This window comes from Talpa europaea, assembly GCF_964194135.1.
Source record: "Talpa europaea genome assembly, chromosome: 8".
NCBI classification, from domain to species: domain Eukaryota; kingdom Metazoa; phylum Chordata; class Mammalia; order Eulipotyphla; family Talpidae; genus Talpa; species Talpa europaea.
In genome coordinates, this window is record NC_140075.1 from 74454484 (window position 1) to 74576379 (window position 121896).

Genomic DNA, 121896 nt, shown 5'->3' on the forward strand with positions numbered 1-121896 from the left:
AATTACAAGCAGCGAAATTGAAATGGTAATCAAAAACCTCCCCAAAAACAAAAGCCCAGGACCTGATGGATTTACAAATGAATTCTACCAAACATTCAGAGACGAATTAGTGCCTATCCTTCACAAACTCTTCCAAAAAATTGAGAAGGAAGGGACAATACCAAACACGTTTTATGAAGCCAACATTACACTAATACCAAAACCGAACAAGGACAACACAAAAAAGGAAAACTACAGGCCAATCTCCTTAATGAACACTGATGCAAAAATCCTCAATAAAATTTTAGCTATCAGAATCCAACAATGTATCCATAAGATAATTCACCACGACCAAGTAGGATTCATTCCAGGGACACAAGGATGGTTTAACATCCGAAAATCAATCAACGTTATCCAACACATCAACAAAAAGAAATATAAAAACCATATGATAATATCAATAGATGCTGAGAAAGCTTTCGACAAAGTGCAACACCCATTCATGATAAAAGCCCTTGAAATTCTTGGGATACAAGGAACATACCTCAACATCATAAAGGCCATCTATGACAAGCCAACAGCCAGTATCATTCTCAATGGTGAAAAGCTGAAAGCAATTCCATTAAGATCTGGAACAAGACAAGGATGTCCACTCTCACCACTGCTTTTCAATATAATACTGGAAGTCCTAGCCAGGGCAATAAGACAAGAGAAAGACATCCAAGGAATCCAAATAGGAAAAGAAGAAGTCAAACTATCACTATTTGCAGACGATATGATATTATACATAGAGAACCCCAAAAACTCCACAGAAAAGCTAATTCAACTCATCAATCAGTTCAGTAAAGTGGCAGGATACAAAATCAACACGCAAAAGTCAGTAGCCTTCCTATACACAAACAATAAATCTGAAGAAGAAGAAATCAAAAAAACCATCCCTTTTGTTATTGAAACAAAAAAAATCAAATATTTGGGAATAAATCTAACAAAAGAGGTAAAGGACCTATACAAAGAAAACTATAAAACACTGTTAAAAGAAATAGAAGAAGACACAAAGAAATGGAGAGACATCCCCTGCTCATGGATTGGAAGAATAAACATTATTAAAATGGCCATCCTTCCAAAAGCAATATACAGATTCAATGCTATTCCAATCAAAATTTCAATGTCATTCTTCAAAGAAATAGAACAATTATTGATGAAATTCATATGGAATCACAAAAAACCCCGAATAGCGAAAGCTCTCCTGAAAAAAAAAGAAGGGAATGGAGGCATCACACTCCCAGACTTCAAACTATACTACAAAGCCATAATCATCAAAACTGCATGGTATTGGAACAAGAACAGACATACAGACCAATGGAATCGAATAGAAAATCCAGAAATAAACCCACAGATTTATGGTCAACTAATCTTTGACAAAGGAGCAAAGAATATGCATTGGAGCAAAGAAAGTTTGTTCAATAAATGGTGCTGGGAAAACTGGGTCGCTACATGCAAAAGAATGAAGCTTGACCACTACCTCACACCATACACAAAAATCAACTCAAAATGGATTAAAGAACTAGACATAAGACCTGAAACCATAAAATATATAGAAGGAAATATAGGCAAAACACTACGTGATTTGCACATCAAAGACATCTTTACAGACACATCACCCAAAGCAGTGATAGTGAAGGGAAAGATAAACAGCTGGGACTACATCAAATTAAAGAGCTTTTGCACAGCAAAAGAGACAATAACAAAAACAAAGAGAAACCCCACCGACTGGGAGAACATTTTTGCACCCAACACTAATGATAAAGGACTGATCACAAAAATCTGCAAAGAGCTGATGAGACTCAACAACAACAAAGAAAATAATCCAGTCAAAAAATGGGCAGAAGCGAAATAAGCCAAAAAGAAAAAGAAAAATACCGGATGGTCTCACTCATAGCAGGAATCTAGAAAACTTAAATAAGGGACCAGGAAAATGAATAACTATAAGAAAGTGAAAATCAAAATCAACAAAAAACTATGAACCAGAGACACTTTTAGGGGGGCGGGGGTGGGAGGGGAGGGATTGGGGTCAGAATGGGGGGGCTGCAATTGTATGGGGAATATTACAATAAAATTTATAAAAAAAAAAATGGGCAGAAGAGCTAAAAAGAAACTTCTCTGAAGAGGAAATGCAAATGGCCAACAGGCATATGAAAAAATGTTCAACATCACTTGTCATCAGGGAAATGCAAATCAAAACTACCATGAGATACCATCTTACACCAGTGAGAATGGCACATATTTAAAAAAATAGCAACAACAAATGTTGGCGAGGGTGTGGAGAAAAAGGAACTCTTCTGCACTGTTGGTGGGAGTGCAAACTGGTCCAACCACTGTGGAAAGCTGTGTGGAGATTTCTGGACCTACTAAACATAGAGCTTCCATATGATCCAGCAGTTCCACTCCTAGGTATTTACCCAAAGGACACAGAAACATCAATTCCAAACAACACCTGCACCCCTATGTTTATAGCAGCACTGTTTACAATAGTTAAGCTTTGGAAACAACCCAAATGCCCAAAAATAGATGACTGGATCAAGAAGATGTGGTACATATATACCATGGAATATTACTCAGCATTCAAAAAAGATAAACACATGCAATTTGCAGCAACATGGATGGCGCTGGAAGGGATCATGCTCAGCGAAATAAGCCAAAAAGAAAAAGAAAAATACCGGATGGTCTCACTCATAGCAGGAATCTAGAAAACTTAAATAAGGGACCAGGAAAATGAATAACTATAAGAAAGTGAAAATCAAAATCAACAAAAAACTATGAACCAGAGACACTTTTAGGGGGGCGGGGGCGGGAGGGGAGGGATTGGGGTCAGAATGGGGGGGCTGCAATTGTATGGGGAATATAACAATAAAATTTATAATAAAAAAAAAGAAATGTGGGCTTCTGACACCAAAAAGAACAATGCTACACTACCAAAAAAAAGTCATCTCCTAGCACCTTTACTGCCCTAGATTTATGTGTGTACTGTTTTTCTTTCTTATTTTTTATTGAAATAACACAGTATTATAACATTATATAAGTTTCAGATGCTCACTGTTGACAATCAATATATGTATGTACTACATTAAGTTTACCTGTAAAAACCTAATTCTATCCTTCTCCATACAACTGACTAACATGACCCACTTTAGCCACACCCCTACCCTCTTCCCCTCTATGAGCACTAATTGGTCTTATAATGTAAAAATTTATTTTTGTTATATTTGGTTCATCTGCTTATTGTTTTCTCTATACAGATACATTTCTCTAGGATGGCTCAGACCGCACATTCTACACCTTTATTTCATCTGCCTATACCTCATTTCCTGCAGATAAGAGGCTGTTAGTGAATCTTCTACAGATATTCACTGAATAAGAAAATTCTGTTACCAAAAAAAAAAAAAAAAAAAAAAAAAACCCAGACAGAAACCTAGTATAATCTCAAAGTCTCTACAGGGACAGATACCTCCACAAACTCTAGAGGTAATTCCTATCATGGGAGCTAAAGGACAATTTTCAAGGCTGACATGCATCAGTGGATCTTGATTTCCTCTCTGGAAATTCTACTACCTTTGTGAAGAGCCTAAAGGAAATCAGTGAATGAACGTTCTCTGGAATGGACCAGATAATATATATCTTAGGCATTGCAGGACTCGTATTCTCTATTATAGCTAACAACTCTGTTGCTGAGACAGGAAAACACACGATACAGAAATGAATGTTCATGACTGAATCCCAGTAAAATTTTATTTATGAGCACTGAAATTTGAATTTCACATAATTTTCATTTGTCATAAAATATTACTTTCTTTTAATTTTCTTTCAACAATTTAAAACTGGGTAATAACATTCTTTGCCTAAAGGTTGCCAAAATTTGCTTGAACCATAATTTGCCAATCCATGATCAAGAGTACTTCAGTTTCTTATTGTTTACAAATATCATCTTAGGACTGCAGTAAGATAAAAGCAAAAATCAAATTTGATAAACTTAACACTTACACTTTAATGTTAACTTTTTGACAGGTGACAATCAATTGAGGTTTCAATGTGATGGCACTTAAGTGTATCTGAAGTTTTTCAAATTTGTTCTCAGTCCGAAGACATATGCAAAACCATTTAAACATTATTTTCTAGAATTGAAGACATAGAGGCTTGACAGTAGGAAAAAACCTGCAGATTTAGAAGTTGTATCTGTAGTATACTGAATATCAGGTTATCAATAAACATATTACATCAACTACATTTTCTTGTATTTGTCCCACATTAACTGAATACCCAATTAAACCAGATGGGCTTTTCTAAATTCATGTATTGATTCTCAAGTCAATGTTCAAGTGCGCATTATGTTCCAGACATTGGATAACAATAGCAATAAATATTTTATTTATTCCACAAAGGAATTGGAGTAGCTAGATAAAATTTATATGATGTTCTAAAATTTTCATGTTGTTTTGCAAATAATTGCAACACTTGTTATTATGTCAATTAATTCTCCTCCCAACTTAGTGAGTTGGGTAAGTTTATATTATTATGGAAACCCACTTTACTAAAAGGAAACACAAAGCTAGAGAAGTTACGGGACTTGAAGAATAAAAATTTGAACCTAGATGCTTGGGCTCTAAATGCTTTTTTCTTTCCATGAAACTTGCTCAAAGACAGAGATTTTATGTATAAAGTCAAACCCTTTATGAGCATCAAACATCTATGTTATGTCTGAAAATTTAAATTCACACAGAAAGATAAATGTAGAATAATGAGACTACTCATTTCCTTAAAAGAACAGAATTTTCAATTGAAAGTATTATCTTGTGCAGCAAATAACTTCAAGAACAGAAGATATTCTTATTTACTAGAACTTTAGAAAGATCCAACAGTAGAAATGCAGGCATTTGTTCCTGCAGAAGATACAAATACACGTCTTCCTAAACATAAACCAGCCCGAAAATAACAGATGGTCTTATCTCTTCCCTGCTTTGCCAAATTTTATCCTCTGTGTTCCTCTCACACATGTGCCCACTTTCTTTCCCTCCTGGTTAACCTATGTCCAACAAATCAGAAGGCATCTGAGGAATGGTGGTCACCCAGAAAGATTCTAAAGCAAAGAGCTGTTAGAAAAGGCGCCAAGTCGGGCCTCCCCGGTGGTGCAGCAGTTGAGTGCTGGGTTGCGAATCTGCCCGCAGCCTCTGCAGCGCAGGTTCGATCCCCGGACACCGGCTGAGGGTCCCACATGGGCACAGACCTCTCCTGCTGCCTGCTGCTCCCCTCAGCAGTGTACTTCGTCAGTCTGCCTGCTCTGCTCTCCCCTCTGGCTCTGGTGAATTCGCTCACCCTCCCGTGCTTCTGACTGTACCCAGTGCTTGTATAAATAAATAGATAAATAGATAAATAAATCTTTAAAAAAGGCATTCTCCTATAAAAAAAATTTAATTAAAAAAAAAAAAAGGCGCCAAGTCTCCCAAGTGTGAGTGTGAACTACTATAGCATCTATGATCACTAAGGCACACATAGGTCACTGTCTCCCTCCTAGGGAAATTCCTACCCTTCTCTCAAAAAGCTACCTCCTTCACATGCATCCATGACATTGCCACTATGTGCCACCCCCATACAGAACTCTTCTCTTAGCATAGATTTGACACTACTATAAAACCTGTTAGCTTAATCAGTTATTTTTTAGTATCTGCATATTCATCATTTCTCCATTATAATGGAATCTTTGAACATCACTTTCACTTCCAGTACCTTTGTCAATATCTCCCCCAGCAATAGTCATTGTGATAGTCTATTACACCAGTGGCATGGCCCCACAACTACCAGCATTCACATACTGTGTGCTTCCCTCCCCATTTAACTAGGGTACACCATGTCACTAGCTTAATCATAAAATGCAATGAAGTGAGACTGTGCCAGTTCCCAGCCTAAGCCTTGAAAAGACCCAGAACTTCTGCTTTTGAGCCTGTGGGAGTTGTGAGCTGCTATATAAGAATCTGAGCTATGATAGAGACATACCAGTGTCCCAGTTTAGCACAGCTCACAGCTACCCCACAAGCTGAATAAGCCACTGGAGGGACTATTAGTAAGAACAGCTAAACTCTCCAGCTACGAGAACTTTAGAAAACAAAGTTTTACTTTTGTAAGCCACCAAATGATGGCGTTTACTATGCAAATAAGGATAACTAAACCAAGTATTTTGAAATATTTGTTGACTCAAATAATGAGTGAATTAATGAAATCCTTGATTTTTATCCCTTTGCTATAAAACTACCACCACACCAAATGATACATTAAGAAGTCATCAAAGTGATTTGAGAAAAAAAATATATGGGAGGAAAAGAGAAAATTACATTTATAGAGAAACTTCTAGGTCCCAGGCACTAAACCAAGGCATTTTCACATTCACGTTTCATTTTCCTAACAACACTCCAACATGCTAGATAGTAGATACTATTTGCCTGCAGCTTTATTGCTGAGAAAACTGAAATTCTGACCAGAGTTAATTTGATCAAAGTGAAACATATATAGTGTAAAAACTTGGATTCAAATGCAACTCCTTATGCTTGACATGACCTGGTGTTTCCACTCCTTCATACTTCCCTTCTAGATACTTCTAGCCAGTGGTATAACTATTGACTCAACTTCACCACTGGTTTTCCATTGGATTTTGAGCTGCTTCCATAACTCCATATACTCTTAAGATGCAGTGCCCTGCTCATGATATTACCTGTCTGACACTGTCCCCTCTTCCTAAATCCATCCTAACTCCTGGAATAGTTACAAAATACTAGCTACTCCTTCTTGAAAGATAATTGCTTATTCCTTCAAGAAAGTGGGGCGCAAAAGACTCTTGGGGCCAGGAGACTAGACCTGGGACCAGACCCAATTACCCCTCTGTCCAGATTTACCTGTAAAGGAAGTATGCCAGGAGCACGGAAAAGCAACATACCCATCCAATGCATTAAGAGGCTCACCCATATCCTGGTATGCCCATGGATACATAGGCTCATTGTGTCTGGATGTGAAGGTAAATACATATGCATTTTTTAAAAGCTTCCCAATTGATTTTGATGCACAGTCAGAATTGAAAACCTCTGTTATGGTTCATTTAATATGCTAACTAATTCAGGAAAAACTTAGTTTTTACTCTTCAGAGTACATCTCATATATTAGTATGAGAAAGATAATACTTTTTTATTATGTGGATCATCTATTTTAACATCTTCAGTTCATTCGATGTCGTTAGTCATCCCTTTAATACTAACTTATATAAAACAAATTTAATATGTCAAGAGGGGTGGTAAGAGCTCAATAGCCACCCTGAAACTTGTAGGATTACCCATAAAATTACAAGGTGGATATAGATTTGGTTCTTTGGACAGATACTAATGCATCTTCACCATAATGTCCTACCTGACAGCATTCAGTAGATTTAAGAAAATATACTTTGCTTTCATGTTTCTCCACTTTGCTAACTAAATGTAGTATGTTGTGACGTCCAGGTCCAAATGAAATCTGGTTGACATCTTTCCTTAAATCTGCTCTGATGTTTGTACCAAAATATCCATGAAAATATAAGACAAAACCCACCACACATATAAGTAAATGATTAATGAACTCACCTCAGAGTCTTAGTGGCACCAAACAAAGCCCAAGGCATTTGAAAATGCACAGAAGAAACCTGTGTATTGTTCATCATACCACATACTGTGGTGTATATCATGAAAAAGAAGTCACTTTCAGAAAAAAAATACACAGTTTAAAAAATATTTTTAATCTTTTCTTTAAAAAACTTTTTATTGAAGTAAAATCTAGATATAGCACCACTTACGTATCCTAAATGTATAGCTCACTGAATTTTCACAAACCAAACTCATGTGGGTAACTACACCCAGCTCAAAAGACAGAAAATTACCTGACACCCAGAGGGTTCCCTCAGGCTCCCTCCCAACCACTAGACCCACATCCAAGAGTTTACAGTTTTATTTAAAATTCAAAAAAGATATTTTTATTCTGCCACCTTCAGTCCCCTGACTCAGAGTCCCAAAAGGATGTAGCAAGCAGGGGCCGAGGCAGCCACACTCTCTGCTCCTTTGGTGCTTCCCTGGGAGAGACTCAACACCATACAAGACTCCGTTCCCTATCTCAGGCCTCCAAATTTCTGAATCCAGGCAGCGACTGAAAATGTCAGAAAGTCGTGAGGCAATAAGATGTGGGGGGAGACACAAGGAGAGACTGAAGGCAGTTGGTGGCCTCTTCCATGGGGACAATGGTAGGGATTGTAAATTTTGTTCAATGGGGTCATTCATATCTCCCAAAATAAAGCATTAGAGAGATTTGGTATATCATTTGAACAACTGCTGACTCAGAAATGGGAAACTGAGTTAAAAGCTCAGTATATCAACCTGCCCTTCACATCTGTTCTGAAAAAGAGACCACTTCAAAACCTCCTTGGACAAAACCAATACATCAGCACATGTTTATGGAAGATACAAGTGAGAGGAGAATAAGAAAAAGTCTACTCATCCTGTCTGATGACAAATACAGAGTCGAGATTCATCTCACCTTATTCAGGAAAAAGAAGAAAAAACGTGGGTCTATGGAAGAAAAGATAAAGAAACTGAGATAGGAAATATAGCTAAACTCTGAAAATAAACTCTTTTTATATACTAGTAAAAAATTTCTAAACTTGAATTAGCCTTCTAAGAACAGTATAAAAAAAACACAGGCTCTATCAGTGATAAGCAGATCAAAGAAGGATCAGGCTGAAATGAGATGGTAAAATGATGAGTGTTTTAAGGAAATAAAAAACACTATAGTGCATAGTACTGTTTTTGATGAATGATGAAAATATGCACTAAACTTGATTGATTACATGTTCTATTACCCAACAATGTTTACCTGTTTACCCTAAAAAATGTCACAGGGGCATGAATATGCAAATTTCAAGTTAATAATCCTATATTGAAGAGTGTAAATTTGCAAAGAGAGTACATTTCAGATGCTCTAATTACAAAATGACACCTACATGTGAAGTAATATTAATTAGCTTGACTATAGTAATCATTTCAGTAGGTATGTCAAGTCATCATGTTGCACACCATAAATATATATAATTTTAACTTTAAAAAACATTTTTAAAGAATGTTTATAACAGCATCTTTGCTAGTTGCCAAAAAGTTTAGATAATCCAACTATTCAACTATAGACAGGATAATATGGTGGCATGACCAAAACAGATAGATTTAAATATTGCAGGAATTTTTAATTTAAAAAAAAGTTCAATTTAAAAAACACTGTCAAAAATTCTTGTTAGTTTTAATTTTTACAATAATCAATATTCTAAAATATAACTTATATTACCAAAACTGAGTGGTTGAGATGAGAAACAAGAGAATGGGAGATAATTAAAAACCACTCCCATTTGGTAGTCAAAGTAAGGTTTTACACTAGAAAAAAATGTAAGCTGAAGAATGCTTTTTGAAAAGTAAGTACCACTAGCAGAATTTAAATATGTGTGTGAATGCTTCTAAAAGAAGATAAAAGCAAATAAAATGAGAACCCTATTTCAAAACAATTGAAATACAAAGAAATAGGAAAACAAAACATGAAACAAGATGATAAGACCAAATGTACAAAGTCTAAGGGTTGCAGACTGAGTTCCAAACTGTATGTTTAAGAGCCCCATCGAATGTAAAGTGACATAAACAGGATCAAAGTAAAAGGAAAGAAAACTGTGTGACAGAAAAAGGCAAACAAAAAAGCAGCAGTGATGAAAATATTAATATCAAATTAAAAGGAATTTAAAGCTAAAAGAATTACATAGGGTAAATAGGACCATTTCATAATGATAAATGGGTACTGAGATAAGCAGTCAAATCTTTATACGCTGACTAGGAATGCACTGAAATACATTCACAAAATGTGTTCTTAGAAATACAAGTTGACATTTTCAGGAACTCATTGTGGTAAGGGACTTTTGACAGTCTCCATCTTTTTTTTTTTTTTTAAGATTTATTTATTTATTTATTTGTTTATACAAGCACTGGGTACAGTCAGAAGTGCGGGAGGGCAAGAGAATCCACCAGAGCCAGAGCGGGGAGCAGAGCAGGCAGAAGGACCGAGGTGCACTGCTGAGGGGAGCAGCGGGCGACAGGAGAGGTCTGCGCGCCATGTGGGACCCTCCTCCGGTGGCCGGGGAGCAGCCGGGGATTGAACCGGTGCTGCAGAGGCTGCGGGCAGCCTCGCAACCCAGCGCTCAACTGCTGTGCCGCCGGGGAGGGCCCAACAGTCTCCATCTTGACAAAACAAGTAGGCAAAAAATGAACTAGTACAATGTCTCAAGAAATATACATCAATTTAATTGATCAATTAGATCGATTCAATTAATTAGATCAAATTATGTATCCCATAAATCAAACACCACCTCCTCCAAGCCTCCAAAGTAAAAGAAAAGTCAAAGTTATCACCAGGATTCACTTAAAATAACGAAAATGAGAAAACTACATCTAATAGGATGTGGTACCACCAATGAGGCACTTAGTGGAAAATATTCATAAGCATTTTAAATATTAAAGCAAGCAAGCATCAAAATAAATAAACTGAGCAATTATAAGAAAACAATAAAACAAGTCAAGAGTAAGCACAAAGAAGGAATTAATAAAAGAAGAAAGCAATGAATAAGAAAACAGGAAAATATTAGAATTGTTAATAACCCCAAAGATGGTTCCTTGAAAGAACAATAAAATAGACAAATTTTTGTTGAATCTAATCAGGAAGTAATGATAAAAAGTACTCACAGAGAATCAGGAATCCAGACATGGGAACTTTTTCAGATTAAAATTTTGAAAGCCTGATCAAGCAACGAAATACAGATTCATACAAGACAGTCTAGCAAAAAATCATGAAAATCTAACCATAACAAGTGTTGCATGTGTGTGATGGGTGTATGAGGGAAGACTACCAAGAACCATTTTGGTTTTGAGGGTAGGCAAGTCTAGAAATTTCAGCATTTACTTTGATCTACTCCAATACAGCAAATAGTGCTAAGGGTATCTACTAAGGGACAGCAGGATTGATGTGGCTCCCCATTACTTCCCTTGCACATCATAGAAGCAGAACCAGAATTTAGTCCACCAGATCAGAGAAACTGGGAATGGAAAGTTCCCTGATATCTTACATTCCCAGACATAGTAAAACCCAGAACAACTGTTGCTACTCAAGAAGCCAAATTGCTCATGCCTAAAGTTTGGATTCCATGTCTTGATATTCGTGTTGTACCAACTCTGGGGGGCAGAGTGGTGGGCTAGCCCACAGCCAGCAGCCAGTGTGGCAGGACTCAATTAGAGACAATCAGTAGGGCCAGTGTGACTCAGTGGGGGAGCCGGGTCAGCAGGAGGCTGATGGCTGGGCTCTCCTGAAGCAAGAGAAACAGGAATCACAAGAGGAACAGTGAGGGAAAGGTTGATAGCCAAGTGGAAATAGCTACCAGACAGAAGGCATTAATGACTCAAAGACCCTCTCTAATCTAAGACAAGATATAAAAACCACAGGAATTTTAATCACCTTAAGAAAAACAGCGAAGAAAAAGAGCATGGATTCTGAAACAGACTTATTTGGGCTTACATCTCAAGTCTACCACGTAGTAGTTAAGTGATCGTAAAGTTTTTAACCACTGTGCCCTTAGATTCCTCATTGGAAAAATGGGAATAATAATAGTGCCTGTCTCAGAAGTTATCCTTAAAATAAAGAAAAGTACCTGACATAGGTTGTACTCAATTCATGTTAACATTACTATTAAATACATTACTCATTTGCACTTTGTGATACATTTGAGTATGCTCTGTACAGTATAATCCGTGGGCTTCACTACTCACCAGTTGTGCAAGTTTTCAGAACATATTAAGCCCGAGTTTCCTGGGCTGTAAAGGGCAACTAGTAATGGGTGGTGTTTAATAGACAATGAAGAATCAGAGGGAGCAGGCCTCCCACGACAACGATGACAGCCAACACTCACAGGACACTGAGTAAGTTCTAGGCTGCCTTCTAAGCTTATTACAGGCACAAAGCCATTCCAACTTCACACAGCAGTGTGAGGTAGTGCTATGACTGCCCTCATCCTGCAGCTAAGGAAGCAGCCTGAAGAGGGTAGGAAACAAGCTCAAAGTGACTCAGCTGGGGAGCAACAAAGAGGGACTTGAATCCAGGCAGGTCCTCAAGTCTGTGCTCCTAAATGCCTCACTCTGCCACTCCCCCACCTTCTGCTTTTGTGCTCAAAGTCAGAATCAGTGGATTTCTTTCCTTAAGAGATATGAACTAGATCTGTCTCTCCCTCCTTGCTATATGAAAATATATTTGATTACACTAAAAAAAAGAAAAAGAAAAGAAAAGAGGGCCTCCATGGTGGCGCAGGCGGTTGAGCACAGAGCTGTGAAGCTGTCCACAGCCTCTGGAGTGACAGTTCGATCCCCGCCAGCCGAGGAGCAACCCATATGGCGCAGCAGACCTCTCCTGTCTCACCCGCTGCTCCCCTCAGCAGTGTACTTCGGTCAGTCTGCCTGTTGTGTTCCCCACTCTGTCTTTGGTGAATCCTCTCACCCTCCCTCACAAAAAGAAAGGCAAGAAGGAAAAAATATATCTGAAATCTAAACTCTGTTTGACTATCCCTACTGGAAATAACAAATACTCAAACCCTGATAGTTAGAAATAGCTGAAGCAACCGCTATTTGTAACATTTACCAAAGCTGTTTATTCCCACAGAAGATATTTCCTCATATGACAAGTAATCCACCCAAGCATGGAAACTGAAGAAAAGAGAGAGAATTTTTAACATTTTTAGAATCTTCCACTACATATAACTTTCTGACAAATTCCCCTTGTTATGGTTATTGTGCTTTGCTAAACAAAGAGTAGTGCCATTATTTTAAATGTATATTTAGGGTATGGTCAAAAATGGAAATCTGGTCAAAATATTCAATAGTCTACAAAAGATTTTGGTGATAAATGTGGTCACAATCTGGAGATACCAGGATGATGTGACCTCAAAAGTCCCACCCCAGCCGCTCTTACTGTGCTTTAGATTTCGCAACTGCTACTTTTAAAAGAATTGACTCACAGAGCAACTAACAGATTTCGTGTATTTTTAATTTTCTTCCGAGGATGCAGATCTTGAAAGCTTTCCATGTGTGATATGGAGCTAAAGTCATACTTTCCAATTTTATACCTTTACAACAAACTATTTTTTACCTTAAGGACCCGATTATGTCAGGCAGGAGTAGATAATGGATTTCAAAAATGAAACCCTAAAGCATGGCTATTGATAGAAAAAAAAAATAACAAGAATTAGGAAAGTTCAGAATGTAAAAGCAAAGGATGGCAATATAAAAACATGACTGATTTTCCAAATACGTAGTAGCTACTGCCCTCCTGAGGTAAAAAGGTGTTTTGACTTCAATCTATAGTCACCTCTTGATTGATTGACTTATTTTAATTTAGAATAGAAAGCATGTTCCTATGCTGACATGTTTCTGAAATGCATTCCCTGTTATTTTTATTATATCATTATTTATTCTCTTCCTTTGTTCTCTGATGGTGTAATAATATAAAAAAAGAGTGAATTAAAATGCTCACTTAATTCAAGAACTAGTTCGGCATTTCTACATATAAGTAGAAAGTGAAAATAACAAAGACATGCAAAGACATCTCTCTCAACAGAATTAAAGTGCACAGAATAACTTGCTGCTTGACAAAGTATTTTTAATCCTAAAATTTAACAGTAAGATTTAAGTTAGTTAGAAACAAAACTGCAACATTAATTTTGTTAAATCACAGGATTCAAATATATGAGACAGAGATACTCTAATGTATGAATATTCTAGGATATAGAAAATCTTTCATTGATTATTTGCAACGAAATTATCATTTTCTTTCCAGGGAGGGTACATTATTAAATATGTTATGCCTCCCTCCCAGCAGATATCTGATTGGTAGGTTAGTTCTATTTCTAACTTTCTAGAATCATCTGCAACTGATATTTTTAGCACAAGGCACAGCATAAAAATCATTTCTACCATTTTAGACCAGCACTTATGTAACCCACATATGATTGCATGTAAAGTGAATGAATGGTAATACCTTTCAGTGATTCTTTTTTTGCTGCGACTGTCAAGATAACTTACAGATTTACACAAGTTGTCATAGAGTTGTGCAAATGATTGACCTTTCCTAGACCAGGCTCCAAACAGGAAGGGATTTTCACTACCAAAACACCCTCCTATGGCTACCGCTCTCAAAGAACCCACCCCACGGAGAGGACCTGGCAGGCAAAATACATAGCCTCACCACATTCTGCAGAAAGCTGCTGCATTGTGTCACCATATTCATTAACAAAAAAAGCAGACCGATGGTCTTGCACACCATTTTGAAGGCAAGGATAGCTTTTCAGGATAGTTGAGGTAAATTATAAGATTTATGAGCAAATGCTGTGACTAGAAATAAAGGCCCTCAAGTAAAAACTGTATATCCTGGAACAAACACTATGGAGGCAGACTTGCATGGGTCTGACCCAGAAGGTCTCCAGGTCCCAGGCAAAGAATTCATCAGGGCACAGGATTATTCCCAAGACATGCTCATTAAAATAGACAGGTTTCCAAGAGTAGAGCATGCCCATGAAACCTTTTGTCAGGCCAAATGGTATAAAGTGATGATGTGGTTACCTTTAATTTACATGGAAACATTTTTCAGCCTTCCCAAACCTGAAAAACTTCCTACTAAATCATACCAAATAGCACAAAAGCTAAAAAACACTAACCTACAGTAAAAGCATGTATTATATGATACTTCCACAGCCTGTAAGAAGCAGTTCCTGGGAAGGAGCCTGGCGGGCGCTTTCGCTGCTGGGTGCATGATGCCTGAGCACAGCCACAAAGCCAATCCCGAAGCCAGTTTCACTTTGCGTCTTTTGTCGTAAAAGGAACTGTACTCTTTGGATATCTTTCAGTTAACAAAAACAGGTACCAATATAGGTCCTTTCCGAAAGCAAAGTGGTATACAGGGAGCTTCCCAAAAGCATTGACTGCCTGAATTCCAGGGACAGAGGCTGACTATGGAATTCTCATTTATATACTCTCTGTGGGAAAATATGTAACAAGTGGCTCGACTAAGGGGTCAAGATAATGAAACCCATTCCAACGAGGGCTATGAAACAGACCAGCATGCAGAAAGTCAGTGAGATGATGTGTGTTTCCTACTTAGCACAGGAACCTGGCCATTGTTAAATGGATTGTGTCTAGAGTGACCTTTAAAGCCTACTGGAACCTTCATCAAGTGGTTGAGGGGTGGGAGACTACGTTCATTGATAAAAATGAAGGAACAGTCAGACAAAACTACAGTAGCCTTTATAACTATAACTCAAGAACCCTGCTCTTTCAATGCATTAGTAACAAAGAAGTGGATTGAATCATTTGTAACTGTCGTTAATTATTGATATTAAGGTCTTTTGTTGTTGTTCAGAAAGATATTAGAAATCCTGCTAGTGTTAGAAAAACCCCTAGACCAGATGACCTTTTTCTGTTCTGGACAAAAAGTAAAAACAGGGCCTCTTTTGGGAATCTGTCCAAATTTGTCACACATCTCCCTTCCTCTGATTAGTTTTCTGTATACTGTATCCCCATTCAATGAAGTAGTCGGGTAGAACGGTAAGTCACGGTGGTCACTGTCATCTTTAGTCATCTAAAGTCATCTTCCCCATATGTTCAATTCATGTCAAAGAAAGGAAATTTGTTGTAGTGGACACATTCTTATGTCCCGGGTGAAAGGATCCCAGAAATAGCCAGACTTCAGAACTTAAGGTGACCAGGACCCATGTTTCAGCAGGAGCTTGGGAACCTGTGCCCTCATGTCCCACCGCCAACATGCCTCTTCCATTCCTTATTTTTCCCTCTGCTTATTTTTTCCCTGTCATTACAGAATGGCTGCCGCTCTCTGGATTTTCCTATTCAACTTTTAGAAGAATGACAGTTAATTACCATTATGCTAACTAGGGAAACTTATTCATACCAAGTCATTTCATAGGTCAGCAGCCAATCTATGGATTAGGTGCCTTTAGGAAACTTGATCCCAACCCTTTGCTGAGAAAGGAGCCAGGGCTGGTTGCTCAGCTCAGTAAAAGGCTACATGCAAGCAGGAGACATATTGGATGTAGCAGGAACCATGATTGACATGTCTAGTATGCTGTGTCAAGGATTTGGCTTCCTTACTCTGTAGAAGTAACTTCAGATTTTATTTATAAATGGGCTTTATCCATGTCAGAAAAAGAACCATATATAACATACAGCACAGCTACATCATTATTAAATACATTCTTCTTAATGAATAAAAGTAAGTTCTGGACATGTTTAAATACATCTCTATTTGACAATCACAGTTTCATTATCTATTTAATCATAAAATATCTCCACATCACTCCACAGAACTATTACTTTGTAGAAGATCTTGCAAAAGGTAGAGATTTTTTCAATCCTCTTTCTTTCCTTCATTAGATACAGACAGATTCTTAAGTATTACAGACAGGTAAGGATATTGACTTAGACCCAAAAAGTACAGATGGAGAAGCAGATGTAGCTGTCACCCATAAGGGCTGAGTAAGCACAATGGGCAACAGGCACTGTGAATGTTCTTGCCAAAGAACCTGCAATAATAAAACATTAGCTTCCCAGAAGCCATGCTGGACTTTAGACTCCAAGTAGAAACTAATCATCAGAGTCAAATGACAAGCCATGTCAAAAGTGCATATGGCACTCGATAAGTAAATATAATTGAAAAGGCCAACTATAAATCTATAAGATGAGATGAGCACCAAACAAGACACACACACACACACACACAAACACACACACACACACGGAGTTTATTGGTCTAAAGTCTGCTCAGATTGTCAAATTTATTTTTCTAACTCCAGGAAAATTCTTGTCTACTTAACCCATAAATAGTTACCTCACCAACTTATAATAAATATACCTAGTTAAGAATATTTCGTAACCTGCCTTGGCAATCTGTTTCATCATCTTAACAAATGGGAGACATCTTAAAGTCATTAAAAACAACTGTTAGTTAAGCCATTGCACAATTCATTACTAAAGATCATACTTTTGCAATAACCCTATTAAAATACAGAACCTAATTCTGGGTATTATCAAAACCCAGTATTCAATAAAAACACTCTCTTCAGTTATATGCTATTTATTGTACTACCACTAATATTTCAGTAACTCGGTGGCCTTTTTAATAGAAATATTTCCTTGCTGAAAATATTTACTTGATAAATCAGTGGCTTAATGTTCTCATTAAAAATAGAATTTTGGAATTAAGCATTATAAGAGACCATAACATGATGGAATAATCCATGCTCACCAGAGAACTGTATCTGCCTCCGTGCTCCCTACCTACCTGATTAGCACTTAGTCAATAATTAAGAGCAACCTCCTCTATAGCTTCAGCTATCAATTCTAGACTTATGGTTCCTAAACCTGAGTCTCCTGATTCTAGAATGCACATTTTCAACTGATTGCTGGAGTTCTTCCTATGGAGGTCTCAAAACATGATAAAAATGTTGCTTTTCGCAGACTTTGCTATTTAAATTGTGGTCCACAGGATAGCACTGTATCACCTGGGAGCTTGTTAAAAATGCAACATCTCAGACTCATTTTCAAACCGATGCATATTCAAATTTGAGAATTAGTGCTGCATGATTCAATCATTTCTGGTGAATTTTACTTCTTCAAAAATATTTTTCAAACATACAAAATACTTGACCTATGAAGTATCTCACAATGATTTTATGAGATCAATGTTTAAACCTCTGAAGATTAAGTTATTTTTAAATTGCCTTGAAGACAGGAACTATCTGCTCTAAGCCTCTTATATAAAGTGAAATGGGATTCTTTCTTATTGGAAGTTATTTAATTAATATACTTAAACATTTCAAAATGACATCTTTACTGCTACTCTTAGGTAATTTCCAGATTTATCATTCTTAGAAAGATTTCTAACCCTTACAAAAATTGTCAATTTTATGGATTTCCCTGTTTTGCCAAATAAATCATGTGGTGCCCAGAATCCTACCTCCCCACCCTCAGGTCAGATTATATAGGATTATTCTATGGTGGCTTTGCCTTGTTAAGGTTCCTGAGCAAGTTCTTGACACAGATCAGAAAACAGCATTTCCCCCCAGCACAGCAGACCACATATCCCATAGGAAACAAATCCACCCAGTCAGGCTCCAGTGCACTTTTCTCTACTTAATTACTCCAGGGATTGCAGTTGGGAAATGCACAGCTCTCTGTTGGTTAGTTGGGTGCACAGTGTCCTGCTTGGTAGCATTTTTTCCTAAATTGGCAAACACCTACTGCGTCACGCAGATCATGCTGCTTTATTTTCTAGATTCATGTTATTTATTTATACAGACAAGAACTGGGGTCCAGGCCAGAGGTGGAGGGGGTGAGAGGATTCACCAGAGACAGAGTGGGGAGCAGAACAGGCAGATTTACTGAAACACATTGCTGAGGGGAGCAGCAGGCGAGAAAGGAGATGTCTGCTGTGTCATGTGGGTTGGCTTCCTGGCCGGGGATCGAACTCATGCCACTCATGTCACAACAGCAGGTGACAGCTTGATAGTGCTGAGACTTTAACCTCTTTACCTCCAGGGAGGCCCTAAGCTGCTTTCTTTTAAAGACAAATTCAGAGAGTACCAGGTGCTTTGTTGGTCAGTGGTTATGATCCCTCAAAATGTGTTGTTTTAAAACAGATTTAAATGTTCTCCAAAGTTTATTTGGGTCTGTTACATATTAATTCTTCCCTATTCCATAGCATTCTTTTCCCTAAAAGTGCAAAGCACTTGTAGCAGCCAGCAATTTATAGTCGTCTTGCTTTTCTTGTCATTACAGACCCTTTTAACTCCAAAATGCCACAATTTCTCAACTTGGTATCTACTTCTACATTCATGAGGGGTAAATGTATGATTAGAACATCAAATCTTCCCTAAAATTCATTAGAGAAAGTTTTTTGGATGGTTTGGTCATTTAACAACTTAGTAATTATGGCTCTTAACTAGTTCAGGCAAAAAATTTTGATTATTTAAAACTTCTATTTAAAAAAAAATTTTTTACTATTCAGATGATGAGTTGCTACTCAATTTCCTTCTTAGTTTTAGAAATGGGTTTATTTTGTTAAGTCTTTCCAGCTATTGCCATTTGGAACCTCTCCATTGAATTTTTGTTTTCTGTCTCATTAAAATTTTGATTTTAGTATTATTTCCTTCCTCGACTTTTCTTTAGATTTCTTGTTCATGGTTTGAAAGTTATATAATCAGTTTCAGTCTTTCTTATCCTTAACTTTTAAAAATAACTGTTTTTACGTTGATTAAACAAAGCCTAAAGTTAGTATTTCTATTCATCCTCCACACACTTTAGACGTAGCCACTTATTTAGTTCGTTTCCTCAAGGGGATAAAATCACCTAATTTCCTAATAGCCCATCCTCAACCCAAATAATTGGGCTTTATGTCATAATAATCATGGATAGGGAAGAAAAATAATCTAGATTTACTTAGAAATGTAACTTCACTATTCCATACCCTGTATTATGCATCTATTATTATACGCACCAGATAACAGAGACCAGCTTTTCATTTCAATTGATTAAAAATAGGCATGAAGAAAGGAAAAAGTTTTAATTTTGTAAATTAAAATATTTTTAAAAAGCAAACAAAAACATTTGTAGAATTACTTGATAAAATGCTCAAAATGAATACAAATCAAGAACATTAGGGAACAAAAAGTATGTATTTGGGAGACATGGAAAATAAAAATGTAGGGGCCTCCCTGGTGGCGCAAGGGGTTAAGTACCACACTATGAAGCTCTCTGCAGCCTCTGCAGCACCGAGTTCGATCCCCAGCCAGCCAGGAAACAATCCACATGGCGCAGACCTCTCCTGACTCACCCGCTGCTCCCCTCAGCAGTGTACTTCTGTCAGTCTGCCTGTTCTGTTCCCCGCTCTGGCTCTGGTGAATCCTCTCACCACCACCCCCACACCTCTGACCTGTACCCCGGCTCTTGTATGCATAAATGTCTTTAAAAATAAATTAAATAAAAATGTAAAGATGAGTACTAGAAAGCAATTGTAACAAACATGTTCATTTCAAATAAAACCTAGTGCAATAATCCACAGCATTTAATTTGTATGGCCAATAAAGAATGCACTTGCTTTTGTCACTATATAGATCTCAAATATCACACCTAAGAGTAACGTTTAGGTAGAATTACAGAACCCCATCCACCATTACATTTTCAACTGTGACCTCTGTACACATTTTCTAAGGGAGAAAGGGATCCTCTAGAAATGATGTATAGTATCATTGTTACCAGGCCAAAGTGTTTGGATTTATTCTGAGGACAAAGGAAATGACATGATCAAATACATATTGCAATTAAAGGAATGGAAAAAAAGAAGACTGGGAAAGTGGCATGGTTAGGAGGCGGTTTCACCAAATCAGGTGAGACATGATGAATGCAAAATAAGATCAAGAACTCTAAGCAAATTGGGGGATATTGGAGAAATAGAACTGGAAGAATTGAACTACTACAGATGTTGAAAGTAAAAGCTGAAAATGATTCCTTGGTTTCTGGTCTGGACTGGGTAACAAGCACATTCATTAGACACACTCAGTCCCTTAGTGAGGGATTGTAAGAGGGAAATTCATGAGGAAGGGAGCTAGGGACTCCCTGGTGGCACAAGGGGTTAAGATACAACCTATGAAGCTACCCGCAGCCACTGCAGCATGAGTTCCATCCCCAGCCAGGGAGCTACCCACATGGCAGGCAGATTCTCCTGACTCACCCGCTGCTCCCCTCAGCAGTGTATTTTGGTCAATCCGCCTGTTCTGTTTCCCTCTGTCTCTGGTGAATCCTCTCACCCCCTGCACCTCTGGCCTTTACCCCAGTTCTAGTATGCATAAATAAATAAATCTTTAAAAAAGGGGGGGGGGAGCTAGATAGAGAAAATGGAAGCTCAATTTTGGAATCAATTTTAAAAGAGTATATGCTGTTACACCAAAGCATTTTTAGAGATAAGGCCACTAGGGGTAGTATGTTTAAAAATGGTTACAAAACTCCATGAATATCCTAAAAAGCACTGAGCTGTACATTTTAAATGAGTGAACTGTATGGTGTGTGAATTTTATTTTAAATGTTCTCATATTAGATTAGAATTCTCAGGCTTTACTAGATTTCAAAGTAAGCAAGAAAACAGAGAAAGTATACTTTATTGGTATTTAGGCTTAGCACATTTCAATTCAAATAAAATAAAAGAGCTGTTTATTTAATCTAATGGAATATAACATATAAACAATTTTTAAGTATCTGTTTTACCATCATCTGATTGTATTCATGCAAGTATAATTATCAAAACGGTCCTTCTAAGTATATACCATAGCACCACCTTTTTATCTGCAGTACTTGATATAAATTCCATTGTCAAATATATCTGGCTTTAGCAATGTAAACATTTGCTAGAAGTAAACTTTAAAAGGTAAAAGTGAATGATACTAATGAATAAGTCAAAACTGAGCATTACAACATGATATAATTCAACAAAATATTATAATACTGCTTCAGTAAGAACCACAAATTAATAAATTTCACAAAATAGAAGCAGAAACAAAATGTGTAAACTCCCAAAATAGAGTGAAAATACTAAGGATGTAATGTAAAATTTACCTCAAAAAAATAAGGGGAAACAACAAAATCATGCAGTGAAAACCAAATTTGGTTTAATAATTACAACAGTCATTTTACTGCAAAGGCATTCTAAAATGCACCCTGGCAAAATGGTTTATTTTCCATCTCCCCTTTTAAAAAAATTATCTCATTTAATCACATAAGTTGGATACTCTGCGGGAATTTCACACTTACTGTTAGTTGTAGGACTATTACCAAAAAAAGACCAAACTTTTCATCTCTATTTTTCCAAATGACCAAACATTAAATTATCTTCATGAAAATTACCATATATAAAGTCAAATAATTCCTAGACAAATCATCATAAAAATAAACCTGCCTCAACAGAGTAAGTACAGAAAAAGTGTGTATATAAGTGCTGAATATCACAGGAAAATATTCAATGAATAGGTAAAAATGTTCACATTTATCACTACTTTTGATGTTTTGTACTTTCTGGCTAAAATTACCAAACAAGTTTTCAAAAAGTCAGCAAGGACATTCAGTGCCACTTTGGGTTTGTCTGCAATTTATAAATGACTCTGTAGTGCATGGCAGACTATTTTCATTATTTATATAACAAAGTTATAAAGACCTCAAATTTCTAAAACCTGTTATAATACTGTGGCAAGCAAAACAAATTTGTTCTTATTGCTCTTATATTCCAGCTTAATCTACAAAAGTGAACATTTCTCCACATCTCAAACCATACTAACACAAAGAGTGTCTAGAGAGTTGGTTTCCACAGATGAACTGAAAAAGGAAAAAATGAAACTGAAATATTTCATCTTCTTAAGTGTCCTTAATATGCTAGCAATTCAAGCAGCACTTGACACAGCAAGTTTCTTCAAGTGATCCATAAACACTTGCAAACTAACATCATCTGTAAGAATAGGTGCTCCAGACTCCTAGAGGAAAAGAAAGACACCTTAAAATACATAAGCAATGTACAAGTAAATGTTTAAAATAGACAAAATATTTCAAGTAGAACAATGCCTATGCTCCTGGTGTATAAGATATTCTGACTGGTCTTTGCCCCTGGCTACTGAGAGCAGGAGGCACTCTCTCTATAGGATTTCCCACTAGTAATGTCTTTGGTGTTTATGACCCTTCCCCTCCTCTGCCCCATCACATGTGAAGTTATGCTGAGATGAGATCACTCAGATTGGGGACCGATCACCAAAAAGATCAACCACGTGATTAGAAGGTTGGGCTTTAAGACAGCCTGAAGGCAGGATACTGAACTCAATCACTGCACAGTGATTTGATCAAAAGTTCCCCACTCTCACACATCCCCCAACCCCACAAAACTCTGGATACCAAAGCTCAGTGGCACTTTCTATTTGACAAACACATTAACGGAGCTGGTAGGGTGATACAGCCTGATTCCAAAGGGAAAGGACAAAGACATTCTCTATCTGGGGACCCTGCTCTGTCCTTCATTAGCTGGTCCTAATTTGTAGCCTTTACAATAAAACTTTAGTCATAAAAATAGTGCTTTCCTGAGTTCTGTGAGTTGTTCTAGCAAATTATGAACACACACACACACACATACACATAGGTTTGTAACTAGTTGATCAAAAGTGCAGGTAGTCTGAAATCCCACTTGCAGCTGGCATGTAAGGTAGGACAGACTTGCAGACAACATCCTTTAACTTGTGAGAACTGCACTAACTCCAAGGAGTCAGCATCAGATTTGTACTGCAGTTAATCAATGCGTGTTAGAACAGCCCCACACCCGACTTAATTTTTAAAGCAATAAAGTGTCAATTTGTCTTTTATCATTACTAAGGAATAAATCTGCCTAGGTGAGATTATTGCTATCTATTAGATAAAGTAAAATTACAATTATACATGTTTTAATAAAAATGGCAATTGGAAGGAGCAAATTTATAATAGTTTTTAATAAACTATGCTTATAAGTTTTCAAGTCATTTTCATCAATGTCTGTGAGTTTTAAGAAATTAACAAGAGTCAAGGAAAATTGCTAACTTCTATTTTAAATAAAAACTGTGTTGACAGAATGCCCTTGGTAATAATGAAATTTTCTAATTTCATTATCACAAGAAAAAGTTTTTCTAGAAGATTTTATAGCTGAATTTTAAAATTTTCACCTGATACTCAAGCTCTTACTTAACAGTAAACATATAAAGTCTAAAGGAGGGAAATAAAGCAATTTTCAAAGGGGAATCAGCAAGTAAGAGGCACATGTGAGATGAGAATTTATACATCCTGGGATTCTACTCTGCCATAGCTACGGATATAATGTCTCCTGAATAAAACAAAACCAATGTTGTTATGTGCTTTCATAAGTTAACCTGAAAAACTTGGTAACGAAAGGAGGCAAGAGCACTGGGGTAAGAGTCAGGAGTCAGAGTGCTCTGTGCTGGCTCTGCTATTCCTGTCTGTGTGGCAGAGGAAAGCACTTAACCTCTCTGTGTCTTAGTTTCCTCACTTTAAAATTAGGTTACTAATAGGATCTATTTCACAAGATTTTTATAATGGTTAAATTGTGTAAAGCAAATAGAACAGTACTGATCCATGTCGTAGGATACAACATGTTTTGGCTATTTTTACCTTTTTTGAAAAATTTATTATTTTAAAACATTGAAATACTTTTCCTTATTCTACATTCATAATGCAGAGAAGCAAATTCTCCAAACAGTGACAAACTAATAACTTGGTAGCTCCTGCTTTTTTCTTCATGTAATGGTATCTGATTTTTTTTTTCATTTTATACATTTTCCACCTCAATTCACCCAGTTCCAGATCTCCTACCCAAGAAAAAATATATATGGATTTTCTAATTTACATACTGCAAAAACTTTATTTAAAATTATTAATACTAGTGCTTAACTCAGTCTTATCAAAAATTTGCCACTGGTTGATCTCAATGTTTCAAATACACTCGTTTTCTTTTTAAAATATATCTAGATTAGGCAGAAAGATCCAAGCTTGTATCATTCAGTACATGAAGCAGCCTGTCACAGAAGCAGTGTTGCAGTGGTGCCCTCTTCAGGCCATCCATGGATGGTAATACTTTCAGACCAAAAAAAACCCCGAAAAACTAAGATATTTGATTCCATGACTTTTAGCAAAATAGTTGGCTACCAAATTAACTCCCTAAATTGAAATCATGAATTTAGACTAAAGATTAAAAATTTATATTCTAGAGTCAGACAGGTCTGGGTTCAAATCTGGACCCTGCCACAGTTTAGCTTTGTGATATTAGGTAAATTACTTAGCCTATGTTAGCATCAATTTCTTCTGAAAACTAGAGCTAACAGTACTCACCTCATAGGGATATTTTAATAATTAAGTAGGAATGCATAAAGAGCTTAGTATAGTGACTAAAACAATAAAAATTCAAGTTTATTAGTTATTAATATGGTTATTGTCTATAAGAACATTAACATGATTTCCTTATAAAAATCACAGATCTTTGTATGGAGGGCTCCTTACTGGCTGCATTACCACTAATTCCAGGCAGTAATAATTAAACTTCAAAGTTTAAAATAGGTTTTCAAATAAAGACATCTGAAATATATTTGGAGACTTTTTTCAACTGATAACCAAAAAAACCTAATAGCTAATATTTCCTGCGTATTAATTTGCCTATCAAGCATATATTAAACTCTGTAACAGACAAGAAAGGCAAAGAGGTTAACTAACTTGCAGAGTCTGTATTTTCAACTACCATCTCAGAATGATGCCTCTTCATGTTTAACAACTCAACAAGTTCTTTCTAAGTCTGCCAACTACAACTCCACATTGCAAATTAAACCATACAAAAGAAAAAAAAAGTAAATGTGGAGAAATCAGAGCACAATTCTAAAGCATCTATAGTCTAAGAGAAGGGGCCCTAATTCCAATTATTGCTTCATTTATCTCTTACCCAATGTGGACCCCATAGTCAGTTATTTAACATTACTCATTAAATAAGTTTAATGTGTCTCTCTTTAGCTCCAGTCCTCAATTATCCCAATGTCTGTCATTTTTGCAATGCCTGAATTACAAAGCATGTTTAAAGAAATTATGGAAGCACGTTCTAAAAATTGTTAGTAAATAAAGTAAGATGTCACCACTGCTGTAAAAGTCTTTTACTCAACCTCTAGTGATTTATTTTTTCCTTCTGGCTGTTTTCAATCTTTTCTATTTGCTACTCAACTCCAATCTTCTAGTACTAAAAAACAACAAGCAATTATTCAACATGCTTTATCTCCACCTTAAAGTCTCTGTCTTCCTTCTTCTCACCTCTTTCTTTACCTGGAAGAAATGTCCTGCCTCCATACCAATGCTTAAGAACGAGATAGTGCATGTGTTCACACTGTCTCCTTTTGAGGATTTTAAACATAAATACATTGTTATTGCATCTCCCCCTCTACTTGGCTTACAAATGTTAAGTTCTGTGCCCTTACTCTAATAACAATCATCCTTCTGACTTTCTCTTCTCTCTGAGCCTGTTTTTGCAAAAGAATCATTTACACTTGGGACCTCCACTTCTCTACCACTTGTTAATTCCTTATTCTCTACCATCTACTCAACCAAAAGGTTTACCAAAAGCCACAAATGACTTCCTAGTCACCAAATCCATCCCCCTTTTTCTGTCTTCCTCCTCTTTGAAGTGTCTGCAGCACCTCAGTGTTTGCTATCTCCTACTTCCTTCCATAAAGTCCCTTCTCACCTATTATAACATGGTCTTCCTTTTAGTTTCCCTCCACTTTTCTGATTATTTATAAAATATTCCTACCACTTGTACTTCCAAGATTTTACCTCTCTTTTTTGCCTCTCTACTCTCTCCTTAGACAAGCATACACTGTGATCATATTAAATATCAGCCTTCTGCAATCAACTTTCACATCCTTGCCCTGATCACCAAATGTGAATTTCCAATAGCTTCCCCTAAATGGCAAACTACATAATATTTCAAACTCACTGCATCTAACACCAAACATTTTTTCTCCACCCTCCCACTTACTAACACATGTTCTCCTAATAAACCAGGCTCAAAACCCCAAATTACCTTATTCTCCCTCAACTATCTATTTTTTAAAAATGCAAACCTACAGAAAAGTTGAGAGACAATTACAATGAATACCCATATATTCTATACTCAAAATCAATGATTTACATCTTGCAACATTTGCTTTGTTTCTAGGTATTTTTTTTTCTCTTGCTGAATCATTTCTGCAAGTTGAAGACATCGACTTCCCCCAAATTCTCTAGGATATATCACCTAAGATCAAGAACAATCTGTGTAACCACACCATCATTATCACACTCAACAAAGTTAGTAATGCTGTACTCCTATCTGACATGTAGCCCATATTCATATTTTGCAAATCATCCAAATTATGTTCTTCATAGTTGTGCTCTCCCTCTAATCCAGGATCCAATCAGAATTCAGATTTTGCATATAGTTGTTTGCCTCAGAAAAACTTACTTTGCTGAAACAGCTAATCAAGTCTCACAGAATATACTTGTAAAGTATCTCCCAAATCTAGTCCATTTCATCATCTTGCTTTCTTTCCTTCACACTTGGATTACTTCAATTCAACATACAAACTGCTCACAATTAGTTTTAAAATTTAAACTGTGTTAAGAATTAAATTTTCCCTCTGTCTAAACTTCAATGATATTCCATTACTTACCAAAGAAAGACTCAGTTTTTCAGTCCTCAACCTGGCACTCATGATCCTCCACAGTTTTATGTTCTACTATAGATCCTTACATCCTTACATGTACATCCTTAGCCCATACAATTTCCTTCCCTCATGCAATTCCTACTGACTGGAATAACAGCCATTCTAAAAGTAAATGTTTTTTTTCCTGAGTTTTTTTTCTGATCACACACCCTCTCCTGTTGCCACTATGATTTCTTCCCCTCTTCCTTTTTAACCCCTTCCTTTCTAAAAACATACATTCCATCTGCTTTGTATTTTCATTACGTGGGTATGGATCTCAAATCTAACACTAGATTAAAGTTCTTCAAAAGCAGAGATGATGGCTGTGTACCTTAAAGTACCAATACAGAGTCCTGCATATTGGACACCTGATAAATGTTATACCAAAAGGCAGAATTCTACGAAATTAAAATATACTTATAATGACTTTCATGCCTTAAAGCCTCTCCTACTCAAATATCTCTGACCTCTCCCAGCTTATTGTGGCTTTTTGAGGTTTATGACCTAGCATGAAGCTTAAATCAGCATTTCCTATCTGATATTATACACGTTACTTCATTTTGTCTCATCTGGAATGTAAAACAGTGCTATCTATTCAATATGATCACTGCTTTATTTTCTATAGTGCCACCAAATACTGATAATATTTTCTACTTTTATTTTTTCATTTATTTTCCAACAGAAATTATTATCAAATACATAAAAAAAAAGTGGCCCTCACTAAAACAACAAATTATAAATACACAAAAAAATCATTTCCAAGATGTGCTATTTACTCTTACCTGCCCCCAGGCATACATATTGTTATGAGTCTGTGAAGGGTTGACTTTTGAAAGCAGGAAACGTGCCTTAAGAATAAATAAAATATATTGTTAATCAAAAACAAATTTAATCAATACAGGCTGAACAAATACATTATGCCATCTAAAATCAATTTTACTTAATATGTTTTGGTGAAACTAATTTTATTAAAATATAACTTTTTAAAAAATAAATTAAAATTTTAAATGTGTATGCCATTAAATGGTACGAGTAATAGTCCCTCTTCTCTTCAAATTATACATTCATGACAACATTTACAACAAATAATAAATTGTTGAGCCAAAACTCAGAATGTAAAAATTATGCCACAATTATGACAAGGTTAGTGTGAAATTTAACAAACAGTTGGTCTGAAGTATCAGCAGAGCTTCAAAGTCCCCCAAAATTATAAAAACAAAAACCATGAAAAGCTATATGTTCTTTTACTTTAAACAATGACTCTCAAACTTTTTAAACTATAGGCTACTCTACATGAGACAACCTACCCATCTATCCACTATAATTTATCATCATAAAAATAATCAGAATAAAAGAAACAACAGTAGACATGATAAGATACAAATGAGAAAAACAATCATAAATTAATTCATACTGGGAGAACACAGTCAATCATATCTTTCACAAGTTAGTACCTTACAAACTCACTTTCTACTCTGTAAGCAAGCAGTTTAACATAACACTACTTACTCTAGAGTCAGCATATCTGGATTCAGGGCCTCCCTGGTGGCACAGGGATTGTAGTCTCAGTGCTTCAAGCTATTGCCAGCCACTGTGGCATGAGTTTGATCGCCAGTCAGGGAGCTAACCCACAGGGCGTAGCAGACCTCTCCTGTCTCACCCACTGCTCCTATCAGCAGTATATTTCAGTAGATCTGCCTGTTCTGCTCCCCACTCTATCTCTGGTGAATCCTCTCAGCACCGCACCTCTGGCCTACACCCCAGTTATTGTATGCATAAATAAATAAAAATAACTCTTAAAAAGAAAAAATCTGGATTCAAATCCCACTTCCCCTATTTACTGTTTCCTTGGCTACAAGGAATTTTTAGCTATAAAATAGAGATAACAGTAAGACCACTAGAGTGTCAAATAAGGAAAGGTAAATGTAAAAGTGCTATATCAGCTTTGCAAATTCTCAATAAATGGCAGCGCCTATTATAAATACAGAAAAACAAAGCCTAGTAATAATTGCTATCATTTCTGAATAATAGTTACTGTTATTATTTTATATTAATATGCAAGAAACTAGGGGATACAGCACTAAACAAAGCATGGTCCCTGCCTTTAAGGAGCAAGCGAAATAAACTTAATCTATAATTAATTGATTAAAACTCTAATAAAGAGTAAAAGGGAGAAGTGAAAAATGTTTTAAGAGTATATGTTAAGAGGGCCTCCCCAGTGGCACAGCGGTTGAGCGCTGGGCTGTGAAGCTGCCCGCAGCCTCTGCAGCACCGGTTAAGAGTCCCACATGGTGCGCAGACCTCTCCTGCCACCCGCGGCTCCCTTCAGCAGTGTACTTCGTCAGTCTGCCTGCTCTGCTCCTCGCTCTGGCTCTGGTGAATTCTCTCGCCCTCCCGCGCTTCTGACTGTACCCAGTGCTTGTATAAATAAATAAATAAATCTTAAAAAAAAAATCCCTACACACATTTGAAAAAAAAAAAAGAGTAGTGTTAAGAGATGCTAGCCTAAACTTCTATAAGGCCCACAAGGGCCGTGTATATACATAGATATATCTTCTTTAATCCTTGTAATTCTAAAAATCACAAAGTCTTTTATATTACTCTAATACTTTCCTATTATCTCACATTTTCTAGGAAACAGGAATGACAGAATAAGAAAAAACATAAAATTCACCAGAAATTCATATTCCAGACATTATCAGTAAGTGCTTTACAAACTGTATACTAAGTTATTCCTAAACTGTTCATATCTTCTTGATCAACTAAAGCTGGCATACTACCACCACTCCTCCTAGCTCTATGCTATTAAAGTGGGCTGCAGGCTGAGGACAGGAGAAACTGCTCACTTTAGGCAACTAGTTAATAACCTTATTACTCTGCGAAGGCAAAAGGCAAGAATATCTTCCCATGGATAACTTCTCTTGTCCATCTCTTGATCATCTGCCAGGTAAAATATATCAAATTGAAGTCAAACGACAAGTTGGAACAACTCAGAAAATTTAGGAACAAACAAATACCTGGCTGCCTCCATGTTCAGTGTCAATGTATCTTGGCATTGGGAATCTGGAATGAAGAATCTCCTGTGCATCATCCACTGGGGCTTGCAGAAGGTGGCGGAAATTTTCATATTCTGGCATGTCCTGGTATCCTGACTTGCGCCACTGTGCTATGGTCTGGTTTTAAAACAATTAAAGGAGTTATATTACTTTTAATTTATTGCCTATCAAAAAATTTTAAGAATATTTTTTAAAAGCATTAATCTTCAGAAAGAAAATTATACAATATTATTGCATTTAGCCCAATTATTTAAGTTTATTAATTTCAGTATTCTTAAAAAATTAAGTGCAATAACAGGGTACTTCTATAGAATAAGAAATAATTAAGTTAAACTTTAAATCACTATGCTTACAAATGTTATTAGCTAAAAGTTATTTACCTAATTTTATGATAAACGAGTAACAATTTGCTACACAAAGTTCTGCAGAGACTTCAAAATTAATGACTACTATGATGAAGTCTTTACCACTGGAGTTATACCCCAGCAAGTTAAATAAACATGAAATCTTTAACACGAATAGCAATGATAGGGAGAGAGAGGGATCAAAATAGGAGAGGGAAGAGCACAAGGGGCTATGGGAATAGTGCACAGGTGAACTGGTGGTGGGAATTTTAAGGGGACTATACCTGAGAGGAGAAAGCAAATATTGTACAAAAAAGGAAGAATGATGTAAAATATATATAAAATAAAATAAAAAGAAGCTATGCAAATTGAAAAAAAAAGAATAGCAATGATATTATAAAGATAATATACCTGTAAAAAGAACACCTGAAACTACTTTAAGATAAATGACTCCAAAAACATAAACCATCCAGTCAACACATACTTTGTATCACTTTACTTCTTTGTATTTAAAAGAGGAATAGTCATCTGCATTTTTGATTTCTCCTTAAAGCATATTCGCAAGCTATATGACACAAATCTTACTAAGAAACAAAATAATAATCAATAAATCTTTTAAAAGTCTGGGTAATATTACTTAAAAGGATTTTTTTGGGTAATGCCTTTACTATTACAGTGCAATCTAAAATCACTTACACTAAAACAGTGGGGCAAAAATTCTGCTGAAGTTACCAAAATACTAGCCTATAGTGTGGGTCTGTGAAAAAACAATCTTTATATCTTTCAGAGCATCCGATGTACAGTGTTTTTTTAATACAGAGGAAGCACTTTAATATTGGCTGAATATTGGCTGAATGAATACATGCAGTAATGAATAGAATTCTGCTAAAAACCTGGATTAATGATTACACGAAATAGTGAAAAAGAAAGGCTACTCACTGACAAAGACTGACATTTGCCCTCTCAATGATTTGTTCCATTACAATAAACAAATGGATAAAATAACAACAGGTGAATAAATTGCAAGTCTAAAACCTGTAGTAGGAAGAATCATATCTTATTCATATTTATTAAATTAGAAATAAAAGTTTCTCACAGAAGAAACACTAGCCATATATCAAATGGGGAAAGCTTCCATGAATAAAAAGACTTCACGGCACTTAGATGCATAGCTTTAAATGCTATGAATCTTACCTCTCCGTGATAAATCAAAATCTGGAAAAATGTGTCCATAAGAAGGATCCGATCTGCAAGAATGCTGCTGCTATCAAGAAGAACTGGCTAATGTGAAAAAGGAAGTAAAAAAAGAGAAAGAAGGAAAAATAAATTACTTAAAAATACAAAATAGATCTATCATTCAACATATTTTTAGATTTATAGTATATCTTATTACTTAAACCCTCTTCACATTACAAATTCTTACAGTATATTTTAATTTTCTAAGGAATCTCTAAACTGAGATAACAATTGAAAAGTAAGAGTCAAGAGGAAATCAAGGATGATTCCTAACACTAATGATGAAGGAAATGGAAATACAATTCTGAACATCAATTAAAAGGGAGTGGTGTGGGGCCTTCCTGTGGTGCAGGATTTAAAGTCTTAGCACTATGAAATTATCACCAGCCGCTGTGACATGCGTTCGATTCCCCGCCAGGGAGCTAACCCACAGGGCGAAGCAGACCTCTCCTGTCTTGTTCGCCGCTCCCCTCAGCAGTGTATTTCAGTTCGTCTGCCTGTTCTGCTCCCCACACTGTCTCTGGTGAATCCTCTCATCACCGCACCTCTGGCCTACACCCCAGTTCTTGTATGCATAAATAAACAAAAATAAAATATTTTTTTTAAAAAAGGGAGTGGTTTGAACTAATGATATAAATTTGGGTGTCACATGCATAGGGATGGTAATGCTATGGGATTAGACTGCATCACCTAGAGAGAAGGAAGATAGAGGCCAGAGACTGAACCCTGAAACATGCCAACATTTAGTGTCTGAAAGGGAGAAGCCAGCAAAAGAAGATTGAGAGGAAGGCAGTGAGCAGGAAAAAGTAATGTAGATGTCAGAGAAGCCTAAAACAAAAGATTTTCAAGGATAGTCCATACTAGTATATTTTGCTGAAAATTCAGGCAAGATGTAGACCACTACTGTCCCTGAATAGTGCTCTTTCTGTATATTAGGGACAATTCTGACTAAAAGAAGTTGAGAAGAGAATGTGAGTGAGACAGTCCAGCAATAAGTAACTTCTCTGAACTTAGCTGTGACTAAGATCAGATAAATGGAGTGGCAATTATAGAAAATGTGAAGTCAGGGGAGCTTTTTTGTTGATCTGTTTTAACATAAGTGTTGTTAAGGTTTCTATGTTAATGAAAATGACCAGATAGAGAGTGATGATTTAGGAAAAAAAGAGACTAACTCTACAAGCAAATCCTTAAGAAAATGAAACTAACAGAATTCATGGAGTAATGGGAAGGCTGAAATTTGACAGAAATAGGCATGACTAGTAGGGATGTCAGGATTCCAATTTTCTTTCAAACATCATTCTACATCTTCCAGAGGTCTACAATTTACATATATTATTTGAAGTATGGAAAAGACATTTCTAAAACTTTCTTGTTTCAAAGAAAACTACACATGACCAAATATGTTAAAAAAATTTTTCCCAGAGAAATACTGTATCTCACACGTAAGTGGAATCTTTAAACACACACACACAGAAATATTGGTAAGACTTGCAGTTACAGAGGTGAAAGGATGGGAGAAGGGAGTAAAGGAGGAATGTGGTCCAAAGTACAAACTTCCAGTTATAACATAAAGTACTAGGGATATAATGTACAAAATGATCATTACAGCCAACACTGCTGTATGATATATGGAGAAGCTGTTAGACCAGCAAATCCTAAGAATTCTCATTGCAGGAAAAAAATAATTTTTTTAAAATTCTGTTCTATTTATTGTATCTACATGGGAAGATACACATTAGTAGTTAAACCTATTTTGGTAATCATTTCACAATACATGTAAATCAAACAATGCTGTATGCCTTCAACAGAAAGAAGAATGTATGTTAATTATTGCTCAATAAAATTGCAAAAAACAAATACATATACATTTCAAACAATATATATACTTTTCCTAGGGAAATATAGTTAAGAAAATTACTTAAAAATGTAACAACAGGCCTCCCCGGTGGTGCAGCGGTTGAGCGCTGGATTGCGAAGCTGCCCGCAGCCTCTGGAGCGCTGGTTCGATCCCAGGCTGCCCGCCTCCGGCCATCGGAGGAGGGTCCCACATGGCGTGCAGACCTCTCCTGCCGCCCGTTGCTCCCCTCAGCAGTGTACTTCGGTCCTTCTGCCTGCTCTGCTCCCTACTCTGGCTGTGGTGAATTCTCTCACCCTCCCGCGCTTCTGACTGTACCCAGTGCTTGTATAAATAAATAAATTTTTAAAAAAGAAAAAGAATTTGATGAACCAAATGACTGGACAAAATGATTTTAAAAGTGTCTCCAAACTCAGCAGCTCTCCTGCCTGCATGTGACTATACATGTGCCTCTTTTTTTTTTCTCCTTTTCCTAATGAACCTGTCCTTTTAAAATGAAAAAAAAAAAAAAAAAAAAAAAAGTCTCCAACTCAATGTGTTTTTTCTTAATAGTTCCTAATACGCTTAGAGTGGTATCTAGTAAATAATAAGCTTAATTATTTTTTAAGTGGTTATATGAATGACTTAAGGTAACTATAAGGTAACTATTCTTGAATTAAAGTCTTATATTTAATAACTTTTTCAAAGAAAATTTAAGCTATTTTTACCATTTCAATGGCATACATCACAGTAACAAAACCCAGTTTGCCTTTTCCCCTCCACCTCTCTTACCTCTGGTGGTCCACTAAAAGAATATGCATACAAAATAGGCTGAATCATGATCAGAGACTGGGTCAGATCTTGACGCATAAAATGGTGTCTATAATAAGAACTCTCATCTGGACTATTATTAAACACTTGCAAGAAAGGCGATCTTCTTAAATGAAACATAAACTGCAAGATAAAACAAGGTAACTTTTACTGACTTTAATATTGTAATAGGAGTTTACTATTACAAAAGCATTTGATTACAACTATTAATGCAACAACACAAGTTACAAGAACATTCTAAATCTGCATTCCTCCAACAAAATTTTAGTCATATTTGTCAGTTACTTAAAATATATAATATAATTAACAATTTTAAAATTAAAGTGGTTATACTATGAAGAAAAACAACATTAGGGACGAAAAAAAATCCTTGCTCAAATCTAAGTTATCCAGAGGCTGATGCCAGGTGGTGCATTATCAACATTCTTTGCTTTTATGCCTCATCTCCCTCGACACATCGCTGGGACTATTTATTCCTATTCACTATCCCCAGCAAAAGACTCTACGAGAACACAAAAATAGCAGAGTTTCTACTTTTTGTATGAGTCCTACTGTTTTAGAAAAAGGACTCACATACACAAGGATTTTCTTAATATGTAAGATCTTCCTATCCCTAAGAAACATTCTTTAGACTTTGTTTCATTACCTCTTTCTCCTTTAACTTATCCTCCCTCATCTCCCTTCTACCCACTCCTCACATGAAGAAGATCAAAAAGGGGAAGAGTTAGCCCTGAATAAAGGACAGCGATGGTGTCTTTTTGAGACAAAGAGTCTTTGACACAATCAATATGTTCAGCTCTGAAGTATCCCAATGTCTCAGTTACATCTCTCATCTCTCAACTTCCTTCAGCCCTCAGGTCTCAGGTGCCAACTTGCTGCTCCCACCTGGACTCACTTTGCAGTTCTCTCCAACACACACCATCAGTGAAATTCTCACTCTTGTTTCAGTGGTCTATAATTCACTGAGCATCTGTCTCATCCCTTACCACTTTAGCCATTCCTGTTTGCTCAGGAATATCTAAATGGCAAATTTGGGGACATATATTTCAGAAATGAAGACCTCCCTTGAATGTACCCTGTGTCACCTTTTAGGAGATTAGCAGGCTTTGAAAAACCAAAGGGATATAATTTCTGAAAGAAAAAAAAAGTATTTCTGGGTCTTCTGCCCTCTGTTTCCAGTAGAGGGGGGAAGATGGGATGCCCAGATCTCTCAGAAGATAAAAAAGCTAAAGGGAAGTCTTAGAACAGGGAGAAAAAAAGAAAGTGTGGAGAATTTAGTCTAATATTTAGGTTACTGTTTTCAATGTCTTTCCTATTAGTTTATGCTACAAAGATGAGGTCTGAGAATTACCAAAACAAAAAGATGTTTGCCTCCCTTAACACAAGTAGCTTTGCCCTTTCCTAGTTATCCAAAATCTTCAACCAGTGGTTTACAGAAGTCTCCCTTTATAGATATAGAGTTGCTAGATTACAGAATAAAGACTTTCAAAAAAATTTAGAATAGCTCTAAAATGAAAGTTGAAAGTTTAAACACAATTTTTGTGGAAAAAAATTGAATTTCCGTATCTTACTATTAATCATCCTTCCAGACTGAGCTAAAATGTTACGTCTTCTATAAAGATGTATCCATTTGGAAGTCATCCATTTGGAAAGATTTAAGTTTTCCTTTACATCTTGTATATTTCTCATAGCATTTCTCACCTTCTAGTCTATGTGGCTTGTGTATATTTCACATATCACCCTTCAGACTAAAAGTCATGTAAGTCATCTTTATTCTCCTAAGGTTCCTTGCACATAGTTCTGAGTTGAATAAATATTATCTCTATTATTCATTATATAAACCACTGAGCTTTTTAAACTATCTACCAAAACAACAGAGAGAGGGGTAGATTTCACTGCCCAGTGGAAAAGGTTCTATGAAACAAATCGAATTAGCTTTTCTTTTTATCTGGTGTGTCCCCATAAAACTGTTCTCAAGTGATGAAACCATGCTTAAGACTAGGTGATTGGTAAGGTCCTCTATTTTCACTATAATTAGATCAGTTAGATGGATCACCTAACTCGACTTCATATAGAGTTCCTATATAAATTTCTATTTGCAACAAAAAAAGAAAATGGCTAATTTGCAAGGCCAGCATAAAAATACAACATACTTTTCACCAACTATTCACAGCACAATATTAATTTCTTGGTGATCCCAAAACTTACCTAACTGAAAGAATAACCTAATAGGTCCTATAAGATGAGAAATAAAAGACAATAGGGAAAGTGAAACCCAGTGCTATTGTCAATATTAATAAAAAAACATGAACATTTTATTCACTTACCTGTGGATAAAGGGAGAAAGTTTCTGAAAATCTGAAGGAACTTGGATCATCTTTGTGATACTCTCCAAATTTCTGACACTAAATAAAATAAACACATAAGTAGTAATGTATTTCCAGGCATACAGCTAAACTGTTGCTATACATACTTTATTTACAAAAAGTCATTACACTTTAACAAGCAGGCACTTGAGACAGAACAAAATTAGACTACTACTTATAGACTTACCAAGAGATTGACTATAACCAAAGATATATATTTGAATTTCAAATGCAAATAATACATTGTTGCAGTGCAACAACTCATCTCAAAAGAATGGATTTTTTTAAACAAAGGGTCCCTGGCAACAAATAAGAACCTCTTAGGTAATGACCAAAAGAACCCAACATGTATCTACCTGAGACTCTACATAAAAAAGACAAAAAACAAACTTTCAGAAAAACATACCATCAAAATGCCACAGTGGCTACAAAAGCCAGTTATTGGTATAAATCTTAGCACAATTGGGGGTGGGGGGAGATCTGATACCTACATATAAAATCAGATTTGTCATTTTTTCTTATTTTTGTGGCTCACTTACATTTCTTCTTTTGTTAATTCTTTGTTTATAATCTTTCCTCATATTAGTCCAAATCTTACTGATTTGTTAGAACTTTTATATGAGAAAATTTCACATGCTGTCATATATACAACAAATGCCAGTATTAAATTCTGCTAACGGTATTTTTTTTACCACCCAGATTTGTTTTATTGTAATGTCATAAAACTTCTGAAATATTTTTAATGATTTCTACTTTTGTTTTCAAGTTAAAAATCCTAGAGATTAAATACATATTAACCTACTTTTTTTTTTTTTTAAGATTTATTTATTTATTTATAAAAGCACTGGGTACAGTCAGAAGCTCAGGAGGGTGAGAGAATTCACCAGAGCCAGAGCAGGGGGCAGAACAGGCAGAAGGACCGAAGTACACTGCTGAGGGGAGCAGCGGGTGGCAGGAGAGGTCTGCGTGCCATGTGGGACCCTCGCCCAGCGGCCAGGGATCGAACCGGCGCTGCAGAGGCTGCGCGCAGCTTCGCAACCCAGTGATCAACTGCTGTGCCACCTTGGAGGCCCTTAACCTACTTTTTGATAAAAACAATCTATACCAAAGGTAACAATATAAAATTTGCATAATATATACATACATAAATTTCTAACCTATGAGTTACTTCTTTAGAAAAATTTGAACATTTATCAAATGCTCTAGCATTTGGTATCAAATGCTCTAGCATTTGGTATCAAATGCTCTAGCATTTGGTATTACTTTAGAACTGAAAATTTAGCTATATGGAACTTTATGCAAAATTTTATACAAAAAATGAAGTCATACTGTATTAGCTACTTAAAATAACTTCTATAACTACATTTCATTTGTTATCACCTGAAAGTTTCACTTCAATTATACATTAATTTGGTTCCATTTATAAAAAAAGAAAATGTAAAGATCCTATTCTCACTACTATACTTTTATACTACGAGAGGTTCTATAAGAGATTGTGGTCTTTTAAATTTTGCTTTTTGAAATTTGCATACTATATGATTTCCAAGCTATCCTATTAGCAATTTCCTTAGAGATCTCTCAGTATGCAATATAGCATTGTTCTTTTGGCATTGTTCATTCTGAGTTTTTTACACACGATGAGGGAGACCACTGGTAACTGACTGGTAAAAGCTGTTTTGCCCAGAAAGTAAGGCAGAAGTATAATAATGTTCCCCTCTCCCTCTCAAATAACCTCACGACCCTTCTCTTACACAGCTACCAACAGACTTATGGCAACAGACAATCTATACTAGTGTGATGGAGATCAGAGTAAAATTTTCATTCTGCCAGACAAGAAGAAAAAGCATTAAATATATCTTTGCTTAATGCAGCAGAAAAGTTTTCTTAAAGTGATAGCTTAGCTGAGAGTGTTCTTAACAGGGTGTTTTGAGCTAAAGGGTAAATTGAATAAATACTTTCAAGGCAATAACAAGGCAGAGTTGTTAAGTAAAATGGGGTTTTCAGAACAGAACTTAATTAAACACTGTAAGTCAAAATGTAGTAATGAGCTCTTAACATGTTAAAAATCCAAGGTCTCATCATTACCAATAATTTTACCAATACAGACATTGGTAACCCAGATCTAGATAATCAGGATTTCCCTAACTTTTGTAAGTTGATATGTATAGCATATATATACTAATTAATTTCTCATAAAAATGTCTGCTAAAATGAAGACAGAAAACTATAACCCTAACAATGAAGAAAGATATGCATGAAAACAGTAACAGTAATTTAGCATTGAATCTGAAACTAATTTGTTGTCCAGCAAAAAAAGAAAAAAGGAAAGGTTTTTCTTTTTGTGACTCATTTTTAAGGAAAAAGCGTACACTAATTTACAGGAAGAGACAAATAAAATCTATTATGCATTACTACACCTTTCTCAGGAACTTGAATAAAACCTCTTCAAACAATAAACCAATTACACTGTAAGTAGAGATTACCAGCAACAAATATTCATTACAAATAAAAGCATTCAGATTTAGAAAACCAGTTTATTTCTCACCAGTCGAATGAGCTGTCTGTCTAGCCATCTGAGCACATCAGGCCCTTCCTCAGTTTCTGCTCTGTATATGGCCAAGCGGGCCATGAGAATGGCAGCTGCCTCCTGATCAAAAGATGCAGCAATGTTTTGGATTTGTGTCTGAGCATCTGCCCAGCTAAAGATACAAAGAAAAGAACAGAAATGCTGATGAGTTATTATATTCATGATAGTACTGATGGTATCATTCAGATTTAAACTTAAAAGATACAAAAAATTACCTCAACATTTCAAAATTGCACTATTACCTAGAAAAAATAAGCATTAGGGGCCTCCCTGGTGGTACAAGGGTTAACATGCAGCCTATGGGGCTATCCACAGCCACTGCAGCACAAATTCAATCCCCGGCCTGTTAGGGAGCTGCCCACATGGGGCAGCAGACCTCTCCAGTCTCACCCACTGCTCCCCTCAGCAGTGAATTTCAGTCAGTCTGCCTGCTCTGCCCCCCATTCTGTCTCTGTTGAATCCTCTCACCCCCCACACCTCTGGCCTATACCCCAGCTCTTGTATGTATAAATAAATAAATCTTTTAAAAAAAGCATTAAAAAAAAACACTAACTGCAGTTTCAGTGCAGCATTTGTTCTTTCTCAGGAAAATATATCCAAGCCTAAAAAAATCCTTTGAAATAACTGTAACACTAGATCTCCAAACACATTCTTAAAACATGAAGATTTTTACAAGACCACTGGGGTATGTATGTGCACATGCAGATAGTTACACAAGTTGTTATGTTAGACTTTAAAATATTATTTCTTCAATTTGGTAAAAGCAGAAATATGAAACTCAAAAATAAAGGTTCCCCCCAACCTAATTTTCATTCACTAAACTAGAACAGGAATAAAATATCAGAATCAATTTCTCATTGGTCTTTAATTCAATCATCAGTGACAAAAATTACATAATTAAAATGACTATGTATTCTTTTCTATTCCAGTTAATACAATGACTAAAATTAATCAAGTTAATAAGTAAAAATTTCAGTCTAAGGGATCCTACTTCACATGAAGCAAGTCTGGCCAGTATTTATAAACTTAAAAAGTGGGAACACTTTTACAAGACTCAAAGATGGAAGAAACGATGCCAACAGAATCCAGAGAGTAACATCATCAAAATTCTCCCTTCCTCTTCTTTTTTTCAATAGACAAATAATTCTTAAATATTTTGCAGATGACCAACAACTACAAATTATGTGAGTCTAGTGACATAGCAAGGGAAAGTAAAGAATAAAAATGGAAAAGAAAATAAGAATTGGTAATTTTCAAAGTTATACTTACTGCATTTTAAACACGATTATTATACTAATAGTGTTGTTTCATTATTTTTAAATTTTTCATTAAAAAAATTGAACTCAAAAAATTCGAATCAGCATTTTCCTAATTTGGGTGATGATGATAAACTTAATAATGAGGTAGTCTGGAAATATAATGGTTCAGTAGTGCAGATACATAATTAAGCAGATGCAAATTTACTAATTAAAGTTTCTTTAGCCACAAAGTTACAGTAAGCTCTTAATGACAAGTTTAAGGAGGTGGCTCACTTATAAGATCTGTCTTCTATATTTCCAGTACCTATTCACCAATATTCTAATAACTATCTTCAAACCAAACTTTTTATATCAGAGTTACTTTCTTTTTTTTTTTAAGATTTGTTTATTTATTTATTATTTATTCATGCATACAAGAACCAGAATACAAGCCAGATGCATGGTTGGGCGGGGCAGGGGGTTGGGGGGGAATGAGAGGATTCACCAGAGACAGAGCAGGGAACAAAACAGGCAGACTGACTGAAACACTGCTGAGGGGAGCAGCAGGCGAGACAGGAGTGGTCCGCCACGCCATGTGGGATTCTCACTGGCCAGCCAGGATCAAACCCGTGCTGCAGAGGCTGTAGACAGTCCCACAGTGCTGCGCTCAACCACCTGCGCCATCAGGGGAGGCCCTATCAGAGTTATTTTCTATATGAAAAACAGGGCGACTGTTTTCTTAGGAACCCGAGTCCTTTATTTTCACATTATTCACTTAAAAACACTTGCCTAAGACTTTAAAACCATATTCCCAGTTAATACAGAAAAAAATAAGCCCTGATTATTGAAAATGGTTATGATAAATTATTTTAAAAAGATGAGTGCTGAGTGCTTTGGAGGGCCATAGTGGTATCAATTACACCATAATACACACATTTCTATAAATAGCTCTCATTAATTCTGTGTGAACAAATTGAAACTACATAAGCCCATGAAATTTCTCACAAGAAAGCTTTCTCTTGAAAGATTAATCTAACTTTTTAAAATTTCATTTTAAGAATATTTCAAACAGGGCCTTCCTGGTGGCGCAAGGGGTTGAGATGCAACTTATGAAGCTGTCCGCAGCCACTGCAGCACAAGTTCGATCTCCGGCTGGCCAGGGAGCAGCCCACATGGCACTGCAGACCTCTCCTGACTCACCTGCTGCTCCCCTCAGCAGTGTACCTCAGTCGGTTTGCCTGTTCTGCTCCCTACTCTGCCTCTGGTGAATCCTCTCACCCCCACACACACCTCTGGCCTGTACCCCAGCTCTTTTATGCATAAATAAATAAAGCTTAAAAAAAAAGAATATTTCAAACATAAGAGCTCTGAGAGTATAATAAACTCTTATAAACCCATCACCTAGATTTATCAATTGTTAGTATTTTAGCATTGTTACTTTATCGTTTTCTCTTTCTTTATACACATACCTTCCTTTTGCTGAACTTTTCAACAGTAAGTTGGAGATATCATGACCCTCTCCCCAAAGTATGTCAGTATATCTTCTCTGAACAAGAAAATTCTCATTCTCTTACATGCTCCCGATTAATTATCAAATTCATGAAATTAAACACTGATGGAATACTATTGTCCTACATATAAAACCACTTTTGATTTCCCCAATTTTCTCAACAATGTCCTCTATAGCAAAATTTTTCCTGATACAGGATTTCTGGGGTCACATACTGGATTTTGTGTAATCTCTCTTTAGTCTCCTTTTAATCTGAACTAGTTACTAAAAATTTCTTTGACTTCCAAGACATTTTTGAAGAGTTTAAGTCAGTGGCTTTGTAAAATATCCCTCACTTTGATATGTAAATGTTTTGAGTGTCCAATTTAAATTGCACATGCATGTGGTGTGTATGTTGAAGGAACAAAAACAAATTGACGTTTGTTGAGAATCAATATTTCCAAGTTCTGATCTGAAATCTGAACAAACCCAGGGAATGAGTCATTGGCATTTTTCTTCAAAAGAATAATATATTTCCCTTGATATTGGACAAGAATTTTAAGTCAAAGTAAGGTACAACAACGAATTTCTCCATGTACCAACCTTAGCTTAAGTAACAGAACATCCAACACAGCTAACAATCACCTTATATGTTAACTTCATGTCCATCACTCACCAAAAGTCTCATGGTTTTTAGGAATGAAGCTAGAGTTTAAATACAACTCAATAAAATAAGAGCTACAGATACCATTACTGTTACTTTCTAGGCCATGCCTAAATGAGGTGGATTTATACTGATTAACATTTTCTCAACCCAGACAAGGCCAACACAAACAGATATAAACCAAAAGTCTGTCAGCCTCGAGAATGACCTCATGTAAGAATTCTTTCCTGAATAACTTCATTCCAAAATTATCTTCCCTTTGTTTTATATATCACAAATACTTATATATAGAATGGTATCAAAGTACCTGAGAAATAATTTGTTCTTAACAAAATAGAGGTGCAAAATTAACTTTAAATTGTCCCCTCCACAAATGTTACGTGAAGACCACATGACCAACACAAGCTTTATTCAAAGCATTCATCGGATAGATCAGAAAAAGAAAAATCATCTATTGTGCTTAATTATTCCTTTTTGGAAATTTAAGTGTATCAACAACGCAATGCATGACTATGTTATACAAAGTGATCTCTACCAGTGCTAATCAAAGTGTGATATGGGAAGCACTATCTTGCCAGTGCTAAGAACAAAAGTTGAGGACAAATGTTTAAAAGCTTTTGAACAATTTAACAAAATAATTTTGTCTGATGTATCTTAAAAGCAAGGACATGTATTTTGAATGACTTTTTAAAATTTCATTTTCCTAGTAATTCATTTCATTGTATTATACATATAGTCTCCTAAGGATTGGTGAGAGGAGAAACAACGGACCTTTTGCCATAGAAAGTTTGAGGAGACATATTCCACATTATCATATAGCAGCCCAGGTATGTTCAAGTCTTTTGCATGTGACCCCTCTTCCAACCATATCTAGTCCACTGAGCATACGCTAAATAAAGCTCTGATAAATGAACTGACTTAGAACGCTTGAAGAATATATAGTAATAAAAGTAGTTAGGCACTTTATCATTAATTGAAAAGTAACGCAGTAAGTTAGTATTCTACATGTACATATAGTGGATATATATATATAACTATTATTGGATAACGCTTATTTTTTTTTCTCCTCCTCTCAAGAGAACACGTTAAATAAAAGAATATTTTGAAAAATAAAATTTCAGTAGTTTTTTTCATTGCTTCACAGTACCTAACAATCAATAATTTAGCAAATAAACTGGGTTATAGAAAGAAATAAAATCAGTCATAAGTGTTCATTTTCTACTCATGAATATCAACATCACCCAAAATAGGAACTCAGTTTGGCAGAATTATGTAGAATAGTTTCGATATGCAAATTAACTTTCTAGTAAACACAACTTACTTCCTAGCAATGGTAGTCACTCGGATGCGTCTCTGCCCACTTGAATGCTGATACTGAGTCACAAACTGGATTGCACCACGCCCTCCTTGGGGAATTGGAGCATTATGCTGTGTAAAAATAAAAAAATAAAACCTAACTAAAATCTATTACATTATTGTCATATGGTCGTAGACTACACGTCCTGCAAGAATAAAGTGCATTCCAAAAATTACTTAGAACGGTACTGTTTTCAAGGAATAAAAACAGTCATAATTTGTTATATAAAATAGTAAATTTGGGGGGGGATGATAAAGGATGAGAAGATTCCAGCTGGACATGAAAGAGCAAAATGAAGGAAGAAGTATACAGAAATTAACAGATAAGGAAAAGTATGAGTGACAGTAATAGTAACTAGAAAAAGAGAAATTAAGTTAAGACTTCCCCCTCCACATATATTAGATGAAAACAGAAAAACAGAACTTTTAGGAAGATAGTTTCACAATAAACAAATGACCAATGGAAGACTATGAGAAGACACCAATAGTAATATATTAATGATAATTCTCAGTAACAGTATTAGAAAAGCTTTCTTCATGCCCCTTGACAATAAGACATTCTTGCTTTTTGTTTGCTTTTTTTGGCTAATAAGAGTTACAATATCTTTTTTAAAAAATTTAATTGCTTAAAAAAAAAAAAAACAAGAACTCCTGTACCTATTTTAGGAAGGCTGCCTATTAACACTTTATGGTTCATTTTTATGCCTAATAACTATGGTATAATGTCAGTAACATATATCATTCCTTATTATGATAGCATGCTTATTATAGCAGAAAAAAATCTTTACAAATATTAGAATCTTTACCTTTCATTCTTTTTATGAATTTTGTTATATTAAACTTTCTTACAGGAAGACTCATATATAACTACCTACCCTGTAATATCTAAGAGGAAGTAGATACCTTAGTATAAAAATGAATAACTAGAAAAGGAGTTAAGATTTTATTTTTGCTTCAATTTTATATTTAGGAAAAATGAGACAGGGCCTCCCTGGTGGTGCAAGGGGCTAGGCACCACACTATGAAGCAATCTGAAGCCTCTGCAGCATGAGTTCGATCTGGGCCGGCCAGGGAGCAACCACATGGCGAAGCAGATCTCTTCTTCTGTCTTGCCCGCTACTCCCCTCAGCAGTGTATTTCACTCAGTCTGCCTGTTCTGTTCCCCACTCTGTCTCTGGTGGATCCTCTCACCTCCCGCATCTCTGGCCTGTGCCCCAGCTCCTGTATGCATACATAAATAAATCTTTAAAAAACAAAAAAGAAAGAAAAATGAGACAAAAGTGGATATCCCAAGGCTGGGCATGTGCACACGCCCCAACATTTCTTTCTATTATAGTATGTCCTGTCACCAAGGGGTTAACCTGGAGAAACAGAAAGTGGCAAATAAAAAAACTCCAAAAGAGAATAAGCCTCGGGTGACAGTTACTACTGGAAAAAAGATACGATATATTCATCACTTCAATTAAGTGATTTTTCAAACATCTATTTCAATATTCAAAAATAAAAAGTCATACCTGATTGACAACTTCAAAATATATGGCTAAGGTTGTAGTGGGGCTGAGTCCACATATCTTCCATTGACAAGTACCACCTGTTCCTATCTCCTGTAAAAATAAAACAGTGTATTTGAAAACTAGAAAACTCAACCTATTGTTATGATATATGTTTTAAAATTCCAGTTTAAAAAAATCTATTTTGATTTCTAACTAATACAATGAAGTTAAAAATTTAAGAATTTATAAGGTCATATAAATATTCAATGGAATAAAGTCATTTTTACATAATAACAGAATAATTCCAATCCTTGCTAAGTAAATTTAAAAAGCATTGATACAAGTTCTTCATGGTATAGTCTTTAAACAACATTCAATAAATAATTACAACTAATGCTATGCCACTATTCTAGCCAATTAGTTGATCTTTATAAAAAGGTAGTGATTTAACACACAATAGATGCATGCATGAAGACAAGTTTTCTGGAACATAACTGCATATCTTGAAGTCTGATTTCCAAGAAAAATGCTGTTTTTTTCCTGATAGTGGGCAAAAAAAAGTGTATTCAACTAGCCATCAGAAGTATAAATTAAAATACGAAACAAGATAGTACTTCGTTAAATTCACAAAAATCGAAGAGAATAATCCAAGAAAACTTCTTAGATATAAATCTTTACCATGAGAACAACTTAAAATTAATTTTTAAGGTGTCATTTTAAAAATGATTACCCACTATTTGCCCCGTCATCCCCTCTAAAGCTACATAATTTACCATTTTAAAGTGTATTATATGTCTACTCAGTGGGATAATGGAAAAGAAAGGAACTGAAACTGATATCTGTCAATTTTGGTTACTTTTTGGAAATTCTACTAACCAAAATTTGGAATTCACTTTCACATTCAGAAGTCTCCAAATTTCCAATAATTGTTTTTTTTTAATCTAACAGGGCAAGGAAAAACTTTAGCATAAGAAATAGAATTCTGGGGCCTCCCTGGTGGTGCAGGCAGTTGAGTGCAGGGCTGTGAAGCTGTCCGCAGCCTCTGCGGTGCTGATTCATCCCCGCCAGCCGCGGAGATACCCACATGGCAGGACAGACCTCTCCTGTCTTGCCCACTGCTCCCCTCAGCAGTTTATTTCAGTCAGTCTGCCTGTTCTGTTCCCCACTCTGTCTCTGGTGAATCCTCTCACCCTCTGGCACATCTTGTATAAATAAATAAATCTTAAAAAAAAAAAAAAGTGATAGAATTCTGGTGGCAGTACAAGTTTTCATCTAGTGGTAGATGGAAAAAGGATATGAGGAAAGAGCAATCACAGAGGTATACTAATGGAAGCTGAACTGCATACTAAGGAAAAATTTAACCCATACCACCATAATTTTGAAAGGAATGCTATAGTTTACCAGCCCAGATCTCTGTTGATTTTGATCTGAGAATTAACTGTATTATCTTTTTACAATAAAGGTGACTTACATTTTCAGACACACAAGGTCCTTTAGAATTGAGAGATACACAGGGTCCAATAGCTCCTGAAATCTTTATTTCCCTTGAGGTCTACAAAATAAGAACATAGTACACTTAGGTTTTCTGAAAGATAAATGCAAAAATTTAACTATAAATATGTAAGAGTAAAGACAGATATTCTTCGGGCCTCCCCGGTGGCGCAGCGGTTGAGCGCTGGGTTGCGAAGCTGCCCGCGGCCTCTGCGGCGCCGGTTTGATCCCCGGCTGCTTCCCGGCCACCCGAGGAGGGTCCCACATGGCGCGCAGACCTCTCCTGCCGCCCGCTGCTCCCCTCAGCAGTGTACTTCGGTCCTTCTGCCTGCTCTGCTCCCCGCTCTGGCTCTGGTGAATTCTCTCACCCTCCCGCACTTCTGACTGTACCCAGTGCTTGTATAAATAAATATTTAAAAAAAAAAAAAAAAGACAGATATTCTTCATATTTAAAACTCAAAGGTCAATGAAAATACACTAAAATTAAAAATAAACAACAAGCAAGCACTTCTAAATAACCCTCAAATTTCAAATCTAGCTCTGACCTAACTTTAACCCTCTATTAGCAGCCACCCATAGAATGTCTCCATTTGGAAACTCAATCCTAATTCAAAATCATACCATACCCAAAATTTTAAATCCTAACTCACAAACTTAAATGCCACCTTCTATTTTTCCTGCCAAATATTTTCTGTCACCAAAATTAGTTTCTTTCCAATTTCCACTGAAACCAAAATTAAAACTATCACTACTTTCTAAAAAAATTAGAAAACCCACATAAGTTTTTTCTTAAATTTCCCGATAATTCCTGAATACCACTGTAAGAAAAATTAAGACACTACTCATTAACCTACACTGACTTTATCTGCCCACACATGCATCTCCAAATCAGAATGAAACCATATAGCTTTACAGATTTCCCTTACATACCAAATCAAACCATCCATTCACTTGGCAGTTTTCCCAAACATAATATGCTGAGTCTCACTTCTATTCCTCTTCTCAAGCTGGTAATATATTTTCCTCAACCAACTTAAAAGCTGCCATCTTTCAAAAACAAATTGTTACCTACATACAATCATTTTTCCTCTCTAAATCTTTAAACTATTATAATCTTATTTCATTCTATCATATCTATCAATCTTATCTTTTCATCAAGACTAAAGTTTCTTTACAAGACTTGTGCCTAAAGCATCCCAAGATCTCTACATTGTACGAGTTTAATGCTAAACCTACAGCAAGCATTCAATAAAATAACAAGATTGATAATGCTTAATGAAAATTTAAAAAAATCAATGTGCTTCTAAATCACTGTAACTAAAAATAGGTTAGATTCTTAAAATTCAAATGTGAAATAATAGAATGATAGAACTGAATAACAACAACCTATCAACCATAAAATAGTCACTGATTATTCAAAGAGTAAAAAACAAGTTTCTCCTAAGTTAGACACCAAATACAGCAATTAAAAAAATATAGTATTAACAATCCAGATGTCCTTTAACAGGAGAATGGCTAGAGAAACTATAGTTATGTAGTTCTTACTACGCAAGAATTCAAATTAAAAATTTATTTTATACTAAAAAAAAAAATCTAGCACTAACAAATTTGACACTAAAAAAGATAAAACATACTTAGGAAGCCAAAGCCTAAATAAAGAAAAACTAGTTAAAGGAAGTTTTATCTACATAATAACTTCTTTTCTAGCAATTATTCAGAAATGCTCAAGTAAAATTTCATTGTACATTAAATGATGGCATCTTTCCGGTAAAATCTAACTGTGTCTTAATATTAAATAACCACTATTTTTGTAGCATATATTGAGTTTGATTAGTGACATTGTAATATTATGGTCAAGCCTACAAATCTGAGTTTTAAAAGCATGCCACACCTGTCAAGTTTTGATTCTTACCTTTATTTCTAATGTACCACCAAAGCCCATTTTAAACTGTCCATGCATATCTTTGGTAAAGACCCTTTGAAAAGTCTGTTTGAATAAGGATGTGTTGAAAGAGTCACCCATCACCATGTATCCTCTATATGAAAAGAAAAGAAAACGATTATGTAATACAAACACTGGTTCCTTGTGTAAAAACCAGAAAAGTAAATAATTTTTCAATATACAAGCTTTTTTTAAAAATATTTCCCAAGGGCCTCCCTGGTGGCGCAAGGGGTTAAGACACAACCTATGAAACCATACACAGCCACTGCAGCACGAGTTCGATCCCCTGGCCAGCCAGGGAGCAACCCACATGGCGCAGCAGACTTCTCCTGACTTGCCCATTGCTCCCCTCAGCAGTGTACTTCCATCAATCTGCCTGTTCTGTTACCCACTGTCTCTGGTGAATCCTTTCACACACATTCCCACACCTCTGGCCTGTACCCCAACTCTTGTATGCATAAATAAATAAATCTTAAAAAAAAAAGTTTAGGGCCTCCCCTGGTGGCGCAGGCGGTCGAGCGCCACGCCATGAAGCTGTCTGCAGCCTCTGAAGCACCCTTTCAATCCCGGCCAGCCAGCAAGGGTCCCATATGGCGCGGCAGACCTCTCCTGTCATGCCCACTGCTCCACTCAGCAGTGTATTTCATCAGTCTGCCTGTTCTGTTCCCCTCTCTGTCTCTGGTGAATCCTCTCACCATCCCGCACATCTGGCCTATACCCTGGTTCTTGTATAATATAAATAAATAAATGTTTAAAAAAAAAAAAGTTAAAAAAAATTATTTCCCAAGAGTTGTATTACCACTAGGTTTAAAACTCAATGGTAGGAGAATATCTCCAACATAAAAATAATATCAATCCTGAGGATCCCTAACTACCCCTTACACTTGCATTTGTTCTCAGTACTTTTTAAAAATTCTTTTTAGAGCCTCCCCTGGTGGCACAGCGGTTGAGCGCTGGGCTGCAAAGCTGCCCGCAGCCTCTGCAGTGCCGGTTCGATCCCCGGCTGCGGGCAAGGGTCCCACATGGCGCGCAAACCCCGCTGCTCCCCTCAGCATTGTGTTTCGTCTGCCTGTTCTGTTCCCCACTCTGGCTCTGGTGGATTCTCTCACCCTCCCACACTTCCGAATACCCAGTGCTTATATAAATAAATCTTAAAAATTCTTTTTAAATAGGTAACATGAATATATCCACACTTTATAAAATTCAAAAGATACAAAAGGGTACATAGTAACAAATGTTTTCTCTCTCCCTAGTCACCCAGGTCTCCATACTGATAAAAATACCTGACACGCATTCTCATTACTGCATGCATTCTCATTCTTAAAAACAACACCTATGGGGCTTCTGTGGTGGCGCAAGGGGTTAAGACACAACCAATGAAACTGTTAGCAGCCACTGCGGTGCTAGTTCAATCCCAGGCCAGGGAGCTACCCACATGGCGCAGCAGACCTCTCCTGCCCCACCCACTGCTTCCCTCAGCAATGTATTTCAGTCATTCTGCCTGTTCTGTTCCTCACTCTGTCTCTGATGAATCCTCTCACCCCCCACACCTCAGGCCTGTACCCCAGTTCTTGCATGCATAAATAAATCTTTATTTAAAAAATATCTATGAAAATGCACAGACGTATATATTGTTTGTGTGTGTATCATGTCAAACCAAAGACATCAAAACTATATATTAAGGGCCTCCCAGGTGGCGCAGCAGGTTGAGCAATGTGCTGTGAAGCTGTCCACAGCCTCTGCAGCGCGGGTTTGATTCCCAGCTGACCAGGGAGAAACCCACACGGTGTGGCAGACCTCTCCTGTCTCGCCCGCTGCTCCCCTCAGCAGTGTCTTTGGTCCGTCTGCCTGTTCTGCTCTCTGCTCTCTCTGGTGAATTCTCTCACCCTCCCATACCTCTGCCCTGTACTCCAGTTCTTGTATAAATAATTTAAAAAAAAACAAAAAAAACCCTGTAGATTAAGATCCCTTATGAGGTTAGATGCAAAACTCCATGAGATGAGTTTTTCAAATATAATATGCTTTTAAAGCTGTGTTTTTAAGCACACCATGTGGGTTTGCTCCCTGGCTGGGAGCAAACTCAGGCCTCAGTAGCTTATGATAGCTTCATAGTGATGAGACTTAACCCATTGTGCCTTAACCAGGGAGGCCCTTTACAAGATTTTAAATTGAGCTTTACTAAAAGGAGTACCAAGAACTATTAATAGCTATTGCCCTGAAGTGGTAGGATGATGACTGATTTTTTTCCCTAAACCGCCATTTATTGGTTTATATTTGTGAACTACCATTAGTAGTTTATAATGCAAAAACTGTAAGAATTCAAATACATACCCGGTAAGGTTGGGACAACACTTCATTTCCAGAAGACCTGTCTGATCTAATGCGCATGCATAGATATCAATAACATGGCCAGTTGTAGCAGCTCGATTAGCCAATGCTTCAAAATGCTACAAAAAGATATTTTCAAGTCAAAGAAGTCATATAAATGTACAAACTTAAACATAGTATAAATCTTTTCTCCCATTAATAGATCAAAATGATCTAAGAAATAATGAAATAATAATCCTTCATGCTATAAATATGAACTTCTTCAATGTAATAAAGGCATCTACAAAAACCCATTAGCTAACATCAAACTTAAATGGTAAAAGAGAAAATGATTTGTTCTAATTAAATTATCTATAATGTCTCCTAAAATAATACAATTACTTCTCTGACACTTTCAGATTCTTTCTTTAAAAAGTCATTGTTTCTAAGCAAATTCCTAAATTAACGCTCAACTTAAAGGTATAATGAACATCTTGTTCTTTGTACACAGACAAGGTAGATTAAACACAGAACTCTTATTCCTGGTTAAACTGGTATTATCCAAATAATAACAAAACAGTAAATTAACAAACCTAAAACATCTCTGAAGCTTCAAGGAAAATTCCAAGTTCAAAAGGGAAATCAAGTAGCAGAATATAAGTATCCATTAATAGTGACAAAAATTACTTGTCATTAATTGCCTTAAAAAATATAACAATGGGGCCTCCCCTGTTGGTGCAGGTGGTTGAGCACCGGACTATAAAGCAATATGCAGCCTCTGCAACACAAGTTCAATCCCCAGCCAGCAAGGGAGAAACCCACATGGTGCAGCAGACCTCTCCTGTCTCACTTGCTGCTCCCCTCAGCAGTGTATTTCAGTCAGTCTGCCTGTTCTGTTCCCCACTCTGTCTCTGGTGAATCCTCTCACCCCCTGCATCTCTGGCCTGTACCCCAGTTCTTGTATGCATAGATGAAAAAATTAAAAAAAAAAGAAGACACAACCTATGAAGCTGTCAGCAGCCGCTGCAGCATGAGTTTGATTTCCGGCCAGGGAGCTACCCACATGGCACAGCAGACCTCTCCTGTCTCACCTGCTGCACCCCTCAGCATAGCATTTCAGTTAATCTATCTGTCCTGTTCCCCACTCTGTCTCTGGTGGGTCCTCTCACCCCTGACACCTCTGGCCTGTAATCCAGCTCTTGTATGCATAAATAAATCTTTTTTTTAAAAAAAAGGGCACAAAGGTAATCATTGAGGAGGTATCTTTTGTTGCCTACTATTAACCTTTCAAATATTTAAAATCAGAGAAATTATAACTTAAGAGGGAAAAAAGCTATTCTCCAATTCTGAATAGTAGAGTATCAGATTTCTTTCTTTTTTTTTAAAGATTTATTTTATTTATTTATGCATACAAGAACTGGGATCTAGGCCAGAGGTGCAAGGGGTGAAAGGATTCATCAGAGACAGAGTGAGGAGTAGAATAGGTGGATCTACTGAAATACACTGCTGAGGGGAGCAACAGTTGAGACTGGAGAGGTCTGCTGCACCATGTGGGATTGAACTCAGGCTGCATTTGTCATAGTGCTGAGACTTAACCCCTTGCACAAGGGAGGCCCATAGATTATCAGATTTCTTAACATAAGATATTTGTATTCTTCCTCTTCCAACAAATTTTTCTTATAATGGGTGAAAGATTTAAAAATCAATATACCTTAGTCCCCTTTTTAACATATTTGGCGTTGTCCTTTTCAATGTCATGCCATGATCGTATAGGTGTCTTCAGTTCATCCCCGACCACCATTCCAGGCCCCTGAGTGGCTGGCCCGCCAATGAACATCATGATACGAGCACCCGTGTTAGGAAAAGTACACTGATGGACAAAAGTCACTTGTCAAAAGAACTTAATGGAAAACATATACATTTCTCATCATGAATTTTGATATAGTTTTTCTAACAAATACGAAAGCATACATTTTCCAAAAAAAAAAAGCAAATGTTTAAAATTAAATTTACAAGGTGTTTGTTTGAAAGCCTTTTTTTAAAATAGTGCCTTCCTAATTTTAAAATAATCTATAAACCTGATTCCTTTTTGCAAGAATGTTCCTCCTACTTACCTCATCCTAGACTGGGAGGAGTTGAGAAAGGAAGAAAAGAGGGCATCTGTTTTTTAATTGTTCTATGTTAAAAACATAACATACTAGTTCAAGCTGATGATCTGAGTCCTCTAATTTCCCTCCCCTCTCTCCCAAGATGTCAATGAAATAAGAGAAAGGGAATTATTTTTAAAATGAATAAGAAAATAAGTAAGAGTGCTATCAGTAGACAATAAATTTTGAGGAATCCAAATAACAGACTGGAGTGATTTTTAAAAATCTTAATTTAAAAAACACATTCCTGATACTGCAGATAAAGCCAAATCTTCTCCTGATGGGAATAACTTAAAAGCTCTACAAGTAGAGTTAAAAAAAAAAAAAAAAAGTAGCAATCTACCAAAGAAGTGCAGTCAGCCTCCAGATACAGCAGCTAATGACAAGAGTTGGCCATCAGCAATTGCTGAGGATTGCTCTCTGAGGAAAGTCCAATCTGCTCAGAGAAGGGTCTTAATATGGTGGTTGGGGGCTAAAAGATGCAGAATACAGGACAGGTTGCAATAGACATAACACAAACATGACAGCTCTCAAGAGATTCTATAATTAAAATCATTGCAAAAATACAAATACCTCAATAGATGAGCTAAAATTCAGCATATGGAAGTATCATTAAAAGTTGAGGAAATTGCCCAGAAAAAAATAAAGATACAAAGAAACAGAGATGCCTGACATCTAATTAATGAATACAGAAAAAAAATAAACATTAACTAAATTGAACAATAACAGGAGTCTTTAGAATGAAAGGGCATATCAAGAATGAAACATAATTTATGAAAAAGAATTAAACCAAAATATAGCCTAATGGAATTGCACAACACTAAAATTACAGAGAACATTCTAAATATGTTCACAGTGGAAATAAGAAGTCTCTTAAAAAGGAGTAAGAATGAAACTATATCAAATTATCATCAATACATTCAATGTTTTAATGCACAGAGAAAAGGTTCAAAGATCCTCCTAAGAGCCACCCTAAGTACAAATGGAGAGGGCAAAATAGACATTCAAGAACTCAAAATACTTATAAGAAACGAAGAACAAACTTAAGTATAACCCAAAGGAAATAAGGAAATATAGAAAAAATTGTAAAAGTATTCTAAGACTTTGACAAATGCAAGATTTTCTCCATCAAGCAGCAAATTACATTTCCTTCTCTATGTGTATAACCATTGTACTTTGCCCCACAATTAATGTTTATATAATCGTATTAGGAATGCTCATTGGTAATGTTATAGGCAATTACTGAACAAAAATACAGAATATATTTTTAAGTTACATTATAGCTTCAGAAAATAATGTAAATGATCTAAAGTTTTATAACTTAAAGAATCATATGACTAACAAGCCTGAAAGAATAAGAAAAACTGCTTTTACTTTTCATTTTTATACATTCTGGCATACTGTTTGAATGTTTTTATGAGATATACTTATTACTTCTCTAACTTTCTCAAATAACTATATATATCAAAGCAAGCATGATCCTAGCTTACCAAACAAAAGTACTCTTTTTATTCTGGGTGTCTGAGGTAATAACAGTCATGTAAAGCCAAAATACCAAAGAAGTACAAAAACAAAGTATACAAAATATACACCTTCATAAAACTAGAACACCAAGAACATGCCAAGTTCAAATTATTTATAAATAACTCTAACTTCCAAGTAAGCTGTCTCCCATGAAAACCTTCACATGGAATAAGGGTAGTTTAGAGGAACAGACATGGAAAAAAGAGGGAGGCCAAAAGCCAATGTAGAATAGTCAGATTCAAGTTAAAAACTTAGTAATAGGCGCTGAAGAAAGGTAAGAAAAGAATCAAGAGAATGAAAATAAAATTAAGAAATAAAAGGATCAGAGATAAAGTAAAATAGAAACAAGCAATTTGTATATAATGGCAGTTCTTAAAGAAAATAAAACAATGAAACGAAACTAATATGTAAAACTATAATCTAAGAAAAATGTATGGAAATAAAAAACCTGAATATGCATTTAGGAAGGTATCAGGTTTTGCAAGTCTCTGAATGTATGTATATGAAACATCAACATGATACTGAATAAGCATTATACAAAAGATAAACTCAGAGCAGTGCCAACCCTAATTGGGTCCAATCCTTGATAATCTTTTCAAAAACTGAAAGCATTTTTTAAATGCTTTTAAATAAATTACTAAATAGTTCTGTTTCATCTTACTAAATACTGCCAAAGTATGCAAGTTGACAATTTCATGGGAAGCAAAAAAATTTCAAAGGACATATAATTAGGACTCAGAACCCAGCTTAAAGGGTCTCCCACTGATCAAATCTGGGGCAATTTCAGATATTATGGAAAATTAACCAATATGACATGCTATTTTAAATGTGTATGTATATGTGTGTGATATATAAGTATAAAGGTACACAGATACAAATACTGAGAGAGAGGTATATAGCAAATATAAGAAAATATTAACATCTGAAGAATGTGTGATAACTACAAAGGAATTCTTTGAACTGTTTTTGCAGCTTGTCCACAAATACAGAACTATGTCAAAGTAAAGAAATGACAGAAATAGATTTATAATTCACCATAAAACACAGGAAACCATGAGTCCATAGTGACACCAATAAATAAATTAAAAGTTTAACGAGGAATGGAATATTTGCATTGTTTCAAAGATCTTCACATCGAATGTTCATTCATTACAAAGGAGGAAAATAAGAGTAATTTTACAACGGAGATGCCTACCAGACACAACCTTACTTAGTGATCCAGTGATTATCATCAGTAATGAGGCAAATGAAAATCACGGGGGGGAGGGAAGGTCTTTGTAAATTTTTTGCAACTGAAGTCATTTCATGTTTTTAAAAAATTTTTAAAAATTCAATTTTTAAAAAATTCGATTTTCCAATTATAAAACTAGGATATGAGTCATGTAAATTTTTCAAATTCTAAAAAGTAAAATTATTTTAACCTACCACTGAACATTTGGGTGACATCCTTCTAGGAGTCTCTACTCAAAGGATATAGTGCAGATAAAACTTTAAATAAATAAAATCATGCTCACTGTCCTATCCCATGATCTAATTGTTGTCTCACCCACTATCATCTTGTAAAAATAATCTCATACATACGCATACACAGTTACATTCCAAAACAAAGTTATCATCACTACCTCAAGTAGTCCTACAGCAATGGAAAGTGCCACCCCAGAGGAACGCAAAGGTCTCTTCCCCTGTGGTACAGGCCAAGGGTCTCGCTGCAGTTCTCCCAGGAGATCTGTGAGATTCATGTCTATTTTCTGTACTGGCTGCAAGAATCTGCAAAACAAAATTTTTAAATAAAAAGTTATTCATAAATGTTTATGGGTGAGGGTTTAAAAAATAAACTGTACTTTTTCAAAAATAGGGAAAAAAAATTTTAATGCATGATAGACCAAAGGTTCTCAAACTTTCATGTATATAAGAACAGGTGGGAGCACTTGTTTTAACAGAGACTGCTCGTTCCAGACTTTTGCATTTCATACAAGTTCCCAGGTAATGCTTTTGGTACTGATTCAAGAAGCACATTTTGAGTACAATTGCTGTAAATGTACTGAAGTACTACTTCAGTTCTGCCTCTTTCATTTACCAATCCACTAAGGCTTAAAGTTATTGAAATAATTATGAGAAGGTGCATCAACTCATTTTTTAGTAATATTACCTCAGCTTAAAAGTACAGGGGGAAAAAACTCCACAGAAAAACTAATTCAACTCATCAATCAGTTCAGTAAAGTGGCAGGATACAAAATCAACACGCAAAAGTCAGTAGCCTTCCTATACACAAACAATAAATCTGAAGAAGAAGAAATCAAAAAAACCATCCCTTTTATTATCGAAACAAAAAAAAATCAAATACTTGGGAATAAATCTAACAAAAGAGGTAAAGGACCTATACAAAGAAAACTATAAAACACTGTTAAAATAAAAGAAGACACAAAGAAATGGAAAGACATCCCCTGCTCATGGATTGGAAGAATAAATATTATTAAAATGGCCATCCTACCAAAAGCAATATACAGATTCAATGCTATTCCAATAAAAATTTCAAAGTCATTCTTCAAAGAAATAGAACAATTATTGATGAAATTCATATGGAATCACCAAAAACCCCAAATAGCCAAAGCTCTCCTGAAAAAAAAGAAGGGAATGGAGGCATCATACTCCCAGACTTCAGACTATACTACAAAGCCATAATCATCATCAAGCCAAACTGCATGGTATTGGAACAAGAATAGACATACAGACCAATGGAATGGAATAGAAAATCCAGAAGTAAACCGACAGATTTATGATCAACTAATCTTTGACAAAGGAGCAAAGACTATGCATTGGAGCAAAGAAAGTTTGTTCAATAAATGGTGCTGGGAAAACTGGGATGCTACATGCAAAAGAATGAAGCTTGACTACTATCTAACACCATGCACAAAAACCAGCTCAAAATGGATTAAAGAACTAGACATAAGACCTGAAACCATAAAATACATAGAAGGAAATATAGGCAAAACACTCCATGATATGCACATCAAAGACATCTTTACAGACACATCACCCAAAGCAGTGATAGTGAAGGCAAAGATAAACAGCTGGGACTAGGTAAACATAAGACCTGAAACCATAAAATACATAGAAGGAAATATAGGCAAAACACTACATGATATGCACATCAAAGACATCTTTACAGACACATCACCCAAAGCAGTGATAGTGAAGGCAAAGATAAACAGCTGGGACTACATCAAATTAAAGAGCTTCTGCACAGCAAAAGAGACAATAACAAAAACAAAGGGAAACCCCACCAACTGGGAGAACATTTTTGCACCCAACACTAATGATAAAGGACTGATCACAAAAATCTACAAAGAGCTGATGAGATTCAACAAAAACAAAGAAAATAATCCAGTCAAAAAATGGGCAGAAGAGCTAAAAAGAAACTTCTCTGGAGAGGAAATGCAAATGGCCAACAGGCATATGAAAAAATGTTCAACATCACTTGTCATCAGGGAAATGCAAATCAAAACTGCCATGAGATACCATTCACACCAGTGAGAATGGCATATATTAAAAAAACTAGCAACAACAAATGTTGGCGAGGGTGTGGAGAAAAAGGAACTCCCCTGCACTGTTGGTGGGAGTGCAAACTGGCCCAACCACTATGGAGAGCTGTGTGCAGATTTCTTGACCTCCTAAACATAGAGCTTCCATATGATCCAGCAATTCCACTCCTAGGTATTTACCCAAAGGACACAGAAACATCCATTCCAAAGAGCACCTGCACCCCTATGTATATAGCAGCACTATTTACAATAGCTAAGCTTTGGAAGCAACCCAAATGCCCAAAAATAGATGACTGGATCAAGAAGATGTGGTACATATACACCATGGAATATTACTCAGCATTCAAAAAAGATAAACACATGCAATTTGCAGCAACATGGATGGCCCTGGAAGGGATCATGCTCAGCGAAATAAGCCAGAAAGAAAAAGAAAAATACAGGATGGTCTCACTCATAGCAGGAATCTAGAAAACTTAAGTAAGGGACCAGGAAAAAGAATGTAAGAAAGAAAATATCAAAATCAACAAACAACTATGAACCAGAGACACTCTATGGGGGGTGGGGGGCGGGGAAAGTAGGGATTAGGGTCAAAATAAGGGGGTTGTAATTGTATGGGGAATATAAAAATAAAATTTAAATAAAAAAACATTTTTTAATCTAAGAAACTATAATGAGGTCTAAAGAATGGATAACTTATTTACATGTTCCCTTCAAAAATTATTAAATTTATAAAAGCAAAAAAGAAAAAAAAAAGTACAGGGGGAAAGTACCTCTAAAGGCAAGAACGCAAAATTTAAAATTTTTGTTTAGCTGCCCTCAGTCAAAAATTAACTTTTACTAAACTCACAAATAGAAAATCAGGAATATATCAAAACTGGAGTAACTTCTCACTTTAATAATTATCTGATTCAGCCTATATTCTTAAAAGTATACCAATGCAATCTATTATTTTCTTAAATATAATATAGTTATCATCAAATATCTATGTTCAAGTTAAGGGTCTGGGATACTTAAATAGTTTGTACAAATGATCAAATTCTCTTTGACACATTTAATTATTACCTGTTGGAAGGAGGTGGCTGCTGTACCTGGGGACCACGTGTTGCTTGAGTAACAGGAACTTTAGAAAGCCCCAGCATTTCCTGTAAAGAGATTATTTCTGTGATATTTGCTTAATTACTCCTACAAAGGTGTATCACCTATTTACCATGTGCAAGGTGGTCTACTAGGCATTAAGAACACACAAAAGGGGAAAAAAAAAAAGAACACACAAAGAACAAAAGGTGCTACCTCAGCAAAAGGAGATACTAGCTCATAAAAATATTATTTCTCAGCAAAATAAGCCAGAAAGAAAATGAAAAATACTGGATGGTCTCACTCATAGCAGGAATCTAGAAAACTTAAATAAGGGACCAGGAAAAAGAATAACTATAAGAAAGAAAATATCAAAATCAACGCAAGAGACACTCTATGGGGGGTGGGGAGTGGGGAGGGGAGGGATTGGGGTCAAAATAAGGGGATTGCAATTGTATGGGGAATATAAAAATAAAATTTATTTAAAAAAATATTATTTCTAATTAGCAGTCAAAACAAGTTATGTAACTGTCTTCATTCACTCCTTTCAAGGACTAGATCTCAAGTACCTGCTATGTGTACTATCTAAAGGAAAAAAAATACATAGTCCCTGACCTTACAGAAATAGGAATTAACCAAATCATAACGTCAATTAGTGTAAAATTTCAACTGTAATAACTGCTATGAAGGAGATGCATGTCATCATATAAAGGAGGTCTCAAAGGTATATATACCTTGGATGTCTATACTTCTTAATTTTCTGACTTAATAACTAACCAAACTGCTAGTTTTGTTTTAAATTTTTGATGTATATACAATTCCTACTTTAGACCCATGGAGATAATATCATTACTAAAGCTTTTTTGATTCTAGAAATGTTCAGTCATGAAGCAATATAATAAAAGTATGTAATAGAAAAACAAAGACTTGCAAAGCAATTATTGGACTAGTCCTGTAGTATTTCTTGTACTGCTAGCAGGAACAGCAGCTTTTACTAAGGACTTACTGTGTACCAGTTTCTGTGCTAAACTCTTTATGTAACACTTCCTCACAAAGCAATAATGAAGTAGATTTCTTAATCCCTGCTCTACAAATGAAAGGTGACACTCAGAAAAGTTAAGTAGCTTGCCTAAGGTTATACAACTAGTAAGTGACAACATATATATTAAACTAGGTTTTCTAAAAAGCCTCGATTATTTCATTAGTAGTACATTACTTCATTTAGTACTAATAATAACCATGCAAAATAGGTATTATTTATCTTTCCCATAAAGGATGAGAAAAAAAAGAAATCAGCCCAAGATTGCACAACTACTAGAGTCTAAGATTTGATGCCAGGATTATCTGGGGAGCAAAAATCAGGTTCAACTAGTTGGACATAGAAAAAAGATAAAAACATTTTAATGGAGAAAACAGTCTACAGGCATTCACTATCACTGCAAAAAGGCTTAAGTTTTACTTATTATATAACAGGTAAAATGTACTCTACAATCAAAATTAACACTAAACCACTTAAAATAAATCTACCATTTAAAAATAACATTAAGGGCCTCCCTGGTAGCGCACACGGGTTGAACGCAGCGCTGTGAAGCTGTCCGAAGCCTCTGCAGTGCCGGTTTGATCCCGCTAGCTGCGGAGCAACCCACATGGGGCAGCAGAACTCTCCTGTCTCACCCACTGCCCCCCTCAGCAGTGTATTTCGGTCATTCTGCCTGTTCTGTTCCCTGTTCTATCTCTGGTGAATCCTCTCACCCTCCCGCGCATCTCTGGCCTGTACCCCATTCTTGTATAAATAAATCTTAAAAAAAACTAACATGAGGAAAAAAAAATAACATTAAGAGCGAACATTTAAAGTCTATTTAATTCCTGTGACCACTCCACAGAAGACTATAATTATCTCCAATCTACAGATTAAAAAATTTAAGGTACAAAGAATTTAAAACTTGCCCACTTTCTCTCCTGTCTCATGGAAATAAATAATCCTCCTCTCCAAGGTACTCTGCTTCTCTACCATGCCTTGTGAAACTTCACTTTCTTCATCTTACTCTTGCTTTCACACTCATTAACTTTGGTCTCTTTCTTTTCTATGTATAAACACATTCAAGTGTTCCTTCTTCTAATATAAACATCTTTAACTCAATTCTCTCTCTCTCAAAATCCCAACTAGGTCTTCCTTACCTTCAGCAAGAAACCTCTTAAAAGTCTCTCAATTTTCTCCACTTACTCAAGCCTTATTCACTATATCATTTTATCCTCCCTATCCAAACTTCAATCTCTTGTCAACTGTAGCACCACTAGCCCAGTTTGCAAGCTTCCAATTAGAATCAGCCTCAAAAATCTTTTCTTTTTCATTATGGGCAACCTGGAGGTCTTCGAAGTCTGATTTCATATCTGCTTAGTTTATACCAGTCTTATCTAACTAGCCCAGGATACCCATTCTCACCTGGGGGTAGTAACAGAATCAGTTAGAGAGTCTTCAAAGTACTTCCATGAACAACCCTCACTTCCCAACCACATATTCACTCATAGGCTATCAAAAAGTCTATCAAAAATCCCCAGATGATTCCAGTAGGCTACATATAACTCTTCTTCCTTGAAAATAAAGCTTCAATTTGCCCCAAAGATAAAAGTGTTGTCCTAGAATCTGAAAAATATGTACACTCATAGCTCACACAATAACTCTTAAGCCTTAAAATATCTCTGTGAAATAAGTTTTCGATTCCTAAGTAAGATGTCAAGAGATAAAAGCTAGCATTCTGTAGTCGCTTTCTCTAAGTCTTCAGCAAGTCTCTTTCATAAACTCTTCAAATCTTTAGTAAAATACCTTTAGTTTCGCTCTAAATTCTAAGGATACATTTACAAGTTCAGGGTTTCAATCTATATAACAATCACGATAAATGAAAGAAAACTACTATCAATACATTTAAAGACTTAGTTATAATACAATTCTATCAGTCATACATAACAGAAATGTTTTTTAGAAACTTTTACCGAGAGGCATTTATAGACATAATGTAGACTGATGTTCACAGAGAGTTGAAACTATCATTCTTGTCATTTACCTGTAGTTGTTTGGCAGACAGATCTTTTGTTCCTCTGAAGACGTAGCTTTTTGAAATGCCTTCACATCCAAGTTCATGAACCTGCACCATTCTCCCAAAAGTAATAAGTCCAACCAAAGCTGTAGGTGGTAAAAGACTTAATGACATCTGCATAGATTCTTTCAGGGCTTGTAAATCTTCATCTTCCATGCAAGTATCAACCACATAGAGGAAGATCAAAGGCATCTGAGGACCACGCTTTTGAAAGATTTTGCAGTAAGAAAAAAGATGTTATTTTATTTTATTTATTTATTTTTAATAGAGGCATGTTTTATTTATTTATTTGTTTGTTTGTTTGTTTGTTTGTTTATACATGCACTGGGTACAGTCAGAAGCGCGGGAGGGTGAGAGAATTCACCAGAGCCAGAGCAGGGAGCAGAGCAGGCAGAAGGACCGAAGTACACTGCTGAGGGGAGCAGCGGGCGGCAGGAGAGGTCTGCGCGCCATGTGGGACCCTCCTCTGGTGGCCGGGGAGCAGCCGGGGATCGAACCGGTGCCGCAGAGGCCGCGGGCAGCTTCGCAACCCAGCACTCAACCGCTGCGCCACAGGGGAGGCCCAAAAAGATGTTATTTTAAAAGCATTAATTTGCACCTGAAACTACTGTTTTATGTCAAATATACCTGAATTAAAAAATATAAAAGCACTAACACTGAAGTGAAACATAAGGATAATCAATAACATCAATATATAGTACACTCATACAATGGAATTCTAATAAGCCATTTCAGAAATGAAACATTTTATGTGTGTGTGTATATATGTATTATACATATATACCAGGTCCCCTTGTACATACACATACACACACAAACAGAAAGACATTCAAGACATATCACCAAGTGAAAAATCAAGTTTTAAAAACATTATGTATAGTTTTATAAGGGATATTTTCACTTTTCATTTTATTTATCTGCCTGTTTCATTTCTTATAATAAGTATATACTTCTTTTAAAAAATAATAACTATAAAGTTTAAAATCAAAATGAGGTGGTTTTTACAGAATTATCTACGTAAATGAGATTTTAAGAGAACTAGAAACTGGCCAGGCTAATTACTGACTCAAGTGAAACATATTCTGCTTTCTTTACAACACTGATAATGAATATTAATTCCACACTTAAATCTGTAATGACTATGTTAGGAGATTTAGAAAGGGAAAAATTATTTTCCTAACAAGGAGCAATGTAAGTCATAATCAGACTTGGGGATATTGCGTCAGTCTCCAGCAACATATTGACTAAGTATTTGTGAATGGACTTTCTAATCACAAAGCCAGATTGATACCTTATTATTTACTGATCTACTCAGTACAGTGGTCCTCTTTTATGGAAGGGGAAACATAGCAAGATACGCAGTGGAGATGCCTGAAACTATGCATAGTCCAAATAATATACAGCAAGCCCTCACCTAACATCATTGATAGATTCTTGAAAACTGTGACTTTAAGAGAAACAAAGTATAATGTTAATAGTAAGTCCTAGGATAATGTCATTTTGTCCAATATGGGATGATAATTTTTTTTCTCATTTATGTTACACCATAAAGATGTTACTTGGGGACATACCTACAGTGAAAGTTAATTTATAAATGAGGCACAGTAAGACACTAGCAACACTAACAAGTAATAAAATAGAACAATTCTAATAATATGCTGCAATAAAAGTTAGGCTGAATATAGTCTCTCTTTCTCAAAGTATTTTTGTATAGTGGTTGACCACACATAATAGAAACTGTGGATAAAAGAGACTCTGCTTAGCAAATGACACTATTCCACCCAATATCCTGGCCACACCTCAAATAACTACAACAGAGAAATTACTTTGCTCAAACTGACCTTGACAATCTTACCTTTGAAACACTCCATCAATTCAACGTGAGAATCAAGGATGAAACCTTTTAAGTGATCTCAATTTAACAATTATTTTGGTAGAAAGTAAGCTGCTCAATATTTAAAACTTTCTTAAAGATTAACATTTAAGTCCTTACCAGAACTACATATTCAATGCTAGAAAACTGAGGTAAAAGTTCAGCAGGCTGATTCAGTTCAGATATGCCAGCATAAGTAGGTGGAAACTACAGAGAGGAAAAAAACAAAAAAAATTGTAACAAATTACGTGCCAGAAAGAATAATTATACTTCAAAACTGAAAATAATTACTTACTCATCTATCTATTTAAAATAGGTATTTTGAAAGATAAATACCAGATGGTATCACTTATATGTAGAATATAGAGAAATAAAACAAAGAGTCAGACAAAAACAAATCACTAACAAATCCTAGAAATTAGACTGTAGAATTGAGGCTATCAAAGAATTAGGGAAGGATGGGGAACTAAGTGGGGAGGGGGGGAAAATGGATGACAATGGAGGACTTGGTGGTGGGTATAGTGTGGTAACACATCTGAAGAGGTGTGAGCCTGCATCTCTGAATCATTTACAGTGTTGCAAACCAATGTTACCTCAATAAAAAGATATTTTTTAACATGAAAAATTTTCTTTCTTTATAAATATATATCTCTCTGCATAGTTAGACTATTATTAACATTACATTTGTAAAGGGGATTTACTTACCTGATTCCTTTGATAACAAAAGTTGCAAGCCCAAAGTTTTGCCCGGTAATCCACTTGACTGTTTTAAGAAAATAAATAATAGCTCATGTTTCAGTTCATTTTTACCAGGATCCTAATTTCAATAAAATTAATTACTCTCTAAAATATGAGCACAATCAAGCTGATAGTCAAAGTGATCTTTTTTTTTTTTTTAAAGATTTATTTATTTATTTAGGGCCTCCCCTGGTGGCGCAGCAGTTGAGCGCTGGGTTGTGAGGCTGCCTGCAGCCTCTGCAGCGCCAGTTTGATCCCCAGCCACTGGCGAGGGTCCCACCAAAAAAAAAAAAAAAAAAAAAAGATTTATTTATTTATACAAGCACTGGTTTCAGTCAGAAGCGCAGGAGGGTGAGAGGATTCACCAGAGCCAGTGCAGGGAACAGAACAGGCAGAAGGACCACCGAAGCACACTGCTGAGGGAAGCAGTGGGCACAGCAGGAGAGGTCTGCGCACCATGTGGGACCCTCGCAGGCATCTGGGGAACGAACCGGCGCTGCAGAGGCTGTGGGCAGCTTGGAGCCCAGCACTCAACCTCTGCGCCACCAGGGGAGGCCCCAAAGTGATCTTTAAAAGCATGTACATTTAGATGTTGCCAATATCTAATTCATACTTTCAACATACAAATTTGCCTAAATGAATATAATTTTTAATATGTAGCAAACACCAAGAGTATAATTAAAGTAATCCTATTTTCTCCTTCAAAATTACTTAGTAACTTCTACATTCAGATTGAAAAACATTTATTCAATCAAAAGTATAGATATTTAATGTTTACTATATACCAGCCATTATTCTAGGTATGGTCATACAGCAATGAAAGGAAACCCTGCTCTCATGGAGATGATAGACAAGACAGATAATAGACAAACAGATGCATAAACAAAAAGACACTCTGAGACAGTGATAATGAAGATTGAAGAAAACAAAGCAAAATGTGAGAATGTGTTTGGGAGGACTACTTTAAAGGAAGTTCTTCTTGAACAACTAAAATAAAGACTAAATAAATGAAAAGGAATCAGAGCAATATAGGCAGAATATATATCTATTGCACAGTTTCCAAGATAGAAATAGATTGGTATATTCAAGGGCCAGAATGAGGGGAAGTATAACATAGATAAGAATAAGGAAACTGGATGATACAAGATGAAGGCAACAATACAGAGGATAGAGAAGGTAGGACTTTACAGGTCTTGTGAAAAAGTTTGGATTTTTTCATTTTAAGTATCATGAGAAGCTACTGGGGGATTTTTAAAATCTGATATCCATTTAAAAAACTCTAGCTTCCAGGGACTCCCTGGTGGCACAGGGATTAACATCTCTGCACTATCAAGCTACCTCCAGCTACTGCAGCATAAGTTCGATCCCCAGCCGGGGAGCTAACCCACATAGAGGAGCAGACCTCTCCTGTCTCATCCACTGCTCCTCTCAGCAGTTTATTTCCATAGATCCGCCTGTTCTACTCCCCATTCTGTCTCTGGTGAATCTTCTCATCACCCCCTGCACCTCTGGCCTAGAGACCAGTTCTTGTATGCATAAATAAATAAAAATAAATCTTTAAAAAAAAAAACCCTCTAGCTTCTGGAGAATAAACTACTGAAAGACAAGAGTGGAAACAGATTAGCTGGGAAGATAATGAAACTGTGCAGAAAAAAAGATGGTATATCTTAAAATAGAGTGTACAAGCAACAACTGAGTGAGACTAAATCAGTAAATGTTCTGGAGGTAAGACTTACTAGATTTGCTGGTGGACTGATGGGGAGAAAGAGAATGGAAAGAGAGATAAAAGTTGATTCCTGAGATACTGGTTTATGCAACAAGAAATCATAAGATTTTCCAAATGCCATACCATTCATCTATGACTTTTCTTTTTTCTTCTTTTTTTTAAAGATTTATTTATTTATGCATATAAGAGCTGGGGTACAGGCCAGAGGTGTGGAGGTGAGAGGGTTCACCAGAGACAGAGTGGGGAACAGAACAGGCAGACTGATTGAAGTACACTGCTGAGGGGAGCAGCGGGTGAGTCAGGAGAGGTCTGGGTTGCTCCCTGGACGGCCAGGGGTCGAACTTGTGCCACAGAGGCTGCAGACAGCTTCATAGGTTGTGTCTCAACCCCTTGCGCCACCAGGGAGGCCCCATTTATGACTTTTCTTATGATACAAAATGGGTTGATACTCAGCCAGCACCAGTACCTAGAGAATAGCATCTAATAGTTTACATAGCAACAACTTTACATTTGGTCTCTTGTCAATTACTACAACTAGAATGATCCTAAAATATTTAAAGCTCATTAGATTTTACTATGCTAATTTGAAATAACTATAAGCAAAAACAAAGGCATTTTAATATAAATGAGCAAGAAAGAACTAAGTTTTTTTCCCTACACCTCCCCCGCTCAAGAAACTAAATTTTTAAATCAAATTGCCACATTCACTTTTTCCATATATTTTAATTACCATAAAGGATTCAAAACTGCACGGCAAGTGGTCCTACTACACAGAACAGGTTCATATTGAATAGGTGGTAAATCAGGTCTCTCCTTCAGTGGTGTAAATAGAGATGCTACTGGAACAACCATTCTTGTTGCTTCTAGTCGACTTGATGGCCAAACATTCCAACTAAATCGGACTCCATCTCGTTCTTCATTTTGTTGGATGAATTCCAAATAGGTTGTCATTGTAGAGCTTTATTCTTATTTCTGTAATAAAATGAAAGGCTATTTAAAAATCCAGGAGTCTCCTAAGGAAATTCAAAATATTGAGCAAGGGAACAGGATCTGAAACATAAAGGATGACAAGGATTAGCAACAAACCTACCTTATAGAAGAACCCCTGGGTCTCATTAGGCTCAGCCTGGATGAGCAAATTTATGTGAAAATGAGACAAGGCAGATTGCATGCTTATGATCAGCACTGAAGTATATTAGGAGATGTGGAAGACTTTGTGACTACTATAGAAAATGATGAGGAACCCTAAGAAAAGATGAGACCCCAACAAAAATCAGAGGAATGTTATCTTTTAATTCACTCTTGAGAAATATTCTGACGCTTTTTGTTTGGTGCGATGGTGTTGCACTAATTGCCCCTCCAGTGACAGTTGGCAGAAACAAAGAATTTATCCTGTATGGAAAATAGGAGACTGTACAATTGCCTCATTAAATGTAGAAGACATTTAAAAGAGAAGTCTGTGTAAATTTTCACATTAAGAAATGACCCAGATTTTTCCGCTCCTGAAATGAGTTGATTTGCAGATAACTGACAAATTCTTAAATTAAACTGCATTTTTATTTTTTCTCTAACCCTTCCAATTAATGTGGTCACAAAAACATGGAACTCTTTTACAGGCGTTAATTTGTTCCAATTGTTCCTTTGGAAAATTTCTGACTATTTCCTTAAAAGTTGTTTCTCCAGGTTTTTTTTTTTTTTTTTTAACAAAAACTCACAATAAGTATGCCTTCGGTAATATTAAATAGTAAGAAATCATGAACTTAATGAAAATAATTCTCTTAAGAGAAAAAGTAGCAAGCAACAATAACTGTCCACTTATAACAAAATAATAAATGATTCTACAGAAGCCAATACCCACCAGACCCAATCAGAGGTATTTTATCCTTTAATTCGCTCTTGAAAAAACTATAGTAAAAACTTAATAAATAATAAAATCAGTGTTCTATTTATTTATATAGGAAAGGTATAAAGGGGGGGCAAGGGAATCTAGACCCAAGACTTTCCACATCAGCCTTTAAGTTACATTAGTCTAAGTAAACGGATTGTCAAAATTATAAAATCTATCTGAATATACTAGAAAATGCTAAGTTTCCACCAAGCTTTCTTTAAAAGACTATTTAATACCACATAATAACAGATTTTCCCAAAACTGGGTATTTCTGCTTTAGACAGGTCATTTTTTCTACTGTGCAAATACAGGACATTCATGGCACATAAATACTTGCTAAGTAGTGTTCCTATGATTTATATATTATTTTGCCTCTTTTATAGAAACCTAATTCAGAATATAACATTCCAACTTAAGAGAACACTGTTTTAAATTCTAATCTGAAATCTATAACTTCAATATAATCACTTACATTTACTACTAGGAGAAGCGTGATGCTGCTCTGGCAAGGGCCCAGTGTCTAGAGACAGCTCCATCTTGTTACTCTCTAATTGCCTATCTACAACAATGCCAGCTTTCCTATCTAAGCAACAGTTCTATCTCTCAAACTGCAACAGAGGCTAGTGATGGAAGGAAACTGTAGAATTTAAAGATCTGGTAAAGTAAGGTTTCAAGTGCTATGTGGCTAACCGAAGGATTTGTGACAGAGATGAAGGTTAAAAGAACTGAAGAATTATAGTGTCAGACGAGTCAATATGTTGAAGTTGCTAAGAATGAAAGGACAACAAACTGATTCTAAAATGTAAGAGGGAAGGAAAGGTATTATTTGGAAAATAAAAAACAATTTTAATTATAAAAAATTTTTAAATAGGGCCTCCCCTTGTGGCGCAGGCAGTTGAACGCAGCGCTGTGAAGCTGCCCACAGCCTCTGCAGCGCCAGTTTGATCCCTGCCAGCTGGCGAGGGTCCCACACGGTCCAACAGACCTCTCCTGTCTCGCCCACTGCTCCCCTCAGCAGTGTATTTCGTCAGTCTGCCTGTTCTGTTCCCCTCTCTGTCTCTGGTGAATCCTCTCACCCTCCCGCACATCTGGCCTGTACCCCGTTCTTGTATAAATCAATCAATCAATCTTTTTAAAAATAATTTTTAAATAGATAATACAAATTAGAGAAAATGAAGCTTAACAAATTCAGTATCTTAAGCAACTAAAAACTTTCCCTTCTTTAAAAAGAAATAGAGGCCTCCCTGGTCACACAGGGGTTAAAGTCTCAGCACTATCAAGCTATTGCCAGGCCCTGCATGAGTTCAATCCCCGGCCTGGGACAGCAGACCTCTCCTGTCTCCCCCTGCTCCCCTGAGCAGTGCATTTCAGTAGATCCTCCTGTTCTGTTCCCCACTCTGACTCTGATGAATCCTCTCACCCTCCCTCCCTCCCCCGCACCTCAGGCCAGTACTCCAGTTCTTGTATGCATAAATAAATAAATAAATCTAAAAAAAAAGAGAGATCACGGATTTTTCAAAGCTTGACAAAGAGTAAAGAGGAATTATAAAATAATTCAATTTGTTTAGAAAAGATTTTCCTGAGGGCAAATACAAGAGACAGCTTTGAGAAGGAGGATATGAGCTTTCAAGATAAAACAGCTGTTGGAAGATAATGATAAAGGCCTGGGATAGTCACAGGGTAGATAAAGATGCCAAACTCAGTTCAAACACAGGTGACAGTAAAAAGAGAAACAATCTCTGGGAAAGAAATTAAATTTCTGTGCCTCCCCGGTGGTGCAGCGGTTGAGCGCTGGGTTGCGAAGCTGCCCGCAGCCTCTGCAGCGCCAGTTCGATCCCCCGCTGCTCCCCGGCCACTGGAGGAGGTTCCCACGTGGTGTGCAGACCTCTCCTGCCGCCCGATACTCCCCTCAGCAGTGTACTTCGGTCCTTCTGCCTGCTCTGCTCCCCACTCTGGCTCTGGTGAATTCTCTCACCCTCCTGTGCTTCTGACTGTACCCAGTGCTTGTATAAACAAATAAATAAATCTTTAAAAAAATTAAAAAAGAAAACCTGTCTCAGGATTTAAAAAAAAAAAAAGAAATTAAATTTCTACCAACACCTTCCATGCTACAAATGTGAATATAAATTCTAAAGCTATAAAATCTCTACCCTTATTTTTATAGAACAAAAAGCAAGTGAGGTTTTCCACATAATACTTAACTGCATCTATATCCAAGATACATCAAAAATGCATCACCAATAAGTATTAAAATATACTTGACCAATCAGTGTTTTCATCTGAACCACAAAACACAAAAAAAATTGCTCTGAGTGACTATTTTCTCAATCCACCAAAAATGGTACATAAGTGGTAGTAAGGTATTTGGCATTTTTCCGAAAATGGATGAAGTGAGCCTTTCACTGGAAAACATTCGTCAGATTTTGCTGCCAATGATAAAATTTGAGCTCTCAAGCATTTACCACGATTTTTAAAAATGTGTATATATAGTACTATGAGCTTCCTATCTCCCTAATATGTAAAGGTTGTTCTGATGAGATCCTTGGTGCATTAATGTAAGATATTTATGTTGTATAGTGAAGATATACATTATTCAGTGAGCACTATCTCTTAAATGATCAATCCACAACATTTCAAAATCTTACACAGGTAAATGATCAAAGTGCAGAATAAACGAATGGTTTTTAAAAAAAGAGAGTAGAAAAAGTCACTTCTAAAGTTTCAGATTCCACACTACAATTAACCTTTGATTTCTTTTTATTTTTAAAAAATTCATTTATTTATGCAAGAATTGGGGTAGAGGCCACATGTGTGGGAGGGTGAGAGGATTCACCAGAGACAGAGTAGGGAACAGAACAGGCAGACTGAGGAAATACACTGCTGAGGGGAGCAGCAGGCAAGACAGGAGAGGTCTGCCACGCCATGTGGGTTTCTCTTCTGGCCAGCAGGCTTGAACTCATGCTGCAGAGGCTGCAGATTGCTTCATAGTGCAGTGCTTAACCCCTTGCACCACCAGGGAGGCCCACTTGTCTTCTATTAAGCCAGATATTTTTAAATCCTCAATAATTTATAAAAGGATCCTGAAAACTACTGCCTTAGGACATGAGGGCTTAATTCAATCAGGGAACCTAGTAGAGAAAGGCTCTTTATAGGGTACTTAACATAAAGACATTTACAGTTTCTATAATAGGTAACAAGACTGGATTATAACGTCAAATCCTTACTTTTAATGAAGACCTGCCAAATATCATCTAAGTGAGATTGAGCACAATCCCCTCCTCTTCCTCACTCTTTTTCCTCTCAATCTCCTCTACTGGAAGATCACATTTGCTCACTAAATCACATCCATTGTATTTCTTACATCCTCATAGTCCAGCAGCCTTTTTCATAAAGTCCCACCTGTTTCTTATCAAGTGGGTCAGTTAAATGGCCATGCACAATACCTCTCAACTTTCTCAACTTTCAAATCACTAATTCTAGCCTGAAACTTGGTAGGCTCCGCCTCATTCAACAATGGCATTATTTGAAATAAAGTCCTTGTTTACAAACCACCTTTTCACAAACTAGCATTTTTTTTTAAGATTTATTTATTTTTAGAGATTTATTTATTTATACAAGCACTGGGTACAGTCAGAAGCGCGGGAGGGTGAGAGAATTCACCAGAGCCAGAGCAGGGAGCAGAGCAGGCAGAAGGACCCAAGTACACTGCTGAGGGGAGCAGCGGGCGGCAGGAGAGGTCTGCGCACACTCGCCTGCGGCCGCCGGGGATTGAACTGGCGCTGCAGAGGCTGCGGGCAGCTTCATAACCCAGTGCTCAACCGCTGCGCCACCAGGGGAGGCCCCACAAACAAGCATTATTTAGCACTCTGTTGCCTGAGTAAAACCATAAAACCAAATAAAAATGATTCAGACACTATATTAGGATGCAGATTTAACATACAAGTCGTTTTATGCATATTTTTAAAGTGGTACAAATACAAAAGACTATTTTAAAGAACTGTCTCATTTTTCACAAGTTATGATCCGTGGGAGTTACTTTAGTTAAGTAACTGTTCATGGCATAAATAAAAACAAAAAAGCAAAACATCACGCCACTTTAACCAGCATATCAAACACATGTCCATAATATTTTAAGATTTTCCTTACAATCTTTTTTCACTATTCCAATTTTAGCCCTTTTACAGATATCTAAGTGAAAGCCATCCTATATAGCAAGTAAAATATGAGCTCTTTTCAAATACCTGTCTTAGCCGACAACTAAATGCACCTCTCCTTCAGATGCCCGATCCTCAATGAACAGTCTTCAATTACATACATAGGATGAGTAGCTTTATGATCAAAGACCGAGCTTGATCTACAAAACTACAAGAAACTTAAGAGTTAGATATAATTTCTAACTCTACAATTCTATGAGTCAATTAAACATGGGAAGGGAGACTTACATTCACTTATATTTAAATCTAAAACGTATTTTAACCAAGTTAATTTGGCTAGTTATCCACGGTTTTGAGGGAAGTTCATATGAAAACGTGAATTCAAGATAGTTACTGCAGTGACTACATGCAGTTAACACGATTTCTCCGTTCCCAACAAAACGGGAAAATGCTTGGGCCAATTTGGAAGCACAACAGGTATGATGGTTTAATCTGAAACTGAACTCTTTGTAATCAAGGCCCTGGGCATTGTGTTTATCAGGCACTTTTCTCCTTATCCCCTTTAACCACCAAGGCCGAACTACGGGTGACGAAGTCACCTCGGTTCAAAGTCTAGGGCACTTCAGAGGAGGCAAGGAATGAACCAAGAAGCCCGAGGGCCAGAAGCGGGGAAAGGCTGGGGTAGGGAAGGCGAGTCCCTCCGGAGACCCGGGTGGGGTGCTGGGCGAGACGCCCCAACTGACGTTTTGTCACCCCACTCCCTCCTTCCCCGACCCACCCAGGGAGCCGGGTGAGGGACCAAGCCCCCAGGCCCGGGCAGAACGAATCAGAGGGTGATGAGTAAGAGGGCAGACAGCTTCAGGGCTCCAGGCCACCCCCGCCGAGCCCGGGTCGCAGCTCCCAGGCGCGCCCCCCGCCTCGGGGCACCAGGAGGGCAGAGCGGGCAGCAGCCCCGAGACCCCGGCCGCCCCTCCCCCGCCGCGCGCCCGCGGACAGCCCCTCCCCGGGAGCTGGCCGGCGGAGCCCCTGAAATCGGCCCTTACCACAGTGCCCCCCTACAAGTCCCGCGCCGGACGCCGCCCGCGCCTCACAAAATCAGTCCTCCTCGCGGAGCTGCCGCTGCCGTGGCACAGCAATCAGGGCCGGCGCCGCCCCGCCCCCGGCCTCCACGAAGCCCTGGGCCAGGCCAACATGGCTGGCGCCGCCTCTGCCACGTCAAGGGGCGGGCGCGAGGAGGAAGGGGCGGGGGCAGCGCCGCGGGCGGGGCGCCGGGCCCGGGAGCCGAGCGCGGCCGAGCGGTAAGTCAAGGAAAGGGCTGGCGGAACGCTGGGCGGGGTGCCGGGCGGGGTGCCGGGCGGGGTGCCGGGCCGGGGAACTGGAGCGAGGGGGCAGGACTGAGCCCGGAGGGGAGGACAGGACCAGGCTGTGGAACGCGGGAGGGGCCGGGATCTGGGCCGAGTTGAAAGAGTAGTGTAGGTGTGCGACCCGGAGCACCTTTGCCCTGTCTCGGGTGAGCCCGTTTCCAGCTCACTGTGAGCCGCTGGAAAGGTAGGAACTGACGCTGTTGCCTCTCAGAGTCCTCAGCTCGTCCAGAGACAAGGAGGGATGTCCCCTCCTTCAAAGACCCGGGTGGATTCCTAGAGCCACAAACCACATCTTCTCTGGGAAAGAAAAAAAAAAAGTGAGAAATTCGTGCAGCAAATATTTCCTGAACATCTACTATGTGCAGTTGCGGTTGTGTTATGACCTAAGCAAAACAGATCAAAATCCCTGGCCTGGAAAAGAATTTACATGCTGTTTATGTAGTCCCAGTCAGTCTACCTCTACACTACTTCTGCCCCTCCCCTACACACACACACACACACACACACACACACTCTCCTACAATCTTTGGTTGACTAATCTTGATGCTTTTTCTGCTTCCCTTTCACCCTTTCATGAAAGAACTGAGCAAAATGAGACACTGACATTTGAATTTGGCTATCTCAGGCAATTCCGTCCTTGAGGAAGATGCTCTCCAAACTTACTCCACATATGACAGTACTGAGAATCCTGCAAGATTTAGCTAGCTCTGTAAGCATTTTAGGAAATGGGGGGGGGGAGATCAAATCCTTATACTCCAAGGTTATAATCATGACATAACATGCATATCAAACATGTTTTCCTTTCTGTAATTTGACTATGTGAAAGCTGTTTTGTAAGGTATTAGGGTAAGTTTGCTTTACAAATTTGAATACAATCCTGAAGATGAAATAAGAATGAAAAGCTAAAAATCAGATTGAAATTGTAAACCTGCAAATAAAGTTGGTTTAGGGCACTACCTTAATGAGGATTCTTTCTGAAAGCATAGCAACTAGATGGCAGTGGACAAAGGCATAAAGACATTCACAAATAAACAAGATCCAAGTATGAATTAAGTAGCATAAATGAGAGGATCCCCTAGGATCCTGAAATTCAATGAGGAATAAACCTAAATATAGCATCTTTGGAACTTTCAGTCATTTCATGATCCTCAGAAAAATGTCTCAGTCTTTTCAGCTCAATGAAGTTTAAGAAATCATAATTCTTTTGCTTTGAGCTGAACAAAGGTGTTTGCTCCCTATTGAAATGAAATAGATGTTAGAATGAGTAGCAAGTTTATTCATATCCATCATTATCTACTTTAAAATGAATGAGTTGAATCCTCAGATTTATCATCAGGAGCTACTGGACCCGCTTTCATTTTCTGGGATTTTCTTTTTCGTGATTCTATTTGTGAGGATTGATATTTCATTACTTTTATTCTTTCTTAGCGGTATTCCGAAGGACAAAGAAGAAATTTATTTAAAGTTTAAAAATTAAACTTATTCCATTAAACCAGGAAAATATAGAATAAAAAATTAGGGTTTGTTATGTTTAGATTCTTGTTAAAATTTCCAATGAAATTGTTTTCCATTATCCCTTTTTTATATAACTTAATTGAACATCCCTTTATTCTAATTTGTATAAATTATTCAGCCATTACTTAAACTTACAAAAATTAAATCCAGATGACAACCCATTGAACCCAGATAACAAATAGTGAAGACTATTTTTTCTGGTATATTGAAAGCTAAGAGGTATTGATACAAAGAGAAGAGAGAGAATGGAAAATTTCCCGAACTTCTGAAAAATGAAAGCCAGATAACTGGAGAAAGGGGGAAAAGCTCCAAAACAACCTTTTCTGGCTTTCTAATTTAATCTATTGGTATCCTAGACCAAGGAATTTGAGCTAAATCTGTGAATCTAAAGTATTCAAATGTTTGTAAAATATTTACAACATGCAATTGATTATAATTGTTACATCTAAGCTATATCACCTTGTGCCGGTCCTGACACAAAATGATTGTTCATTAAACATGAATGAAAACTTAAAGAATTAAAAGTATTATTATTATCATCATCACATAATTATTTTTTTGTTTTGAAATTGACTATAAAAACATAAAATCTGACATAACTTCCCCCAAAAAAATCTATTTGAAAAGCAAATACGGGGCCTCCCCGGTGGCGCAGCGGTTGAGTGCTGGGTTACGAAGCTGCGCGCAGCCTCTGCGGCGCCGGTTCGATCCCCGGCTGCTTCCCGGCCACCAGAGGAGGGTCCCGCATGGCGCGCAGACCTCTCCTGCCGCCCGCTGCTCCCCTCAGCAGTGTACTTCGGTCCTTCTGCCTGCTCTGCTCCCCGCTCTGGCTCTGGTGAATTCTCTCACCCTCCCGCGCTTCTGACTGTACCCAGTGCTTGTATGTATAAACAGACAAACAAACAAATAAATAAATAAATCTTTAAAAAAAAAAAAAAAAAAGAAAAGCAAATACGCCTAAGATCATTACTTCATCAAACTGGCAATTTTCAAAATATCAAAGAGTATTAAAAAGAGAGGGAGAGGTTCTTTGGTTAAATAAAGTTCAGAAACAACAGTTAACCTATAAAAAAAAGGACTCGACTCATCAGGAATTTTACCATGCTAATAATAAAAATAATTGTGAGCCTTAAGAGTAGAATTTAAGTACATTGTCTAAAACTATTGGACCTTGGAACTTTCACTCCAAGGACTATGGGGGGAAGAAAAGGGTAAGTATTCTAAATACCCTGTGACTTTGTTTAGTCATTGCTTACTTTAAACACTAGTTAATACATAACTGCCATATTTTTATTCTTACTTCTGAACCACATATTTGGAAACTTTCTGAAACTGCAATGCATTGGTTGAGTGTACCAAGGGGAGTATGGGAGGGCAGTTTTCTGCATGAAGCCTGCCAGATAAAGCCTTTGAAATTGCTTGGTTTTTAACCAGGAGCTGGACACCTGAGAATTATCCCCACTTCCTGACAACAAAACTCCACTATCCCTAAATCATCTAACAAAGACTAAGTTGCCATAAAACAATTAATTCTAACGTGTTGGTACTGAGACAGCCCCCATCTCAGTAATCATGTAGCTATAAAAGTGTTCCAGTGGTCTTCCGTTGGAGTGTGTTGCTGGTAAGAGGGTGCTCCACAGATATATTTTTAAGATTTTTATTTTATTGATTTATGCATACAAGAACTGGGGTATATAGGCCAGAGGTTCAGGGGTGCAGGAGGTATGTGTGAGAGGAGTCACCAGAGACAGAGTAGGGAGCAGAATAGGAGGATATACTGAAATACACTGTTAAGGGGAGTAGTGGGCAAGACAGGAGAGTTCTGCTGCACCACATGGGTTAGCTCCCTGGCAGGGGTCAAACTCCTGACACAGTGGCTGGCAATAGCTTGATAGTGCTGAGACATAACCCCTTGTGCCACCAGGGAGGCCCCTCCATAAATATTAACTATATATACATCTACTACATTTCTCACAAGGCTGTCCAGCATCATTTATTCCCCATTTTCTCTGTATCAGTCACACTGTCCTCCTTCCAATCTTTCCAACTCCATTGCTACCCTCTGAAGGCTTTGAACAAACTTTTCCCTTATCTACTGAGACTGATATACAAAAGGACAGTGGCCAGATGATACATATAAAAATAGAACACTGATCTAAAATATGCAGCAACGGGCCTCCCCGGTGGCGCAGCGGTTGAGCGCTGGGTTGTGAAGCTGCCCGCAGCCTCTGCAGCGCCGGTTTGATCCCCTGCTGCTCCCCGGACACCAGAGGAGGGTCCCACATGGCATGCAGACCTCTCCTGCTGCCCACTGCTCCCCTCAGCAGTGTACTTCGGTCCTTCTGCCTGCTCTGCTCCCCACTCTGGCTCTGGTGAATTCTCTCACCCTCCCGTGCTTCTGACTGTACCCAGTGCATGTATAAACCAAAAAACAAACAAATAAATAAATAAAAACATGCCTCTATTAAAAATAAATAAATAAATAAATAAATAAATAAAATAAAATATGCAGCAACTATCCCAGAAAACCAACCCCATTATTCTATAGTAACCAGCCCAGGAAGCCAGCTTCCTGTAAGTCAAACTTGTAGGAAGTCAGGGAATTCAGGAAGCCAAACAATAATCCCTGTAAAAACTTTCCCATTATAGGACTAATAACTGGCAGATCTCTAATTTTTATCCTCTGCTTCTAATTTAAGACCAACCAAATAAAGCCAAACATGCAGCCCTAACCAATTACACAGGATGCCCTACTTCTAGACAGATTAGGAGTTCAGAGAATTCCATTTGGTATAGTAATTATTTTTTAGTTAAAGTCACTTGAAAAAAGCGCAAAACCTTCCTTTCTTCCTGAAAACAGGAGATAAAATTCCCATATGAAAATGTCTCTCCTGTATGTATCACCAGAGATGGGGAGTTAAGGTCAAGATAAATTTGTACAAACTAATCTTAACTAACCCTTAACTTTTTAGTTACTTTTCCACAAATAGCTATCCTAGGTCAACACCTTTGTCTTGCCAAATTTTCAAAATTTACTAATCTTTTTTATTTTATTTATTCATGCATACAAGAGCAGGGGTGTAGGTCAGAGGGTTGGGGTAGGGAGGTAAGAGAATTCACCAGAGACAAAGTGGGTAGCAGAACAGGCAGACTGACTGAAATACACGCTGAGGGGAGCAGGCGGCAAGGCAGGAGAGGTCTGCTTTGCCATGTGGGTTAGCTTCCTGGCTGGGGGTCAAACTTGTGCTGCAATGGCTGCAGATAGTTTCATAATGCTGCGACTTAACCCCTTGTGCCACCAGGGAGGCCCATAATTTACTAATCTTTGCCCAACCTAGTATTTAAGCTTCAGGCCCTAAATTTTTTGGATCTTGATTTTTCTTGAGAAGGCTACCACATACATGTAAGAGTTACTAAAATGTGTATGCTTTTCTCCTGTTCATTAGTCTTATGTCAGTTTAATTCTTGGGCCCGGTCAGAGATCCTAAGATGGTAGAGAAGAAATTTTATTACCACCAACAGCTTTACCCATGTCACTGCAACCAGGGCATACTTGAAACTTTCACTTTTTTCCATTATGAAGCTTTCCTATTCCTTTCCTGCGTCTTGAGTCTTTGCCAAAATGCAAGCAGTGGTTGTTGATTCCTTTCTTTTAGAAAACTCTAAATAAATAGACTTTGCTTGCTCTCATTCAACAGGTCTTCATTTATTTCCACACTGCAAAGCCCTTTTCCCACTCTTGAACCTTTCTTTAATGGTACTTATCACAGGTAGTATTTAAAATTCACTTACAGGAGCATCCCTGGTGACACAAGGGATTACAACTCAGTACTATGACACTATCCTCAGCCACTGCAGTGCAATCCCCTGCCAGGGAGGTGACCTGCATGGCACAGCAGACCTTTCCTGTGTCACCCGCTGCTTCCCTCAGCAGTGTTTTTCAGTCAGTCCACCTGTTCTGCTCCCCACTCTGTCTCTGGTGAATCCTCTCACCCCCCTGCACCTCTCGCCTGTACCCCAGTTCTTGTATGCATAAATAATTTTTTTTAAAAAAGTCAAATCTTTTCACTCAGAATTTGTGTACAATCAGATATATGTTTTTCACTGCTTTTTGTTGTTGTTGTTTTGCAATTTGTGACCCAGCATAAGGTATTTAATCCATTTCTGCTTTGCTTCTTTACCTGTAAAATGGAGAAAATAGCACAGTTCAGAGATTTACTCTAAAATTAATAATGGTAATTTCTGGGTGTCAACATTGGCTTTATCATTTTCATTATTTATATTTATGCAAAGAGGTTTTTCTGACAAAAGTGATGGTTATCCAACGAGTAGTATTCATTTCAGATAAATATAAAGTGAACTTTGAAGTGGTCAACCATACGAAATTCCTCTGGAAAATTAGTTTTTCATTCTTCTGGCGTCAGATAAATCTGATTGGGATCGGCTCTTCCTTTTGGGGAGAAAGTCACATTTTAAGTACTTAACCTTTCTTTCGGTCAGTTTTCTTCCCGACTAAACTAAGAAAACGCCATATACTTCAAAAGGCTGTAAAAAGTAAAGGAAGAAAATTAAATAAGGTAACTAACAGGGGTTTAAGAAATTAGATATTTAAGAAATAAATTATCATTTAGCAACATTAAGTAAAAAAAAATTAGAATCCTTAAGTGGGGCGCATAAAGGTTGATAACACTCAGTCTTACCCTAGGAAAACAGGGTGACGCGCAGAAGCGCTGCAGAAGCACTTCCACCAGGAACTAAACTTTACAGTCTTCGTTACACCACCGGAACCATAACATGAACGTCAATCGGCAGATTTGCACATGCGCAATGATGCCCCCCAGCTGCTGCTTGCTCAACTACGCGCCCAAGGTGCCTACTTGTGCGCCGGCGCTGTGACCTAGCCTTAGCGCATGCGCTGAGTAGGACTAGCTTGGTTGAGCACTATGGCGTGGGTACCAGCGGAGTCTGCAGTGGAAGAATTGATGCCCCGGCTATTGCCAGTGGAGCCCTGCGACTTGACAGAAGGTTTCGATCCCTCGGTGCCCCCGAGGACGCCTCAGGAATATCTGAGGCGGGTCCAGTGAGTGATTTAGCGCCGTTCGGGTGGGCTGATCATTCGCCCTAACCCTGGGCTCACGGTCCTCTGCTCGACCCCACTGTGTGTTAGACCTCCGCCTCCATCCCCGTCCTCAAACTCAGTTAACTCCAGTGGAATCAAGATCCTTTGATTACATTTTTACTTGGGAGAAAGTCTATGAATTAAAAACTATTAAAGTCGATTACCCACGTCAAGCTGTGTGTTCTAAGATTATCTTGCTTTCAATTCAAATATTTTCTGAAATAATTTTAATACCTCACTTGCAAATCTGAGGGGTTTGTTTCTGATTTACAATCGACTGTAGGAATAGATCGCACACGAACAAACACTAGTAATTATTTTTCTTGCCTTTATTGTTTATAGGATCGAGGCAGCTCAATGTCCAGATGTTGTGGTAGCTCAAATTGATCCAAAGAAGTTGAAAAGGAAGCAAAGTGTGAATGTTTCTGTGAGTCTTATTACCCTTCAGGGGATTTTTTTTACGCGTACAAATTAAAAGACCAAGGCTCTTCCTGTAGTATTTTACCGTTTCGATTATGATGTAGGTTAGTTTCTGACTACTACCTATGAAGTTAGACATTTGCTTATACTTTTCCTCCCTAAAAGGGGAGTTGGAGTTTATTGCCTCCAGAGTAACTTTAAGTGACCCTGCCTCTTGTGGATTTGTTCATCATATTTTAGGATGTGATTCAGTCCTAAGAATCTTTAAATAGTGTACTTATTTTATCCTTTATTTTTAAGAAACATTTTTTCCAGTTGTCTTCATAATTATTATTGTGCTGGTATTTTATCTTACTTGGTACAGTTTGGCATTTTGTTTTAGGAATATAAACCCAAATATCGTAACACTTTTCTAGCAACTGGACACTAAACATTTTCATTCATTTGTTTATTCACATTTTTAGTAAACACCTAGGTTGTGTCAAGCACTGGGAACACATCATAAGAAAGAATAGGTCTTTATCTTTGGAACATATATAGTTACAAACAAGTAATTACACTTATGACTATGGCTATGAAGAAAGTTGATGTATATAATGATGAATACATAGTAATAGGAGAACTACTTTAGATAGTCATAGAAGCTCTCTCCAAGGAGGTGATATTCAAGCTATGGTCAAAGGAGAAGGGCAGTTTTTATTGGGATAAGCCTTTTTCCTTTTATATGCTAAATAATTCCTTTATCTGATGTTTATAAATGTGAAGTTTTAATTCAGAAACTTATGTAATTCCTTTTCAGTAGTTGATGGAAGGCAATGTATATATCTAGCTTTTTTAAAGTAACCACACTAAGTTTTAGTTCAAGAAATACATCATCAGTTGCAAAATATGTGCTGTTTTAGGAAATAGCTGCAGTCCTTCTAAAATTCAGATGTCTTATTTATTTTAGTACATTTTGCTTATACCAAAATGCTGCTTTTCAGTTATAAAAAGGTATGGCTAGATTATATATTCAGGACTTAGGTCATTTAGGATTTCTTAAAAACTCCATAGTAAACAATTCCAGATTCCTCTTATTAAAGCAAATATGTAAAGGATCTTTTCCTAATGTTTTAAACTTGTACATATATAGTACAGTGAAATGCCTACTGTTTTTGCATTTGCAAAATATTTTTTTCCTTGTATAGCCTTAATCATTTATTATTCATTCTTCATGTGATTCTGATTTTACTTGCAGGAGCATGAGATTCTAGTTATAACATTAATATTGATTCTAATATTTATAAACTGGTCTTTAGCTTTCAGGATGTCAACCTGCTCCTGAAGGATATTCCCCCACACTTCAGTGGCAACAGCAACAAGTGGCACAGTTTTCAACTGTTAGACAGGTAAATGTACTTTAATCATTTAACCAAATTAAATCCCTCTCTCCCTCCCTTAGATTTTTTTCTGTTTTTGGATTATAGTTGGAAAAATAATAATTGTGATTTTGAAGTGTAATATTTAGGAATCGATTATTAAACTATTATTTTAGTTATTAGAAATAGTACAGTTTGAAGCAGCAGTTGATTTCTTTCCAGTTACCCAATAACTGAAGATCACTATCTAGTTTTTCTTCCTTTAGAGTGTGAACAGACATAGAAATCACTGGAAATCACAACAGTTGGATAGCAATGTGATGATGGTATGTAAGTTTCTGTTTAAATTGTACAGTGTCTACCTATTTGAAATAGTCCATATTATCTTCCAGTCTTTAAAGATTCACTTACTTAGTCCTGTTATCTTCCTTCTCTCTCATCTGCCATTTGTGTTAGCAATTCCATAGAAAAGCATAGAATCAATAATGCAAAATGTTATTTACATGACAATTTCAACCCACAGCATCTTGAGAGATTTTAGATACGTAATCATCAGACCTCTAAAAGGTTTTTTTTTTTTTATAGACTTTTTTTCTTAATTTATTCATTTATGCATGCACGCGCCGAGCTGGGGCACAGGCCAGAGGCGTGGGGGGTGAGAGGATTCACCAGAGACAGAGTGGGGAACAGAACAGGCAGACTGACTGAAATACACTGCTGAGGGGAGCAGCAGGCAAGTCAGGAGATGTCTGCTGCGCCATGTGGGTTGCTCCGGGGCCGGCCAGGGGATCCACCTCACACTGCAGAGGCTGCAGACTGCTTCATAGGTTGCATCTTAACCCCTTGCGCCATGAGGGAGGCCCACCTCTACAAGTTTTTAAGGATTCTTCTAGACATTTACTTTTTGAGAGCTAAGTACTTTTTTAGTATTTATGATTTAAGATTGAATAGAGGCTTATTGGATTTTCTTGATGTGGTCATGGCACTGATAACAGTGCTTTTTTTAAAGATTTATTTATTTATGCATACAAGAACCGGGATACAGGCCAGAGGGGCAGTGGGGGGGATGAGAAGATTCACCAGAGACAGAGTGGGGAGCATAACAGGAGGATTGACTAAAATATATTGCTGAGGAGAGCAGAAGGTGAGACAGGAGAGGTCTGCTGCAACATGTGGGTAGCCCCCTGGCCAGGGATCAACCTCATGCTGCAGAAGCTGCTGATAACTTCCTAGTGCTGTGCTTAATCCCTTGCACCACCAGGGAGGCCTCCAAACAGTGATTTTTTTTTTTTTTTTTTTTTTTTTAATAGAGGCATGCTTTATTTGTTTGCTGGTTTGTTTTTGTTTTGTTTTTTGTTTATACATGCACTGGGTACAGTCAGAAGTGCGGGAGGGTGAGAGAATTCACCAGAGCCAGAGCGGGGAGCAGAGCAGGCAGAAGGACCGAAGTACACTGCTGAGGGGAGCAGCGGGCGGCAGGAGAGGTCTGCGCGCCATGTGGGACCCTCCTCCGGTGGCCGGGGAGCAGCCGGGGATCGAACCGGCGCCGCAAAGGCCGCGCGCAGTTTCGCAACCCAGCGCTCAACCGCTGCGCCACCGGGGAGGCCCCAAACAGTGATTTTTTAATGAAACCTGTCATGCGTATGAGAAAGTAGTATCTCCTAATTTTTATCAGCTTAGATAAAATTTTAAGTTCTTCAGTTAGATGTGCTATATATGGACTACTGCATAGAAAGGCAGGTGGTAAAGAAATGGATACTTTGTTCCAGGGCATACTTTCTACCTTTTAGGGAGTGTCCTATTTTTGAGAATGAGATGAAAGCTTTTTATCTTCAAAGCTAAAAAATGTGCCTAAAACAGTTTCCAAAATTTCAGGTTGTTCATAGATTTCACATTTTAGAATCTTTCTCTAGGTAGTGATTTCTTAACATCTTTTACACAGTGACACATTCAGATAAATTGAGGAGGAGGGCCTCCCCTGTGGCGCAGCGGTTGAGCACTGGGTTGCGAAGCTGCCCGCACCTCTGCAGCGCCGGTTCGATCCCCGGCTGCTCCCCGGCCACCGGAGGAGGGTCCCACATGGCGCGCAGACCTCTCCTGCCGCCCGCTGCTCCCCTCAGCAGTGTACTTCAGTCCTTCTGCCTGCTCTGCTCCCCACTCTGGCTCTGGTGAATTCTCTCACCCTCCCGTGCTTCTGACTGTACCCAGTCCTTGTATAAATAAATAAATAAATAAATAAATATAAAATAAAAAAAAGATAAATTGAGGAGGCTACTTGCATAGTATTCCTGAGACCAACTGAAAACTGAGAGATCCAGTGTGTGACTTCTCTATCTGCTGCTCCATGCCAGCTGAAAGCTCTGCTCTATAAAAGTATAAAAGGCAATAAAATTTTCCCAAAATAATTTAACTCATAAAGCCTTTCATTATGCTATGAGACCTCCTAATAAGAAGGGGGTAGGACACAGGCAGATATATTTTTTTCTTGCTTAGTGTGAGGACTCTTAAATACATGCTTACTAGGATAGGAAAGAGTTGCATTGATAGCATGATGATATAATTTTTGTCAAAAATGGAAATAACCTAACATAATTGATTCCATCTAGAGTGGAACATTAGGTCGCAGTAATATACATTTACATGACAAATTTAAGCATTATGTAAAAATTGAAAAATTTTTAAAGCATGTTTTGATGACAGCTATGTAAATATAAGTATTTATTTATTGGTTCATCCAATCATTTATTAAGCACCTACTGTATATAATAATCAGGGCATTCCGTGCTCCCTGAAGCAGAAACACTATCTGACCCAGTGGAATAATGGGAAATGGTATATACACTGTTACAGGATAATAGGTTTTAACTTTAAAGGTGTCATCTTCACAATGAGAATCCAATGACAGCTATTTATCCTCAGGGGGAAAAACTGTACCTGTGTAAGATAATGTGCAAGGTGATGTATGCAAATCATTGTTTTGTTAAGTATGCACTAAATGCTTTTTCCACTCGCTCTGCTTTTCCCATCTTGCAATCTAGATTAACTCTGATCCTTCCACTGGAAAGCCCTTCAAATATGTGTGAAATATATAATCATTTCTCCTTCCATGGGATAAACATCCTTCATTTTTGTAATAATTCCTTGTACATTTTTTTTCCCATGCCAATTTCCATCTTTATCATCCTGCTTTGAACACATCCTTGCTTGTCATTGTCCATAAAGTATGATCCAAACTAACATGAAAACCAAACATCCCACATTTTGACATACTGGAAGTTGGGGCTTCTATATATGAACTTAGCGGAGGATACAGTTCAGCTCATAACAGGCTCCATTTCTTTGTGCTGAGGTGGTGGGACTATGGAGAAATTCTCACTTCTTTTTTTATACTTTGGTATAAAAAATTACATAGAAATAAATAAAACCATTGTTTTTTCTTTCAGCCAAAATCTGAAGATGAAGAAGGCTGGAAAAAATTTTGTTTAGGTGAAAGATTATGTGCCGAAGGGGCTATTGGACCAGTCACAAATGAAAATCCTGGAATAGATTATGTACAAGTAGGTGATAAGTGAATAAACAAAAAAAAAAAGTGTTCTAATTTTGGTTCATCATTTAGTATAAGGGGTCAGCAAACTATAAGCTTAGGCTCATGAACTAAGAGTGGTTTTTATGTTTTTTAAGACTATAAAATCAAACAATGTGACTGACACCTGCAAAGATGTGGCTGCAAAGCCTAAAATATTTGCTCTCTGACTCTTCAAGAAAATGCTTACTAAATCCAGACTTAGTTTATTGGCTCTTTTTTCTTTTTCTTTTTTTGAAAGATTTATTTATTTATTTATGCATACAAGAGCTGGGGTACAGGACAGAGGTGTGGGGGTGAGAGGATTCACCAGAGACAGAGTGGGAAACAGAGCAGTCAGATTGACCGAAGTACACTGCTGAGGGGAGCAGCGGATGAGTCAGGAGAGGTCTCCTGCACCATGTGGCTATCTTCCTGGCCGGCCAGGGGATCGAACTTGTGCTGCAGAGGCTGCAGACAGCTTCATAGGTTGTGTCTTAACCCCTTGCGCCACCAGGGAGGGCCCCTTTTTTTTTTAAAGATTTATTTATTTATGCATACAACAGCTGGGGTGCAAGCCAGAGGTGCAGGGGATGAGAGGATTCACCAGAGACAAAGTGGGGGGCAAAACAGGCAGACTGACTGAAATACACTGCTGAGGGGATCAGTGGGCTGTGCCATGTGGGTCACCTGCCTGGCTAGGGATTGAATTGGTACTGCAGTGGCTGCCGACAGCTTCATAGTGCTGAGACTTAACTCTTTGTGCCACCAGGAAGGCCCTATAATGTGACGTTTTTAGGTTAACTTTATTTTATTTATTTATTTTTTAAAAAGATTTATTTATTTATACATACAAGCACTGGGTACAGTCAGAAGCGCAGGAGGGTGAGAAAATTCACCAGAGCCAGAGCGGGGAGCAGAGCAGGCAGAAGGAGCGAAGTACACTGCTGAGGGGAGCAGTGGGCGGCAGGAGAGGTCTGCGCGCCATGTGGGACCCTCCTCCGGTGGCCGGAGAGCAGCCGGGGATCGAACCGGCGCTGCAGAGGCTGCGGGCAGCTTCACAACCCAGCGCTCAACCGCTGCGCCACTGGGGAGGTCCCCTAGGTTAACTTTATAGCTGTTGTTTACCTGTATAATAATTTCATGAGTTAGGTAATATTTGTTTTTTTAAATGATTAAACATGGGTCAAACAATGAATGATGACTAGTCAAGGAAAGGAAAGAAGAGGTGACAGAGAGGTGATTAAAAGTGTTTATAAATTGCATATTCTGGTGATGAAATGTTGAGGGTGTATTTAAATTTCACATGATTTTATTTTAATTATAAATTATAACTCCTTTTGTCCCAGGATTCACCTGCCCTCAGGTTTGTAGGTATTCCTTATGGAATCCATTGCATACATCTGCATTACCTACTAACTTCCTACATTATGTTATATGATATGTTCTGTTGAATCACATTACTGGTTTGAAGAAAATAATTCTAATTCAAGTGCCCTTAATTCCTAAAAATATTAGCTTTAGCTAAAGATTTTTTAAAATTGTGTATAATTTAATGTCATGAATCAAGTAGTATCAATGTCTTTTTTTAGCATTTTTAAATTTCATACTTTTTTACATTTTATTAAAATCATTCTTTATCTTTAAATTTAAATGTTCCAATTTTAAGATATTATTTTCTTGGTTATTACCAGTGTAATATTTAATGGAATGTTCTATTTTAATGAGCAACAAACGATTTTTCTTTCATTCTTTTATAAATAACAGTGTGGTGAGAAGTTCATCAGTTTGAAAAAAAAGCCACCCCCTTATAAGACTATTTAGTAAATTTCAGTCTCATTTTTCTTTCAGATCGGTTTTCCTCCCTTGCTTAGTATTGTTAGCAGAATGAATCAGGTAAAATTATCTAATAATAAAGATATATGCATTATTTTCATTGTAATGTGTGTGAAAGCTTCTGAATATATTGACTGAGTATTTACATTATGCATGACTGTGTCCTAATCTCTTTAAGTTTATTTAAGATTTATTTGAATTTATTTATGCATACAAGAACTGGGGTCTAGGCAACGGGAGCAGGGGTGAGAGGATTCACCAGAGACAGAGTGGGGAGCAGAACAGGTAGATCTTCTGAAACACACTGCTGAGGGCTGCAGTGGGTGAAAAAGGAGAGGTCTACTGTGCCATGTGGGTTAGCTCTCTGGCCAGGGATCGAACTCATGCTGACGTGGCTGGGGATAGCTTGACAGTGCTGAGACTTTAACCCCTGTGCCACCAGGGAGGCACCTGGAAGATAAAATTTTTTGAGGGTCATACATTGTTGTAAATCATATACTTACAGTTTCATTTACTTTATCATTTGCATTAAGATACTGTATTACTCATACTAAATTCAGTGAGAGTGATTTTTGTTGCGTGCCCAGCTGTATTTGAATAAGCTAGAGAGAATATTTTCAGGTATAATAAATTCTGTTATAGCTTTATAACAGATCTGTTTCTAGCTTTTTCTTTACATTTTGATTTAATGAAAATAATCTAAACATTTATATAAAGATGTCCTTAAAAACATTGGAATTTTTCAAATAGTTATAAACTTAATCAATAGTTATAAACTAAATCCTAGGATTTAAGCCAGGATATTGATATTTAAAAATATATAAGAATATTGGTCTATAAAAACATCTCACTGAGTGAGCCATCTAATTAAATTATTCAATAATGTCCTAGTTTTCTCTGGTAGTTTAAAGAATAGGACAACTTTTAACATTAGAGTTGTTTTCTAACTAGTATTAATTAAACTCACGTAGAACTTACCAGGTTTTTATTACTAATAACATTTTTCTACCTACTCCCTTCTTTTTAGGCAACAGTCACTAGTGTCTTAGAATATCTGAGTAATTGGTTTGGAGAAAGAGACTTTACTCCAGAATTGGTATTATTTCATCTTTTTATATTCATAATGCATTCAAATTATATATACTTATATATGAAATATGACTACAGTATTTATGTATGTATGTATTATAGGTATAACTGTGCTTAAGGAAAACTCTGCTTGTTTATACTTATACTAGAAGGTAAATCAACATATGGCTTTATTGATAAAGTCTTGCTTTGGGGCGGAAAAAAGCCAGCTAAAGAGTTGACTTATATCCTGATATAAACTGTTTGTCCTTGCAGAGCAGCAACAAATAGGTCACACACTGGAAACCAGCCTGCACATATTGGGCAACACTGGCTTACAGAAGTTTGATGTGTATTTTCTAAAATTTGAAATCCAGTCCACAAAAGAATAATAGAAATAATAACAACAATAGCAATACTTTGGGCCAGGCATTGTTCTAAGGATTTTTTGCATAATTTCTCAATTCCCTCCTTCCTAACCTATGAACTATTAGTTGCATTTACTGATAAGAAGACTGGTATATATAGGAATTCAGTTCTTGCTTAAGGTCATACATATGGTAACGGGTAGAACTGAAACTCCTGGCCATGTGATCTGGCTATATTCTTAACAGATATGCTACTGACTCTATTTTATAGCTTTATAATCACAGCTCATTTTTCACCTCCAAAATTGGGTAAATTTTGTGAGCATTATATAAATGAATGACCTGCTTAATCATATAATAAGAAATATTACCATCTTTTGAAGTTGAATTTGATATTCAGAAGCATATTTTTCACAGTATCTGTGTCTCTAAAACTCCCAAAGCTTTAGGTAAAACCTTTCTCCCTCCAGAAACTTACAGACACTGTAGTGTAATATAGAAGCCTGATGATCAGCCAAGTGACTTAGATTAAGTCTCTTCTTGAAGTATAATGGCCATATTCTTTTATCACTAGACTTTCAGTTGGCTTTTTATATTTTCATTCTTTTTATTTTTTTTAAAAGGTTTATTTTCATTCTTTTTAAATCTCCACTTTTTAATGAGAAAATCTATGTTTACAATCACTGTTTCAGATTCAGTGGTTATCTATATAGTATACATAGTTGTAATTACTATATATATTTTGGGTTTTTTGGCATTTCATGTATGTACTTCCGTATGTTAATGTAATTCACATAATATCCATTGAATGTCTCATAGTTTGATTCATTTTTGACTATTTGGGTTCTTCCTTGTATTTTGCAAGATGAGTACATCATAATCATTTAGACAAATTTCTTTTTATTATTAATTTCTGTGGAGTTATTGGATCAAGGTCTTATAGCCCTTTGTTACATTCTGTTAGATTGCTTTCCAATAGAAATAAAGTCTCTTGTTATTACCATTTAACAACAGAGGAAATATTTATTATGCATTCTAAGTAATAAAGATCACTTCAAAATGTTATTACCTTATTTATGTTATTGCAGTGATGAAACTTTTTTAAAAGTTATACATAGGAAAAGATGTACATTTTAAAATTTAAAAAAAAAGTCTTAAAAAAATTTAGCAGAAGTTGTATCTGAATGGTGGGATTGCAGGTTTGTTTTTTTCCATTTTGCTTTTTATATCCTTCAATTTCTCTTGATTGGCCATGTATTACTTTTGTAATTGAAAGGGGAATTGAGACAATTTAGTTTGACATGGTGTGAATATCAAAGAATTATGTAATCTAGACTGTAGTTCCTTTGCATAGACTCAGGGACCAAGTTATAAAATTATTTGTGTATATCTTTATAGATGGCAAAGGAAAATGCATCTTAATTTTGTAAGGACTCACACATCTTAATGTAGTTTTTTTTTTTTTCTTAATGTAGGTTTTTTTGCCAATGAATTAAGGACTTAGTTGTGGGAATCTCTGAAACAAACTCTTTTGAGGCAAGAATATTTTGCAGTATCGAATGTTTTATGTCTATAGTTAGACAATACAAAAGATGTCTAGATGATCCTTTGTTGCTTATATCCAAACATGACACAGATATTCTATATGGATTGATTCATAGCAAATAATCATGTACAACATTGGACATTTTAAAAAGTAAATTAAATTTATGATATAGTACTTGCCTACTTATTACTTTTTAAAATTCTGTTTTAGGGAAGATGGCTTTATGCTCTATTGGCTTGTCTTGAAAAACCTTTATTACCTGAGGCTCATTCACTGATTCGGCAGCTTGCAAGAAGGTGCTCTGAAGTGAGGCTCTTAGTGGTAAGTTGCAACTTAGTATTTCAAATTGAAAGGACTCACCAATTTATATAATAAACGATTAGATTTGGCCACATAATTAAAAGCCCAACATAATAGTAATTTAATATGAAATTAAAATAATATGAAATTTCTCTCAGATGTAGAAAAGTCAGAAAGTATGCAGATGAGATCTACAAGGGCAGTAACCCAAATATTTGAGGTCTGCTACATACAGATTTCATGCTCTAGTTAGCCTTATGATCCAAGATGACTGCGGGAGCTACAACCATACTATTTCATTATAAGTAACTAGAAAGGTAAATTATAGGTAACTGGGAAGGAGAAGGCAGCCATCTCCTTTGAAGGGCACTCCTAGAGGTTCTAATAACACATGTAGTTGAAGTGGCCAGAATTTAGTTATGTGGCCGTAAGGAATTATGAAATGTTTGCTTTTAGCTGGGTGTCATTATGTCCAGCTAAATATACATTTCAGTTGCTAAATAGTAAGGAAAAACAAGCTAAAGTGGTCAACTAGCTGTCTTTGACACAATGATTGTTTTGAATTTCTCCCTTCAGGCCCTACTCTAACTCCTGCCTATAGCATCACAATATGAATTAATTTGTTTCCAGGTTACACCCACTTCTGGGTTTTTTTCTTTCATCTCCTCCTCCTTAACAAAATGTATACTGTCTTCCATTGATGACTATAAAATGCTTTCATTGAACATCCAAGATATGAACCAAATTATAAGGCCTGTAGTTCAAGCATCAAGTACTTGCTACTTACTAAATATTCCCTATACTTTCTTCCTAGACTTTTTTCCCTCTGCATAAGTTTTTTCACTCTTCCAATCTGTATCTGAAGGCCATTTCTTTTTCACAGTCTGATTCATTTTCCACCAATTTCTGTGATACTTTGTCTGTTCTTAATAACTGAAAAGAATTTCTCTATCCTGTCTTCTCAATATACTTTGTGTCTTTAAGGCACTTAACACATTTTTTTCCCACTAAAACTAATATGTGCATATTTCATATTCTGTGCTGTTGCCACTAATGTATTTTATTCAACTTTGTTCTACATATTCTTTGGCACATAGAAGAATTGAATACACATAAATGTAAGTGTGTCCCAAGATTGAAAGAATATATGACATGCCTGTCATAACATTGTTTAGTAGGTTATTGTTATTATTCTTTGAAATGTATAAAAATAAATTGCATATTCCATAAAACTGCTTTTCTTGTGTCTTGGTCTATCATTTTAACAAATATTTAGTGAATTCTCTAAAAGTTCACTTTTCAGGAGCTACCTGCAACATAATTGAGAACCCTAATAAATTGAGAATATTTTCGGATATGTCTTACGTTTTAAGTCAAGATTTCACTTCTTCTCAATTGTAATTTCTTTAAAAAAATTTTTTTCATTATTGTCCAGTGAAGATACGGACTTTTTTTGCTCCTTTACTTGGAACCAGGGAGAAAAATCTCTCCCAGGTTATTCTCCTTAGAGCCTCAACTCTTACTTCTTTTTATTATTCAGGTTCTTTAATAGATGAGCTTAAATGGTCCTCCCCTTTCTCTAGGGATCAGAAACTCCTTTTTCTATGAGGGTTCCTATTTTCATGTAAGCCTTACTATCATCTAGTAAAAGGAAATTTTTTCAAAGATTTTAGAGGAGAACAGACAACATTTTTTGACTTCCTTTTTATTTTTAGGACAGCAAAGATGATGAAAGGGTTCCTGCTTTGAATTTGTTGATCTGCTTGGTTAGCAGGTAAGAAAAAAACTTTAGTTTCTTGCTTCATGATGGTACTATTAATGGTGATAGAAGGTGTTGCTGTAAAATTACCGTAGTGAAAAAAAAATTAGAGTAATGAAATCAAGGTGTAGGAAAATAGATGTATGAAAATAGGTATATATATATTAGTTTCATTATTTTCTGAAGATAAATTCCTTGAGTAAATCAAATGGCATATGCTTGTAAAACTGTGATTTTTTTTTTTTTTTTTTTTTTGTGGGACCCTCGCCGGCGGCCAGGGAACAAACCCCTGCTGCAGAGGCTGCGGGCACCCTTGCAGCCCAGCGCTCAACCGCTGCACCACCAGGGGAGGCCCTAAAACTGTGATTTTTATTGCCAGTTTGCCCTCTGAAAACTCACACTTCCATGTTCCCACTAGAGTGTGAATGAGAGTATCTTTCTCCTTGTTAATAGTGGTCATTTTCAATGGATATAAATATTTCCTTTCTAATATTTAAAAAATACAATCAAATTATTTTATTTGCTTTCGATTTACTACCAGTGAGTGGTGAACATGTTTCATTCTTATTGCAGTTATATTTCTTACTTGACTATGTCCTTTGTTTATTTTCAGCTGGGCATATTTTTATGTATTTGTTTCATGTATATATGTTTGATATGATTTCTTTTTTTTTTTTAATATTTATTTATTTATTTATACAAGCACTGGGTACAGTCAGAAGTGTGGGAGGGTGAGAGAATTCCCCAGAGCCAGAGCGGGGAGCAGAGCAGGCAGAAGGACCGAAGTACACTGCTGAGGGGAGCAGCGGGCGGCAGGAGAGGTCTGCGCGCCATGTGGGACCCTCCTCTGGTGGCCGGGGAGCAGCCGGGGATCGAACCGGTGCTACAGAGGCTGCGGGCAGCCTCGCAACCCAGCGCTCAACCGCTGCGCCACCGGGGGAGGCCCTGATATGATTTCTTTAAGATTTATTTTATTTATGCATCCAAGAACTGGGTATAGGCCAGAGGTTGGGAGGGGTAAGAGAGGATTCACCAGAGACAGAGTGGGGAGCAGAACAGGCAGATCTACTGAAATACACTGCTGAGGGAAGCAGCGGGCGAGACAGGAGAGGTCTGCTGTGCCATGTGGGTTAGCTCCCTGAAATATAATTTATATTAAAAAAAAAGGATATTTGCTATACTTTTCCCTTTATTTACTAATTTTTAGAATGAGTTGACATTATCCAAAGATAATCAATAGGGTAGTTTCTGTTTTTTTTTAATAAGGTAGTTTCTGTTGGTTTTTTATATATTTTTATAAAATAGAGATTTTAACATTTAAAATATTAGGCTCTATTACGACTAGTATTTTTTGTGATGCTCCAATTATTCCATCTTTGACCAAGGGAATCCCTTCAAGTCAATTTCTATGCTTTTTTTAATTGAAGTTATATTGCATTATAGCATAAGTTTCAGGTATGCATCATTAAAAATCAACATCTGTATATACTACATTAAATTCACCACTGAAAGTTCAATTCTGGACCTCCCCAGTGGCGCAGCAGGTTGAGTGCAGCACTGTGAAGCTGTCCGCAGCCTCTGCAGCACGGGTTCGATTCCCGGCCAGCCAGGGAGATTACCACAAGACATGGCAGACCTCTCCTGTTGCTCCCGCTGCTCCCCTCAGCAGTGTATTTCGGTCATCTACCTGTTCTGCTCCCCACTCTGTCTCTGGTGAATCTGTCACCCTCCTGCACCTCTGGCCTCCCCCCAGCTCTTATATAAAAATAAATAAATCTTAAAAAAAAAGTTCAATTCTATCCTTCACATTATTACTAGTAGTCTTGTGTAGCTTTCTTTCAGGTGTGCTAAGGTGAGTCAGATGTGTTTTGGACATGTCTGGCTCTAAATCTGGAATCAGTCTTTAGGTAGTGCTGGTTCATCTTTTAATTAGAAAATGACATTGTGAGAGTTTACAGTTTCGACATTTGGGATGCTTGTTGTTATAGGTTGGTCATTATATTTAGGTCTTTTCAGTGACCAGAACTAGGAAAAAGAAAAAATAAAATTCTACATACAAATTGTTATTCAGTTCTAATTTAAGATTATTTTTCCATATTTGTTTTTTCCTATGCTGAAAATTCTGGTTTCTAACAATACTAACATAATTATTGACTTTACCCTACCATATGTACATAATAGTTTTACAGTAAGAATACTAATAAATGACTCCTCAGTAAAACTGTTGAAATCAGTTTAAAATTGTTTGCAGTTCTTTTTGTCTCTGGTGTACCTAACAAGGAACATATATCAGAACACTTTGTATAAGGTCATTTGAAAGTATTTTCCTCTCTGTGGTTAGAACACCAACTTTATATGTAGGGAGATTCATTTGGGGAATTTGACTTATTTTTTATTTGATCTTGTTTTATAATTACATAATGTATTTACATTATTCCAAATTTAAAGTTATACCTCTGAGTACATTTGGAGTATTTTGGAATCTACCATTTGCCTCTTCTATCCTCTTTTCTTCTCTAGTTATCCATTTTATTAATTTTTCATTTATTCTTTTATTCATTGTTTCTTTTGTAAAATTTAGTATATAAATATATCAGCAATCCAATACATGCTCACAAAAGCTAACATTCTGAACCTACTGGACCTTTTGTTTAACACTTAGTAATCCTGGAAATCACTATAGCAATGTAGGTATTTTCCTCACTCCTTTTTTATAAAAGCTTCATTGTCTTCAAGTCCCCTTATTGATGAACATTTGGGTTGTTTGCAGTCTTTCGCTATTAAAAAATGGCTACAGTTAGTGCTGCAATGAGTATCTTTTGCATATATTATTTTTTTTACCAGGTATTTTGACCAACGTGATTTAGCTGATGAGCCATCTTGATGCAGCTGATCTGAGTAGAAGAAACTTGTGATAGGCATCCTAAGCCCGAGGAAGTATAGTACCAACTCAAGCATGGATTACATCGTTATCTTCAATGCTTTGTGAAGGGTTCTCGTCGTAATCTGTGCCATTCAAGTTGATATCCAAAAGACAGGTTGTATTGATTTGAATGTCTGAAGTATCTTTTGGAAAAATATCATCCAGTTTTTGATAGTTAAATTTTTTTGTAATTACATGCTTTTAAAACAAATTAAGTGCCATTTTTTGGTGAAACATCCTACACAGAAACTGTATAATGAAATTTTATAGAGGTCCTTGGTGCTGTTTCATTGTTTATTTACAAATATACACATAAAATTTTCTTGAAAATGTGTTTTGGTTACTAAATTTTTTTTTTTTTAAATAGAGGCATGTTTTATTTATTTATTTATTTGTTTGTTTGTTTGTACAAGCACTGGGTACAGTCAGAAGCACGGGAGGGTGAGAGAATTCACCAGAACCAGAGCAGGGAGCAGAGCAGGCAGAAAGACCAAAGTACACTGCTGAGGGGAGCAGCGGGCGGCAGGAGAGGTCTGCGCGCCATGAGGGACCCTCCTCCGGTGGCTGGGGAGCAGCCAGGGATCGAACCGGCGCGGCAGAGGCCGCGGGCAGCTTCGTAACCCAGCGCTCAACCGCTGCGCCACTGGGGAAGCCCTTGGTTACTAAAATTTTATTAGACTCAAATGAAACAAAAGACAATGGATAAATGTCTTTAGTATTAAGATGAAGATAATCTATCAATAGATTAAATGGAAAGTATGTATGTTCACAACAAAAAAATTAATCAAACATTTTCCCATTAGCTTCCATACGTTTATTTCTAATTCATTATACAAAATTTTTTGTTAACAAATCATTTTCAACAATACATTAATAGCTCAATTTCTATTTTTTCAGTCAAATCCTTTGTTCATATCACTTAAAATTTTTCTATTTTTTTTTATCAGGAATGCTTTCTACTTTAAGTAATAGAAGATTCAAGTAGCAAATGTTTTTCTTTTCTTTTTTTCTTAAAGATTTATTTATTTGTGCATACAAGAACTGGGGTACAGGCCAGAGGTGTGGGGGTGAAAGGATTCACCAGAGACAGAGTGGGGAACAAAATAGGCAGATCAACTGAAATACACTGCTGAGGGGAACAGCGGGCGAGTTAGGAGAGGTCTGATATGCCATGTGGATAGCTACCTGGCCGGGGATTGAACTCAGCTGCAGTGGCTGCTGATAGCTTCATAGGTTGCATCTTAACCCCGTGGGCCACCAGGGAGGCCCAAGTAGCAAATGTTTCTCAAATAGCGATTTATTAATAGGAAATCTAGAGAAGCTGGCTACTGATTCTGGCTCAGTGACTCCATTATACTAAGGTCTCTGAGAGTCTTTTGGTCTTTCCCTCACAATAACAAGATAGCCATTCCACTTCAAGATAGTGAGTCTGCACCCAAGACAGGAAAGCGGGGAAAGGATACAGAGTCTTCCACAGCTGATCCTTCTCTCATAAAAGCAAAACCTTCTCAGAAATCCCACAACAGATCCCAACATACTTTATTGGCCACGAGTATGTAACATAATTGTCTCCAGCTCCAAAAAGTGGAGTGGGGAAATGAAATTGTAAACTTTTCAAGTCTTTCTAATGGGAGGTTGATACGGAAAACAGAATTAGGAAAAAATGAATTTGACAACTGGTTTTGCCCTTGTAAGAGACCCTACCCCAGAAAGTTAGCAAGTCAATACACATCTCTCTATGAACCATAAAATAACCTTCACCAGACACTGAATCTATTGCCTTGCTTTGACCTTGTACCTCCCATTTTCCAGAACTGTAAAAAATAAATTTGTTTATAAGTCACCCAGTCTATAAAATTCTGTTATCGCTGTCCAAATGACTAAGAAATTTGGAGAAGACATCTCCATACCTGAACCCCCTTAATAAGGTTTGACTACTAGGTATAGAGGGATTGCTGTGTCATGGTTTACATAAGCCACTGACTATCAAGTTTATGTGTGCTCTCCTCATGGTTTATCATTCATCAAGTATAGTTTTCTATTTTTGAAACATACCTGCTCTTTAAAACAAGTTACTATATTGGACCCTTGAAGTCATGCAAAAAAGTTAATGAAATCTAAGTTACTTTCTAATTGCAAAAGGTTCATGAAGCAAAATATACTGTGGAAATTTTTATTCTTTATTTCCATGTTTACACAAAACAGGTAATGTGCTATTTACATAGATTATTTCAATGTTTATACTAATTGTGATTTCTTAATAGGATTTTAACCTGGAGCCTGTGAACTCCAAGGGAAAAAAAATTACGTGTTTTTACACACAAACCATAGTAGTATTTTTTTTCTTTTAAAGATTTATTTATTTATTTGTTTGTTGTTTATACATACAAGCACTGGGTACAGTCAGAAGCGCAGGAGGGTGAGAGAATTCACCAGAGCCAGAGCAGAGAGCAGAGCAGGCAGAAGGACCAAAGTACACTGCTGAGGGGAGCAGCGGGTGGCAGGAGAGGTCTGCGCACCATGTGGGACCCTCCTCCAGTGGCTGGGGAGCAGCCGGGGATTGAACCGGTGCCGCAAAGGCTGCGGGCAGCTTCGCAACCCAGTGCTCAACAGCTGCGCCACCAGGGAGGCCCAGTAGTATATTTTTTCTAAGATTTATTTTATTTATGCATACAAGAGCTGGGGTACAGGCCAGAGGTACGGGGTGTGAGAGGATTCACCAGAGACAGAGTGGGGAACAGAACTGGCATACTGACTGAAGTACACAGCTGAGGGGAGCAGCAGCGGGCAAGTCAGGAAAGGTCTGCTGCGCCACGTGGGTTGCTACCTGGCTGGGGATCGAACTCGTGCTGCAGAGGCTGTGGACAGCTTCATAGGTTGCGTCTTAACACCTTGCGGCACCAGGGAGGCCCCATAGTAGTATTTTTGATACCTGTGACTTTGTTAGCATCAGCTGTCACAAGTGTTACACTGATTTATTGCAGATACTTCAAAATATTCACATTGTAGCTCAAAATAGGGTAGCTATTAAACCCATCTTATAGATCATATGTGATCATGTATAGCTTCTGGTGTCATGTGGGTGGTCACATAAATACAGGCCTGGTGGCCATCACTAAACACTATAGCTGTGATAACTGGTGGTGGTGTCACATTGATGACACAGGTGTCTGCTTTCCCACATCCACTATACATGCTATATACTGAGTCACAAAACTACCCACATAGTTTAATGTTATTATCCAGCTGAATAACAACAGCTATCATATTGATGTCTCTCTAAAAGTAAATTTTAACTTTAATTTGCCTTTAAATATTGTCTAATATAGAAAGCATACAGATGCCTCCCCTAATGCCTTTCTCCATATATATAATTTATATAGCATATTAAATAAGGCTAATTAGATATTTTTTAAAATATTTCTATAACCTTATTTCAGTATGTTTTCTTTGCCATCGTATTTTATTTATACATTAAAAACATTGTGAGAAGGGGATCATAAATACTAAGACTGTCAAATAGGAGGAGTTCATGGCACAATAAAGATTAAGAAAACTGGGCCTTCCCATGGCAGTGGTTGAGCGCTGGGTTGTGAAGCTGCCCGCAGCCTCTGCAGTGCCGGTTCGATCCCCGGCTGCTCCCCGGCCACTGGAGGAGGGTCCCACATGGCGCGCAGACCTCTTCTGCCGCCCGCTGCTCCCCTCAGCAGTGTACTTCGGTCCTTCTGCCTGCTCTGATCCCCACTCTGGCTCTGGTGAATTCTCTCACCCTCCCACGCTTCTGACTCTACCCAGTGTTTGTATAAATAAATAAATAAATCTTTAAAAAAAAAAAGATTAAGAAAACCTACACATAAGCAAATGAGTTTTCACCATTGTCCAGTTCCATCCCAAATATGAGTCCTAGTGTTTTCACCTTCAACATTTCCTCCCAAGAACTCTTGCTTCAAAGGAATTATTATCCAAAAGGGCAGTTTGGATGAGGCTAGATACAGCTTTGGATGAGGGTGAAGTATTGCCTTTGCCATGAGATCTATAGGTGTTGATCTAGATTGTCTTTCTGAAAAACAATGAGATCATTCCTTGCCATGAACAAGGAATACTTATGATCTGTACCACTGGCTTGCCTGCCATATAGCTCAACTGCTTCTGCATGGCACTGGGCATCTTCATGTACAATTCTCTCCAGATGGTACCTTTTTCCCTAACCCGGACACTCTGTTAGTTGACCCTGTGCAGTTCTAGCTTCAGGGCTCCTCCCAGCTGAGGTCACCCTGTAGACTCCTAGGATTTAAAAAAAAAAAAAACATAGCTCAAAAATTAATTGGTTTAACATTTTTTCACCCTAAGTACAAATACATTTATCATGGGGATCATTTTTTTTAAAACCTAACAACAGAAAGCAAAAAATAAAATCTCAAATCTACTGTACAAAACCTCACAGCTTTATGGGCCTCCCCAGTGGTGCAGCAGGTTGAGTGCTGCACTGTGAAGCTGTCTGCAGCCTTTGCAGCATGGGTTCAATTCCCGGCCGGCCAGAGAGAAACCCACATGGCACAGCAGACCTCCCCTGCCCTGCCTGCTGCTCCCCTCAGCAGTGTCTTTGGTCTGTCTGTTTGTTCTGTTCCCCACTCTGTCTCTGGTGAGTTCTCTTGCCTCCCACGCCTCTGAGCTGTACCCCAGTTCTTGTATAAACAAACATATCTTTAAAAAAAACTTTACAGCTTTTTGATATTTATAAATTTATATTCATAATACTATCTACATATTGTATGCACTATCTTGTATGTTACTGTTAATATCAATTAACATCATTCCATGTAATTAAATACATGTAGATCTTTCTCATCCTTACCTGCTTGCACAGTATTTCCTCACACCATATACCAGTACCATAATTTAATCAGGGGCTGTCAATGAACATTAAACCAAATGGTGAAAATCCTTATACATACAAGTTTGCATACTCATTTTCCACCCCAAGCTTGAAATTGACATAGCTTGTGTAAATTTAAGTCAGACAACTGCATTTTGTTATGTGTATATATTGAAAAATGACTACACAATTAGGTTAGTGAACATATCCACCTTCTCACAAAATTAGTTTTTTGTATGTGTGAGAATTTTTTAAAAAAGATTTATTTTTATTTATGCATACAAGTGTCTTCCCCTGCCTCCCCCAGAAAAAAGAAAATTCAATTCTTCCATGCTATGTCTTGTCTAACATTCCCTTTGTCTCTGCTAAGAGAGACTTCTTTTGGCTCCAAATACATACACGATACAAAGCCAAGAGTAAACTGAACAATATGAAGAATTTATTATCTCACAAAACAAAGAGTTCAAAGGTGACCAGAAGCACAATTGGCATCCTGCTGTCCTCAGTGTGATGGTTTTCATCTTCATGTTTGCCCTTTCATGGTCATCAGATGGTGGAGGATGTGAGAGATATGAGTCCTGATCTCAACCCACTGAGAAGATATGGTCCATGAATGAATGTTGGTGTGAATAATCTAATTATCCACCCTCTGCCTTCAAGGAGACTAAACAAGGAATAAAGATGTTAGAACCCTCTCCAGTGCTTCCAGTATGGGGAAAGAAATTGAAAGTGTAGACTGTAACAGGAGTTAAGTATAAAAATAACGTCCTAAAATACCTAATATTCTTTGGCCCTGGAGTCACTGATTTCACAAATTAATCTGTATTTCACTTTACATTAATGGAGTTCTAAGAGACCGAATTCTATTTATCAAATTAAGTTTTTAAGCAATTTTGGCAGTCAGATATTCCTTAACAGTAATAAATTACAAGCAAAAAGATAAAAAATTAAGCTTTAGTGTACTGCTTACTCTTTTAAATAAAACAAATTCATAATCAAAATCTATTCATCCTTACACAGATTATTCTAATAGACACATACTTTTCTTTATGACAATTTATTAAATCCTGAGTTTTGCTTCTCCATCTGTAGTTAAATACACATCACTATCTACAAATTAGAATGTTTAAAATAAGGGTCCCTAATCTTGATATTTAGTTATTTGAAATCAGGTTTTCATTCTGTATAATTTCAGGAAGGTATATTATGAATAGACTTTCTTTATCTGGTCTAACTTGGCCTGTGTTAAACTGATAAAATATCTTACTCCTGCTTAAGAGTGCACATCTCATTTTATAAGTTAGCAAATAGCTTATATCAATACAAATGTTCAAGAATGTAATTAAATAATTGCTCCTTGGAAATACTTTATACATGAATAATTTATCTCTTTACACTGTTGAAGTTTTCCTTGCATTTTCAGTATGTTCTACAGCTTCTGTATCATCACCTGAAATTTACCTAAAAAAGAGAACATGAAAAATATTTCTTTAATATTATATACAGAAAAACAAGCCTAAACAATTTTCTGCTCTATTTAGGAAATAGTTTTAATCAAGAAAGTTGATATGTCAAGCAAATCTTATCACTTCACAGTATCTGACAAAGTCAGTTCCTTTCATGAGCTGGTAGTTCATTGCTAATTACCATTGTGAAAAGAAAGGAAATACAATGCAATTCAAGTAAATTTTATTCTTGGTTGGTAGTTCTGGTAAAAAGATGTGTTGCAGAGTTTACTGAAGGCCTCCCTGGTGGCACAAGGGGTTAAGATGAAACCTATGAAGCAGCCACTGTAGCACAAGTTCAGTCACCAGCCAGCCAGGGAGCAACTCACATGGCGCAGCAGACCTCTCCTGACTCACCCCCTGCTCCCCTTAGCAGTGTACTTCAGTCAATCCACCTGTTCTGTTCCCCATTCTGTCTCTGATGAATCCTCTCACCCCCACCACCCCTGCACCTCTGGCCTGTACCCCAGTTCTTGTGTGCATAAATAAATAAAAATCTTAAAAAAAAAAGTTTACTGATTAAAAACTAGTAGTCTTTATACAATTTGGAGAACTGTTAAGAAGACATTTTCAATGCTAGAAGGGAGTTTGCTATCTTAAAAGTATTACAGATAATTTTCCTTTAAAAGTTAATAATCATGGGCCTCCCCAGTGGCGCAGCGGTTGAGCGCTGGGTTGCGAAGCTGCCCGCAGCCTTTGCGGCACCGGTTCGATCCCTGGCTGCTCCCCGGCCACCGGAGGAGGGTCCCACATGGCGCGCAGACCTCTCCTGCCGCCCGCTGCTTCCCTCAGCAGTGTACTTCGGTCCTTCTGCCTGCTCTGCTCCCCGCTCTGGCTCTGGTGAATTCTCTCACCCTCCCACGCTTCTGACTGTACCCAGCGCTTGCATCAATCAATCAATAAATAAATCTTTAAAAAAAAAAATAAATAAAAAAATAAAAGTTAATAATCATGCTTAAACTATCTTATAAATTTGAATTTCTAGCACATTTTCTTTTAATTTTTCAGAGATTTATTTTATTTATTTATACACATAAGAACTGTGGTGTTAGCCAGAGTTATGGGGATGAGAGGATTCATCAGAGACAAAGTGGATGTACTAAAATACATTGCTGAGGGGAGCAGCAGGTGACACAGGAGAGGTCTGCTGTGCTATGTGGGGCAGCTCCCTGGCTGGGGAACCAACTCATGCTGCAGAGGCTGCGGATTGCTTCATAATGCTGAGACTTAACCCTTTGGGGCTCCAGGGAGGCCCTCATTGTCCATTATAAATTAAAAATGGACAAAATGATTTTTTAAAAAATCAAAATAGTTGTAAGTATGTTATATATTACTCCATTGTTAAAATAGAGAACAACAAAATGAAATGGCTTTAGCATTTTTAATTTCCTCTAAGTTAATAAAAACCAAAAACAAACACCAGACTTGAAAAATAATCACTATAAACATTTGTAAAGAAATGTGAATTCACTTACAGGCAGGCATTGAAGACACTTCAGCTGTTACAATACTTTTTATCCCCAAGTTTGATAAGCCACCTCTGATTAAGCCACATGTAAATGCTAAATACTAAAAGGAACAAAGCATGTAAAAAAAATATTAAGGATTCAATGAGATAGTAAAACTATTAAATATGACATTTAGTAAAACCTTACTAGCTATTAATAAGTTATTGCTATTTAAAAAGGATGGAAGAATTTGTCAAAGTATTGAAAATTTTCATTGTTAGATGATTTCCCAGATAACTGACAAATAAAACACAGACACATAACTTTATAAATACAAATAAAACACATAAACAAATAAAACACAGACACATAACTTTATAACAAATAAAACACAGACACATAACACATAACTGACAAATAAAACACAGACACATAACTCTGTCAACTGGTGCTCTTATCTGGAGCTCTTGTCTAGGACTCTACTCTTACTGAATCTACAGTAAGTGACAAGAATAAAAGGGTAGCTGGTTAGAACTAGTTCTAGAGGCGACAAAGGTAGCTTGTACTTAATGTCAGTGCTCCCTAAAAGGCTTCTAATTAGACTTTCCACATGGAGTGCTTGGGCTGTCTCTGATGCTTTCACCTCCCATAGTCCTTGCCCATTTTCTAAGCCTTTCCATTAATTCTATCAATAAGTGTAGAACTTAGCTTAAAATGTACATTTATTTGGTCCTGAGTGCATACTTTTTCCACTACACCTATAATGCAGTTGTGTTAAGATAATTTAGGTATAGACAAATTTTTACAAATAACAGCTTTTACTACCCCCTGATATTTTCCACTTTAATGGAACCCTTACATTAAAACTTTCCAGCTTTCTTTAAACTTACTGATTTCTACATGAGTTTGAAAAACAAAAACGATAGGAACCGGAAAGACAGATACACCTAACATAAAACATGTAATCTTATAAACAAATGTTAACTACCTAGAAAAAAAATGAATCTACTACAAAGATGATAAATTCTGAGGTGGATGATTCTGCATGGTTAATATCAGTTTTATAAGCTTGAGTATCTTTTCTGATGCACTTATGCTAATTCAAGAATCTACCATTAATGTACATTTCGGGTATTTAGTTGTTATGTTCTTTAATTGGTCATTATAAGCTTATTTAGCTATAATTTAATATTATCTTAATATGATGAATATTGAATATTTATTTTCTATTTCTATTTCATAGAAAAATGTTTACACACAAAAAAGTATACCTGTAAAATCTGTTTTAAATTCAAAGTCAGTTGTGATTGGCATTATAATTTTCCTTATATTTCTACTCTTTTCATAATAGAAAACCCTCATCTTATATTCCATTAAATACCTTAGATGCATGTTCTAAATATTGTTTTCCTGCAGACATCTGAGTAAGCAGACGAAATTTATTATCCTGAAGTACATAGATGCCCTGTTCCAAAAATAGAAAAAAAATCCAAAGTCAATAGTATGTATTCCTTAAAAATTATCTCTCCACTTTAAAACAATTTAACTTTTTAAAAGTCATTAAAATTCTCCTTTCCATTGGTCAAATTTTCTTTATATGAATGAGTTTTGCAATGTTCAAGCTAAAGGGTTTTTCAGTATTTTATAACACTAGCATTTAATGAAAGCTTGTAGGTAGTGAAGACAAATACTCATAAAGCAGTGCCTATTCTTAAAGAACTCACAGTCTAGTACAAAGGAATCAGAAGTACAAATTTTGATAAAATTAACAGTTACGTATTACTAACACATATCTAAAAGGCAATAATCAGAGTCATTTTTTCCTAGTAGCATTTCAAGTACTTCCAAGCTAAGGTTAGTATTGTGTATGAAAAAAATGAATTATATTCATAATTTTACTAGAAATTATTTTAAGTTTTAATAAGTACATCATTAATAGAACATTTTTATCAAGTTTAAAAATAGGCCTTAAATTATATAAATACCTGATGGTTTGTCCTTAGATTGTCGATTTGTTTCTTGAATACTGTAGTCCAAAAATCTTTACAAACAAACTTCATGATATCTAACTCATCCTTGAACCTTGCAGTATCTTTTGTAAACCTAAAAAGATCAACTAGAAGTAAGAGTATTTTTCCTCCTCAAAGAAAAGAAGGGCCAATGATTAATAATTTCCAAATGCCAGGGCAGCATTTATTCAGTCACAAAGTGATAAGCAACAAGTAGATCCCATTTCAATGGATTCAATTTGGTTATATAACTATGGGGCTAAAATTCTAATTATTCTAACGCTAAGCTGTAATTTAGGTACTATTAATTTTAGTGTACACACAAAAGCTGGGCGTGGTCATGAGGGATAGTAAAACATAATCTGAGTTCTACCCTTTTGATAGTGAGAAACCAATAATAAAAGGAATTTATATATAAATTGGATGATTAGTACACTTATAAACAGACTAAGACATATCTATCTTCATGTATTTAAACAAAATCCCATTTAGGTTAAAAAACCTATTAGATCTTATTAAGTAGGTAATATAACAAGATTTTTATGTATTTGTTTTAGCATACCAAACTTTTCAGGAAAAAAGTCTAAAACATAAAACACACTGTCTTCAAATATCAAACATAGAAGTTGTGAAACGAGTTAAAATAACATGAGATCTAAACGGAGATTTTAACCTGTGATTTAAAGAACAGAGAATAAAATTTGGGAATTAAATTTACAGTATCTCAAGTTTTATGCAATCTTTTGAAATGCATCATCTTTGTCATAACCTACCTGGAAGAAAATTTTCAAATCCATACTGCTCACCTTTCTATCAATCCTTGTCCCACTCGAAACCCCATGTTTTCCAACTTAGTGATACAGCGTCCATTTTCCTATTAAAAAAAGTATGTACTTTGAGATGCCTGAATGTTAGTATTCGAAAGTTGTTTTAAAACCTTGGCTAAGGGCCTCCCTGGTGACGCAGTGGGTTGAGTGCAGTGCTGTGCAGCTGTCTGCAGCCTCTGCAGCGTGGGTTCGATTCCCACCTGGCCAGGGAGATACCCACATGGTGCAGCAGACCTCTCCTATCTCACCCACTGCTCCCCTCAGTAATGCTTTCGGTCCATCTGCCTGTTTTGCTCCCCGCTCTGTCTCTGGTGAATCCTCTTACCCACCACACCTCTGGCCTGTACCCCAGCTATTGTATAAATAAAAAAATAAATAGATCTTTTAAAAAAACACACACAAAAAAAAACCTTGGCTAAAAATATTAATGTAAATATCTTTTTTTCACTGAAACAAAAAAAAGGAATCATATTTTCTTAGTATTTTTTTTAAAGATTTATTTATTTATGCCTACAAGAACTGGGGTGTAGGCCAGAGGTGCAGGGTGCGGGGTGATAATAGGATTCACCAGAGACAGTGGGAAGCAGAACAGGCAGATCTGTTCTGAACACAGCAGTGAAATACACTACTAGGGGAACAGTGGGTGAGACAGGAGGGGTCTATCACGTCATGTGGGTTATCTCCCGGGCTAGGGATTGAACTCAGGCCCTCATGGTGAGGCTTAGAGGGTCTTCGTGGTGGTGAGACTTAACTTCTAGGCCACCAGGCCCTAAATCTATACTTCTAATAGAGATTTTATTGAACATAGCCATCTAGAGGTCCCATAGGAAGTCAAAATGGTATGATCTTAATGTACTAGCTTGTTCCTCCAAAATTCCCTAACTTCACTGAATAGTTTCACTACCCACTACCCCAACTAGAAAACTTACTTCACCAACTAACTCAAGAGACAACTCTTTGCTTCCAACTCCTTCACACAGGCTGCAGTCCTGTAGAGCCTATCATCCACATGTTTCTCAAAACCCATCTTCATCTTTACTGCTGAAGCTAGCCTTTATCATGTCTCCTGGTTTTCAACTTCCAATGGATTTTCTTGTCTCTAGTTTTTTTCTTCCTTTGATTTTACCTTCTGTATTTCTGGCATAGACATTCTAAAAAACAAATCATATTTCTCTACAGAATCTTTCAACTTCCCCACACTTTTCTTCAAAATAAAGTCCAATTCCTTAGCATAGCGTTATATATCTTTCCTTAAATGATCCCTGGCTAGCTAACCGAATTCACTATGAGCCACATATCCACAAACGTCCTTCCCTCTATCATTCTGAAATTGCTGCAGCAACTCCAGAATGTCATGCTTTTTTCTGCCTCCATATGTTTGCACATGCTATTTGCTCCCTAGACTGCTCATCCTTTCAATTCAGCCCAAGTATTATGTCCTCCCAGAGCCTTCCCTGACACCCCCTTTGAACCCAATGCTGTCATCACACTCTGCACATACATCTATTATTGTACCTTTTCTTGGTTTTTCTGTTATACTCCACACTTACCCACAAACTTGCCCATGTATAATGGGTACCAGTAAGTCATAATGCTCTTTGTGGAACACTCTGCTCTTTATAGAATCACCCAGAAACACAGCAATTAGCAGGAAATATGCTGAGATATTCCCAAATCCTATCGTTAAGAGTCTTTAAAGTAAGTCTAATAAATACCTTCTGATGTCACTACTTATTCATTCACTTTGGCATCTATGAGTGCTCACTAGTAGGAACCAAATTTTTAAAAGAAATTTTAAAAAATTATTTCCCCAAGTCAATAAATATTTAATTATTCATTTATTTTGCGATTTAATTCCTCTTCAAGCATAGTTTCACAATCATTGAATTGGAAAGTGAGAACAATATTTCTTTCATTTATTTCACTTCAAAGCTATGGTTTTATGGGGCCTCCCTGGTGGTGCAAGGGGTTAAGTCTCAGCACTATGAAGCTATCAACAGCTACTGCAGCACAAGTTCGATCCCTAGCCAGGGATCAAATAGACTAATACACATATGGTGCAGCAGACCTCTCTTGTCTCGCCCACTGCTCCCCTCAGCAGTGTATTTCTGTCAATCCACCTGTTCTGCTCCCCACTCAGTCTCTGGTGAATCCAACCACTCCCCAACCCTGACACTTCTGGCCTATACCCAATTCCCGGATGCATAAATAAATCTTTTTTAAAAAACCTATTATTTTATGTATGAAAAAAAGATACAAAACATTTCTGGATGACAGTATTATGGGAGTTTTTCTCACATTTTTTATTGTGAAAAATTTGAAGCACACTAATTCACACACCTAAATTCAACACATATTCTAATTAAATCTGCCATGTAACTTTTTAAAAATCATTTTTGTTTATATGTAGTTGATTTCAAGTTTTTGCATGCCATAAACAAGCTGCAATAGGAGAGTTATTTGTAAATGTTTCAAAATTTATGGATTTCCTTTTTGATGTGACTAGCACACCTCCTAAAGCTGGCTGTCAAGATCACAAAAATTATTTTTTATTTTTGTTAATTCATTGGGGGAAAAAAGAGGAATTAAAAAAAAATACTTCCTGAGCAAGAGATGGAAAAGGAAAAAAAGAAGAGAAGAGAACTTACTGTACATGTCCAGGGGACAGGGAGCCCGAAATTTATGATAAAGAGTAAACAGGTTAGGGATAATGTATTGCTAATTATTCTTTAAGGAAAAGGTAAAAGGAAGGCTGGTTCAGCACAAATAGCAAATATGTGCTACTCAGTACCAAGCATAGTTTCTTAATATTAGTATCTACTCATTGATGATAAAGTCAAAAGTTTGTCGCTTAAGATAAAAAGCTCCATTACAAATGGGTCTGAATAAGGGGAATTTGCTTTATTTCCAAGATTTTTCTTGATGGCTTCCTAATGACATATGCAAATACATCTATGTATATCTGTCATAAGCTGAATGTTTGTATTTCCCCCTCCCCCAAACTCTTATGAGATCCTAACCCCAGGTTAGGGGGGAGGGTCATTCTGTCATAAGAATGGAGCCCTCATGACAGAGGGATAAGAATGGGATTAGTGTCAAAGAGACCTCAGTGCTAGCCAGTCTCCTTCTGCCATGTGAGACACAGACTAAAGACATCCAGGGAAGGACTTCACCAGATAGGAAAGCTACTGATATCTCGGTCCTGAACATTTTGGACTCCAGAACTCTAAGAAATAAATTTGTTTTTTATAAGTCACCCAGTCTATGGCATTTTGTTACAGCAGCTCAAATAGACTAATACACTATCCTTCTTATAGTTTACAAACTGGCAGTACCTTTTCCTGGATGTCCTATAGACACCTCAAAATTTCAACCTGTCCAAAATATAATTGCCTTCACTTCTTTCATTTGTATTCCCTGCCCATCCTATCAGCTGCTCAAGCTAAACATCTGGGGGTAATTTTCAATTCTTCTATATCTAAGTCCTAGATTTTCTACCGGTCTATCAAACCTGATCTCTCCTCCTCACTATCCCTGTCTTAATTGAGATCTTCATCTTTTGATGTATTCAGGCAATAAAGGACAAACTTAAAGAGAATCTTCCCTCTCAAATCCAAACATCAGATTATCTTTCTAAAGAAGTAAAAGGGGAGGGGGGGGCATGTCAGGCCACTCCTTAGAAAAATCACTGAGAAGATCCAAATTTTTAATCATACAAGACTCTTTCTAGCTCAGCTCTCAATAATCACTCTCCTTCCACTTAATATAAGTCAGAGTGAAATGTTTAAGCGTATTTAAATACATCATACTCTCACACCTTTATATTTGCATTTGATGTTTTTCCTCCCCCACTTCCATCCCTCTGGAACGTCAGAATTATAGAAAGGGGGGCTTCTGACTTGAGCTTGACTTTATGTGATAAGGACCATTACAACCACATGACTCTCTACCTAATTACCACCTAACACTTTATTCATTGAACTATTTCCCAACATCTTTGGGATAGGGATTTTATTTTCTTCATCTAGCTGAGTGTCAGACCCATAATACATGCTTACTAAATATTTTATGAATGATTCAATGAGTGACTGAACATTCTATTACAAGTAACTTTGCGGAATGGGGTTACTTGACATATCACTAAGCTGACATATTACTAAGTATTTTTTCAATCAATTAAACTATTTCCTGATTACAGTAACATCTGCAAACTTTCCTTTATTTTGCCTTCAAATCTCATTAGACTTTTATTTTAGTTCCCTGAAGTGGTACTGGTATTGGAGGTTAGGAATAGGTAGGGAGAACAAGATTCTCAGGCTGTGACAGATCTGTCCCATGGAAGGCTCGGAAGTGCTGCAAGTGAGAGGAGAATTAAGCAGGGGTGTCAAAATAAGCTGTACAGCCAACCCTGCCGTAAATTATAGTAAGAGCAACACTAAAAGTAGGGTCTGTGGTCTGCAGGACACAGGTTTGGAAATGGACAAGATGTATCAAATTAAGTAAGATGGGAAAGAGAAGAGACAGGTTCTAGAACTGAGGATACCAGCTCGTCTGCACCTCGGAAAGCTTTGAGGACAGGACAGGACAGGGATTGAAGGAAACTGAGGGAAAGCAAGTAGTGTCACCTCAAAAGAATCTAAAAGGTGTGTGTGGCATCACTCACCACCTCCCCCTGCTCCGCGGACTTGTAAACTCCAGACACCATCTCGTTATGGAGAAGTAAAAACAACGCCTCGTCCGCCATTTCCTGTTTATTCTTCAAGCGCCTGGGTCAGCTCCCGTTTGGGCCGGGTGCTGGGGTTCCGGTCGGCTCGAGGGCGGTTTGGACCGCACCGCCGCTCCGTCAGTCCGCGGCCGGATCCAGGTTGCTAGGAGACCACGGAATTCACCGGGCTTCCGAAAGGCTGGCACCAGGGCGCGCCGGGCACCAGGACAAGCCCACCCCAGGGCCACCCCTTGGGCCCAAAAAGCCTCTGACCGGAGCAACAACCAAATCCGGCCCGCGGGCCCGATCGGTCCCTGGACGAGGGGCGGAAACAGCAACTTCCGGTCCCCTCTACCCCGGCATCCCGCCAGCTCTATGGTCGCAGAGCTACTTCCCGAGGGGAACGGCGGACGCCCAGTCAGGAGGAACGTGCCGCCCCCTTGTGAGGGAGGAGGCGGAGCGTGGTGAGAAAGATGAGAATGAAGCGCGGACCCGCGGCCCTCTGTTAATGAGTTCTGAATTAGGAGAAATGACAAAAATGGCTATTATCTTCATCAAAATCTCCCACTTCTTGCCATATTCTCAGGATGAAAGGTTCTAAAAGTGCAAAATCAGGGCTTCCCTGGTGGTGCAAGGGGTTAAGCACCGCACTGTGAAGCAATCCGCAGCCTCTGCAGCACGAGTTCGATCCTGCTGGCTAGGGAGCAGCCCACATGGCGCTGCAGACCTCTCCTGTCTTGCCTGCTGCTAGTGTACTTCAGTCGGTCTGCCTGTTCTGGTCCCCACTCTGTCTCTGGTGAGTCCTCTCATGCCCCACCCACGTCTCTGGCCTATACCCCAGCTTGTATGCATAAATAAATCTTTTTTTAAAAAAGGGGGGATCAGCTATACATGTTAGATATTTTGAGAAATTATCCCACCACTCCTTAATGGATTAAGCCTGGATATGCAAAAAGATTTAGAACGTTACTGGGAGCAGTAAAGGGATAACGGGGATGGAGTAAGTGTAGAATAAGATACATATAACAAAAAAAAAAAAAACAGAATTAGGTGAATGGAAAAGTGTTAAAGACTTAAGGGATGAGTTCTAAGAACCTAAAGTGAATGTGGGAACTCCTACAAAGGTGCAAATGCATATGCTAGGTCATATGCACATCTTAAATTTGAAGGACCCTGGCTTAAATGCGTTGCTTAGCCTCTAATTAGTTCTTCCTTAATTCACAAAGGTTTTTCCAATTCGTTGCCTCTCTACTTTAACATATTGAATTTTCTTAACTTGCTAACAACCTCTAAGTTCTTGATATATGTTTTTCGCAAGAATTTTAAGATGATATTACATAACTGGAATTATAGAAGCTTTTTTTTGTTTCTCCCAATGGGTAAGTCAATTTATTCAATCATCACATAAATCAAGAATTCCACCTTTGTTTAATGCCTAAAAAGTATCATTTTGAAGAGTTTTGCAGTCATAATCTCAATTTTTCCAACACCAAATTTTCCATAAATGACATCAGTTCTTTTATATGCTGATTGCACTTTACCACCCCCTCAAGAAAGAGGAATCCAAGCTCACGACTTGAGGTCAAAGAGTATGCAACTGACTAATTTACTAAGGTTGGGTTTTCAAACTATAACAACATGTGTTTCTTAGACTATTTTAGAGAACTGTGGTGGAACTAATATTGGAGTACTTACTGAATGTCAAGTATAGCACTTCACTGATTCACTTCCATAAAGCAAACAAATTGCCCAGTACCCTAGCAATAGATCTGATAGAAGCAGGAATAGATTCTGTTTTTGGTTGACTCTAAAAGCATTTCCCCCATGAAAACATTGTTATACTTAGTGATTAGATCTACTGGCTTTATGTACTGCCTGCTCACTACACAAGGTTGTGTTGTTACAGCACAGGGAGAGGGGCACCACAGGCCCTGCAAAACTGCCTGCTCTAAATATGTTCTGCCATCCGTGGCATCAACACAAAAACGAGACTTTAATGAAAAGGAACTTTAATACAATTAGTAAACAATACAGGAAAGACAAAGAATATAGTTTCTAAATCAAGCACCCAGAGTTACTCATCCCCTCGTGGGTAAAAGTCCACCCAAACAGGATTGGCCCAGAGCAAGGCCCTGAACACCTGCCAGAACTCTAAAGCACCTTTCAGTGGGGACCCACAAAAAGGATCAGAAACAACTATACAAGTCTGGGAGGAAAAGAGCAAAATCAAAATCAAGATAAAAGCTGCCATTGTTATCCTCCCCATGGGTCTGTCTCCCACATCTGTTTCAATCAGTCCACGACCAAAAGGTAAGGTAGTTTCTTAACTTTCTCTCTATTCCATGTGCCTCCTCCAGATCTCCGTCTGACTATCCTGCTTCCTGCCTTCCTCCATCCCTTCTGCAGCTTCTTCTCCCTGCTCACCTCCACTCTCCTTTCGGTGGAGCAGAAAACCTGAAACTTCCCCCTTTCCTGGGGACCACCCTGTTGCAGTGTCACTGAAAATTCAGGAGGCAATAAAAAAGAGAAGTGCATTTATTTGGGATCAAAGTCACAATTTGGGATACACAAATTCAGGTAGAAAATCTAAAAGACATTCCCAGAAAGGACAAAATCAGAGGCTTTTATGGGAAAAATGGATGTACCCAAGATCCTAGAATAGTGCTGGCACATAGTAGGCGCTCAATACTTTCTTAACAATCTTTGCACCCTGAGGATCCCAGAAACTTCATGGACACAAGGATCACAGCTATCTTGCTCAAGGTTTTTTCTTCAGAGTCTAGCTTATTGCTGATACACAGGAGCGGTTAAATTTAATTGGTTGGATGAATGAGTTATATCACTAATGTGTGGTACAAGAAGGAAGGTTGGCTCAAAGATGGGGGATTTGAACCCAATGAATATTCATAACGGGGCTTATGTAGGAAAGTTATATGACTTAAATTGCATGAGTTACAATTTTCAGTGATAATCTATTTCTGAAACAAAACTGGACCTCATTTTGGCAATGCAGACAGGACAGAATCAGAAGCTGGAGGACGCTCACACTAATAATGCAGCGCCCCTCGTCTTAAACCATTCAGCTCTAGTTATGTTCATCCTCATCTGCCTCATTGTCATAATTTTGTTGTTGTAAAGTCGTGCACGGGGTCTGACGGAATGGTTTCTCAGCTACTAAGGGACTGCTACGGTGTCTCCAGTCTCAGTTTTCTTCATCAGTGATAACAGGCTTTTTATTCAAGTTTTTGGTTTGTGAGGGATAAGGCCTACAAAGCATTTCACGCAGAGTGCAAAACAAAAGTTAGCTATTAACGATTAACGACCTCTGCCCCTCCATTCTGCTCCCCTCAGCTCATTTTGGTTTAACCGAATCCTGCGGAGCGGGCGCCCTCTACTCCCTCTCTGGGCATGCGCAGCAACAGAATGGCCGCACCCTTTTTAATCAAACCTTTTACCCGGGAGAAATTATTAGATTCGGGAGAAAGGAAAGAACTCGTTTCCTCCCACTCTTGATGTGGATAGATCGTTAAAACGATGCAAAGCAATGGCACGTCCGATCACAGGTTGAAAACGCTGGAAGGCCCCTCGCGGCAGGGTAGAAGCGCAGCCCCGCGCAGCCCCGTCTCCAAGGAGCCGGAGACTCCGGAGCCCGCCTCGCCGTCTGCGCCAGACGCAGAGCCCAGCCACCAGCAGCTAACGGGGGCGGGAGGAGACCGCCTGGCCGACTTTTCATTGGTCCAGAGTCACAAAGGCCGGCAGCTTCTCCCCTGCCGGCCGCTGAGTGGTTGAGGCCGGTAAACAACGCCTCTCGTCATTGGCTGAGCCCAGCTGTCAGTCTTCTCGCGTCTGGCGGCGCGACACGGTCAGGCGCGGCCTGTAGAGCAATCTCGAAGCCTGCTGCAGGGAGAAGATGGCGGTCGCAGTGAGAACTTTGCAGGAGCAGCTAGAAAAGGCCAAAGAGAGCCTAAAAAACGTGGATGAGAATATCCGCAAGCTCACCGGGAGAGATCCTAATGACGTGAGGTAAGGGCTGGATGGGAGAGGCCGACTCCAAGAAGAAAGCCATCAGGCCAGGGTGAATTGGGGGCGGGGAGGGCGGGCAGCCCTGAAAAGGCTGGAACCTCGAGGCCTGTGCCCATGGCCGCGGTAGAACCCGTTCTCCTGAGGTAGGAGCCTCCCAGTCCCCCGCCCAGGATTCCGGGGCTCGGGTACCTGAGGAGGGAGACCCGGGCCCAGACGTGCGGACTTGTCTTCCCTGCCTGCGGAAAGGCCCCGGCTGCTGATTCCCGCCTTCGGCCCTGCAGGCCCGCATCTGCAGCACAAAGCCCCTTCCCCTTCGGCGGCCACCCGGCGCGGGGCTGACGCGGAGACCCGGAGGACGCGGTCCACCGCCTCGTCCCCTGGCTCTTGCCCACGTGCAGCTTCCTTGGGGTTGGCGGGATTAGAACCCGACCCAAACCTGTACTGTGTATTGGCATCGTGGGTAAATATCATTTCTGTGATACTAGGCTTGAGAAAACAAGGAAGTGAGTACTTCCTGCCCTGTTTCGGACACGTGGGTATGAAATCGTCTGTTTTAGAACTTTTCTGGTTATTTTCCTCTTCACGTTGAACTGTACTCGCGAAAATATTTGGTGCCATTGGATATATCTACGTAAGATTTTTATACCGATGTGTAAATTTCTTACAGGCCCATCCAAGCTAGATTGCTGGCCCTTTCTGGTCCTGGTGGAGGTAGAGGACGTGGTAGTTTATTGCTGAGGTACGATTTCCTTAGGACTTAACTCTTATGTTAAAATTTGCTATTATACTAAATTGTTGTATCGATTTAAACAAAATTCATGGTAGAATCTATGTAAGAGATGTTTGTGTTTTGTTTAAAGCTGTGATCAGCTGTAGTTCTCACTATATTTTGGAAAGTACTTCATTTACGTGCAAAACTAGAAATTAGTTGATGTCAGTTTTGTGTAAACTTAATTTACAATTATAGTGTTTTTTTTTAATTCTGAAGTATATTGGAGAGACCATTTAAGTTTGCTATAATTTAAAGGATTTCTAAAAATTCAACTAAATTATCTTGCTAAATAAAAGTGTTGGTTTAGCATCATTTTCAAGGACTCTTACCTTGAGCATTTTATTTGCAGGCGTGGATTCTCAGATAGTGGAGGAGGACCCCCAGCCAAACAGAGAGACCTTGAAGGGGCAGTCAGTAGGTATGTTGGGAAAAGATTATGAAGGCATACTCATATACTCTGTTTTCTGAGGTAGTGTACAGGCATAAATATTAAATAAATAATGAATTGATTTGTTTCAGGATTGAGTAGTACACCACTTCCTTGAGTCTTTTTTTCCTGACATTTGACCTGAAATAGGTACTGTCCCTTATAGTTCAGCTCCTCACTAATGATAACAGAAATAATAAAATGAGAATGAGGCTGAAGCAATAATCAGTTTGTGCCACTTTTCTGTTATGTAATACAAAAACCTAAGGAGCTTGGCAAATACAGATCAGAGTTTGGATTGGACATTGACAATACATTTATTTGTTTTTTTACTACCAGCAGAAAGAATGAGATGGGAAGGCTGATAGAATAAGGCTTCTGTAAATGAGTCCTAGAAAAATGATTTGCTCTCTATATGCACTTGTTAAATACTTCAATGGTTGTTAAAATTATTTTTTCTATGATAGGCTGGGCGGGGAGCGTCGGACTCGGAGAGAATCACGCCAAGAAAGCGACCCAGAGGATGATGATGTTAAAAAGGTAATTTGGGGGAAATTATGTAAAAAATAAAATAATTTTAAAAAAGGTAATTTGGGATTAAAGGAACTCTTTGGGCATGAATATAGTATTTTTGCCTTGCTATATTTAAAAGAGTAGCACCCCTGTACTATTTATAAACTATTGAGATTTTTTTCCTCCTGCAGCCAGCTTTGCAGTCTTCAGTTGTAGCTACCTCCAAAGAGCGCACACGTAGAGACCTTATCCAGGATCAAAATATGGATGAAAAGGGAAAGCAAAGGTAAGAAAATTTAAGGAATCAGTGTCTATAGTATGTTTCCTTTAGGGAATGACAACTTTCAGTGAAGTGAATCCTAGTAAAATTGAATTTTTTTCCTGTTATTTAGGAACCGGCGAATTTTTGGCTTGTTGATGGGCACCCTTCAGAAATTTAAACAAGAATCTACTGTTGCTACTGAAAGGGTATTTATACAACTTCTCCTTTTGCTTCCTCTCTATAAGTTATCCAAATGCTTGTTTACATGTATTTTGAAAGGAGCTGAGCACTCATAAGATTTTGCAGGCCTAAAATTAAGCCACAGAGTAAACTATAATACTCTGTGACTAGTTCTTTTTTGTGGTGGTATGAAATAATTGTGTGAATTTCTCTTTATGATGCAAAGAATTCTGTCTAAGGCATAGAACCTGAGTGCTGGTCTTTTGTGACCAGGTGTCAAATTGTGACTGGAATTTCTTATTGTCAATTTTACACGTGAATTTTTACTCTTGGTTTTGCTAAAGCTACAAAAATGTGTCTTTGGTGTTGAACACCAAGTTAATGCTTCTTGGGTGAGAACTGCAGTGGAAAGGAGTGGAAAGGGATGTAATTAAAGGAGATAAATGCATTTTTATTTGTACCTTTATGTAAACTTTGCAAGAGGATATGAAAGGAGTAAAGGCATTTTAACAAGTGCAGAATTCTTAAAAAACAGATTGAGAGGAAGTATGACTTACTAGTTACTTCATTAGCGCATCTCTTCTGTCAATTTTTCATTTGTAAAGACTAACTGAAGAGAGCCTATAAACTGCTCTTTCTTAGGTTGTGAAAGAACTTGTAAGTTTGGTAGAATGGGAGTTACTAATGTGGCTAAATGGCCTTGAAATTTAGGTATTTACTTTAAAAAGCTTTGGTCCCCATTTCCTGGAAAAGAAATACAGTTACCCTCACAAGTTAAGTTTGAATTAGTATCCTGAATTACAAACTTGAGGCTTATTTATCTTTAGCAAAAGAGGCGCCAGGAAATTGAACAAAAACTTGAAGTGCAGGCGGAGGAAGAAAGAAAGCAGGTTGAAAATGAGAGGAGAGAACTCTTTGAGGAGAGGCGTGCTAAACAGACAGAACTGCGGCTTTTGGAACAGAAGGTTGAGCTTGCGCAGCTGGTAAGTAGTATTTTGGAATTCTTAGATTGATAGTCCTTTATGTTTACAAAAGCACTGACCTTTTACCCTTTTACCTTTTCTTTAGCAAGAAGAATGGAATGAACATAATGCCAAGATAATTAAATATATAAGAACTAAGACAAAGCCCCATTTGTTCTATATTCCTGGAAGAATGTGTCCAGCTACACAAAAACTGATAGAAGAGTCACAGAGAAAAATGAATGGTAAGTGTATATGAAGGGGCCATTTGAAATTTTCTTAAAGGTAAGGTAATAGACACGCATTTGCCTCAGGTAATAATTGTAATTTAATAGTTGATTTATTCGTTTCATGACTGAGTGTAACCTGAAATTTATTACTTTGTAGGAAGTGTCTGTTGTATGTGTATTTCTTTTTCTTTTTTTTTTTTAATATATTCCCCATACAATTGCGACCCCCTTATCTTGACCCCAGTCCCTTCCCTCCCCTCCCTCCCACCCCCCATAGACTGTCTCTGGTTCATAGTTGTTTGTTGATTTTGATTTTTACTTTCTTAGTTATTCTTTTTCCTGGTCCCTTATTTAAGTTTTCTAGATTCCTGCTATGAGTGAGACACCATGTATGTGTATTTCTTAAGCACTGGAGTGAGAGGACTTTTTCCCTCAATATTTAATAGCCAGATAGTAATGCTAATTAAGCAAGGGAAGAGTAAACACTAATATATTTCATAGAGGATAAACACTACTAAGATGGTGTTTAGATTAACTTCTTAGGCTCAGAAAAATCAAAGTTTGTTATGCTACTATAACCATTATCTATAAAAGTTGTTGTTTTTTAGGTAGTGTAAAGTTAAGTAGCAAAAGATTAGTTTGTATACTTTTGCACTAATTTCTTAGCCTATAGGTTGACAGTTGATCTTTGCTTTTTATATCAATTTGTAATCTGTCATCTGTTTACAAAAAGACATTTAACTAAAACTCAGTTATAACTTGTGACCAAGTATCAAATTGTGGCTTTGAATTTTCTTATACATTTTACACATGAATTTTTATTCTTTAGCTTTATTTGAAGGTAGACGCATCGAATTTGCAGAACAAATAAATAAAATGGAGGCTAGGCCTAGAAGACAATCAATGAAGGAAAAAGAGCATCAGGTGGTGCGTAATGAAGAACAGAAGGCGGAACAAGAAGAGGGTAAGGTGGCTCAGCGAGAGGAAGAGTTGGAGGAGACAGGTAATCAGCACAATGATGTAGAAATAGAGGAAGCAGGAGAGGAAGAGGAGAAGGAAATAGGTATAGTTCATAGTGATGCAGAGAAAGAACAGGAAGAGGAGGAACAAAAACAGGAAATGGAGGGTAAGGTGGAAGAGGAAACTGAGGTAAGGGAAGGTGAGAAGCAGCAGGATAGTCAGCCTGAAGAAGTAGTGGATGTGCTAGAGATGGTGGAAAGTGTCAAAAATGTAATTGCTGAGCAGGAGGTAATGGAAACCAATCAAGTTGAAAGCATAGAACCTTCAGAAAATGAAACTAGCAAAGAACTGGAGCCAGAAATGGAATTTGAAGTTGAGCCAGATAAAGAATCTAAATCTCTTTCTCCTGTGAAAGAGAATGCTAGTGCTCTAGAAATGGAAACTGAGCCTGAGGAAAAAGAAGAGAAAGAATCTGAACCTCAACCTGAGCCTACTATTCCGCCTCAGCCCCTGGCTCAGCTCCAGACCCAGCCTCAGCCTCAGATCCAGCCTCAGCCTCAACCCCAGCCCCAAGCCCAACCCCAAGCCCAATCCCAACCCCAACCTCAACCTCAGTCTCAGTCTCAGTCTCAATCTCAGTCTCAACCAGTACTCCAGTCCCAGCCTGTCTCGCAACCTGAGACGTTGCCATTAGCTGCTTTACAGCCACCACCTCAGGTTATTCAGGAACAAGGGCATTTACTACCTGAGAGGAAGGAGTTTCCTGTAGAATCTGTAAAACTCACTGATATGACAGTAGAGCCAGTTTTGACAGCACATCCAGAGATCAAAAACAAAACCAAAACTAGGAGCAGAAGTAGAGGTCGAGCTAGAAATAAAACAAGCAAGAGTAGAAGTAGAAGCAGTAGCAGTAGTAGTTCTAGTAGCAGTTCAACCAGTAGCAGCAGTGGAAGCAGTTCCAGCAGTGGCAGTAGTAGTAGTCGAAGTAGTTCCAGTAGTAGCTCCAGTACAAGTGGCAGCAGCAGCAGAGATAGTAGCAGCAGCACTACTAGTAGTAGTGAAAGTCGAAGTCGTAGTAGAGGCCGGGGACACAATAGAGATAGAAAGCACAGGAGGAGTGTGGATCGGAAGCGAAGGGATACTTCAGGACTAGAAAGAAGTCACAAATCTTCAAAAGGTGGTAGTAGTAGAGATACAAAAGGATCAAAGGATAAGAATTCCCGGTCTGACAGGAAAAGATCTATCTCAGAGAGTAGTCGATCAGGCAAAAGATCTTCAAGAAGTGAAAGAGACCGAAAATCAGACAGGAAAGACAAAAGGCGTTAATGGAAGAAACCAGGCTCTCTTAGCCTATTCTTTGCAGCAGAAGATTTCTTGATGAGTAAAAGGATTACCTTTCCTTATAAGGAGGATGCTGCCTTAAGAATTGCATGTTGTAAAAAATTTTTTGGAAAATACAGACTGTTTGTTTACCAGACATTCTTGTACTTTTTGCATAATTTTGTAAGAGTTATTTATCAAAATTATGTGAGGTTCCAAAATATGTAAAAATAATAATAATAAAAAAAGATTAACATCCCTTGTCATCTTTTTTAAATATC

General features: G+C 37.3%; 4 protein-coding genes across 6 annotated transcripts; 2 read left to right on the forward strand and 2 right to left on the reverse strand.

Annotated features, from left to right (window-relative positions):
• Positions 1 to 22504: 22504 nt before the first annotated feature.
• Positions 22505 to 68367, reverse strand: SEC23A (SEC23 homolog A, COPII coat complex component; the record flags this gene model as incomplete). Its single annotated transcript, XM_084239549.1, has 19 exons — positions 22505 to 22687; positions 28246 to 28311; positions 30481 to 30636; positions 32058 to 32144; positions 34726 to 34887; positions 37092 to 37169; positions 39676 to 39829; positions 44430 to 44536; positions 45979 to 46068; positions 47429 to 47509; positions 49361 to 49484; positions 51722 to 51837; positions 53409 to 53567; positions 56991 to 57135; positions 59973 to 60052; positions 63047 to 63283; positions 65073 to 65159; positions 65658 to 65715; positions 68147 to 68367. 19 exons carry the CDS (start codon positions 68365 to 68367, stop codon positions 22598 to 22600), a joined length of 2298 nt encoding a protein of 765 aa, XP_084095675.1. The 3' UTR covers positions 22505 to 22597.
• A 12895-nt stretch (positions 68368 to 81262) lies between these two features.
• On the forward strand, positions 81263 to 96557 carry GEMIN2 (gem nuclear organelle associated protein 2; the record flags this gene model as incomplete). 2 transcript variants are annotated; one of them, XM_084239551.1, is made up of 10 exons in its annotated part: positions 81263 to 81417; positions 81799 to 81883; positions 83175 to 83264; positions 83501 to 83560; positions 86678 to 86791; positions 88648 to 88692; positions 89660 to 89728; positions 91825 to 91935; positions 93630 to 93688; positions 96518 to 96557. In XM_084239551.1, 10 exons carry the CDS (start codon positions 81281 to 81283, stop codon positions 96555 to 96557), a joined length of 810 nt encoding a protein of 269 aa, XP_084095677.1. The 2 variants fall into 2 exon arrangements, with proteins under 2 accessions (XP_084095677.1, XP_084095676.1); XM_084239550.1 differs by lacking the exon at positions 88648 to 88692 and having other exon boundaries at positions 81281 to 81417.
• Positions 96558 to 102901: 6344 nt separating this feature from the next.
• On the reverse strand, positions 102902 to 112005 carry TRAPPC6B (trafficking protein particle complex subunit 6B; the record flags this gene model as incomplete). Of its 2 annotated transcripts, XM_084240564.1 has the most annotated exons (6): positions 102902 to 102933; positions 104453 to 104546; positions 105807 to 105890; positions 106411 to 106528; positions 107241 to 107308; positions 111925 to 112005. In XM_084240564.1, 6 exons carry the CDS (start codon positions 112003 to 112005, stop codon positions 102902 to 102904), a joined length of 477 nt encoding a protein of 158 aa, XP_084096690.1. The 2 variants fall into 2 exon arrangements, with proteins under 2 accessions (XP_084096690.1, XP_084096691.1); XM_084240565.1 differs by lacking the exon at positions 105807 to 105890.
• A 3871-nt stretch (positions 112006 to 115876) lies between these two features.
• PNN (pinin, desmosome associated protein) lies at positions 115877 to 121621 on the forward strand (the record flags this gene model as incomplete). Its single annotated transcript, XM_084241177.1, has 9 exons — positions 115877 to 115989; positions 116657 to 116728; positions 117111 to 117179; positions 117656 to 117728; positions 117893 to 117987; positions 118094 to 118169; positions 118971 to 119126; positions 119212 to 119350; positions 120165 to 121621. 9 exons carry the CDS (start codon positions 115877 to 115879, stop codon positions 121619 to 121621), a joined length of 2250 nt encoding a protein of 749 aa, XP_084097303.1.
• Between the last annotated feature and the right edge of the window lie 275 nt (positions 121622 to 121896).